General features: G+C 39.6%; 2 protein-coding genes across 6 annotated transcripts; both read right to left on the bottom strand.

Moving 5' to 3' along the window:
* Window positions 1–41314: 41314 nt before the first annotated feature.
* Window positions 41315–66366, bottom strand: LOC121461924 (OX-2 membrane glycoprotein). 5 transcript variants are annotated; one of them, XR_005976237.1, is made up of 7 exons: window positions 66219–66366; window positions 59463–59544; window positions 55481–55807; window positions 53230–53502; window positions 50810–50953; window positions 45630–45717; window positions 41315–42615 (listed from the first exon to the last, which is right to left on the bottom strand). XR_005976237.1 is itself a non-coding variant. In XM_041673288.1 (6 exons), exons 1-5 carry the CDS (start codon window positions 66228–66230, stop codon window positions 50811–50813), a joined length of 837 nt encoding a protein of 278 aa, XP_041529222.1. In that variant the 5' UTR covers window positions 66231–66366; the 3' UTR covers window positions 41315–42615; window position 50810. The 5 variants fall into 5 exon arrangements, 3 of the variants coding, with proteins under 3 accessions (XP_041529222.1, XP_041529223.1, XP_041529224.1); XR_005976238.1 differs by lacking the exon at window positions 45630–45717 and having other exon boundaries at window positions 41315–42238; window positions 42411–42615; XM_041673288.1 differs by lacking the exon at window positions 45630–45717.
* Window positions 66367–70029: 3663 nt separating this feature from the next.
* On the bottom strand, window positions 70030–118565 carry LOC121462027 (nectin-1-like). Its single transcript, XM_041673439.1, has 8 exons — window positions 118448–118565; window positions 97395–97733; window positions 96464–96763; window positions 79868–79982; window positions 79565–79648; window positions 78093–78207; window positions 71944–71998; window positions 70030–70076 (listed from the first exon to the last, which is right to left on the bottom strand). The coding sequence occupies exons 1-8, from the start codon at window positions 118509–118511 to the stop codon at window positions 70072–70074; spliced, it is 1077 nt and encodes a 358-aa protein (XP_041529373.1). The 5' UTR covers window positions 118512–118565; the 3' UTR covers window positions 70030–70071.
* Window positions 118566–144179: the final 25614 nt, after the last annotated feature.

Here is a 144179-nt window from a genome sequence, read left to right as displayed (position 1 = left end):
AGTATAGCAGAGCTGCGATGGTGATGTGGTGCACCAGAACGTGGAGACTCGAGATGGGACCATTAAGGAGAGAGGAAATAACACACAGCATCTGCCATCCCATCTCCCCAGATAAACAGTGAACCAAGAGTCCCTAAGTGCAGTGGAGAAGGTGCAAGTGAGAAGCCCCTGCAGTTCCCACTCATGAATGGGTACACGGAATATTTGCTGTTCTATTAAACTGAATCCCTCACAGGCACAGAGGAGCTGAGGGCTTTCATGAAGGAATCAGTAGTGCTGCGTTACCTGAAGAGAGCCTAACTGCACTGTACTCTCTTTAACCCAGGTTCCTGCTTCACAATGCCCTTTAGAATCCCATACCAATGGTCCCTCAAATGAGTGAACAGCCCATGAATCTTCTGCCTTGTCTACATTCCTGTGACCTAGGAAACCAGGAACCCACTGAATCCCTGTGAAGCAGCCAAGGAGTCTTGTCCACACTCCTGAAGTCTGGAGAAGGTGTCAGTTTATCCTGCCCACCCACCTGTGGCCCATCAAGGCATCTAGGCAGGTCACCCTACACAACAGGACCAACAGAGGCTCACAAAGGCATTTGTGAAGCTGTGGACACTGATGGTCATCCCTCCTTGGACTAATGGTGGAGTCCTACTCCAGTAGGGCCCTATGACACTGAAAACAGAACCATCCCCCGAACTAGGACAATCCCCACATGCAGGTGGGTCACCAAGGGGAGTCCAGACCAATCAGATGCCAAGGTCATTCGACCTCCACTGCCAGACCAGCTGCATCTTGTTTACATTGGCCAATCAAAGCATCTCCGCCCACAAGAAACCCACAGAAATGGATAAGAATCTTGCACCTGTATCCACAATGACAACCCTACAGCTGGAGCCTAGACCACTAAAACAGCTGCAGACATTACCAGTGTGGATTACGGTACCCGGCTGAAACAATGCCAATGCCCCCTTCTCAGCAATGCCCCAGAGAAAGTGTTTCAGTATGAAAGCAATACTATGAAATTGGCACAAGAAAAAGAACTTATTCACAAGATGTGAAAATATCAGCACTGAAACATGAGAAGCATCAAGCAGTAACAACGTAATATGTTCTAAAGGAACACAATTCTTTGTCAACAGACCTGAAAACAAGAAAATTGATAAATCGGCTAAAAAGTAAAAATAGTGATTTTTTTAAAAAGAAATTTGATGAAATGCAAATCAAGCACAGAACATGTTTTAACAAAGCTGTTAAAATAATTCATAATTCAAAACGACATTCAATAGTAATAAATAATTTAGAAGATGCAAACAGAGATACCAGAGATGAAAAACTCAAAGAAGCAGTTTGCTTTTGTGGCACACTCCTTTAATCCTATCTTTTAGGAGGTAGCTGTGAGAGGATCAGGAGATCAAGGTCACCTTTGGGCATGCAGCAAGGACAAGGCCAGAATGGGCTGCAGGAGGCCCTGCCTAACAAGCGAAAGTGAAAGAATGAAAAGGAAAGGGACAACAGAAAGGAGTATAAAGCAACAAAAACTGAAGAACACATTTGAGAGCTTCAACAACAGACCTAAATCCAGTAGAAAAAGGACCTTGTCCGTGTTACAGAAAATACTTTGAAATAATCTAGTCACATAAAGAAAGGAAACGAAGAAAGTCTAGGAAACTTAGGAGACATTGTTAAGTGACCAATTGTTCACACAGTGGATGTTCCTGAGGGATTTTAGAAAGGCGGAATCATACAAAGCTTATTTTAAAAGAAAAGTTTATCCTGTGGCTGACTAGCAGGCTGCTGTTCCACAAACGGTCTGGGCTCCTTCTGAATGAAGACAGCAGAGTAGAAACTGTGTTTCCCCAGGCCCTACTAATGAATGAGGTAGAAAACACTTGATTATAACCAAACAGGAGAGTGAAGACTAGAAAATCCTCCTGTGAGGGAGATCAGCTTCCTGGAATCAGCACAGGACATACCAGGATGCCAAATTCTTAGCACGAAGGAGATTTGTTATCCACCAGGGGCAAGCAGGGCCAGGGAGGGGGCTGCAAAGGCAGCAACAGTAGCAGCAGTAGCCATAACAAGCAGTAAGCAAAGCAAGAGACCAAGAAAGCAAGGGTTTCTACAGGATAATTTTTTAAAGGGAAGTCTGTGCTAGGGTGAGCTGGTAAGTACTGATTGGACCTATTAGGCAAATAACAAATTTTGATCGTTGGACCTCAGTGTTTAGTCTCTGGAATGAGTCAGTGGTTGAATAAGGAAATGGACCTGGGGCTGGCTTTAGGAATGCAATCTAGCAGTTTAGCAGTGGGGAGAAGGGGAGAAGGCAAAACCCATAGCTCGCTCGAGTTTGGCCTCCTGCACTTCTGCCCCGTTCACTCCAAGTTTGTGGGCACAGACAATATAGTGAAAGACGGTCTCAAGAAGAAAAATAAGGGGAAAAGAGAGAGAGAAAAGAAGAAAGCTACACAAGGCCTGCGAGCCACATGCTTAGAAAGGTCTTGTTACCAGGAAAGCTGAAGTTTCCTTGTGGGATTTCTTAGTCTGGTTAATACAGGACTTTAAAAACAGACTCAGAAGAAAGCTTGAAGACAATTTGAGTTTAGAAGATAAACATGGTACAGGTTATGTAAAATCCCCAGGACTTTGGGTAAAGTCACTAGGAAAAAGATGAAGCAAAGTTCTACCTTTTAGGTGAGACATGGGACAAAAAAAGATGCTTTTAAGAAAGGCAGAAGCACTCCTGAGAATGGAAGTGGGTTAAGGACCTGAAGAAAGAGACCCAAAGCATCCAGCCAGGAGACATGTGGTCTTTTATGGGCCATGCATTCATATTGTATTTCATGGGGTGGGGTGGAGTATGCTCTCTTAGAAGATGTCAGGTAAGCATTTCTAGTCTTCCTCTGCAAACTGACTTCTTCCATGTTAATTTTTATACAACTTTCTTGAATTCCCACTCCCCTTGTCATTGACTCCATGTCTGCCTCTTTTCCTCCGTTCTTTCCAAGACGAAATGGGGCAATGTACTTGGGGATACGCCATGGCCGAACTGTTCTGCCAGGGTAAACAGAGAGGTTCAGAAACATTCCATCTTCCAACCCCGAGGATTCCTCTCCCCTCCACTCACAAGGCAGTCATAGCTCTGCCAACCACTCCAGTGTGAGACACGGACAGGACCTGACAGAGACTGACAGACACAAATATGTTCGGACAAGAACTCAATGTCGTTGTTAGAAAAACAGCGAGTGCCCTGGTGCTTGAAGAGCACCCAACGACAAAGGCAAATAGAAGTGTGAGCTCACCCCTCCTCCCACAACATCAGATACTGAGAGTGTGTGGGAAATGTGCTCACCAGCTGCTAGAGAGAAGGCTGTAGGAGGAGGAAGGCATGATCCAAATGGGCAATCCATGCCGAGGACTGAGAACTACTTTGGCTAGCTTATTCTTCTGCAGGACCTAAACCAGCAGGAGCGATATTTTGGTTCGATTTGTTTTGAATGATATAAAGTCTAATAGCCATCTTCTACTTTTTGTAGAGTCAGCTACAAAAATTCACAAGGAGAAAACATATATATCCTAATAATTGACTGATAGGTTTCATTCTAGTTTATTTCATATTTCAAAGTTTCTTAATTTTGACTTTTGTATTTTAGTAATACAATAACAACAATCTAAAAACTTTTTTCTCTATTACTTGTCAAGCCTCCAGTTCATAGATTTTTCTTCTAATTCCTAATTTACTCCCCCATTTCCATTTTCCAATTACTTCTTTTATTACTTCTTAATTATTAGCAAGTGTGGTTTCAAAAATCTTTACATTTATGGTAATATTATTCACAATGATTTCCAAACTTTTAGAGGTATAGTAGAAACACAGAAAACTTCATTTTAATAACAAATATGCTGTCAAATCATTGTTTTTGCTACTGAGGCCTGCTTTCCCCCTCTTTAAGGGAGACGGGGTGCCTAGGCCCAAGAAAAGACCCTATACAAGCAAGACTAGCATAAAATGAAACAGACAAGAAAAATGAGTGGGAACCAAACAGAGGACACATCCATCCTACTAGATATAACCAAATCAACGAAGGGGCTAAAGAAAAGAACAGAATTTTCAAATAATAAAATACTAATGGCTATTAAATGTAAAAAGTATTTCGTTTCACTTGCCATCAGAGGAGTAAAAACCATATTGAGATTCTATCTCATTCCAGCCATTAATAAAATACATAAAAACAAATGCTAATAAGGGTATGGACAGAAAAAAGCTCTTATATATTGCTGGTGGTCTAGACACTGTAGAAATCAGTCTGGTCGCTATAGAAATCAGTAAGAAGTTTCCTCAAAACAAACAAACAAACAAACAAACAAAAAACTAGAACTAACATATGGCATAGATGTACTACTTCTGGATATTTACTCAAATGACTCCAAGTCAACTCATCATAGACACAGTTGCACATCAATATTTTTTATAATACTAGTCACAGAAGCTAAGGTATAGAACTAATTTAAATGTTCAAAACCAGGAACAGTGGCATATGTATGCAATCAATACTTCTTCCAATATTAAGAAGGAAGTTGTGTCATTTGCAGAAAGAGAGCTATGACTTGAGAAATATTAAGCAAATTAAGATGTCTCAGAAAGACAAATACCATAAAATATAGTTCCTAGATTTTATATAGCTATACAAACTCATGTATGTTTATATGATATAGAAGTAGAAATGAGACTTCCTCCATGAACAAGAGAGACTAATGAAAGGCAGAAAGATAAGACAGGGAAGGAGCAAGAGGTGTGGAGGAGAATATGCTGGAGGCTTAATTAGTTAACTACATTAAAATGGGTAAATAATATGTAAGATGTACGTGCATGAAATTGCCCTTATTTAACACTGTACCATGTACAATGAACCACATAGTAAGACCTTGTCTCAAATAAAACAAAACAAAACAAACAAAAAAGAACTAAATGAGAAGAGCTGGATGAAAACCCAAACAAAAAAAAATGATAAATATTTAAAAAGACTACAGTGCTCACTCTCTGGTTTGGTTATTACAATACTATATCTCATAGATAAATATAAAAGTTACTCTCTACTACTCATAAATACATAAGAATTCCCAGGTATCTTTTCTATCTTTTTCTCTTCTTACTCAATGCAGAAATCATATTTAATTTGCAAGTTTTCTCATTTGACTCGTTTAGACTGTAAGAAGTATGATTTTCTCATGGATATATATGTTCTATCATTCTGCCACAATGTGGTAGAATTCAGTTTTCTAACTATACCAGGGAATCCTTGAAAGTATGGTAAATTGCTAAGTAGGTAATATTAATATCTTTATTTTGATTTCAACTAATGTTTTGTTGATAGTATTCCTTCCAAATATTTAGTTTTCTTTATTTTGGGAAATAAGCACTTACTTTTCTTCATTTTGGGTAATTTTCCTCTTAAGTTACACTTGGAATTTTAAACTGTAACTATTTACATATGTTGTCTGTGAAATGATTGGGATTCACTATGATGTTCTCACATGTGCATATGCCATTCATTGTCCAGCATGCTTATTCTAGTGCATCTCAGCTTCCTTTCCCCCTTTCGTTCAATCCACCATCTAATCTGTCTAGTAATGCTTGAAAGAATGTCAGTCCTTAAAAAATGTCAGAATTCCCATGAGAAAGATCTAGTAATACTTTGTGATTGACTTACTTTGTTTATTTTTCTAAGCACGGTGTCCTCTAGTTCCAGCCATCTTTCTGAAAATAACAGGATATTACTCTTGTTTATGAATACCTAAAAATACCTAAAAATGTGCACATGGTGTATTTCATTTATACATTCATACATTGATAGATACCGAGGTTAATTCTATATCTTGGTCTTAGTAAAGAGTGCTGCAAAAAACATGAGCATTAGACAGATACATGGACATATAGATAATAAGGGACAGATGAGTCGATAGATATATAAATACTAGAAGTAGATAAATAATAGAAAGATAAATGAGATAGATAGTTGCATAGGCAATAAATAGCTTTGATAGAGAGTTTGATAAATAGATAGTAGAGAGATCATGTGGATAGCTTATATATGAGAGAAATGAAACCAGTCAGAGTGACCTAATTGCTTTCCTCATGAACCATGCTGTTCAGGCTAGGCTATTTTGATAAATACTTCATACATGACAAGGGCAGGAGCCAATAATAATGGGAGAGCATTGCCTCAAGGATAGTCAAGAATTGGCCAGTTAAAAATATGCCCATAGTATGCTTCATCTATACACCCCAAGGACAGATAGGAACAGGCCAACTGAGAACATACTTATGTCCATAGTTCATTTGCATAATGATATCATGCTTATTGAATTTTACACCCTTTTGTAATGGTTTGCTGTCCTAAGTTAGGTCTGGGTATACAAATTAGATGAGAACTGGTAGTCCTATGAGAATGTCTATAAAAAGTCCTGTAATCTCTGGAAGGGAGCTCCTCCTGCCCTCACTGCATTGAGTGTGCTGGATGAGTTCCTTGCCTGGCTCGTGCTGTGCTTTGGAATAAACCTTGCTTTTGTATTCAAGTACTGGATTCCTGGTGGTCTCTCTGTTGTGGAAAGAGTCTGGGCACAACAATATACACCGACAGATTCATAAATATAGATAGATAGACTTATCTCCAGGATACTGACAGCTGGATCACATGGTGTATCAAATGGAATCCTCCATTTTCTTCTCTATAATGATAACACTAATTATTTAAAGTTCTTTTCTGCTTCGCATCTTTGCCAACACTTGTTTTTTATCCTTCTAATAACAGACATTCCAACTGGGATGAGATAGAGTCTCATTACAGCATGATCTTTCTGATGGGGTAAAACAGTGAGTATTTTCCAGATATTTATTAGTCATTTGTTTTTCTTATTTCAGGGGACACCTGTTCAGATCATCTACTGATGGAGGAAGGTCATTGGCTAATAAAGGAACTGCCTTGGCCCATTTTATTGGTTAGAAGATAGGTGGGAGGAGTAAACAGAACAGAACGCTGGGAGGAAGAGGAAGTGAGCTCAGACTCGACAGCTCTGCTCGCTGGAGCAGAGACACCATGCCCCGCTCCCGGGCAGACACACGCCATGAAGCTCCAACCCAGGATGGACTAGGCTAGAATCTTCCCGGTAAGACCGGTTCTCACAGATTATTAGAGATGGGTTGATCGGGATATCAGAATTAGCCAGTAAGGGCTAGAGCTAAAGAGCCAAGCAGTGTTTAAATGAATACAGTTTGTGTGTTGTTATTTCGGGCATAAGCCGAGCAGGTGGCAGGGGTGCTGGGAACGCAGCCCCGCCGCCCCTATTTACAACAATCTACCTATCTTTAATCTAACTACTCAGGTTTGTTGTCATATATTTTGATTCCTTCATATATTCTAATTATTAATCTATCAGATGAATAGTTGGAAAAGACATTTTCCTATTCTGTAAGCTGTCGTCTGATTTTTAGTTAGACGTAAATCTTATTTATCAACTCTTTTGTTTCTAGTGGTTCTAGAATCTTGTCAAGGAAATACTTACTCAGACTATTATCTTTTCATTATTTTCCGTGTACTTTCCACTAGTTGTTTCAAAGTTTCAGGTCTTGTATTGAGATCTACGAATCATTTTGAACTGACTTTTCCTTTTGTTCCAGGAATCTAGTTTCATTTTTCTACATGTGTTATCTGAGTTGTTGTTAGGGACAGAACCTGAGCTCTGGGCAGTCTTAACAAACAAACCTTGGCCACCTGTTCCCAATATTCCAATTAAACAGACAATAGTGAAGAACCCAGAAAGGAAATTCATTCTTTGGGAAGAAAAAGAGTTCTAGTGAGTCCCCAATCCCCTCTTCAGATTATGACATGAGATTTAGGCTTAACTAGATGGCGAGACTCAAGTGGGACTAAGCAGTTCTGGTCACAGCCATTACTGCCCTTTCATTGTCTGGCTTCAATCTATTGTTCATGGTCGTCTAATGATTTGCCCAGCATCAGGATTCATCTCGACCTTTGTCTTCCCCTCGCAGATTACCAGGTATTGTTTAATGGCTTCCTATATATAGGAACATTTCCTCCTGGAAGGAGTGGGAGGGGCTCACAAAACTCAGGAAGAAGATTAGTCTTAACAGGGTCACAAGGCCCCCTCTTCGGGTTATAAAATCAGTAAAAATTGCTCAGAAGGAGACTCTCCCACTGGAAAGAGACTCATAGCTGCCTGTAAGTCCCGCAGAGAGCTCCAGGAACACAGCTTTCGTGCTTCAACATCCTTGTTGAACTTTGGGTGATGCAGTTGCCTTTACATCACTCATATTCCTGTCAACAACTCCAGTAACTCCAGGATTCACTAAGGTAGACTGAAGTGGAATCATTTCATTGATATGTAATTGATAGATGACCTTTATGGGACAATTGGATAGTTCAGTTCTTTTTTCTCTCTCTTTCTTCCATTTATTTATTTATTTGGTTTTTCAAGATAGAGTTTCTTTGTGTAGCTTTGAAGCCTCACCTGGAACTCGCTCTACAGACCAGTCTGGACTCGAACTCACAGAGATCTGCCTGCCTCTTCCTCCCGAGTGCTGGGATTAAAGGTGTGCATCACCACCATCCGGCAACTGGATATTTCTTTACATATACCCAGGACAAGTCACAAACCAACAGGACCATTACATCAATGTTCTGAGAGCCAAAGAGAGGGACACAAGTCTTTCTTTAGGGTATCCTCAATGCTTCTAGAACTGGATGTCTAGTTTTCCCAGTTACATTTTTTTAAAGAAGCTATCCTTTCTCCAGTGTAAATTCTCTAGTACAGTTTAATAACATCAACTAAAATTTAACTGATAAGATAATAGCAATAATTAGAAAATCTTGCAAAGTCTTTAGTTGCCTACCTTGTGTGCGATGCCCCACATTTTGATAGAAGGGACTGGAGAGATAGTTCGAAGGTTAACCACCCATACTGCTCTTCTGTAGCTCAAGTGTGGAATCTTGAGGGCTGAGGCAAGAATGTGTACCCTCTGTCTGAAGTAACAGGCTGAGTTCTGGAGGCATCTAGAAGACAAAAAGCCTCAAGCTCGAGGAATGTCCTCCTCCAACCAACCCCACGCCTGTGGATGGTAAAGACGGTCTTACTTTCCTCTTCCCTTCAGATCTACAGGCTCCTACACTCTGAAATGTGAATTGGTAAAGGTGCTATCAGAGTTCACTTGGTGTTAGTTGGCTTAAAGTAGGCATGAAAATAGATGAAAAGTAGCAAATCTGGGGATGACTAGAACAAACCTGGTAGGTAATGGGAAGAACCCTGAGCTACTGAAAGCTCAACCAGTTATGTACATCCCTGCCTCTGAATATGGGTGTGGAGTCACCCAATGGCATATGAACCATCCACCAGTAGCTACATTCTGAGTGAAAAGTGACTCTCCCTACCCCAGCAGCCATCAACTACCAATGCCTCCTTACCTAGCAATGGTTTACTAGTAAATCTTTAACTAATTAAAGATTTATACCAGTTCCTGTGGCCTCCAACTGTTTCATTCATCCAGGGGATTTCACTTGGTAAGGGTTTTTGTTTTTTTGGATTTTTTTTTTTTGAGTCAGCTGCTGACTGTCAGGTTATTGTCAGGAAACTCTATAGAGGGAGGAAATGCTATACCTAACCAATCAAACAAGATGTACCCACTGTTGTAATAGTGCCAACACTGTTACGGGGCTAACCAACTGTTTTCTAATTCAGTTTCAGACCTGCTTCCCAAAGAGAAGTTCATGCCTGTAAACCTGGGCAAAACCCTATGGTTCAGAAGGTCATAGACTCTATTGGAAGAACCTTCTGCTTTTGTTTTGCTAAATGCTAATGTTGCCTTTTAATTTTTCAATATTTACGTTTGTTTCTATCAAGTAGTGCTGTTCTCAGTCTTGGTCATAGAAACTTCATTTTCTGTGGGCAGCCGTTAACGAAGAGACCCAAACTGATCAAAAGGCTGAGAATAAGTGACTTTTGAGTGCTCAGCCATAAATGGAAATCTTATATCCTCTCTCTACCCACCCGAAGGCTCAGTGAGCATTGTGAAAGATGGAATAAAAGGATGCAGGAGCTGAGAACAAGAAGAGCTGTGAACTGCTGTCTTCTGTTATGGGCATGACCATAACACTCATGACCTGAAAGCAGCTGTGGTCACCCGTACAAGACCAGCACAAGATCAAGCCAATTAGCATTCAAACAAGGATAGGACAGAGGCTTATGAAGCTCTGTTGCTATCACTAGGGATGTAGATTGTCCATGCACCATTGGATGGCCCCACACTCTTATGTCCATAGAAAAGCATCAACTGAACTCAAGAGAGAGAAGAGACAGGCTAGACTCAAGGTATTAGGGAACATGTTGGGGGTAGTCTTGGGAAGATTAGAAAGAAGTAGGGGCTAGATATGATTGAAATGGACTATATATATACATATATATATATGTATATATATATGAAATTTGCAAAAAATATAAAAATTATTAATTAGAAAGAATAATTGAGAAGCAGTTCAGTCCCCATCCATTAATGTTGATGTAGATCATGCCACAGTTTATTTAAATCCCATTACTGGGGTCCCAGGGTAAGAGGAGGTGGACATGAGCTGCTGTCTTTAACTCTGAAGACCTTCCACTTGACAACATCTCCCAAAAGTGGGGGGACTAGTTTTCTCCAATGGAGTCTCACTGGAAACCACACTTAAAGGAGGCTCAATGCCCAGCAGCAGATGGTCAACACAGAAGAATTCAATGGTTTTGTTGGAGATTTTAATCCCATAATGCTTTGTTTGGACATTTTTTCACCTTTCTTGTCTTTTCATCATCTATTAATGTTTCCCATTGTGTTTTTAAGGGCATACACATATGTTTTTCTGTATATATGTGTTTATTGTCTCCTTCCCCAAAACCTGTCATTTGTCTGTTTGCTTTGTTTTAATCTGTTTTTATTTTTTAATTGACCTGTTTTGTTTTTGTTTTTGTTTTTTTTTTTATCAGGGAGAGAAAAACGGCATAAAATTGGATAGATGGGATTGGGTTGGGTTGTTCTGGAAGACTTAAGAGGTGATGAAGGAGGGGAAACCATGATCAGAATATACTGAATTAAAAAAAAACATTTTTTTTTAAAAAAAAATCCATTACTTTTTAGAAAATTAGTTTGAAAACTGACTTTATCACATCTTTAAAAGCAGGAAAAGCAGCCGGGCGGTGGTGGCGCACGCCTTTAATCCCAGCACTTGGGAGGCAGAGGCAGGCGGATCTCTGGGAATTCGAGGCCAGCCTGGTCTACAAGAGCTAGTTCCAGGACAGGCACCAAAACTACAGAGAAACCCTGTCTCGAAAAGAAGCAGGAAAAGCAAGTCTACTGTTGGACAAATCAGGTGGGCGGCTCAGAGAATATTGGCAGTGTTTGCTAGAGGGTCTGGGTGCTGTCAGATGGCGTTCTTAGTTGTTGGCTTTGTGGACGCTAGCAGTGTGTTTACATATTCTAAAAAATTTACCTAATAGTCATGAAGATGTTAGGCCACACACAGAGATGAGTTATAAATAGCTAGTAAGAGGTAGCCCAAGCTAACTTGGTTCCCAATCTATACCCTTCTAGCTCCCCGCGGTCATTGAAGTTTTAATCAATCAGGTAGAATGGTTAACATGAGTCCAAATTTTTCTTTTAATAAGTTAAAACACACACCCCTAATGGAAGACTTTAGATGATGAGAGATGATGCTTGAAGTTGTATGCTAGAGGAAGCCTACACTGTGCAAATGAGACCCCGTGTCCCCACTCAGCAAATGAGCCCCAGTACTCATGTGACCATGGTGCCATGTGAGGTACTCAGCTCTCTCTCTCTTTCTCTCTGCTCTGGCCAACTTCCTCCTTTGGAAGTGTATCCTTTCTTATAAATCTGCTCCTGCTACTGATGTATGTCTGCTCAGCTCCTTGCTTGGGGACACAATTACTTAGAACCCCTTTGGTCATACTTCTGAACCTCAATATCCATCAACATCTATATAATGGGATGAGGTTTAAACTGAATCTGGGGTTCTCATGCTCAAGATGCATAGAAAGTTGGGAGACAGAAATCAAGAAAGATGTGCCCTGGGGAAAGCCAATGAGTATTTCCGAGCTCAAACTTCCATCTCGAGGAGGCAACCTGGGGGAATGTGAAGAGGGCTTCTGAAACACAGAAGCGAAAGAGTGGATGGGAAGTCCCAGCACTGAATAGGGTCTTATTGTGCAATATTAGTTGATGTGCTATATGCTGTGGAATATTTATTTAATGATGCAAAGATGTGTTGCATTCTTTTATGTTGCTTTTGTTTAATTCTGTGATGCTGTGTTACTTTGTCTGCCTGAAACACCTGATTGGGTCTAATAAAGAGCTGAAGGGCCAATAGCTAGGCAGGAGAAAGGTTAGGTGGGGCTGGCAGACAGAGAATAAATAGGAGAAAGAGAGAAGAGGAGAAGTGAGAAAAGGAAAAGGAGAGGAAGACGTCAGGGGTCAGTTACCCAGCCACAGAATAAGAAGGGAAGAAAGGAATATAAAGTAGAGAAAACTTAGAAGAAGAGAAATGGGTTAATTTAAGTTTAAAAAAAAGAAAAAAAAACTACAGTGGTTGTTTGTATTCAGAGGGCCATGTTCTCTGCCAGAGGAAAGAAGATAATGTTGATGACTGAGGAGACAGAAATGGTCAGGCAGCGACTTTGAAAACAAACAGTTCTGGTTTTTATCTATGGTCAAGATGCCACAATTGTTCCCATTGGAGACTCTGATTCATGTCTGACGTGGGTACTATCTTGACCAGAAGTGAGACTTGTCAGAAATGCTCTGGCTAGAAACCCCAGTTCAGTCACCGGATGGCAAGACTCGTACACCTGTGGATGGGCCAGCTGCCCTGGCCAGCTGTTTTGTTTTGGGGGTTTGATAGGCTCAAGCATTTGACCGTCTGGTTCCCAGTTGGCAGCACTGTTTTGGGAGGTAGTACTGGTTTACTGGAGGAAATGTGTCACTGGTGGTGGGCTTCGAGAGTCATAACCTCCTCTCACTGTGGTTCAATCTCTGTTCTTCATGCTTGTAGTTGAAGATATTGCCCATCTCACCACTTCCTGCTGCATGTCTGCCAATAGCTGCTATGTTTTCCCAGCCTGATGAACTCCTATCCCTCTGGAACTATAAGCCAGAAATAACTCTCTTTCATACATTGTAGCTGGTCATTATATTTTATCACAGCAGCCGAAAAATAACTATATAACTTATAATGTAGCTATACAACTTATGATAAAATGGGGATACACTGTAGTGTAAGAAACCTTTTACTGGTCAGTCTTGGACATTTTTAGAAATTATTTTCTTCTATTCACCTCTTGTTTTTCTTTCAGCAGAAGGCACAGGGATAGGAACATAGTCTTAAATACTGTGACATGAGTGAATGGCAATTGCCCATAAGCAAGGTTTTTATGAACTTTACATAAATAACTATGTTGGACTTTGTAACTTAGAAAATGATTTGGATTAAAACGTGTAATTTGAAAGTTTTCTGGAGTTTTCATTATGTTTTACTTTGTTCCCTTTCACTATAGATCTTAAATGGTTTTTAAAGGTCTGCAAATCAAAATAGAATACTGATATTTCTAGCAAACTCACAAAGTGGTTTGCATAGCATTCTATATTGTTCATATGGCAACAGAAGCCACTTGATTCTCCTTGTTAACAATTACAGCTGCATTTTACCAGAGGCAATGCCTATTCCAGAAAGGGCTTAAGTTGGGTGAGTGTTAATGATGGTGAATGGTGGTCTCAAAGTGAGCTAATTTCACCATAGCTGAGTATGGTTGTGAGTATATGTGCTACAGAAGAACCTTAACATGAAAGCTCTCTTGTTCAGAAATGAAAATACTCATTCTTGAAACTTGCTTTTGGTTTAAAAATACTTAACCTTGGAACACTACCTGCATCCCTTAGCAGCCTGTCGTTTCTGCAAAGCCTTCCTTGCTCCCACGTGGTACCTGCTTTCTTTGAACACACATCTGTCACTCAGTTACTGGTTGCTGTGTTGGGATTGTTTGCTCTTGTCTGTTTATCTTTGTGCATTGCAGCATGTAATTTGTTTCATAGACTTTCGCTTCGTTAATAAATAATGGATCTGGGAACCAGTTTTTTTTTTCTTTTTTAAACTAGAAATACAACTTCACTTTGATAGGATGTTTTAGTGTTTTCTTTTTCACATTTTTAAAAATATGTTTTTCTTTTTCTTTCTTTTTTTTTGCCGAGTGATGTTTGATATTTATTTAGTGAGTTCTGAAATGGAAACGGGAGATGGGGAAAGAGAGAAAGAGAAACAGAGAGAGAGAGCTTATCTATTTTTGAAGAATCTTTTTATATCATCTCATTTCTCAAAAATTGGATGCCAAGATTTTATGGGACATGTCACAATAATGGCTGTATTCTGGTGCCAATTTGGACCTCCCACTTCCAAGCTCAGAAGAGCTGCAGGGCTCTCCTGCATTCAGTGTTTGCAGAGGAAACATCTGTGCCAGTTCTTCCTGGGGCTCCATCAAGAGGAAGGAGAACAAAGAACTGTGCCTTGCTTGCCTTTTTAGCCCTGACAGTGGTTTCCCTTCACTAACACTGACTTCCAGAGCTGTCACTCCCACGTTTCCTTCCTAGTCTGCAAAACTTTTTGTTTTCACTGCAGCAGATACATCTCAGCCTCTGCCTCACTCATTCACAGGCTCATTCAATGAATAAGGTACTCCAGCCACATCCAAGCATCTACAGTGTTACTTCAGGAATCTGGCTGTTTCATGGTGAAGCTACCATGCCTAACTTGCAATAAAAGAGTCCTGCTGGCTGTCACCACTGCCAGTATTGGAAAGGCCCCCTCTCCACTCCAATACTCATATTGGAACTTTCGATCTACTTGGGTTAACATTTTCTCTGTTTCTTTTTTCTTTTTTTTTCTTGCAACATCCCCATGTTTCAACTTCGTTTCTTATTACTAAGCTTGGGAGCCGCGGGCTTTGCTTTTGGGTGAGTTGTGAAGTCATGTGCCAATTCTGGCTGTGATAGGAAAGTCCACAAAAGAACAGCCTGTTACACAAAGTGGAAACCGAAGGCAGAATCTCAGAAGGAAGTGGAGATGAGAGTCAAGAAGGTCAAATGAAGAATGCCTGCAAAGGTCGGGGGGTGAGATAGAGGGCAGTTTTGGAGACCCAGGTTAGGAGAGCAGGGCAAAACCAGGAGGGCCTGCCCAGGCAGACCAGAGATGGCCTCCCCCATATTGTCTGTAAGTCTGGAATCTCTTTTTCTAATTCCTTCAGACTTTACTGAAGAATCTCAATTCCAACTTCATCCTCTGGGGATAATGTTTGTAAAAAATTTCAAGCCAGGCTAGATACCCCATTGAGAAATTTGAGGGAAATTACTCTGAGCTCAGTTAAAAAGACATTTTAAGACCATTGAGTAGAACCATCAAAACTGATATTTAGAAATGCTAATTAATATCTACCACATACAAATAATCCAGTGCCAAGAGGGACTTCACTATTTGTTGGCAGTTCTGTCCCATACTATGTAATGCTTGAAAGTTTGTGTGTGTGTGTGTGTGTGTGTGTGAATTCTAAAAGTTCTTATTCATGCTTAACCATTGTAGTAATAGGAATGGTGGGGCTGCGTCCCCAGCACCCTGGCTGCCTGGTTAGCTTATGCATGAAATAACAACACACAAACTGTATTCATTTAATCACTGCTTGGCCCATTTCTATCTAGCCTCTTCTAGGCTAATTCTCACATATTAATTTAGCCCATTTCTAATCATCTGTGTAGCGCCCCTAGGTGCGCTTACTGGGAAGATTCTAGCCTATGTCCATCCTGGGTTGGAGCTTCATCGTGTGCATCTGCCTGGGAGCTGGGAGCATGGCGTCTCCCTGAGGCGTCTGCTCCCGAGAGGAAAGCTGTGGAGTCTGACCTCACTTCCTCTTCCTCCCAGCGTTCTGTTCTGTTTACTCCTCCCACCTATCTTCTAACCAATGAGGGCCAAGCAGTTTCTTTTTGTTTAACCAATGACCTTCCTCCATCAAACCATTTAATTTTACTTCCCTTCACCCTACAGACATCTGAAATCGATATCAGCTGGTATCAGAATTTGATCCCCCTTCCCCCATTTCAGGGATATCATAGATTTTGTTAACTTGACACAAACCTACATAAACCTTAGACGAGTCTCCCTTGTGGAACTGCCTCCATCTAATTAGCCCGTGGATATGTATGTGGACCATTTTCTTGATGGTGAATTCATGTAGGCAAGCCCGGACCACTGAGAGGAGTGCCATTCCTACCGGGTGGTCCTGGGTTATAGAAGAAAGGCAGCAGAACAAGACAGTAACCATCATTCCTCTGTGGTCTCTACTTCAAGCTCCTGCCTGCAGTTCCTGCCTTGGCTTCTCTTGGTGATGTAAAGTGGAAGATGAAATAAGCTCTTTCCTCCCCCAAGCTGCTTTTGATCACTGTTTTATCACAGCAACCAAAAAGCAAACTAGAATGAGAGGTTTCAGGCTCTTGTGTCCCCACATGAGAAATGGCATGGACACCTATTTCTAACAGAGCGCTGATCTCCGAAATATATAAATAACTCAAGAAAATAAATGGCCAAAAGACATTTAAGGAATTGCTCAACATCCTTAGCCATCAGGGAACTGCAAATTGAAATGGCCCTGAGTTACCTGCTTATACCTATCAGAATGGCTAATATTAAAAACACCAATGACAGCTTACGCTGGAGAGGATGTGGAATAAGCTGAACACTCCTCTATTACTGGTGGGAGAGCAAACTTGTACAGCCACTTTGAAAATCAATATGGCAGTTTCTCACAAAATTGGAAATCAATCTACCTTAAGACCAAGCAATAGCACTCTTGGGCATATACCCAAAGAACACACAGTCATACTACAAGGACATTTGTCCAACTAAGTTCGTAGCAGCATTATTCATAATAGCCAGAATCTGTGAAAAAAAAACCTAGATACCCCTTACCTGAAAAATGGATAAAGAAAATGTGGTACATTTCACAATGGAGTATTATTCACACTAAAAAAAAAAAAAAATGACATCTTGAAATTTGCATGCAAGTGGATGGAACTAGAAAAAAATCATCATGAGTGAGGTAGCCCAGACCCAGAGGAACAAACACAATATGTATTCATTCATAAGTTGATATTAGAAGTAAAACAAAGGATAACCAGGCTATAATCCACAACCCCAGAGAAGCTAGGTAAAAAGAAGGACCCTAAGAGGAACACATATAGAGGGCCCCAGGAAAGGGAAGTAGTTAAGATCTCCTGGATAACTGGGAGGGGGCTTAGAAGGTATGGAATGGGAGCATGAGGGAATTGAGAAGGCCGAGTGGGTGAGAGATGAAGGGGGAGAGCAATGAAAGAGATGTTTTGATAGAGGGAGCTATTAATGGGTTAGGGGGAAATGTGGTGCTAGGGAGTACCCAGTAATCCACAAGGATGATCTCAGCTAAGATTCCTAGCAATAGTGAAGTGGGCATCTGAATGGGCCTTCCCTTGTAATCAGATTAGTGACTACCCTAATTGTCATCATAGAACCTACAGTCAGTAACTGATGGAAGCAGATGCAGTGATTCACAGTCAAGGACTGGGCTGAGCTCCTGGAGTTCAGTTGAAGAGAGGGAAGAGAAAAGGCGGGGTTAAGATCATCATGGGGAAAATCACAGAGACAGCTAACAGAAGCTCACCGACTCTGTACCGACAGCTGGGGAATCTGCAGCATAGGACCAAACTAACTAAGCCCTCTGAATGTGGGTGAAAATTGCGGGGCTTGATCTGGTTTTTATTTTTTTTTTGGGGGGGGGGGGGCTGGCAGTGCAACCAGGACTTATCCAGGGTACATGAACTAGTATTTTGGATCCATTCCCTATGGTAGGATACCTTGCTCAGCCTTGATATAGGAGGGGAGGTGGAGACTTGGTCCTGCCTCTACTTGGTATGCAGGACTTTGTTGATTCCCCAAGGGAGGCCTTACCCACCCTGAGGAGTGTCTGAATAGGAGAGAAGGGGGATGCTGGGCAGGAGAAGCAGAGGGAGAGGGAACTGGGGTTGGTATGCAAAATGAAAACATAAATACATAAAACAAAAAACAAAATAAATGACAACAACAAAAAACCCTGGAAAACTTAAGGCCACCAGGAAAGGCCTGAGTCACAAACAAGTTCATAAAAGACAAAACCTTATACAACAGTACACAGTTGATTAAATTTCCAATGAGGAAAAGTTAGTAAATTTTTCTTAGGGTCACATTTAAAAAACCCAGCAAAGGCAGATTTATTTAGTGAGGCCACACTGGGTGGAAGACAAATGAGGACCACCGCTGGCTCCCTGCATGCGTCCATCCTTTTCTAGGGTTAGTTGTGCTTGGATGCTTACTTCATCCATCCCTTCAATGACTCCAGACATCAGGAAGAAGCTGTAAGTGAAGGCATTCCAGTTTAACTTTTAAATTTTGGGGCTTTGAGGCTTTAAAGAACAGAAGTAAAGCAGAGATAATCCCTAAGGCCCAGGAGAAATTATCAAAAGCAAAAAGACAAGCCTGAGTGACAGCCTTAGATGCGGGGACAGTTCTTTCCCCCTGGCACAAAAGTGCCTGCTACCCCAGAGAAACTCCACAGAGAACAAGATCCAATGGGTGATGCTTCCCATAGTTGTAGACACCTGAGTCACTGCTCTCAGTGGAGTTGCAAAATGCAAGTCTACGCTCCAAGGATGCTGGACCATCAGCTCCAATAATACTTGCCCTTAAAGACTGAAGCTACCATGCATTCGCTGATGATGTCGCTCTAGTGACTGCAGATAACCAAGGAGGTACCTTGGGGGAACTTTGGACATGTGAAAAAATTATTTCCAATACTAGGGGTTTGTTCTCTTCCCTTTGACATCCCAGGAAGCCTTACTGACTGAACTTGTATTGTAACAGGTGTTGTAAACTTTTTCAAAAGTCAAAGGAGTTGTGGTCAGTCCCAGCTTCGGAACTGCCCTCACCTAAAAGTAAGGGTACGTTCTTGGACCCACAACTTACTTGCCCATCTACTCTGTAACACATGAATAACTAGGACACATAAACCTATAGTAGCTATGCAATATGGTAGACGAAACTAGAAACTTATTTGGCTACCTCTTTTCCATAATTAAATATAAACTTATATATACAGAAGCAGATAAAGAATGGACCACCCAGTGAATTAGACCACCAAAATGCTCAGTAGATTCAAAAGGAAGCTTCTGTTGTCCTAAGTAAAGAGGGAAAAACTAGTAAGAGGATTTATGACTCATGGTACCTCAAAAGACAGGCATGAAAGGTTCTAGGTAACTGTGCCTTTGAGACAAAGGATTGTGATCTCAAAGTCAGAAGGGCTTCTCTGCCCTGTCATGGATGTGAAGCTAAGCCACCACCTTTCCTTCATCCAGTACAAAGGATGTGCACACTCTGAGAAAGTAACTGGTAATTACATTTTAATTAAATGCTATCCCTGTCAAGGGTGTGAATATCTTCTGATGTTTGCTGATAATCTCAGAATGGAAAGAATCCTACCTCTCAGGCTAGTTAGAGGCCTATCCTGCCAAAGAGTTCAGGAATTTAGCCTCTAGAATAAAACTTCCCCCTTCCGTAAACATGCCCTCAAGTGTATCCTAAGAATTAGGGCATTAAAACCTTCACACTGTTAAAAGACGCAGAAATTCTCTTCGAACAAGGGTAAATCACACATATTAGCTTTGTTGGTTTTGTCTTTTTAAGACAATGTTTCTTTGGAGAGCTCTTTCCCTGTCTGTTTGCCTGTCAGGATGCTTATCCACCCTCATAGCCTCAAACTATTTTCATGCTAATTTATTCCACCATTAGAGTTCCTTTTTAGAATTGCTCTTTTGTGCTTGCCACATTCTCAGGGTGGAGCTAACACTGGTTGTCTGTTTTTCCAGTCCGCAGACTCTCATTTCTGAACTAAACTTATAACAATGAGGGCAGTTATATTACCAGACCCAGAGGCCTTGGCTATATGCTTCCAGGTAGCAGAAGTGGGAACCTATTTACTCCTTAAGGAGAGATGCTGTTTTGCTAGTGGTTTCTTTTGCTTTGTTTTGGTTTTATTTTTTATTTATTTATTTATTTATTTTTTTGGTTTTTCGAGACAGGGTTTCTCTGTGGTTTTTGAAGCCTGTCCTGGAACTAGCTCTGTAGACCAGGCTGGTCTCGAACTCACAGAGATCCGCCTGCCTCTGCTTCCCGAGTGCTGGGATTAAAGGCGTGCACCACCACCGCCCGGCTTGGACTTTTTCTTAAAACAGGATTTTACTATGTAGAACAGTTTAGCTTTCATCTCACAGAGATCTCCCTGCCTCTGCCTCCACAGGACTAGGATTAAAGGCCTGTGCCACTATGCCCTGTAGAACTTGGTTTTAGAGATAAGTGGGTTAGAACAACTTCAAACCACCAGGATAAATTAGCTCATCAAGCATCTCACTGCCAGGAGCAAGCACTCCCAGGAGAATCCATAGTCATGGCTTCCCCGGCATTTGTTCTTTATGGTGCTAATTGCTGCCAGAATCAAGTTGCTATTTTTGAGACCTGCTATTTTTAAGCTCCTTGTATGATCCATGTCTTATAGGATAGGCCCTGCAATGATCTTTTACGAAGATTTGAGGCAGAAACTACGGTGAAATATAAGAAGGAGGCAAACTGGTCAGCCCCGTTGGTCCAGCCAGGTGTCCAGCTGCTTCCTCTTGGTTTTAATCCCTCATCACTTACGGCCTGTCGCCAGAGGTGCTCCTTTAGGAGATGACAAAGAAGCAGGGACCAGACCTCTCTTCTCCCACTTCCTGGCCTTGGGCAAGGACCTTCTCAGAACTGTTTTGTGAACCCTGTCCTACTTGACCTGCATCTGCCTTTTGTCCTCATCACAGGGGAATCCAAACATCAGTAGCAAATGATCTAAACAGTCGACAGAAGGGACGAGTAATATGCACGGGCGGAGTGTGTTCTCGTTGCTTTCTGTTGTTTTGATGAAGATTGTGGCCAAAAGCAAAGTGGGAAGGAAAAGGCCTATCACATCTTACAGGCTCGAGTCCACCGGCAAGGAAGTCAGGGCAACAACTCCAGGCAAGGAAGCTGTAGTCAGGAACTGCAGCAAAGACAATGCAGGAACTTAGGGCTTGCTTCCCACCGTGCTTCCTTAGGCATTCAGGAACATCTGCCCAGTGGGTTTGGCCCTTCAACAACTGCCATTAATCCAGAAATTACAGATGTGTCCACTGACCAATTTGATGGAGACCATTCCTCAATTGAGGGTCTCTCTTCCCAAGGGATGAGGTGTTTGAGAGCAGAACAAATGTGTATCTTGTCATCAGGATTTGCTGTCATTATTTTTATAAGAATGGCATTATTTCTAAGAGGTTAGAAAAGCAAGGAAGGGAGCCACAGAGCTGGCTTAGCCTTTGTGAAAGCAAACGCCAACAAAAACCTCGTTAGTTTCCTAAACTGTGACCATCAGAGCCACTTCTGGTAAAGGACATCCGGAAGGCCAGTTGCTTTCGTTTCGTGTGTTTGCGTGTTTTTGCCATCATTTCTGCGGAAAGTGGGAGGCACTGGGGAATGCTTTTCAGCTGCCTCTTGCATACTTTGCCTGTTATGGAATTTGGCTTCTGTCTAAAGACTACTGATTATTCTCCACACTCTAAGACAGGCACTCTTACCATTCCCTACCCACCAGCTTCCTCTCTCCTACTGATGTCTCCTGGTTTGCCTCATTCTGTCAGACTCTTTGCTTCGGGTACTGGGCAGACTTTTCAAACTTGACCCTTTCTAGACTAGCTGGACAATCCCTTGATGTGGAGGCCTGTGCAGGGAGGGTGCTGTAGGATGCCTACCAGCAGCCCCGACACCTCCCTGTGCTAACTGTAACCGTCACCAGACAGTTTGTAAAAATACAAGTATCTTTTGGTATAATTGGAGTCAAAACAACACTCAATTGAGAACCACAGATAACAGATATAGAGGAATGAATAGGATTATTTATGTTCACTGTGGAATAACCAATACTGGTGCTTTGTGGCTATTTACCACCCATGACCATTTTAAGAAAAGAGAGAGAATGACCTGAAGACAGTAGACATAACAAAACAGGGAGCTGGTAAGTCATTGAGTTATTTGAGATCCAAAGAGGGGGCTTTCCATGGGAGAGGAAAGGCAAGCAGCTTTTAAGGGCAACGAGGAGCAATCCATACCCCTACCCCAGCAACATCCAGCCTGGGAGACAAAGAAACAAAGCTGTTCAGTGACTGCTGTCCTCCAGGAGGCACCAGAACCAGGAAGTACAACAGCAGGGAGACTCTGGAAAGCAAACTGAGAACTTATCAGGGTTTCATGAGTTGGCCATGAACTCCAAGAAGAGAACGAAAAGATTTCAAGCCTTGAAGAATGGTGGATGTCAGAGTCACAAAAGGCTTAACACGGCTTTACAACGATTAGTGTCTCGACTGGAGATTTCCCAGGAGGCGGTGCTCGGTTTCTTGCAATGACTGACCTAAGGTGATGGTCCAACGGTAGTATGCTTTTGTTGCTGTACTCAGATAGTCTCACCTTGAGACTTAGATAAGGTCTTTCACTTGTGCCAGAGTCTATAAAAATTACGTGTTCAGACTTTTGAATGTGACCCATCTGGGGATGTACCACAGCTCTGTCCTGTCTGAGTCTGGTTTGTGTGGCTATCATGAAATGATTGTGACTGTGTCCGTTATAAAACAAAAGAGATTTACTTTACTCATGATGCTAGTTACTATACATAGAGAAAGCACAGCATTGGGCAAGTTCCTTTCCCTCCACACTGCATCACAGGACTCTGACATGGGAAGGGAACTTCCAGAGGCACAAGGCCATAATGTATATGAGAGGGCGACCTACTTTTTAGTATTCTTGGTTGGTGAGGTAGCACTAGTCTGTTCAGGAAGGAATGCTCATGACCTCGTTATCTTCTTGTCGGCTCGGTCTCTGCAATCACTACCTCCAGTCTCTCCATACTGGGAACCAACAAACCAGCAGATGGGACTTTTTAGGTGATAGATGTCGTTCAGTCCAGGAACGTTTCTCATGACTGGTGTTTGTGTGTGTGCACATGCGTGCACTGTATGCATGTGCTTGTGTGTGTGTGTGTGTGTGTTTGTGCATGCACACATGTGTGTGTGTATGTGTGATACAGTGGCTTTACTAGGATGGCGTATAATCCATAGAGGCTGAGTGGTCCAGCAGCCATCATCCAATGCTAGAGAGGTGGAGAAGCTGGTAACTGCTCAGTCCACGATGAAAGATCCCTCCCATTCTGGAGGACAGTCTGTTCCCTTCATTTAATTCTTCTGGAAATACCCTCACGGATACACCCAGAGGTGTGTCTCCTAGTGAATTCCAGATCAAGATTAATCACTAGGTCTGTCCAACTTAATGTACAATGCCTTCATTCCATGTCAATGGCTCCCAGAGTCTTAGCTTATCCTCCAGTCTTTGAAGGTTCAAATTCAAAACATCTTCTGAGATTCAAATTCCTTCCAATCATAAACCTGTTTAAAACAAAACAACACAAGACACAACAAATCCCATAATAAAACACAATACAAAACAAAAAATTTATACTTGCAAGTAAAATGGTGAGCCAGGATCAGCTACACAATCCAACCAACCCAACTTCTTGGTTCTAGTTTCTTATCTTAGTTGATTTTGTGTTGATAAAATGAAATACTCAAGACTGGGTGCTTTGTTAAAAACAGGAGTTTTGCCTGGATTAGAACAGAGGAGACTAGATGGTTTATAAATTAGGGCAACAGTCAGGCCACCCTGGCTGTGTCACATGTAACATGAAACATGTAACAATGAAAACCAAGAGTCAGATATTGGGGTTCAAGTTGAAGATCCGAAAAGCCAAGCAGCCAACCACTAGAGAGCTCTTACCTTTACTCTCTTCAGAGTGAAAAGAGAGTTAGTTCCTTTCTCATCCTACCTTATATTCCTTTCTAGTGCTGGGATTAAAGGCATGCACCACCACCGTCCGGCCTCTAGGGCTAACTAGTGGGGCTGCTGGAATTAAAAGTGTGTACCATTACTGCCTAGCCCGGCATAGGAGAGAACTGAAAAAGGAGACTATATTTGAACAAGGGCCAAAGTGTATGAGCGATCTCACTTTTAAATGACATTTTGTGGGACAGTTTTAATCTGTTATTTAACCTATTCATGAGGGTCAAACGTCCATGATCTAGATGTCTTCCAGGAGGCTCAACTACTCAAAGTTTCTTCTGTCTAACTACCACAATGAGTGCCAAGTTGCCACTGCACAAACTTTTGGGAGACAAGCCGTGCTAAATCATACAGCTAATGAGGAAGAAGCTGGACTCTGGTTCAGTTGCTCTCAGTCATCTGTGTTTGTCCATTAGGAGCAGTTTCTCAAACAGTGGTTATGATTACTTAATCTCTCAGTCACAGGAAGGACTCTATACATTATATGAACTGTTTTAGATGAAAAGATAGGTTAACATGTGACTATCATACAAAATAGAAAAAGCATGCAAATTTGAGTATGTAATGACCCCTCCCCACACTTGAACTGCTAAACCATATCATGAAGGACCTGCCAAGTTATGTGGATATTAAATCGTTCGGCTGCATTTTAATTAAGAACCTTGTATTTTTTTTCACATGACCAGAAGAAGAAATATGAATAGATAACACATATTTGTGAGCAATTCACAAATCTGTACTTGTCCGAACCACATTATGTGACTCAGATAGTCTTTCTTCTCTAGTATGACTAATAGAAACAATCTAAGTTCATTTGTGGGTCTTAAATTTGGAGCAACTCCAAACTCCAAACATTTATCGAGCACTGTCTGCGTGCCTGGTTCTGAAAGCGACTGGTAAAATACAGAAAGAAGATATATAGATTTTTGTCTTGCTGGTCACTGAGGGAAAACCACACAAATAAAATACAAAAATATAAATCTGGAGAAGTGTTAAGGCATAGTAACCTGGAGAATCTGAAAGGGGGAATCAAGAGGAGAGGATGCTTTTAGCCTGAGCTTGAGTGGGAGGACATATGTAAACAGAAAACATCTGCTCCAGATGTTTAAATCTTAAAGGTAGCAATGGTGAGAATTCAGTTTGTACAAATAATGCCTTGTCCATTGGCACTGAAATTCAATCCATCTCATCTATCACACTTTTTGAAATTTTAGGAAAAATCTTTTGTTTATATGGAATTATTCCACTGTTAAGAGCCTAACTGTAACCTCCAAAGTAACCCTCTATAGGGAGTCAAAGGATGTGGCGGACTTGACCTCAACTATGAGAAGCTAAACAAGTTTCTGGAAGCATTTTCCAAGGGATCTATCAGGAGTTCATAAAGAACTGGGGAAGATGTGGGCTGACAGCCATGTGTCTTTATCACGCTGTGTAAAGTTTCAGAATAGCTAAAGCTAGACTCAAGATGCTTGATGGTGCTGGGAAGGGAGATAGACACGTTCCAGGAGAGGAAGAGATCAGTGGAGCATTGAAAGGGCGAGCTAGATCTCATAGGAGGTTTGTTGGAGGAGACGGCACCTGCAATCCAGATGTTAGCTGCTGCGGATCAGAAGGTATGAATCCACTCTCTATGAGTAGCCACCTCCCACAGATAAAATAGCAAGATGTGGTGGTCTCTGGCAAAGTATAACTGTTACTTTAAGGAAGCCATGGGTTTGTACGGCAGCCAGATACCTGGGCAAGCATGGGCAGGTATTGGAACTACTTTTGTTTTGCTAAATCAAGGAATTCATGCTTTTAAAGGAAATTTCTGAATTTCATCCAACATTTTATATGCCAAACGAAACACATCTGCTAGTGGTTGAGGTCATTAATGACAAAGTTCTGATGTCTGTTTTCAGAATCCCATAGTCAAAGATGGAGATATCCTCATTGGAAGCAAGTGCATTAATGCATCAGAACCCAATTTATTGCAGTAAAGGGAACCAATGCTTTCTAAGTCTCTCTGTGGAATAACTCCAGGAAAGCAACTCCAAACATCCTAGAAACAGTGGCTTGACTGGAAACAGAAAGCAATCAAGTGGTGAAATGTGGTCTCCTTTGGCCCGGTTAACCCTTTCTTTGCAGAGTTGGATGAAGATTCTACAGCAAGGGTGAGGTTTGCCTACTATTGTGGATCATATATATTTTCCTTTGCATTTGCTCCTTAGGACCAATTATTATTTCTAATATTGTTCCTAATAAATGTAACGTGGAATATGGCCACGCATTTCTAGCATGTCTCCCTCCCTCTGAACCCTTTCATTTGGTAGGTTCCAGAGGAAAGGATGTGAGGGCAGGGAGATGGGGAAAGGGATGAAGGGATGGAAAGCTATAAGGAAGTATGTGGACCTTACAACAACCATCTGTCTATAGTTAACATTTATTTTAGTTGTAATCAAAGACCTAGAACTTTTCCCTAGAAGAGCAATGAACATTCAAAAAGTCACGAAGGGTGTACCCTGCGGATAACTTGTGAGTAAATGCTGTTGTCATCCCTAAGCTGGATGAGTCATTAAACAGAAATCAAATGAGTCAATTGGAGGGGGAGTCAAAATGCCTTCAAGAAGATAAGCTTCCCCCATTGCTGATGCTCTGAGGATTACTTTTCCCAAATCCAAATCCAAAAAAAGGATTACGTGCCTGCAGCCTCACTACTCAGGAAGGTGAGATGGGAAGATCAAGAGCTCAAAGTCAGCCTGGGCTGATTTAAGCTATTCCGAGTTACAGCAAGAGACTCTCTTGATCAAACACAAGTTTGATTTATGTCCTTTTTGCCAGGTTCTTGCTGCCCTGACCAGCAGCTCTAAAGGATAGCAGCAAGTTCTTTCCAAACTTTCAAAGCAGAAAATAGGATTGGCTACTTAAGCATAAAATCCAACACAGGTGGGAGTAACCAAGCATTTACTTTGGACCTGTACCAAGCACAGGGACCAAGCACTGTAATGGATCCTGCAAATTTGCTTGCTCAAGGGGAGAGTGACTTGTGTAAAAGTCTCTGTTGAGGTCCACCTGTGTTACCTTTTGCTTCTGGAGACTCTTCCAAGTTTTCTGTTATGTTTTCCTTCCAGCAAACCGTATTGACCCGTTTTCTCTTTTGCTTTTCTATCAGAATGTAGTTCCTTTTTTAAGCTTAATTAGAACACATTAGGAAGCTGTTTTGTTGCAGCAAGAATTGATTTTCTTGCTTGGGCAAGGCTCTCTCCTCCCCTTAGGGAGAGTCACTAGCATTTCTGAGATTCTTAGGAAAATACTTAAAGAACTAACCTCCCCCCCCACAGTGTCTAAGAGACCAGTGACACCAGGTACCATCTTGACATAAAAGAAATAGAGAGAAAAGTAAAAGTTGTGCTAGGCAGGAAAAGAGACAGAAGGGTGTGCCAGAGAAACAGAGGCTGAAGCTGGCTCCTTTTCTCTGGGAACTTTCTGCCGTCACTGTGGTCTCTTGATTATGTCTCATTTTACTGCCACAAAAGAACACAAAAAGAAAACTGAAAATGTAAGTATTAAATAAAACTACAGAAGTCAAGAACTGTGATGATTTAGTCCACTGACCTTTAGTTTCTTTACCTGTAGATTGTAAGTAATGGCAAACTATTGTACATTTCTTACAAAAATAGAATGACCCGTAAGGTCTCATTAATATGGCTGCCCAAATGTGAGCTGAACTCTGAGGACACCAATGAACCTGCCAGACAGAGGAAAGTTCACAAGGCCTCAACTCTACACACAGAACTACAGGCAACTGAGTAAGACTGGGAGGAGAAGAGGGGATCCCTCCCAAGAGAGAGCTCACCAGTTGGCTGGCCAGGTCAGCCTTGAAAACATACATGCAAATAAAATTATATGGACTCAATGGGTTTTATTTAAGAATATATGTGTATGTAAATACATAGATGCAAGCATTAACAATTAATGAAAAACGAGGCCATGAATTTGAAGAGGAGTGAGGAAGGCTAAGTAGAAGGGTTTGGAGAGAGGAAAGAGAATGGAGAATGGAAAAATGTAATTAAATTACAATCTCAAAAATAAATGGCAGCAATAAAACAGCAACGGGAGGAGGGCAGAAGTAAGAAGCAGAGAGAGTTTGCTTTCTATGACCGTCTCAATACCAAAGCATCATCAGGAGACTCCGGATGCTCTCTGGCATGAACACAAGCTCAGGTCATCTGTTGTCCTCGGAAAGTAGTTCTGAACTTTTTAAATGAAGCCTGCTAAGATTTGGTAATGAAGTGTCCTTCCCAAAGATTCTTCTATTGAAGGATGGGTTCTCATTCAATGTTACCGTTGAGAGGTTGTGGGCTGATGAAGACAGTATTCTCATCAACTGGCTCATAGCTGAGTTGACTTGAGGAAGCAGGGCCTAGTCACAGACAGAAGTCACTAAGGGAATGCCCTTGAAGGTGTATTATGTTCTTGACATTAGCTTCTCACCCTCTCTTGTTCCCTCTCTGCCACAATGCTCTGCTTCACTACAGGATCAGACAAAATGGAATAAGCTAGCATGGACCTCCAGAACAAGGAGCCAAAATTAATCTCTCTTTGTCATCACAGGCACAAGAAAGTGACAACCCACTGAAGAATTCAGTGAAATCTATGGATCCTTGTCCTGGCCACTGGTGTTTAATCTTACGTTTGACAAAGCCCTGGTGAGCACCTAATCTCTCTGGGAGATGTTCAGTGCTAGAGACAGACTGTTACATGAGAAGAATATCTTCTCTGCTGTGTACGGAGGTTATAAGAAGGTTGTTAGACCTTTCAAAGAACATCTCACAATTAATTATTCATTTGGGGACCAGGAGAGAACATGTGTGAAGAACCAAGAACTCATCTTTAGACCTGTTTAGGTTGGGTTAACTCTAAAGCAGGTACACACACACACACACACACACACACACACACACACACCCATACCATGTGTTCTGAGTTTTGTTCCCAGTACCTCCAAAATATTAACTCTTTATGATCTCAAGAACAAAGGCTACTATTTAGCTATCTTTAAGGTCAATGAAATTACATAAATTTGGTTTCCCTGATAGTCTGGTGTCTAAGGAAAGAAATGATATAGGGTAGCTTCTTTATTTGCTCCTAGTAATGTCTCCCCTACAAATAGAAGAAAATAAGTGAACCAGCTTCAGGCAAATAGTTGTCCAGATATGAAACTATGTTTGCTGCTTCTGTCTTTTTCCCAGGCCAGGTCAAGAGTGACTTTGTATCTGGACTCAGTTGTGCTATTCTTAACCCAGCCAGGAACTATATCCAACAGCGGGGATTATGTCTGGGGATTCCTGAGGAGTTAGTCCAGGAAACTATGCTCAAAAATATGCAAATATGATAAATACTAAAAGGGGAAATCTCAATCAACTTCTAAAGTAATGCATGCTCATTTATTCTCTCAGTAATTATTCTGAGCTATTTATTTATTTATTTATTAGTTTGTTTGCTTGTTTGTTTGAAACAGGGTCATCCCCTGTCCAGGTTATTTGTTTCAAGGCTTACGAATGTCACACACGTGATGCCCTGAAACAGAAATACATCACCTTGCAGTTGTGGAGGCTAGAGATCATAATGAAGACTTTTCAGGTCTGAGTTCCTTAAAGATTCCAGGGGGAAAGCTGTCCCTGGCCTCTTTCAGGTTTTGCTGATTCCTGGCACTCCTTGGTTTGTGGCGCTATTGCTCCAATCCCTGCTTCCCGGGTCATCTTCAACTGGATTTAAAGCATTTTCAGGTCACAAGATGGTCTTATTTCAAGATCCTTGCCTTAATTTCTACATTCATGACACATTTTCCAAAATAAAAAAAGTCATATTCATTGATTCTGGGGGCAAGAGTGGAGACATATACTTTTCCAGTTCAACTCACTTTAATCCCCAAGAAATACATCTATTTCCTCTTCTCCTGGTTTTCTTTCATTTGACTCAATGTATCTTTCAACTCTCCTCTTGGTGAGATAAAGAAAGAAATGATCGTCACTATTGAACACCTATGATGTTTCAAACATGTGTCCAAATAATATTGTAATGTGTTAGTTTCAATTTTCCCCTTTCTTAGTATTTAACATCCCCCTTTCCTGTATTATAACAGATGCCATTTTTGCTTACTGTCTCAGGAAAAGGCATGAGAGCTATTGTTAACTTACTTGTGTCATACAAAGTGCTAAAACTTCAATCAAGTTCTTGGGCAAGGGAAAGAAGTGAACAGAATGGAAATATGGAGAGTTCTAGAAGCTCTATGAACAAAGACTACATGGGGAGATCCAGGCTAGGATACTGGGTGAAGATTATGTAATCTCCCCCAACAACTTGAGCTGACTATAATGCCCTGGTCTGATTTATAAGACTGTGAAGTAGAACCCTCTCCCAGATGACACTGTTAGAAAATGTCAGCTTCTTTTCCATGCTCAGCTCTGCATTGAAGGCACTTGAAAAAACTTCTCAGCCCAAGCTAAAGCCTCATCATTATCAGTGTGTGGTCATTAGTGTGCAAAATGTGAATACATCCTGAGGCCCCTTGAGTCCAGTGATTTTACTGCTACCTGAGAAAGGGGGTGCATATCATTCAATGTAGGAAAGCAACAGAGCCTAGAAATAGCATCCAGTTCCCCTGTTCCCTTCATGTTGTGTAGCATTAGCAAAGCCAAAACAAAATATCTCTGTATGAATTGGATATACAGATCCACTGGCCAAAGTAAAATATGTCAAACTCCAAGGAATCAGACTTCTTTCTGTGGGGGCACCTGCGCCAGTTTAAATGAGTGTCTCTCAAGTTAATTCAATGTATTGTGAGCTAGAGTGACGAAGCAGCACAAACCCCCTCTATGTGGTCTTCTGATGCACAGCACAGCCTCCATTTCCTGTCCTTTTCCTGCTGCCCACCTTTTCTTCTGCCTCCTTTAGCCAACCCTATGTTCCACAGCTGCCCCTTCTGCACACGCTAGTTTGACTACATGGAATATTTGTTAGGCATACTATATTTCACCACTGCCCTGACTTATGAAGATTTCCCAGAGCCTCTTTAGAGAAAGGGTCCTGTCTTATTTTACATCACTAGAGCTAAGTAGAACATCTTGCTCATATCTGCCAAAACAGACAAACAAGCTATTGTTTGAAATGAATGTCTAGCCACATGGAGGAGGAGGCTAAAGGTAGTTTTTCTCATGCTTCCCGAAATCTAGCTCAGAGTAGAAGTTCTCTTTTCACCCTGCCCCACCCTTCTTCAGTTCACCCAAGTTGGCTTCCTCTTTTATTTTCCCAGCTTCATTGAGCTCCAGTGAAACAGTTCTTGATGGGGGGGGGGGGGGGAGGGTTAAAGTTTACATTTCAAATGTTCTCCAAAGACTCGGGTTATATGCGCTTGCTGCCCAGTTTGAGGTGCTGTTTTGATGGCTGTGGATCCTGTGGAGTAGGGGCCGGGTCATGGGTATAGACCACTAGGAATGGGCTGATGATCATAACCTCCCCTGGTCCTAGTCTAACACTCTTCTTTATGGTCCACTGCCATGTGAGTAGGTTCCACACCCTCCCAGCACTATGAATGGAGCCACTCAGCTATGTCATCACTGTGATGATATGCTAAAATGGTTCTAAAACCGTGAGACAAAATAAACTCCTTTAAATTGCTCCTTCCTCCCTCCTCCTGATTCTCCTTTCTTCTCACCATGTGTCTGTTTCTCTCCCTCCCTCCCTTCCTCCTCCCTCCCTCCCTCCCTCCCTCCCTCCCTCCTTTCTTTCTTTCTTTCTTTCTTTCTTTCTTTCTTTTTTGAGGCAGAGTCTAGTGTAGCTCAGGAATCTTTCCACTCTGAATAGCTCAGGGTAACCTTTAACTCCTGATCCTCCTGTCTCCACTGATGGAGGAAGGCCATTGGTTAAATAAAGAAACTGCCTTGGCCCTGATAGGTTAAAATTTAGATAGGCGGAGTAAACAGAACAGAATTCTGGGAGGAAGAGGAAGTGAGCTCCAACGCCATGCAGCTCTCTCCAGGGCAGATGCGATGCAGCCAGCCACCAGGTCAGACATGCTGAATCTTTCCTGGTAAGCGTACCTCGTGGTGCTACATAGATTATTAGAAATGGGTTAAGAGGCTGAAACTAATGGGCCAGGCAGTGTTTAAAAGAATACAGTTTATGTGTTGTTATTTTGGGGTATAAGCTAGCCACGCAGCCAGAGGCCGGGCTGTGGGAAGAGGCCCGCAGCTCCTACAACACTCCACTTTTTAAGTCATGGGGTTACAAGGATATATCACCATGCCTGGCTGAGCCATGCTATTTCTACAAGGCTGTACTAATTGCCAAATGCAACCTTACTCTACTCTCCCTTTATTCTATAAAATAGTGCTATGAACTATTGTTTAATAGTCAGACTCGAATTCAGATATTACTTTCTGGAGAAATTCTTCAAAAGGTTTAAAGCAACAAAACCTCAGCATTCCAAATGTCAAAGACATCAAAAACTGTTTCCAACTACAAATATCTGACTTTGCTGGTTTGTAGTTGGTAAAGTTACTTAGTCTTACTATGCCTCTCAAGTTTGCTGTTGTTGGCTGTAAGTCAAATCTTGGTTGCCTCTTACAGAGCTGAAAGCATTAAATAACACACTATGTGAGCAGTAATCTGCACTATGCCTGATTAAGATGGCAACGCCCTCAACTCAAGTTGGCTGCTTGTATTACCATTATATCTTAATACTTCGCAATTTTCTCCTGGAGCCAATGAATCATAATCTCTATAATATAATATCTGGGTGGGGAGTATGTCAAGAAAGCTAGGCTTGATTTGGCTTGCCTCATATTGTTGCCACATCAGTTGATTTAAGGGTTAAATTTTGTTTGTCCTTTCTTTTCCAGCAAGCACGCGTCACCAAGTCTGCCAATGTGATTTCTGTCATTGAGACCTGCATGAGAAAAGGATAGAGCTGACTCCAAAATTGTCCTCTGAATTGTGCATGTTCACTGAGGCACACATGTGTGTACACACACATACCACACACACACACACACAGACATACACTCACACTAAATTGAGTTTAAAAAAGTAATACATTATGAAAGTTGGAATCAAATAAAAAGTAATCATATTAATATCAAATGTGATAGCAAATACAATTTCATAAATTGAATCTCATTTTTCAACTTAACAAAAATGATCTCATAGTGGCTTTTTTGGACAGGGAGTTGTAAAGTGGATTAGATTTTTTTTCTTTGCCTTGTGTGCCTTTCAATTTTATCCTCCTTTACTTCATAACATTTTTTAAGTGATCAAAACACAATACAAAATAAAACAAAAACAAAAACAACTGGATTGGAGTTTATATTCTCTTTAGTCTCGGCAAGATAGAAAACAGACATTTTTACGGTTAGAATCAGTTCCTCCAGGGAAGAAACGGTCCTACTAGTTTTGGTTTTCAACTTGGAGCTCTGAGTATCATGGCTTCATTAGCACACTGAGAGTGGCTAAAAATGAGCCAAAAAAAAAAAAAAAGGATCCAAAATTAGCAGAAAGAGGCAAGCCATTTTGTAACAGGTGATAATTATGGGATCCAAGAATAAAGGCCAAGGGGATGCTCAGATAGCTACTTCTCTGTTGCTATGACCAATGCAACTTAAGGAGGAAAGGCTTTTAAATTATGATTCCAGAGGGATGAGTCCACCATGGCAGGGAAGGGATGGCATGATGGCAGGAGCTGGAAGCTGGTTGATCTCATTTTCATCTGAAAACATGAAACAAAGACAGGAAACAGGAAATGGAAAACACTATAAGCCTTCAAAGCCCACTTTCAGTGACATAGCCACCCCAGTAAAGTTCCACTTTCTAAAAGTTCCCTGTCTTAGTTACAGCTCTGATAAGACACCATGACCAATGCAGCTTAGAGAAAAAGGAGTTTATTGGAGGCTTATAATTCAGAATGAACCTGTGATATCATGATAGGTGAGTGTGGCAGGAGGCAGATAGCCTTGGCACCTATTCAGCAGTAGCTGGGAGTTTGCATCTTGATGCATAAGCATGAGGCAGAGAGAGGGAGAATCATGGGGAATAGAATGGGATTTTGAAAACTTCCAAGTCTAGCCCTAGTGACTTACTTCCTCCAATAAGGCCACACCTTCTAATCCTTCTCAAACAGTTCCACTAGCTGCAGACCAAGTGTTCAAACATATGAGCCTATTGGGACAATTCTCATCTAAATCACCACATTCCATAACCTCTCAAACACCAATTGGGGACCAAGTATTCAATACATGTTCAGGAGCAGGATTTCTATTAGCTTATTTGTATGATGACAATCATTAAGAATGTGATTCTTTAGTCAATTTAACATTTAGGATTTATGAAAGGTTGAGTGGAAAGTAGTTTTTATTTCACTTTCATTGGCAGAAGTCTACAGTAAGGATATTCAAGAACAACAAGAGAAGCTTTTATCTAAATGAAAAGGCGGTAAAATTATATATAGTGTGAAAGTAAAAAGATAGCAATATTCTTGCTTAGATGAAAAACCACCCTCAGACAATGGAAAATTGTCCCCAAGTCCTTTTCTGACTTTGTCTGGGTTATGAGGGTTTTTATTTTGTAAACAATTAGGAAAATAAAATGGGCCTCAGTTTCAATGATGACTAAGACATGGCCAACACCTATTATTTATCAGTATATCTAATGCATTATAGCATTATATTTGTAATTATATGAAATCATTGTGCAAACTGAATCATGATACATAGATTGGACATGCTTAATCTGAACAAGAAACCAAAAGCATTTCTAGTGCCTACACAGTGCTCCATGAGGAGACTTGACCTCAAGTGGTGGATCAAAGACACAGCAGCACACTAAAAATACCTTGCGAATATTGGTGAGATAGCTCAGTGGGCTGTAACATGAGGGCTGGCTTGCTGGGGTTTCTGTCCTGCCCAGTTCCCACAGCCGGTAAGCTCCAAAGAAAATCACATAGAGATTTCCATAAGATTATAAACTGATTGGTCAGTTAGCTCAGGCTTCTTATTAGCTCTTTCAACGTATATTAACCCATTATCCTTATCTATGTTAGCCACATGGCTCAGTATCTTTCTCAGCTGGGAAGATTATATCTTGCTTCTTCTGTGGTCTTGGCAGGACTGGCCAAGGAATGGGCTTCCTTTTTCCCAGCATTCTCCTGTTCTCCTCGCCCCACCTCTACTTCCTGTCTGGTTGACCCACTTATACTTCCTGCCTGGCCAATCAGTGTTTTATTAAAATATGTGATTGACAGAATACAGACAATTCTCCTGCACCACTGCCACGGCTGAGGGAGGGCTCATGCCAAGCCGAGCTGGCAGCAGGCAGCTGAGCAGAGGGTGGGGAAGGGGGGGTTCTAAAACCAAATGTTTGGACGCCAGATGAAGGCATAAGTCACAAACAATCCCACACCAGTTTGGAATTATGATTAATAGAATGGTTATTTATTTAAAGGGGAAAAACTTACAGATCACCATCCCAGACAACAGCCCTCTATGTGATCAGGAAAGGAGTCTAATAGCTGGAAGCGGAGCTGGAAGCAAGAGAGAGCGAGGAGGGCTGCTGCTGCTTTTTTAAAGAGAGGGAGACCATGCCCCAGTGGGCTGGTCTCTCAGTGGCTATTGGCTGGAGGAGTGGAAGGAGCTCCCGCAGCAGTGGGCAAAAGCTCTTGTCTCACAAGTCTCATGACTTGTGTTCTGATCCCTGAGAAGCCACGATGGAAGGAACAAATCCAGTCTCAAATGTTGTCCTCTGACCTCCACATGTGTGCTGCAACCTCAATGTGAGTGCTTGCAAGCATGCCTGCGCACATACATCACATACACATTAGGTAGACATACATACAAATAGTAAAAAAAAATTGAAATATTGTATAAAGTTTAAATATTGTATACAATTTAAAAATGTATAAAATTTTATTTAGCACACACATATAATGTATGTATGATTTATATAAAATGTAAAACAATTGTGTTTAGACTTGAGTCCTAGTTTTTTTTTGGAAAACTATGTTGTACAGAAATTTAAAATTAAAAGTAGTTAAAATACGTCTGCTCTCAAACATGAACATTTGCATTTGAACAGGTGATTTCATGAATTTCCACAGGTTACCTCTGAATCCATAGAAATGGGTTTATTTCATGTGTTCTTAACTGCTGAAATTCTCTATTACAAGGTTTTACTAATTCCTTCCCCTGAACCTACTTCTCATTCTCAGCACATTATGTGCCTCTTGAGTGACATTTTGTTCAAGGTTTGCCCATTTCTGGATGTATTTTGCTCATTTGATAGCCCTAAACTCTGTTCTAATACAGAAACACCTGGCATAACACACTACCGAGAAATGCACACTGCCTTTATAGAAAAACTATTCTTATGTTTTTAGTATAAAATGCAGTAGTGGCAAACTTTCTAAGCGATGTTAGTGCTTGTATTCTATCCTTCAAAATCAAAACCAACCAGGCCCCAGTGTTTGTCAATCATTTGTTTTCTTTCTCTTCATCTTTTGTTCAAGTTAGACTTGTTCCCTAGGGTGTGTTTAGGCTTTAAAACTTGAGAAGTATGAACAGAAATGCATTCAAATCCAGTTTTATGTATTTGCTTCATGATTGGTTCTTCTGGTTTTAATTTAGTTTTTAATTCTGTTGTTAGTGTGCTATCTCTGGACACGTGTCCTTCCCCAGCTAAGACGCACTGAAATACACTTCTCTGCATTCAAGGGAAATAAATACCCCTGAGAAAAACAACCACATGACCCTACCCAAGAGAAAAGCTACTCTCCAGAACTCAAGCCTGTGTGTACTTTGCATTGCCAAAAAATGCCTGAAGTCAGTCAAAACCCAATCATGGGAATAGCTTGAAACTTGTATGGGAAAAAGTTTAGGAAAGTTTTGACTTAAGGTAAACTCTGAGGTCCTAATACTATATATAAATGAGGGAAATGGTTTTCTCATCTGAGCTGGAGCAGTAGACCGACTCTACCAGACCACACAAGAATTATAAGAGTGTTGCAACATTTTCCCGAATTTTGTGGTATTTGAGGGGCATGGCCAGAGCAGCTGGGCTTCTGCACACCTCTTCAACTAGACTGGAAAGGGATGGCCTCTCCCAGGAAAACTGAACTCAACTTTGTTGAGTTCCAAATTTATTTATTTTAGTTAAAAAAATCAAGTGAAGACTAGGACATCAAAACTGTAGGTGCTGTACACGAAATGTTTTGATGTGTGTGAGTGGGAGCTTCCTAATTTCTTAATTAACATGAATCAGAAGGAAAAATCTCAAAGCAACTGTTAAATTCAGAGGGAACTCTCGACCTTTGGCCATCTCCTGACGGTGGTGTTACCTCTGCTTTAGAAATAGGAGTCTGGAGAAAGAACCTTCAGGGCAGTTGTGACATCCTACTCAAGTCATATGGAGCATGACTGTCATCATGGAAAAGGTCTCAACATTCACTCTTGAAAGTCACATGGGGTGTTTCAGTGTTACGTCATCTAGACAGGACTTAGAATCACCGGAAGATGGGCTGGGAAGGGTTGTTTTCTATAGGTTAGTTGTTGTGGAAAACCCATCTGAACAGGAGTCAAGACCATTCCCTGGGCAGGGATCCAGGACTGTGTAAGATGTGAAGAGTGAAGAGTGTGCTCCGCTTCTTGAAGCAACGTGGCCAGCTTCCTCTAGCGTCTATGGCTGTGACGCCACCCCTCCCTACACCCACACCCACACCATGAGGGACTGTAGCTTGAACTGTGAGCCAATTATCCCTTCTGGCTTCCTCAGAGTACTCTATCCCAGTGACAGGAAACCCTGCTACATTACAAAACCATGCCAGGAAAGGCAGCTTCGCGTAAGTGGGTTTTTGGACTTTTGCTTGTCCTTTTGTTTCTCGGCACAGAAAAATGTCAACTCATATTGGTTCTGCCTGTCTCAGCAGCTCCCCAAGTCAGGGTTTTTTTCTTTCTGCTTAGTCAGATCACAGTTCCCATTGCCTGGCCTCAAGCATCCTCCTTACACCAAGTCTGCCTCTGTGTTAGCTTTGAGGAGCTGGAAAAGGAAACTAAGGACAAGAAGTATGTGCTGTGTCAGATAGGGGTTTTGAGGTCACGGGAAGAATGGACTCTGCACATGAACTTGCACAGTTGTAGACTCCAACATCCATCTGTTGAGCCTTGAGTTCATCCAGGGAAATAAACTCATTGCAGTTTTGTTTATACTGGACCAATTGAGCACTGCTTTTATTGGATTTAGTGACCGGTTCATAAATGCCAGTTTTGCAATTGTGTATGTACTTGTTTTCACATATGTGTGTGTGTGCACATGTGTGTGTGTTGTCCATATGTCTGTCAGATGTCTAGGCATCTTCATATTTTCATCTACCTATCTTTCTTTCTTTCTTTGTTTGTTTCTTTCTTTCTATCATCTATCCATCCATCTATTCATTTATTTCATCTCATCTATCTATCTATCATCTATCTATCTATCTATCTATCTATCTATCTATCTATCTATCTATCCATCCATTCATTTATCTCATATCTCATCTATCTATCTATCTATCTATCTATCTATCTAATCTATATGCTTATTTATTGTCAGGGTCTTTACTGATTCTGGAACTCCTAGGGATCCTCTTGCTTGCCTCCTAGCCCTGGTGTTACAGGCATGAGGACCTGAGTTGAATCTCCAACACTCGCATCAAAAGCTGGGTTTGGCAGTTGATGACTGTAATCCAGAGAATGCAGTGCTGCTTCAGAACTGGAATTACAGTCATGGAGCACAGCACATGGGTTTTAACATGGGTGCTGGGGAACTCAGGTCCTTATGCTTGTGCAGTAAACACTTTACTGACTAAGCCATCTCCCCAGCCCCATAACTGTCAATTTTTAAAAGCTGTTTCCTACTGGAAACGTATGCCTTTATAGGGCACAAAGGATGCCCCAAGGCAACATTGTATGAATTTCTCCTCCCTCCCATAATTTGTGAACGAAGAAAACTTCACTCAAGGAATATTGATTGCATGATTGATTGGTTTGTCTTGACTTAGACAGGGTCTTATGTATCCTAAGCTGTCCTTGAACTTGCTATGTAGGTAAGGGCAACTTCAAATTTCTGATCTGCCTACTGCCACCTCCTAGGTTCTGTGATTGCAGGTGTGTAATCACATATAATCACATGTAATCACCACAATACCTGGCTTATGCAGTGCTGAGAAGTGAATTTGAGGCTTTACACAAGCATGGAATGTACAAAACACTTTGCCAACTGAGCAACATCTCCAGTCCAGGAAAGATTTATTATCCAAAAAAAATATTACACACGATGCTTATAAAAAGGTGAGGGAGGCAGATCATGAACAGAATAAATGTGTACCAGTTGGAGATGGAATGCTAGCTGTATTGCATATGTCTAGTGTTGTTGATACATATAAAAACGGGATTAAATACCTTCCTGACTCTGGAGGCTCAGATGACTATGGTATTTGCACCTAGCTTGAGTTGCTTGAGTTTTACCATAGCTCTGTGACCTCCTAAGAATTGATCAGCCTGAGAAACTATAGAGAACATGAAGGTCAAATTTGGAATACTTTGAGAATACCAAACAATTTGATCACTAAAACATACTGAGGAAATAATTTTAGAATGTGAAATCTGGTCTTGATAAGAAAAACTAGAGAAAAAGTTCATTCAAGAGAATCATGGTGTTTGGGGGATGTTGTTTTGTTTTAGTTTAGTTCAGTTTGCCCATTTTGTTCATTTGCTTAGGCAAGGCATTGCTATCTATATTGCCATGATCTGGAACTTTCTGTGTCAAGGAAAAGCCCACAGTGTCTAGTAAAAGCATGGATTTTGATCTCTTTGTGCCCGTATTTGTGAGTCATTCTCAGGGTGGGTGACTAACTTGGGAGAGAACCAAACCTCACCTTCAGTTTCAGCTTAGCATCAAAGAATTCTTTTGTTTCCCTCTGGTTCTGAATGGCATTGCCACCACCGTGGAATTTTTCTAAAATTTTAGCAAAGATGTACGAGTCTGGGTTAGCATGAACTAAAAAGTTTACAACTTTCCCAGGTTGGCTTTAATGTGCAAAGTTCAAAGTATTCTTTCTAATTCATAAATACACAAGAAGCCTTCTCAGCTGAAACTTCAGAGTGAGTGTGAGAGCTGATCTCGCTGAGGCAGTAGAAAGAGGCCTGCTGAGAGCGCACCTGATGTGGTACTCACGTTTATCTGCCTCCTCACGCAAGGAAGCACACTCTTGATTGGCTCTCCTTCTCTTTTTACTTCTAACTTTGCTTGTCTTCTCCATCAAACACACCTGGCTTAAGTCTAAGTGCCTGGATATTCTGGTAGGCAATTGCTACATTTTGATTTAAATTAAACTAGCGATGAACCATAAGGATTCGTTCAGGCTCTCTGAAGTTTCTGAGTTTGGAAGGTGAACTCCAAGGAAGGCAATAGCTTTAATAAAGGGATGGCTCAATGGTAAAAAACGTAGGTATTGTGAAGCTAGTTGTCTAAGAAGGAGTTACTTTAAAAAAGGTATACATAGCAGTATTGCCTAGACTTTAATTTGCTCCATCTTTAGTATTATTCCCAGACCATTTCAATGGGCCTTTTGAATGAAAACTATTTTCACGGCAGCACCAATGAACTCTTTGTCCTTTAACTCTCATTCGTTTGCAAGTGCGCTGTGGAGTTGACCAGAAACTCTGGCATGTGGTTTCCCAACACTGATGGCTCCACGTGCCAGCGGTGCTCGGGGTGCTCACAGATTTTCCCTTGAAAATTTAATTTTCATCTCAGACATAGAAGATGTCAAGATACATAATTAATTTTACATAGAAACTTTGTGGTCCTCAACAATGTGTTAAAGATGAGAGGGCTGGGTCCTGAGGACATTGCGTTGGAGAAGCTGCTTTCACTCCCCTTCCCTGACCCAGCACTGATTCAGCTGAGGTACCTGGAGACACAGCAGGCCAGAGCGATGACTCCTACTGTGTGAGAGACCATCTAAGCTAGTCAGGGTGTGAAGTCTGCTATTTAAAAGTAAAACCAAGAGAGCACCATGACCTGTAGAGTCACATCAAAAGACACCCAGCTCCAGTAGCTCTCACTGATCATATCAGAAACACCACAGGAAGAGTCTTGTGAGTAGGCAAACAGGTCCACTGAGGATTTCACATACAGAGAGAAAATCCAAGTGTTATTCTTTATTTCTATATATCTCAAGGGAATGCCACACTTGAAATATGTATTTAGTTGACACTTTTAATTGCTCAGTATTTTAATACAAATATAAGAAATAATACAGAATTAAATAACACATGAAAAGCATACCAAGTATATAAATATTCAGTTTAACAATGGAAACAACTTACACTTGAACTCCTAGGTCACTGCAAAGAGACAGATGAAGCAAAAGATACAGGAACAACTTCACTAGTCTTGTCAAAGGGTTGAGAATGGATGGTTCAGGATGCCTTTAGAACAAAGGGATTGTTTTTCCAGAGTTGCCTTCTCTTTGTGAAAAGTCAAGTCACAGAAAAAGAAGCTAAGGGAGAGAGAGAGCATATACACCTGACAGGGAATTGTTACGCATCTGTTTCATAATCTATTATTATTATACTAGGCAGGATTTGGGATGGCCTAAAGAGGGTGATAGTGTGGTCCAAATGGACAGGGAAAGCATGCTTTCGTAAAGATGTGAACTACTGGCTAAGACTAACAATATTGCCTACGTGCTATAAAAATAAGTTAAATGGACACGTTATGGTTGCCAATGCTACTTCACTAAATTCTGTCCTATTTTCATCATAGTTACCCTCATAGAAGCACGTGGAGAACAGCAGGGGGGTCAAGGAGTCTAGCAAGGCCAACACTTAGCAGAATCATAGCAGGTAGTAGACTAGATACTCAAATGACAGGGAAACACACCTGTGGACCTAAGAACAGAAGCAGAGGTGGGACACCAACAGAACGGAAAAGGCAGTCTCAGAAGTTCTTTGGACCCTTCTGTGTTATTTTTTCTCTTCACTTCTTCCTTTGTTATTCTTCATCTTTCTTTCTCGAATTCCATCAGGTTTCAGACTTTCGTGGCAAATTATCTGGTCCCACTCCTTTCTATGCTGTATGAGGATGAGGAAGCTCTGTGAGGTAAATATACTACAAGGGTTTTCCCCCCTCTGGTGGGAGTCCAAGTCAGCCTGAGAGCCAGCTTGGCACTTGTGATTCTAAGCCTGGTGCGTTTCTAACAGCATAACACTGCATAGTTCGAAGAAATCAAGTCCTACAACAGACCTGAGGCACACGACTTCCTCTTGGAATGCAAACACTGAGGACCCAGGATGACAGCCAGAAGTCAAATCCCTCACATGCTTGCTTCTGTGTCTTTTGCTCTTTTGAGGTCCCATGAAGAATGATCTTCCCCTCCTGCTTTCCTTTCACATCAGATTCAAGTAGACCAGGGAAAAACTTTCAGGGTTCTGGATAATTCTCTAGAGTTCTGGATAAAAGAAAGAGAAGTGTGTCAGTGCTGGACATATTTGAAGCAATTAACAACAGAAGGATTAAGAAACAAAAATTTCTTGGTGTTCGTTTTTGTTTCCTTCTCTTTCTTTCTTTTTCATCTTTTCCCCTTCCTTCCTTCCTTCCTTTCGTTTTGTTTAAGATAGAGTTTCTCTCTGTAGTCTAGGCTATCTTGGAACTCACTGACTCTTGTGAAGCCCAGAATGTTCATGATCTAGCAACAATCTCTCTACCTCTTTGGTCTCCCAAGTGCTGGGCTCACACACTGGCTGGAAGCAGACACTTCTAACCCAGTAATGGAGTAGAGATTCGCCTAAGACTACAAAGAAAGGTGCATGTTTAAGAATGCCAAAATGACCTGGGAGTGTCTCAATGAGTCCTGCTGAGTTTCATTTCCTCCAGACTGTAACTTGCTGAAAATCAGGTGGGGAAGAGTCATTAAGTAGACAGAAATATTTTCAAGAGTTATTAATTCCTAGCTCATAAAGTGGGAGGATATCAGCCTCCCCCATAAGGAATGTAGACAGTGAGATAATATGCTTGAAATTTTTAATCTTAGTACCTCCTTCCCTCTCTCTGTACTCTTAGGTCATTTTACTGGGTCTTTCAAAATTCTGCATATTTTAGATGCCAACATTTTCAGCAGCATTATCCGTCAATGTTTCATGAAAGCACGACCTTCCCTCCTAACATGACTGGGTATTTTAAAACAAGTTAAATATTATAATATAAAGAAAAGGCCAGACATATATTGGGTAATTGACTTTTTTAATTATTGTACTTAGCAGACATGAACTTACCCTGTCAAATTATTATCATATCATCTATTTAGTCTCAATAAACACTTCCTCTACTGCAGGTTAGTAAGAAGTGGTTTTTGAATGGGAAACCCTCCTCAGACCAAGCTTCATGTAGAACTGTTCTAAAGTCCTTAGGCTTTTCTCGCTTTGAGATTTCAAATGTGTGATTCTTTGCTACAGATCAACTATCTCTGCTGTCCTCCACACCAGGCTCGTTCTCTGTTTCCTGGTCCTAGTGTGGCCACCTCAGAGAAGCTGTCCTCAGATTACTCATCTCACATAAGTGGCCCCTGTTTCCCATTCATTTTCCCCTTTCATTGTATGCCATATATGGTTTTCTCACAAATCTATTTTCACTATTTCATTGTATCTTTATCCATTAATTTGTTTATGGTTTCTGTCTGATATATATATATATATATATATATATGTGTGTGTGTGTGTGTGTGTGTGTGTGTGTGTGTGCACATATGTATATATATATCAGACACACACATATGTGTTTGTGTGTGCATATATATGTATATGACATATATATGTCTGTGTATCTATGTATATATATGGTTTCTCTGATATATATGTGTGTGTTCATATATGTATATGTGTATCTATGTATACATATGTATGGATATGGATATATATACAATATTAGCATATAACCAGCCTACTTATCATCATGTCTCTTTCCTCCTCCAAAACAACTTAACCAAAATAATCCCACGTCTTCAAAATGAAACAAATTATACTGCCAATATTTTCACTATGTATCGATTTTTGTTTTATATATATATACCTTCTATCCTCTCTCCCTTCTCATCTTATCTTGCTCCACACTTTCCTAAACTAGCTGGTGGAATCAATATCATGTGTTCTCCCTTCCAATTACTCCCATTCCTGTGCTCAAATCAGTTTTCTGAATTCTGATTCCTCAAACCCAGCTTGCTGATATCTTCAAGTCTTTTTCTCTATCCACCTTCTCGAGCTTACCTCCTTTTCATCATTGGTGCAACTGGTGAAAATACACATTGATAAAACTACAAAGGACTACAGACAGTATGCACAGAAATCAGCATGTACTGGGAGTTTGCAATGACTCAGTGATCTGAATGGGTCTTTAATAGTGTAGGCCACTGATTAAATTGCTGGTAGCTTGAAATTTACCATGACCAAAACATTTGTACTAAATAATTTGGCAAAACCAACTCTACTCGTTGTCCCCTAAGCTAGTTAGTGCTGGCTTTTAGCATTTTTCTAATAGCATGCACTTCTTTTCAAATCTTCACAACTTTCTTCTTCTTATTTTTTACCTTGTAAATGTTCTCTTTATAAAAAGGTTTTAAGTATAATAAAGAAGTTGTATTCTTTAGCTTGATTTACCCATTCCACAATTTGTACATACATTCAAAGCACAGTATTGAAATTATTAGTACACACATTTTTCAAAGATGAAAACCCAAGTGATATTTAGCTTAAAATAATCATCAAAGGACTTACAAAATACAAGTCTAATCTTTTGTCTTTGTTATATAAATATGAGGGAAAGTTGTATATTTTGCAAACCAGGAACAACAGTCTTAGAACTGGGAACATTGACAGGTCACAGTGAGTTCTGTCTGGTTTGCTTATTAAAAAAAAAAATAGGCTGCCTTGTGGTGCTTTCTGATCTGTTAAAGCTTTCATAATATTCTATTGTGGGATAGAAGATTACACTGAAATTGTGGAAGAAAAAAAATTCATGAGGTGTGTTTGTGTGTGTGTGTGTGTGTGTGTGTGGTGTACATTAAAGTATCACAAGTATGGTACTTATTAGTTCTAATAATTTTTTAATAGTTATATTGTATATGACCTGCTGATATCAATTGAAGTTCATTGGTAGGGATTTTAAGGACTGATAAAGAAAATACTCAGGTTCTTAAAACCTATAATGGCTTCATAATATTGTTCTCTCAATATTAGAGACCCAGAAATCTTTATATATTTTTCTTTAGACAGTCTTTGATTATATACACCAGGCTAACTTTAAAATTGAGATTTCTTTGTGTTAACTTCTCAGCAGTTGACATTACAAACGTGTGCTGTCACGCCTAGTCAGAAATTTCCATCTTATTAAGTTACGATAGATGGGAAAGACCAGTTTGGCCCTGTCTAACATCATTTTACCTTCTCTTAAAAAAAATCCAAGTGGACTTACCTATGACTAAGCAATACTTGCTGCTTTGAGGAGCATATGAGTCGAGAGAAGCAGGAAGTAGTTAGAATTGAGGTTCCAATTAAAAGAACTGGTGTTGGTAATGTTACAGTTAGTGATGATTAATAAAGAACAGAAAGCAGAAGTTACATTTTTACATTAAAGACTTAAAACACAAAATATGATTTTGAAAATATTGAAAACAAAGTTTCGTTTGGTTGGAAATAAATGAAGCTTGAATGAGAAAGCCAAAGTGATGTGTTCAGAGGGTCTGATCATGTTTTTCATGTCCTTTGATATAGCATTGCCTTGAATAAAGCTGAAGCTAAGAAATTACGGGTATTGGATGCTTGTATTTGGAAGCCAGGTACCAGCTGTCTCTGTTTACTCCAGCCTGTCTTTGCATTTGTGGTACTATAACAGGGGTGTTCGACACCATTCCCATCATTAATACAGGAATGTGGGAAGGTAATCTGTTACATGGATGAGGAAGTTTTCCATGCAATTTAATTGCTGGCCCAGAAATATATGTGTTTTTATTAGGGGAAGAGGGAGGAAAAAGAGCCAGGGAGACATTCAACTTGAAAATGACCTAAGTGGTCATCAGTAGCTCTGCAGATGTAAGGGGGTATACGCAATGGACGAGGTCCGTTTGAGACACGTGGATAAATACAGGAAATAGATTTTCTTCTAGAACATGCAGAAAGGAAGATAGCCCTGAAGACACCTTGACTTTAGCCCAATGACTCCTGTGTTGGATTTCTGTGTTGGACTGTAGGACAATGAAGTTTTATGGTGTAAGTTATAATGTTTTTGATAATTTGATAGAGAAACAACAGAAAAACCAGTATTTGTTTTCCTTGGCCACGTCATTTGTGTACCTTTATAATGTAACTCAACCTCTTCCAATTTGAATAACTGCCTTTTTTTATTTAGCAATTGTATTCCTCTGAAAATCTAAGACTTGCTTAATGAACCAAGAAATATTATTTTTCAAATATACCTGTCTAGTGAAATTTATCTTGGGCTTAAACAAATATAACACTTGGTCAAAATGAACTTTAAGAAATGAATTTGAATACTTCATACATTTTTCTTTGAAACAGACAACAGTTTATAATGAAGGACAGCAGGAGCTCCTTCCCAGGCAGGAGAGGGGCAGGAGAGCAGCATTCTAGTTCCATCCTGCTTATGAAAACTGCCCATGACTTGCGAGGAGGCTGGTTTCTCTATCTGGGCTCCCATTTCCTAATTGAAAAACTGAAATTTTGGATAAATAAAATCAAAGAGATTTCTGCCTTTGATATTGTGGGGAGAGTTCATGCTCTATTTATGCTTATATGCTGTGAAATTGTCTGATCTATAATCTTGCAGACAGAACAAATCCTTTCATCTACTTTCAGAAAAGGGTCAGTGACATTGTTGGCTCATTGCTTATTTTGCCAAGTCATATAAATTGATCTGTTGTTGACTTAAGGGTTAGGCAAGATAAACTGTTCAAAAAAGTTGTGAGGGCATGAAAAGTAACCCTCAAACCGTAAAGCAAAAAGGAAAAGAATGTAGAATTTGAGGGATATTTTAAATTCAAGCCTAAAATATCACTCAAAGACAACATTTGTTTTCTTTCCTGACCCTGAAGTTCAGTTATCTGAAATGGAAAAAAACTCCCATGTTACCCCTTCACCCAAGGAAATTCCCATTTCAAAACACAACACATCAAAAAATAAAAATGGCAGCTTTGTGCTTAATAGGTTGTACATAGCCTTCAGAAGAAACAAAAACATAATTCTTTCTCAAAACATAGCTCACTTCTCTCACTTCCCTTGTTTTAGTGGCAGTCTTATTTTCTGATGCCTTATATTGTTTAAGACTTGGCTGACATTCATGGGGTACTAGTTACAATAAGAGGAAGAGAATTGGGAAAATACCTTTAAAAATTATTTGCAGATGATATGATAGTATACATAAGTGACCTCCAAAACTCTACCCAGGAACTCCTACAGCTGATAAACACCTTTAGTAATGTGGTGGGATACAAGATTAACTCAAAAAAATCAGTATTGCTCCTATATACAAATAATAAATGGGATGAGAAGGAAATCAGAGAAATACCACCCTTCATAATAGTCACAAATATAAAATATCTTGGGGTTACTCTAACCAAACAAGTGAAAGACCTGTATGACAAGAACTTTAAGTTTTTGAAGAAAGAAATTGAAAGAGATATCAGAAAATGAAAATATCTCTCATGCTCTTGGATAGGTAAGATCAAAATAATAAAAATAATAATTTTCCCAAAACTAATCTACAGATTCAATGCAAACCCATCAAAATCCCAATACAGTTTTTCACAGACCTTGAAAGAACCATAGTCAACTTCATGTGGAAAAAAAACTGAGAATAGCTAAAACAATCCTGTACAATGAAGGAACTTCCAGAGGCATCACAATCCCTGACTTCAAACTCAACTATAGAGCTATAGTGATAAAAACAGTTCAGAACTGACATAAAAACAGACACTTAGACCAATGGAATCGAATCGAAGACCCTGACACTAATTCATACACCTATGAACAAGTGATTTTTGACAAAGTCAAAATGGTACAATGGAAAAAGGAAAGCATTTTCAACAATGGTGCTGGTATAAGATTGCAAATAGATCCACATCTATTGCCTTGCACAAAATTCAAGTCAAATGGTTCAAGGACCTCAACATAAATCCAGCTACATTGAACCTGATAGAAAAGAAAGTAGGAAGTAGCCTTGAATGCCTTAGCACAGGAGACCACTTGCTAAATATGACACCAATAGCAAAGACCAAGAGCAACAATCAATAAATGGAACTTCCTTAAACTTAAAAGCTTCTGTAAGGCAAAGGATATGGTAAATAAGACAAAATGACAGCCTACAGAATGGGAAAAGATCTTCACAAACTTCAAATCTGTCAGAGGACTGATCTCGAAAATATATAAAGAACTCAAGAAACTAGACAATAAAACACCAAACAATTCAATTAAAAATGGGGTACAGAATTAAACAGAATTCACAGTAGAGGATGTCAATTGACCAAAGGACATTTAAGTAATTGCTCAACACTCTTAATCATCAGGAAAATGAAAATCAAAATAAATCTGAGATACTATCTTACACATGTCAGAATGGCTAAGATAAAAAAAAATATTGAGAACAGCTTATGCTGGAGAAGATGTGGAGTAAGGGAAACACTCCTCCATTGCTGATAGGAGTGCAAACTTGTACAGTCACTTTGGAAATTTGTATGGTGTTTTCTCAGAAAATTTGGAATCAGTTCACCTCAAGACCAGGTATTCTCCTGGGCATATACCCCCAAAAATACTCAATCATACCACAAGGACACTTGCTCAACAATGTTCATACCACCATTATTCATAATAGCCAGAAGCTGAAAGCTTCCTAGATGCTCCTCAGCTGAAGAATGGATAATGAAAATATGGTACATTTACACAATGGAGTATTACTTAGCTATAAAAAAACAATGGCATCATGAAATTTGCAGGCAAATGGACGGAACTAGAAAAAAACCATCCTGAGTGAAGAAACCCAGAGCCAGAAAGACAATAATGGTATGTACTCCTAAGTGAATATTAGATGTGAAGCTAAGGATAACCAAATCACAATCCACAGCTCCAAAGAAGCTAGGTAACAAAGAAGACCCTAAGAGGGACACATGGATCACTCTGGGAAGGGGAATTAGATGAGATCTCTTAGGTAAACTGGGGGGAGGGAGGTGATGGTAAAAGGTGGTAAAGGTGTTCAAGTGGGGATAGGGTCAGAGTGGGAGAGCAATGAAAGAAAGATCTGGGTAGAGAGAGCCACTATGGGGTTAGCAAGAAACCTGGTGCTAGGGAAATTTCAAAGAATCTGCAAGGATGACCCCAGCAAAGACTCCTTGCAATAGAGGAGAGCGTACACAGATGGCTTCTCTGTAATCAGATTTGTGACTACCCCAGCTATCACCATAGATCCCTTATCCAGTAACTGAAGGAACCAGATCCAGAGATCCACAGCTAAGCATTAGGCTGAGCTCCGGGAATCCAACTGAAGAGAAGGAGAAGGGAATATATGAGCAAGGGAGTCAAGATCATGATGGAGAAATCTATGGAAACAGCTGAGCCACGTTAGTGGAAATTCATGAACTCTAGACAACAGCTGTGGAGCTTCCATGGGAGTGAACTAGGCCCTCCATATGTAGGAGACAGTGGAGAAGCTTGGACTATCTGAGAGGCCCCTGGCAATGGGATGAGGATCTTTCCCTAGTGTATGAGCTAGCTTGTTAGAGCCCATTCCCTGTGGTGGGATGCCATGCTTAACTTTGATGCAGAGGAGAAAGGCTTGGTCCTGCTCCAACCTAATGTGCCAGACTTCAATGTCTCCTCATGGGATCCCTTACACACTGGGAAGAATGAATGGGGGGTGGGTCTGGGGAAGAGGTGAGGGGGAAAGGAGATGAAGTTGGAGCAAAAATGTGGTTGGAATGTAAAATAAAATTTAAAAAAATTAAAAAGGAAAATTTATTTATGCTAGCTCCATATAGTCACTCATTTAATAAATGAGTATTTATTGAAAAATATATATCACATATATAGCTACTTATATATAATGCCATGGCAAATGTTATGAAGGGATAAAGAGAAATTCCCAATTTGGGAAGGCAGGCAGAATACTATGAAATACCAACTGTATGTGTGAATCACTTCTGTGTTGATAGTGTTTGGGGCATCCTAGAAGTGCTATTTATTGAGTGAAGACATTGGGTGATCACAGTCTTTTAATTGGTCTGAAGGCCTTTGGTTGCTGTAAAATTAGAAAAGTTTGTCCTTATTAACTGGTGGAGAGGTCCCTGTATGGGTACCAGATTTCTTTATTTGATGTCACGAGATCCCAATGTGATTCAATCAATATTTCCCTACTGACTTCCTAAGAACTATAATTCTTAACTTTTGGGATAAACTTTAAAGTATCCTAGAAAATGAAAAGCAGAAATGTCCACTTGTGAGAAAGAAAGCTTACAGGTTTTCTTAAACAGCAACAATTTTATATTTCATAATATATTTGTATTTTATGAACAACAAATACAACAGTGCTGTTCCCATTTATTTATATATTCAAACAACCCCAAGTTATTATTAAAGAATGATATTTACCTTATTTCATCCTTTGCATCCCTTGTGACGACTCACCTCGCTCCTGATTTCGGTGACGTTTCCAGTACAATAAGATTGAGATCAAGACCAGAAGAATCACCAGAGAAACGATGCTTAGCAACAGTGGAATTGAAAACCAAAATCCTGCAGGGAATGAGGGGAGAATGGGAAAGGGAACTCAGAAGAGGAGGCCACAGAGGCAAAAAGTGAAAAAAACCACAAAGCCACAAGTACAATCACTTTTAAAGACAACTGAACTCTCACCTAAAATTATCCTGAAACACAGACCTGGTTATGTCTGTAGTCACAACCTCATTAATTTGTAACACATTTAGATATTAGTGACAGCACACATATTTCATGCAGTTACATATAACAAGATCTTTGCCAATGCCACCTAACATAATCCATAAAACATTCCGGGGGTTAAATGTTATTAATATCTAACAGACTTCAAAATGATACCACTCCTAACCTGGAAGACTAACCGAGCTTAATACCAGGGTAGAAAATGTAAGAGCCAAGCCTTAGTCAAATCATTTTGCCTCCAAAACTCATATTTTTTGCTATAGCTTACACTACGGTGACCGGTTCATTAAAGAAAAATGTAAATATATTAGGAGATATAAAGGGGAAATTATGAATCCTATGTTGCCAGTCATCAGAAACAATTCATTCAATGTTTTATTGCATTTCTTCCAATCTATGTCCTCATTACTAAATCTTTTTCCAGTAGTGCCCAGTGGAGCAAAACACTATCTCCTTGGTGTTGATAACACAAAGGGAGAGGAAGCTTCACACACCTTCACTATAATAGATTTTTCATGACTGAACTCAAAGCCTTTGGGTTTGTCTCATTTCCTTGGTTTCTAGAGCTGCATACAATGCTCTTGGCATCATCAATAAAAGTTCCATGGAATAAACAAACACTGTGCAAACAAGAGCAAACATTTCATGTAAGTCAAACTCAGAATTCTTGGAAAAGAACTAATTTTCCTATTGAAGCTCTTGTTTCTCAAGACATTGCTCTTGGCCTTGGCTGATCCTGAGGCTCTCTTCATGAATGTCCAAATGCAGCTCACGAGGCCCTTTGCCCAAAAGGTAGCTAAATACCCAATTTCAAACTAGCCTTGAATTTTTAGAGAGCCCAGATACTGCCATATGAGCTACTTCCTGGAGGCCACTGCGCAAGAAGATGACATGGACAGCTCTTCTAGGCTGTATTTATTGAAACATGCCCTGTACAGTTGCCATCATTTTAGGATGCTTATCACTGTGTGTCACTCCAGAGCCAATGCCTTAAAACTACAGAGAGAAAGCCATGCTTGTCAAGCTCCTAACTCTGAAACCAAGCCCTCTGTAGTCACTTACACACAATCCTCACTCCTGGCATCCATGAGTCCCAGGAAGGATTTGGAAAGAATCGTCTGAGAGAATAGAAAACCATATGAATGGTAAGCAATTTCTCTTGAAAGACTGATGATCCTTCAGATAGGGCCTTTCTCAGTGAAGATTATCCAAAGATTTCATCACAGACATGGGAGACGTGGGAGAGTTAGGAAACCTTCCTAACTCTCCAGAATGATCTGAGGACCCATATCCTTCACCGTTGGTACTTTTATGGTCTACCGTGGCGTTCTTACCGCAGTACTGAACACACGGTTTTGTGACTGCCTAGAAAATAGTTCCATGTTGATTGTTATCAGCTATATGTGTGTAAATCAATACGCTGTTTTCCCATCTTCCCTTGCTGGCAATTTACTTTCTGAAACTTTGGTTAGCTATTGGGTCATCCAAAATTATATATATATTTTTAAAAAATCCCAGAAAGGAACAATTCACAAATTTTAGCTCATGGGCTATTCTGAGTAATGTGACCACATCCCACATCATCTCATCCTACCCCACAAAGCACGTGGATTGCCCAGTGTATCCACACTGTGTATGCTGCTTCTCTTAGTGATGGAGTAGCTGCCTTGATTTTCAGATCAACTTCTTTTTTCCCACCACATGCTTATATTCAATGTTTTTTTTTCTTAAAGTGATTTTAAATACAAATGTTTACTAAAGCAGATTGCTATAATTGTATTTTCTTGATTGGTGTTTGTTGTTTAATCTTTTACCATGCCTAATTAGAGAGTCAACTTAATTATAGGGGTGTGTGTGTATTTGTGTGTAAAATATATAGCTCAATACTCTCTGCAGCTTCATGCAGCTACTGGAGGTTTTAGAATATCACCTCTTTGAATGGGGAGATTACATAGAAACCTGCTTTATTGCTCCCTCAACTCTTCCTACACTTGCCTCGTTCTCTCTCAATTATGTCCTTTGCTGAGCAGTTGAAAGTCTCTGAAGACCATGACCCTCTTCCAGGTACATAAACATAGAAGCACCAGTCTCCCTTGCCCACCTTCTCTTACCTTTGTCCAGAGTCTGCTTGTAGTCAGTCACAGTGCCCAGGTGTAAAACCTGGCATATCACCTCCTTTCCAATCTGAGTCTTGGGGTCTTTGACCCGGAGAATGCTGGTGACAGACGTGGTCCCATTTGAGTGCACGTGACTCTCGGTACTATTCTCAATTCCTGTCCCAGTGCCCTTCCAGGCGATGGCAGGGGCTGGGCGGGCAGTCGCAGAGCAAGTGATGTTTAGGTGGTCTTCAAAATAGTTGTAGTGAAGGAATACTATGGGCTGTACTGGGACAAAAGAAAAACAACATGGCTTGCCATCAGTTAAGCCCCTCACGTGGGTCCTGTGTCTTCCCACAGGGATGAGGGAAGGAGCCTTACAGAAAGACAGTGGGAGCTAGACAGATAAGGTGACAGCCCCTCTCCTGAATAAATCCCAACCCTTCTGGTGGAGAGCACAGAGTCCAAACCTCTCATGAGAAATACCATGTCCATAGTTTTTCTCTAGTAAAACTGACTGCTTAGAGAGAGAGATGAAGACAGGAAATGATCCTTTTCTCTTCTACACAGTATAAGTCTGTATCTGATGTGTGAGCAATATCTTCTATTCAATGTTCCTCAGAAAGAATTTGACATCATCCCCGCATCAGCACCTCTGCATGTGTACTCTGTACCTATCACTAGCACCAGGCAGGGCCTAGCTTCCTGAGCCTGTTGTTTCAAGGAATAGCCATTTTCTGCAAAAAGCTGCATGAGGTAGAGAAGGAAAGGATAAAAAGAAAGACTTGGTTGGAAGACATACCTAAAATGCAGGCTAGAAACCCTGAGTTCCTAACTAGGAAGACCAGAGAGGGACTAATAGAAGGGCCCCAGGGATCAACTTACAGAGCAGGGAAAGTCATTTAATTTTCCCACTAGCTTCAGCCTGTTTTTGTTGTCAATAGGCCTCCTGAGCTAACAACTTCATTCCTACTGGAATGTAAACCTTATTTCTGCCAACCTCTACAAACAAATGCTTTTGTATTTGGCCTGAAAGCTCACAAGTTAATTAGAAGCCAGTGGTAAGTGGAAGCTTGTTTGTGCCTGTAGGTTCAGGAGATAGGTAGATCCCAGTAGCTGGGGAAGCAGAACTGTGGAAGGGTGCCCAAAATCCAAGCATCAGTAAGTGCTGGGAGAAACAAAAGTAAGGAAAAACGATTGTGATTTTTATGAATATGATGTAGAAAGGGTCATTCATTGTGAGTGAGAAGAGGATTCCCAGTTTGGGAGATAGAGAAAAAAAAATGAGGAGAAAAAAACCCACCATAGAAAAAAGAAAAGGTATAGAAAAGAGAAAATATGAGAAGCAGAAAGGAGATCAAAGAAGAGAAGAATGAGGGAGAGAGAAAAAGGGGTGGGGGAAAATGAAGGAAGAAAATGAGAGAAACAGACAAAGATGTGAAAATCAAGAAGAAAGCCTAATATACTATTTGAGATAGTCTATCATAGATGAAGTAAGTAGAAGAGCCCTGCATCCAACACATTTCCCACATTCTCTTACCTAGTGGACCCCCTTCTTTTCCATGGCATTCTTAAAGCCTTGCTTCAATATGTGTAATGACTCTGCCAGGATTTTCTTCTCCCTCCTAAAACCTCTACCTCATGTGCAATGTTACAAAGTTATCCTTAGTACCACTTCCTAATGCTCCATCACAGCCCTGTGTCAGCAACGGGGCAATAATATCACCATACTAAACCTAGGAGATGTTTAAAGAATGCTTTGTACCCTCTTGTATTCATCAGTGGCGCCAGTTCATTATGAAAAGCCTATTCTGGCTGTGCCCTTGGTAATCTTAAAACAGCTTCCTTGAAATAAAATAAGAAAGATATGATATTGGCTACAGGTTAGACTAATCTGCCTCTGTCATTAGGTCCAGAAATTGCCAAGGGCTGTGGAGATAACATATTGCATATTTGCTGTCCAAACATCAAGTCAGAAATCAAACCACTTCTGTGGAGAACTTGTTGCCCTCATCATCGTCTTAAATTTTGTGACATGAAGACCCCACAGAGAAGACAGTTTCTGCCAACCAATTTAGTGCAGTGCCTAGAGCTCTCCAAACCCTGCAGCAGCAGCCACAATAGGCATGAAAGGCTAAGTGCCTTCTAGTGAACCTGTCCATGCTTATGACACAGAAAATCTAGGCACTACAACCACATTCCCAATGCTATTGGAAAAGGTATAGCATTTCTGAAAAGGAAAGAATGTATTCTCACAGATTCTCACCATAGAGGGTGAGGCAGGCTGTCCCTGAGATCTTCCCAGAAACAAAAGTATTGAAGAGACACATGTAGCAGCCCTCGTCGTCCAGGGTTGTGTTCCAGAAGGTGATGCTTGTGTTCCAGAGTCCCAGCTCAGTGATGTTTACCCTGTCTCTATATGCAGGCTGGACTACAACTCCATGGGCTTTGCTGTAAGTGACCATGTTTTCTGGGCTTACAGCTTTCTTTTTCTGCCATGTCACAATCAAGGGTTCCTGGGAGCGTTTCAGAGAACATCTTAAGGATGCAGGCGTGTGCAGCAGCTTTCTCTCATCCTGCGTCACCACTTCCACTACAAACAAAAAAGAATATTTCTATATTCAGAACCTCATTACATATATACATATACACATACATTCACACACACACACACACACACACATGGACTTCTGATAACAAAAAAGTTGGGAACAAATCGGATGAAACTCAAATATAGAAATGAACGAAAAAGGCAAAGACAAAAACAAAATGTATGTACATGCCTATATGTTAGCAGAGAAATGTGTTTGTTTGACTTTTAAAAGCAGAGGCAGAATATAATAACAAGAAAATGCTTAGAGACCAGAAACCATGAAGAATCACTGTGAGTCTGAAAATAAGTAGGATGACTGAGCAGGAAAATGCCAGCTGGAATAAGATCATTAGGTGAGTTCATGTGCACACACACACACACACACACACACACACACACACACACTGCAGAGAAAGGGAACACCACAAAGGGGGGAAACATCACAGACAAAGGAAGCATCACAGATGACACATGCTCTGGAAAGCAAGACTGAGCACAAACACACAAGGAGAGTGATGTACAGGATGATGCACTGGGAGGCTTGATATACCCAACAGGATCAAGAGATTTTGACACCGACTGATAATCTTCATATTCTCTATTTTCATTAGATGTTATAGTAATTATTTCTTCTCTACAATGCCAGCCTTTTATACATGACAAGTAACTTAATGCATTAGTATATATGTAATAAATAACCAATAGCAAATTACTGAAAATTTGAGAAAGGGAATATAATAAAAGAGGATTAATAAATGCTATACCCAAGAACTCACAACAAATGAATTCAGGCATTAAATCCATAAGCATTTTGGCATGAATATGGGTGAGTAAAAAAACAACATTGTAAATTAAATATCTATGTGGGACAGTGGTCTTGTACCCTGTAAAGATTTGTCACTTGTATTGGATTAATAAAATGCTGGTTGGCCAGTAGCCAGGCAGGACATATAGGCAGGATGACCAGAACAGGAGAATTCTAGGGAGAGGAAAGGCTCAGTCTGCAGTTGTCACCCAGACACAGAGGAAGCAAGATGAGAATGCCTCACAGATAAAAGGTACCAAGTAACATGGCTAACACAGACAAGAACTGTGGGTTAATTTAAGTTGTAAGAGTTAGTTCACAAGAAGACTGAGCCTGTTAAGGCCAACCAGTTTATAAATAAAGTAGGCCTCTGTGTGTTTCTTTGGGACTGAATAGCTGTGGGACCAGGCAGGACAGAAACCTCTGTCAACAAATGATGCCCATCTGTAACCAGAGATTGTTCTTATGTTTCCAGGCTACCCAGACCCGAAGATTTACACAGAAACTATATCAATCACAGCACTGCTTGGTCTATTATCTCAGGCTTATTATTAACTAACTCTTAAATCTTAAATTAACCCATTTCTATTAATCTGTGTGTTGGCACAAGGCTGTGGCTTACTGGTAAGGATCTGGCATCTGTCTCCTTCATCAGCTACATGGCATCTCTTTGACTCTGCCTACTCTCTCTATGTCCTTTCCAGCCTTCATATTCTATCCTGCCATAGGTCAAAGCAATTTTATTAATTAACCAATAAAAGCAACACATTTACAGAAGGACATCCTGCATCAGATATAGAGAACAAGAAATAAAAAAATCTTAATACTGTTCAACTTAGCAGATAGCTACTACTGAATGAGGAATTAGCAGACCAGAAGGCCAGACCATGGCATTCCCCCAAAATGTCACCTATAAGGATATTTACAAGCAAAGAATTAAAGTAAAACTCAAAAAAATAGACTTATGCATTCTAACATTTACCCAATAGGACTTTTCATATGTAAAAAGAAAAAAATTATAAAATGATGAAGGGAGCAATCCAACATCAGACAACATATTATTAATAAAGTCTCATGTGCCTGACAACCTGACACTGGGATATATAAAGCGATTACAATAGCAACTTATAAATTTAGTCATAATATTAGTGATTCCTATACATCTCTCAGAATCCTCAAATCCATAATTTTAAATCATTAAGGCAAAAATTCAAGTATAATTTAGAAAATATAAACATGTTTATATGTGGTATTATTTTTAATTTGAATATACTAGATCTATATGTCATCATATGTGTTTATATTTATGAATATATATTAGTCAGATATGTACACTAATTAGTGAGAGAATATATCATCTTTTCAAAGCACACATAAAATATTTCCCCAAACAGAATTTAAAATTGGCCTTAAAAATTTACTCTTTCTGAACACCATTTACACTGCAATAAACCAGAAATTCCCCCAATCCTTCTCAACTCTATAGGTAATTTCATAGCAAGATTCATAAATTATCATAATCAAATGGTAACCAGAACATAATGCACTGAGTGTCTGTAAAACTTGAAAGTATCTATCTGATGGACAGGTTTAATACTAACTACATTTACCGGGTACCAAAGAGACTGAACATGAATAGATGCCTGCTTCCAAACCTCCTCCTTCTTACATCAAACCACAGAAGGGAATTAAATAATAAAATGGTAGACAATATATAGACTTGCACAAAACACTAAAATTTGTTCTTTGCGGATAATCAAAAAGAAGAAATACTAACAAGTATGACCAGGAAATAGAACCTACACAAACATTCCCTAGATAACAGAAAACAAATGAGGGTGTAACATCCAGTTATACCTTTGACCACTAAGTATTACATAGCTGGTAATTTAATGATGGGAACTCCTTAAAGATGAGGAAGTTCTGGTATTAAGAACCCATTTCTGAGATTGAGGTTGCCTGAAAACTTTTGGAGATTTTACAGAATTTATTTGGGAAAAAAAGTGTTACTTTTAGAATGCAGATTCACTTTTAGAAAGTGGATCAAAACTAGAGCTGAACACATGGGTAAGCCTATGTTTGACTCTAGAGGAGCTCCCTTAGTAGAAACGTTGGCAATTATTCAGTGCTAGTGTGGAATCCTTTTCGATTCTGCTACTCGGTCAGTGGATCCTGTAATGGACATAGTGCGTCGGGGCTGTGGGTGGGGGTAAAGCCAGTGCAACACAGGCAGTGCCTTCTCCAGAGACTAATGATGAATGACATCACACCAAAAGTGAGAAACAACAACAAAACCAGCATGAACTGAGCAGTGACCTCCCATAAACAACAAGACAAATTAGGAAATTGGGAGAAGGTGGTCCAAGCATGGCTTTTGAACAGGAGATAAGGTAAGATTATACACCTCTGAGAGTCAGCATTTTTTTAAAATATCCTTTCTATAAAAAGTGGGTAAACTCAATTTTAAGGCTTGCCTTCCAGGAAGAATATGTCTATCTATTCCTTCACTCCAACTTTTCCCAGGTCCATAAAATCAAGTTCAGGAAATTGTTTTCATAGCTTTCTCCACCCAGTTCTGTGGGTGAAACACTGACGTCATATTTTATTTGGGAGAGGATGTTTTTCTTAACTTTAGTTTATCTACAGGCAGGGATAGCCTCAGAATGCCAAACTGCCCCGCTACTTTGAAAACAAAAGTGTGGAAAGCGGGCAGAAGCACTCTCATTACCCCAAGTGGGATGGGCGGCATGCTCCAGGAATTCATGCAGACAAGTGGGCTAGCCTAGCACACACAGGAGTGGCCAGCCTCCACCCCAGAAGGTCCCTGGGTGAAGAACTGAGCATCTTTACCTTGAGCTGTGCCCAGCGCTACCGTTGCCATGCCCCAAATCAGGCTGTAGGTGGAGAGATGGCAGAAAGGTCTCCTGAATACCTGAAGACAGAAAGCAAACGATAGAAACGGGATTGCGTTGGGAGGGAGCCAGGCAAGCCTCCTTATAACACCTATTTTAGGAAATGCTGGAGTCCGAGAGTTTACTCACCAGAGTTGCATGGAAACAGAACCCAAGGCTATAAAAGGACTAAATAACAGAGGACTCAGGATGTGGGGAGGGAAAGGCTACAGCGTGGCTCTTTCGTGGGCCCTGGCACTGTGAACCTTGCTTTGAAGCTACCATTGTCCAGAGCAAAGTCTAGAACACGTAGCCTCTCTGGGTCACGCTGCCTTAAGTTGTGAGAGAAAATACAGATGTCAGACAGATTACCCTTCCCACATAATCAGCCGCTGCTAATATTAAGGACAATACACAAAAGGAAAACACTTTTCAGAAACCTGTGACTTCTTTGGACTTTGCTGAGGCAGACTCCCGAAAATGCAGCCAAGGTTGTAAATACTAGAAGCCAGTACGAATATTAACTTCTTTATTGCTTCATTGCTTTATTTTTCTTTATTTGCCCAGGAATCCTTTGCCCTGAAAGATACCCCGGCACGTTTTAAGGGAATATTATTCTGGGCATTGGCTTGCTAGAGACAGATTGTTCAGATCAGGTTTTTGGTTGCCTCTGAATTGTTTCGTTGGATCTAAAGTACGCTCATTTTAAAGTACACAAGCAGAAGATGGATCAGTTCCTATATTTCATTTATTTATTTATTTATTTATTTATTATGTATACAATATTCTGTCTGTGTGTATGTCTGCAGGCCAGAAGACGGCACCAGACCTCATTCCAGATGGTTGTGAGCCACCATGTGGTTGCCGGGAATTGAACTCAGGACCTTTAGAAGAGCAGGCCATGCTCCTAACCACTGAGCCATCTCTCCAGCCCCAGTTCCTATATTTCTATGTTTTAATTAATTCACTATCAGTGTGTTTGTGTATGTGTGTGTGTGTGTATGTGTGTGTGTGTGTGTATGTGTATGTGTGTATGTCCATGATGTGGAATGGGCGTGGGGTTGCATGTTATCCATATGTGTGGATGTCAGAGGACAACTACATGGATTTGGCTCTCTCTCCTTTTACCTTTATATGATCTCAGTGTGTTGAAGCACTTGCTGGACAAGCTGGTCACCTGTCTTGTGTAGCAAGCACCTCAACACACTGAGCCATTTTCATGGCCACAATTCTATAATTTTATACTAAAAGAATGCAAGACATGCCAATTTTCTCTGTAATTTCCGTGAACTGAATTTCATTTTTATTTCACATAGCCATTCCAACTGGGGGTAGAAACTTGATTTCAACCAATGCTGTGCCTTCTCTGACCATTCAGCCTCCCACCACCCCAGCGCTCTACACAGGTCCCAATCTCCGGCACTGCATTAGCACTCCTGGAACTTATGGGCACCTACAGCACAATATGCTACAGCATGGGACTACCAGGTTTTCCATATAGACATCTCTCCCCCTCGTGTTCACTAAGACAGCCGTGTTTCTCTCAACTACCATGCCATATATTTGAACAATCCCCACTTCAAAGGCAAACGGCAGTTCTCTTGTGCTCTTGTGAACTCTCCCAGGTTCTCTTCATGCTGGGCAAAGAAATTCATGAATGCCCTCTCTAAGTGCCTGTGGCATTTTGCTACACTGTGCCCTTCCTTCTTCTGGACCCCAAGACCTCTGTGCAGGTTCTATTTTTTATTCCCTACGGCTGGTATTAGATATAATGTTCCTTTATGCATTCATGCTAGTGTATGGCCATAGACACTAGTCAGCCCTTCCCTTCTCCAAGACTGGAAAATACTCATCTCCCCGGGGTCAGAAACGTTGGTTCTTTCACCACCCTGGAATTCCGCAAGTCTGTGGAATGAACTTTCTCCTCCTCTTTCAGCCTGTGTGGTTTTAAAGCTTGAATGTCTAGGACCATTATCATTGCAAAACTTTGCTTTCTGAAACATTTCCACCTTTTTGTGATTCTTCCTCTAAGGTAGTAGATACATGACTGTCAGGTCTGAAAGACCAGGGGACAAGAATAAATGACAGGAACAGACACATAACAGAAAAAATGTACCAAAATATTTATTTCAGCTTTTAGCTTGCATTAGGTGCCTGAACTACTAATGATCCTAAAACTAACATTTCTTGAACACACTATGTACCTGGCACTGTTCTTAACACTTCAGATCAAATACTTCGCCCAACACTCCAAGAGCCTATGAAGAAGGCGCTGTTGAGACCAACGTTTACACAGTGAATAACATGAAGGAGATACTAACTGGCTTTTCTCGGGTAGCATAGTTAGGAAGTGGTAGAGACAAGACCCAAGCCCAGGCACGGGCTACACAGTTCACAACCATAAGCATGCCACCACACAGCTTGCCCTGTGCATAAAGCATTGTTCTTTTTAAAAATTCGGCACAAATATAAAATTATTTTGTACCGTCTGTTTCAAAACCATGGTTGTGAGGATTATCGAGCTCTTGCTGATTTGTCAGGACAAGATGATCACGTTTAATGATGTTTCCAGAGTCAAACAATCAGACAGCCATTATGAAATTGGCTATAAGTTCCCACCTGATGCCTCATGGAGTCCTAGGTGCCCATTCATTTGCAAATACTGGGAGCTCAGTGCCTACATGCATGCTCTCAGACCTCATATTGCTGTGTCTCCTCCTTGCATAGCAAGCTCTGCCACACCTTCCTTTCAGTCCCTTTAAATAGCCAAGCCCTCTTGTACTGGAGTTCCTTTGCCTCTTCCTTCTACCTAAAATATTCCCAATTGATAAAACATATAGGATCTATCTATCTATCTATCTATCTATCTATCTATCTATCTATCTATCATCTCCCTAGAATTCATTTGCCCACAATATTTTCATTACCTGCCTAGCATTTTCCCTTCACTCTCCCCAAAACTGTCAATCTCTTCCTTCTTCTTCGTAAATGGGAAAATCTAATACTTCAGTGTCATTGAACAATTTTGAAAATACTATACTCCCAGAGAACATCGGGTTCCTGGAGTTGGGGCATATATTATGTACATAGTGTCAGTGTGTCATTTGACTCTGTTTTGTCCCCCTTGACCCACAAGAATGCCGAAATTCACAAAATCTAGTTGCTTCAACAAGATATTTTGACCACATTATTCTTGCTCCAATGTATTGCTATAACAAACCCAGAGTGCACATACCATTCTGAATATTAACGAGGTATTAGCCTCTGCTTAGCCACAGTCTCTGCTACCATGGTAAATTGAAGCTTATCTCTAACCGTTGAACTGCAACCACTTAAATGACCTTGGTTTGGAGTTTCCCATCAGGGTGACTGTGAAAGAGTGGTTTATCATCTGACTCAGCTTCATTTTCAAGGTGTGCCTGAACTAAGTTCTGCTTTTGCCACTCCTCTACGGTGGGGCATTCTCATTGCCATAAAAACATCTTTGACTTATAATGCCTGCTTTCTTGTGGAATTAGGGTTAGATGGTAGAGGAAGACGGTGGTGTATTTTAAAAAACAACTCTGGGGGTGGGGATGAGCTAGAATAGTACAAAGTTGAGGCTGGCCTTAAATTTGCTATGTAGCCAAGGATAACCTTCAGCTGCTAATCCTCCTGTCTCAGCCTTCTGAGTGCTGGAACTACTGATATATGCTGCCACACCCAGACCTGGGAAATAAGTGTTTGGAAGGTCTGGAAATAATTTCAGTCTGCTACAAGGGTTTCTATTCCCTTCCCTGCCTAGTGGGAGCACACCAGTTTTAATGTCTTCCTTTCCACTGTATGGAATTGTTTTGGTTTATGGATGCCTTCTTACAAAAGAGCTATGACCTAAAACTTAGTGGCTGAATGGAGAATGTGTTACTGGGAGAAGTAACACACACATCTCATTGTCATGAACATTAATCTCATTATGTAAATTAACTAGTAGAGATCAACACTGTCTTTCTTAGAGTTTAGGCAGCAATAGAAGCCTAGTTGTCTTTGACAGGGTCTGTGGTTTGGTATCCTGGAAGATCAACAAATTATGTCTGGCTTTCTTGAGGCCAACTGTACCCTGTAGGTAGTTGTGTGTGGGGGGGCGTGGGTGAGGGATAGGAGGAGGACGAGAGAAAGAAAACTGGTATTACAGTCAGGGAGACTTGGCTCTGCCTGTACCCACTAAAAGTGTCATAGATCCTGAACCTCCATCACAGACCTTGTCCTGGTATTTCTGGAGCTCTTTCAGGATGGATGCCGTGAAAGAGATGAGGTCTCAACCCTGTGGTCATCTCCAATGCCACCACATCCCTGAGTGCTTTACTGTCTTCACCTACAGAGCCCCAGAGTCTTAGACTTTCTGCCTGGAACCCAACAGAGAGCCATAAAGGTTTATGCAGCAATATCCATCTGTATGGTATAGTTGGGTTTCCTAACATTCTTAAGGCTGCAGGAAGTTAAATATCCCATCATCTGAGTGATGATTAATATTTGCTAATTTTCATTTGCATGGACAATTTGTTTTGGGATACTCTAGTGTATGATGAATATGCCATGCCTACCTGTGACATCTCTTGACTTCGTTGTTCTAAGGTTCAAAACAAAGTCACTACCCTTTAGGAAGTTAAAAGCGGCAAGCTTCTTATAAGGATGCAGCCTCCACAGTACCTGCTCTGCCTCCCCCTTTTTATGCTCATAGACACCACCTTCAAAGGGGCTTGAACTCTGAAGTGCCCTAGGGACTTCCAGAAATTTTTCTTTATATTACTGATACTGTTTTACATCCTTTCTTATTTTGTTGGAAAGCTAGAAAAATCCAGAAAATGTATCCTCTTACTCTGCAGCCAAAGGGTCAATACATTTTAGTTTATCTTAAGAAATTCCCAGGGACAGACTATGGTGTGTTAGTTCCGCGGTATTGGTTTTTTTTTCTTTTACATATTATGCCTTTCTCTCACAATGAAACCAAAGCCCTAGCAAAGGCTGTAATAAGAAAATTATTATCTGTTTTCTGTAATGAAAATAAACTGTGTTCTGGGTGAGAAAAAAAACAGATGCACATATAAGACTGAGAAGTGGGCATAGGGATGGTGAAAAACAAAACAAAACAAAATCCCACAGAGACTGGGCAGCAGGCAGCCAAGCGTGAGGCTTCACTGTTAAAAAATCACGTAGTATTTATTTATATTCTCTTCTGGTTCATGCAGAATAATGGCGGCCTGTTTCCCAGGAAGGGGAGGGGATTGCTGGGTGTTAACCAGGGCAGACCCAAGCCAAAAGTGGATCCGAGATACATTAGGTAAGATACGTTATTTAACCTCCCTGGAGCCTGGAGGAAGATGACAGTACACTCTCAGGGTTAAATGAAGCATAGGTGACAAACTGAAAAATCCTAATGTTTCAATATCTGAAACTTCTGAGTACTGACAGGATATTACTATAGAAAATTCCACACTTGCCATCGTGTGATGGTCATAGTCACCGAAAGGAACTTTATAATCATGCCATTATCTGAGGGTCTGCACAGAAGATATCTACATGAAAGAGGAATGAATTTCTTTCTTAGTCTTGGGCCCCACTTCCAAGAGATCTCATTGTGCATATGCAAATGTTCTAAAATCTAAAATAGCATTCTGATGATAAAGATCCTAGAATCCTGCCTGCTGCAAAAACAGCAGTCATTTCACGGGGGTAAGGTAACAATTCCATGATTAAAACACCACTACAGCGTCCAGAATTTAGCAGATGCTAAAAGATGAACCAATCAAGAATTGACTAGAGAACCCAATCATGTAGACAAAGAAATCCTCCAGTAATTCTCACCAAGAAGGTGGATGTTCATTACAGCCTGGGTCTTACCTGACAGCTACGCACCTACTAGGTATATAGATCATCTCATTTCCCAATTCTTTCTAGGTCTAAATTTGTATCTTCATTGCAGCCACAAGGACTTGGAAGAAATAAGCCTCCCCCACCTGCCCGTTTCTTTGTGAAACAGAAAAGCAATTCCTTGTTCAAAGATTAAGAGCATCTGCTGGGCAGGAGACACCAGCTCACACACCACCATTCTCCTTTGTTAAGAAAGGTAAAGCAAAATCTGGCCTATGGTCTTGCCAATCCTATGAAAACAGTACCTTGGGTTTTAACTGCATTTAGATTTTCACCCAATTCAACCAGTTTCGTGTGTATAAAGAATTGAGCGTATCACCACCCATCCTTTTAAAAAATTTTATCTTGTAAGCAGTACTGAAGACTCAAAATGTCGCCCCCCTCTAAATATAGGACGACCACGGAGCTGACATCCTTTCTGAAGGTTGCTGCAACACTATTGGATGATGCTTCATGGCTTCCCAGGCAAGGGCCAAGAATGCAGCAAGCAGCAATATCACTGGGCTGTGCCCTGATGCAGATTAAGAACCAACACAGGGGTTACCCAGCACTACCCTTCCCCTTCTGGGAGCCATTGCGCACTAGCCATGTTTTCCACGCAGTGGGATCTGCAGCCAGGAGCAAAGCCGCCCACCCCGTGGGACCCGCGATCCTGGGCTTTCTCCTGGCCCATGTTCGCTTAGGCAGTCCCAAGTCCCGGAGATCCTTTCTCCAAGGAACAGATTCCTGTGCTGACTAGGCGGGCTCCCAAGAGCCACAGGGTCTGAATAACCCATTCCGCCCTCCTTCGATCCCAGACTCCACTCACCGGACTGCCCATCGTTGCTCTGGGTCGCAGCTAGACACCAGCTTCTTGGGGTCTGAGCTCCTCCACTGTGGAGGGTATCGTAGCAACACCTGTCAGCAGTGGTATTCAGCAATCCGATGTAAAGCCCCCCTCGGTCTGGCTTTCTACGCAGTCGTGGACACGCCCTCCCTCCCACCCCTTGTCCCCACCCCTGCCTTGGACCCAGGTTTTGCCTTTGCTTCTATTATTGTGACTGAGCAAACATAAAAGAATCATTCTATAGATTTTATTTATTTGCTCGTTTTAGATTTATTTATCTTTTTTTCCTACGCGAATGAATGTTTGTCTCCGTGCGTCTGCTCATCATTCCTCTCTGCTGCAGTAGAGGGCGCCAGATTACAGTCCATCGTACAGCTGGAAGGTGCTCCTGGCCAGCAAAAGAGAAAACTTGGAGAGAAGAGCAATGGCCTGGAGGGATGAGGGAATTCATACAAACACTCTGGAGAAGAGGACAGCTTTATTTTACAGTTTGGTGTATTAAAGGCCTCTCTCTCTCTCTCTCTCTCTCTCTCTCTCTCTCTCTCTCTCTCTCTCTCTCTCTCTCACAGTGATCTGTAAGTTTTCCCCTTAAATAAATGAGCCTTTTATTAATCATAACTCCAAACTTGTGTGGGATTGTTTTGTGACTTACGTTTACACACATATTAAAAATCTTTCTTCCATTCCTTCCTTAGCCCAATGATGTGGCAAATGGAAACAGGAAGTGAATCATTTTAAAGTTAGGCTGTCCCTTCTGGTCAGGTGCTCAGTCTTGTCACTGAGACTGACATTGTTTGTCTTTTCTCTTTGCTATCTTCTCTGTGTAGCAGGGGCAAATCTACTGCCTATCTTCATCATCTCTGTGCAGTGGAGGAGGGCTCCCAAGCACCAGGGACAATAACGCTTTCCTCTCAAGCTTCCTAGATGACAGGTTAACTCAGAACAATTAAATCATTAGCACTGTGCACTGCAGAATCCCACAGAATAGGATACAAATGTGCTTCTATAACAGAGACTCTTAAGTACCTCTATCAATCTAAGATGAAGCCTACTTGATCATGGTGGATGATCTTTTCAATGTGTTCTTAGATTCAGGTTGAGAGTATGTTATTGAGTATTTTTGCATCAATGTTCACAAGGCAAACTGGTCTGTAATTATCTTTCTTTGTTGTGATTTTGTGTGGTTTGGGTATAAGGGTGACTTGGCCTCATACAATTAATTTGACAATGTTCCTTCTGTTTCTATTTTGTGAAATAATTTTAGGAGTATTGGTATTAGCTCTTCTTTGAAAGTCTGGTAGAGTTATGTGCTAAATTGATCTGGCCCTGGGCTGTTTTTTGATGGAAGACTTTATGACTGAGACTATGTTGTGGGTTATAGGTCTATTTAAATTGTTTATCTGATCTTGATTTAATTTTAGTAAGTGATATCTATCAAGAAAATTGTCCATTTACTTTACATTTTCTGATTTTGTGGAATATAGGCTTTTGAAGTATGACCTAATAATTGTCTGGATTTGCTCTGGATTTGTCTCTTTTTATGTCCCCTTTTTATTTCTGATTTTGTTAGTTAGGATATTTTCTCTGTGTCTTTTAGTTAGTTTGAATAAGGGTTTGTGTATCTGTTGAGTTTTCTCAGAGAAGCAATTCTTTGTTTCCTTAATTCTTTGTACTGTTCTCTTTGTTTCTATTTTATTGATTTCAGCTCTGAGGTTGATTATTTCCTGCCTCTTGGCTGTGTTTGCTTTTTTTTTGTTCTAGAGTTTTTAGGGATACTATTAAGTTGCTAGTATGAGATCTCACTAACTTTCCTCTTTGTACCACTTTCATTGTGTCCCATAAGTGTGAATATGTTGTGCATTCATTTTCATTGAATTCTAAAAACTCTTTACTTTCTTCTGTGAAGCAGTGGTCATTCAGTAGAGAGTTGTTCAGAATCCATAAATTTGTGGGCTTTCTGTTGTTTCTGCTGTTGAAATTCAACTTTAATCATGGTGGTCTGACGGGATTCAGGGGTTATTTCAATTTTCTTGTATCTCTCAAGACTTAGTTTGCGAACAAGTATGTGATCAATTTTTGGAGAAAGTTCTGTGAGGTACTGAGAAGCAGGTATATTCTTTTGTGGTTGGGATATCTTGTAGATATCTGTTAGGTCCATTTGATTCATAATGCCTGTTTAGTTTCATTATTTCTATGTCTAGTTTTCATCTGGAGGTCCTGTTAATTGGAGAGTGTAGGGTGATGATGTTTCCCACTATTAATGTGTGGGGTTCTAAGCGTGATTTAAGCTTCAGTAATGTTTCTTTTACAAATGTGAGTGCCCTTATTTGGGGGGCATAGATGTAGAGAATTAAAACATCACCTTGGTGGATTTTCCTTTGATGAGTATGAAGTATCCTTCCCTATCTCTTTTGATTGATTTTGGTTGGAAATCTCTTTTGTTAGATATTAGAATGGCTACACCAGTTTACTTCCAGTGTCCATTTGCTTGGAAATCTTTTTCCAACTCTTTATTATGGGGTACATTCTATCTTTGATGATGAGGCGTGTTTCCTGTGTGCAGCAGAAGAATGGATCCTGTTTTCACATCCATTCTGCTAGCCTACGTCTTTTTGGATAAAATTGAACCCATTGATATTGAGAGATATTAATAACCAATTATTGTTAAGTTTTGTTATTTTGGTGATGGTGGTAATAGAATGTGTGTGTGTACATATGAGTGAGTGCATGCACGTATTGTGTGCTTCCCTTCTTTTGGTTTTGCTGGTGTGAGATTATTTATTTCCTGTGTTTCTGTTGGGTGGAGTTAGCCTCCTTGGAATGGAGTTTTCCCTTTAGTACCTTCTGTAGTTCTGGATATGTGGATAGATAGTGCTTAAATTTGACTTTGTTCTTTATTATTATTATTATTAGTATTATAATTTCCACTTCCTCTCATTCCACCACCACTCCCCCTCCTTCTCCCTCCCCAGTCCAAAGAACAGTCAGGGTTCCCTGCTCTGTGGGAAGTCCAAGGTCCTCCCCATTCCATCCAGTTCTAGGAAGGTGAACAGCCAAACAGACTAGGCTCCCACAAAGCCAGTACATGTAGTAGGATCAAAACCCAGTGCCATTGTCCTTGGCTTCTCAGTCAGCACTCATTGTCTGCCATGTTCAGAGAGTCCGGTTTAATCATATGCTCTATCATTCCCAGTTCAGCTGGCCTTGGTGAGCTCCCATTAGATCAGCCCCACCATCTCAGTGGGTGGGTGCACCCCTCGTGGTCCTGACCTCCTTGCTCATGTTCTCCCTCCTTCTGCTCCTCATTTGGACTTTGGGAGCTCAGCCCAGTGCTCCAAAGTGGGTCTCTGTCTCTATCTCCATCCATCGCCAGATGAAGGTTCTATGGTGACATGCAAGATTCATCAGTATGGCAATAGGATAGGGCCATTTCAGGCTTCCTCTTGTCAGCTGCCCAAGGAACTAGCTGGGGACATCTCCTTGGACACCTGGGAACCGCTCTAGAGTAAAGTCTCTTGCCAACCCTAAAATGGCTCCCTTAATTAAGATATATACTTCCATGTTCCCATATTCACCCTTACTCCATCCGAACCCTCCCATTCCCCCAAGCTCTCCCCACCCTCCCTTTCTTTGACTTCAAACTCTATTACAGAGCTACAATATTGAAAACAGCTTGGTATTGGCATAAAAATGGAGAAATCAGCCAATGGAATTGAATAGAAGACCCAGCTATTACCCACAAACCTATGAACACCTGATTTTTGACAAAGGAGCTAAAAATATTCAATGAAAGAAAGAAAGCATCTTCAACAAATGGTGCTGGCATAACTGGATGTCAACCTGTAGAAGAAAGAAAATAGATCCATATATATTACCATGCACAAAACTCAAGTCCAAATGGATTAGAGACCTCAATATTAATCTGAACACACTGAACCTGACAGAAGAGAAAGTGGGAAGTAGTCTACACCACATGGGCACAGAAGACCACTTCCTACATATAACCCCAGTAGCACAGACAATAAGGGCAACATTGAATAAATGGGAATTTAGTTTCTCCTAAAACTGAGAAGCTTCTGTAAAGCAAAGGACACTGTCATTAAGACTAAAAGGCAACCCACTGACTGGGAGAAGATCTTCACCAACCCCACAATGGACAAAGGTCTGATCTCCAAAATATATAAAGAACTCAAGAAACTAGACTTTAAAATGCTAATTAACCCAATTAAAAAATGGGGCACTGAACTGAACAGAGAATTCTCAACAGAAGAAATTCAAATGGCTAAATTTGACTTTGATAGAGAGTATTGTGTTTTTTTCCATCTATGGTGATTGAAAGTTTTGCTGGGAACAGTCTAAGCTGGCATCTGAGGTCTCTCAGAGTCTGTAAGACATCTGTCCATGTCATTCTGGGTTTGAGAAGTCAGGTGTAATTTTAGTAGGTCTACCTTTCTATGTTACATGGTCTTATTCCCTTGCAGCTTTCTTTGTTCTGTATGTTTAAAGTTTTGATTAGGATGGGGGATGACTTGTTCTTACAGTTCAATCTATTTGGTGTTTTGTAATCTTCTTGTACCTTTTTAGGCATGTCCTTCTCAATGCTAAGATTTTTTCTATGATTTTATTAAAAATATTCTGGATTTTTGAGCTGGGATTCTTTTCCTTCTTCTATTCATAATATTCTTAGGTTTTGTCTTTTCATAGTGGCCTAGATTTCTTGAATGTTTTATGTCAGGAATTTTTTAGACTTAACATTTTCATTGACTGCTGAATCAGTTTCTTCTATATCTTCTAAAGCTGAGACAGTGTTTTGCATCTCTTGTATTCTGTTGATCATGCTTGCAACTGTTGTTCCTGTTCACTTAACTAGACTTTCTATCTCCAGAATTTCCTTAGCTTGTGTTTTCTTTATTGTTTTGACTTCCATTTTGAGGTCTTGAATAGTTTTATTAATTTCCTTTATCCACACACACACACATATATGTATATGTACACACACACAACACACACACACACACACACACACACACACACACACACACATATATATATATATATATATATATATATATATATATATAGAGAGAGAGAGAGAGAGAGAGAGAGAGAGAGACATTTTTAAGGGATTTATTCAGTTCTTCTCATTGTTTGTTTGTGTTCTCCTGGATTTCTTTATGGGATATATTCATTTCCTCTTTAAGAACCTCTACCATAAAGTTGGTTTTAAGGTTGTTTTCTTGTGCTCCAGCTGTGTTGGAATATTTAGAGATTGCTGCAGTAGGATAGCTGGGCTCTGGCATAGTGCTCTGTTGTTGATTGTGTTCTTCCATTGGCGTCTAGACATCTGGACTTAGGGTAATTATAGGTTTAGGTGCTGATTTCTGCATGTATCTTTGTTGGATGGATACTTTTCTCCTTGTTTTCTCTTTCTTTGCAAGTCTGAGTGGCCTGTGTTTCTGGTGACCCGTGAGTCCTTGGGTCCAATAGGGTATCTCCACTAAGGTTTTGGGTACCAGTGTTGCCTCTGGGATACTCGGGTTCTGGGAGCTGGTGTGGCACCTGGGATTCTGGATACTGGCATGACTTCTGGGACTCTGGGAACCAGTGTGTGGAGCAGTGTGCTTCTGCTGGAATTGTGGACTGGCATACAGAGATGCGGGGAATGCTGTTGGGTAAGGTGGGCAGCTCTGAGGAGGGCAGGTCTTACCTTGGTACCAGCATAGCCTCCAGTAGAGTTGTAGGCTTCTTCCAGGGTTGTGGGCCTGGATATGGAAATGAGGTAAAGGGTGCTGTTGGGAAAAACTTGGTGGGATCTGAGGCATCTTTGAATGCCTAGGATGGGTGGGTCTTACCTGGGACTCTAGGTACCCAACATGACCTCCAGAATAGCAGTAGACTTTTGAACTATGTCTGGAATTTTTATGTGAGTTCTGGGGTAGAATGCAAGTTCTCATATTTGCCAGATAGGCACTTTACTTAGAACGTTATTTCCCCAGCCATCAATTGCATTTCTATGGTAATTATTTTAAAAATCAGAATAGTAAGACATTTCTTACACACAATAAGATTCTTAACAGCCAGCATGTATCAAATATCATAATTATTATGTTTATATTCAGAGATCCCACATTAGTGTTATTTGTGAGAGATGACCATGTGCATAGAGAACAATCAGAATCAGTCAAAAGACTTTGCATCTTGTCTTAGTGAGGGTTTCTATTGCTGTGATGAAATGCCATAACCAAAAGAAAGTTGGGGAAGAAAACGTTTATTTGGATTTACTTCCATATCACCATTCATCATCAAAGGACAGGAGCTCAGGCAGGATCAGAATGGGAGGCGACAGCTGATGCAGAGGCCATGGCTCGGTATTGCTTACTGGCTTGCTCTTTACAGTCTGCTCAGCCTGCTTTCTTATTGAACCCAGGACCAACTTCCCAGAGGTGGGCCCACCCACATAAATTACAAATAAAGAAAATAACCTAGAGGCCTGCTTATACTCCAATCTTATTGAGGTATTTTCTCAAATTAGGCTTCTGCAGTGACTCTATCTTGTATCAAGTTGACATAAAACTAACCAGCACAAATGACCCTTTGTCAACTACACCTGTAAATACATCGCTATTACACCATAACCTTCCTTTTTTATTCATCCCCAAGATCTTCACTTTAAAAACAATAATCACTTTAAGTCCCACAGTCTTTACAAATTCAAACACTTTAAAATTCAGTCTCTTTAAGAAATCCAAAGTCTCTTAAAACCTAAAGTTTCTTCAAATGCCATTTCTCGATTGTATTATAGTATTGTAAAATTAAAAAAAAAGAAATACTTTCTTATTTCACGAGGGATGAACCAGGACAGAGTCACAATATGAAGCAAAACCAAACTCCAACAGTCTAAATAATTCAACATCCAAAGTCTACAATTTACACACAGTCTTTTAGCTCCTCTAAAGGCCTTGTTTCACTTCTCCAGATCTGCCTTATGCAGCCCACACTGCTTGTCTTCTGGGCTCCCATTGGCTCCACTCCTCTGCTGCTGCTGTTCTCAAAGGTCTTCTCGTGGTTCTTGTATCTCCAAAATTCTGAGTTCTTCTGCTAAAATTGGGCTCCACTTTCACCAATAGCCTCTTTTAGGCTCTCTTTGGAGTGACAAGCCTCAACTTATCTCCATGACCCCTTAAATTCTCTGCCATTAAAGTCCTCTCCCGGCCTCTCATAGTGCCAAGACTCAGCTGTTCTCCATAGTCTCTTTATTCATTTAAAACCAATATCACCTCAGTGACTCTTACACAATTAAGTTCAGCTGCTAGCAACTTGTTCAGCAGTTGACACCTCTGTAACACAACTAATGTGTGGGGAATCTCATAAAATCTTCCCAGAAGATTTCTCCTCAATGATGAAGGTTTCTCTATCTATCTATCTATCTATCTATCTATCTATCTATCTATCTGAAAACAAACTGTTCTTTTCCACAATCCGAGTTCCCACTCCCTTCCCTCCTCCCACTCCCTCCACATACCCTCCCACCCCACCCCCGTCCAATCACCAGAGAGAGCAAGGGACACTTCCCTGTGGAAGGTCCAAGGCCCTCCCTCCTCACTATATCCAGGCTAAGCAAGGCATCCATCTAAAGAGAATAGGTGGCCAAAAAGCCAGTACAAGCAGTAGAGATAAATCCTGGTACAACTGCCAGTGGCCCCTCAGTCTGCCCCAGCCATGCAACTGTCAACTGAGAGAAATGAAAAACTGGTGAGAGTGTCAGAGTGACCTAATCGCTTTCCGCCTGAACCACACGTTTAGGCTAGGCTATTCTGAAAAACACTTCACATGTGACAAGGGCCATCACTAGAGCAGATGACAACTGGGAGAGCATTGCCTCAAGGATAGCCAAGAACTGGCCAATTAAAAATATGTCCATAGTATGCTTCATCTGCACAATCCAAGGACAAGTAGGAACAGGCCAACTGAGAACATACTTAAGTCCATACTTCATTTTCATAATGATATCGTGCTTGTTGTATTCCACACCCTTTTGTAATCGTTTGCTGTCCTCAATTAGGTCTGGGTATGCAAATTAGGTGAGAACTGGTGGTCCTGCAAGATGGTCTATAAAGTCCTGTAATCTTTGGGAGGCAGCTCCTCCCACCCTCACTGCGTTGAGTGTACTGGATGAGTTCTTTGCCTAGGCTAATACTGTGCTTTGGAATAAACCTTGCTTTTTTCCATCTAAGTCCTGGATTCCTGGTGGTCTCTTTGGGTACAAGAGTCTAGGCACAAAACAACCACACTTGGAGAGACCAGTTTGCTCCCGTGTTCGAGCTTTCCCAGTCTGGCTGGAGTTGGTGTGTTCCTATTATCTCAGGTAAACTGTTTCAGTGGGTATTCCCATCATGGTCTTAACCTCTTTGCTCAAATTCTCATTCCTTCCACTCTTCAGCTGGACTTTGGGAGCTCAGTCCAGTAGTCCAATGTGGGTCTCTGCCTCTGTTTTCATCAGTTGCTGAATGAAGATTCTACGATGATATTTAAGACATTCATAAGTCTGACTACTGGGCAAGTCAAGATCAGGCCCCCTCTCCTCTATTGCTGGGGTCATCCTTGTGGATTCCTGGGGATTTCTCCAGAACCAGGTTGATGCTAATCCTACAATGACTCCCTCAATCAAGATATCTCTTTAACCATTAAATTTCTTAGTCCCAGTAAACCAGCTTCAATTACCCCAGCAAAGCAAAGGTTTTACTGTAGTAGGTATCTTGTTAATCACAGCTGATTCTTCATCCCCAGCTAACTAGAAACACAGAATCTTAATGCAAATAACAAATATCCTCAATAAAGTCTTTAAAATTAACTCTAATCACAAGCCATGCCTCCATCTTTTGCATTGCTCTCAACATCCTCCGTTCTCTTACTGAATCAAACATTGAATGAACATGCAATGGCTTTTCTTACACAATGTTCTAAAAATTTTTCCACAATCTTCCCCTAAACTACATGGTCAGGTCTGTCACAGAAATACCCTACAATGCTGGTATCAACTTGCTTTAGAGTTTATGCTTCTTTAGTGAAACAAAATGACCTAAACCAAGTTGGGGAAGAAAGTGTTGATTTGGCTTATACTTTGTTACTGTTCATCATCAAAGGAAGTCAGGCAGCAACTCAAACAGAGCAGGAACCTGGAGGCAGAAGCTGATGCAGAGGTCATGCAGAAGTGCTGATTACTGGCTTGCTCTTTATGGAAATCTCAACTGTAGGGCCCACGGGTCTACCCCTCCTCTCAGGGTTCATCTTGAGGACAGCTTCTGGCCAGACATCTTGTTGCAGATTTTGGCTAAATATCGTGTTTGTTCCTGTGCTCCCTCTGCCCCTGGTGGTTAGCTATAGGGCCATTCTTTACTCTCTCATGGGCTTGGTAATTTTCCACCTGCCTGGGGGGATTTCCATTGTGCAGCAGCTAGGTATATAAGGTTTTTCCTAAGCTTGAATAAAGGGCATTCGACATTCTCTCCTCAGGAATGACCCATGTCTCTTGTGTGTTCCTTTAATCTCCAGGCCCAAGCACGGCTCTCGAATGGTACAGTAGCACAAACTGTACCATAGAGAGTAATGCAGGCATTACACTAAACCCTGCTTTCTTGTAGAACCCAGAGCCACCATTTTAGGTGTGGCACCACCCACAATGGGCTGGGCCCTCCTCCATCAATCACTAATAAAGAAAAGAACCTACAGGCCTGCCTATAGCCCGATCTTATCAAGGCACTTTCTCAGTTGAGGTTCCCTCCTCTCCAGTTACTCTAGTTAGTGTCAAGTAGATATAGACTTTGCCAGCATTCCAAACACAATGTTGCTGGTACTACCAAGGAATTTTCCTTTATTTCTGACTGCCACCAAGATTTCAAGTACAAATAAGGATTCCATTCATGACAGTGAACAAATAAAAAGAACCAAGGCATTAGATCAGTGAAAATTACAAAATTCATATACAGAGAACAATGTGAGTTTTCCTAAAAAGGAAAGACTTGATAAACATATAGCAAAGATGAGGTGAGACAAATAACACTAAAAGGTCATCGGCCTTGCCAAAGCTTGTCACAGTGGAAAGAAATATCACCAAATATCAGACAGAGAAGTCAAAGAAGATATACACACTGAAAAGACACTCTGTTTTCATAGACTGGGGGAGTTTAAATAGTCTATAGAACTCAATGTGCTCCAGAGTCCATACAACTTTTATGACATTCTCCACATAACTAGTAAAAGAACCTTAAAGACACTGGACCTCCTGACTTCAACAGATACCATGAAACTGGAGGTAATCAAAGTAGCATGGTATTTATTTGCAAAACACAGACACATAGATAAACAGAACAGAATAAAGACTTCAATAAACCCACACATTTACAGAAAATCAATTTTCAATAAAAGTGCTAAGAGCACACAAACATATTGGGAAAAGACAGCAAATAAATAAATATATAGTGTTAGGGAAATTGGATAACTCACGTGCAAGAGGTTAAAAGTAGAGTGATCTCTCACACACATTATAAAAATCAAATACAACCAGAAGGACAGCTCAAATATAGTATTCGAAAACCTATATTGTATATAAGTTTATATATTATACATTTATATGTGCAATATATGAATATTACATATTGCATATATGTTTATACATAATATATGTTTTAAAATATAAATACAAAATTCTATAAATATAGGATGATAAAACCACGAGAATAAATACTAGGAAAAATATTCGGGAAAGTGTAAACAGTAAGGACTATGGACATTTCAGACAAGGTTCCAAAACCCCAGGCAACAAAACCAAATAAACAACCAAATTACATGATAGTAAAAGACTTCTGGTCAACAAGGAAAATAGTCATCAGTAGCAAGAAGGGGACTATCTTCTGAAAAGAAGAAAATATTTACAAACTCCACTTCTGAAAAGAATTTGATATTTGAAAACATATAAGGAACTTAGGAAAAAAAACTAATTGGTTTTATGAATAATAAACCTAAATAGACATATCTCAAAAAAGACATACAAAATGGCTAGTGGGCACATGAAAAATGCTTAACATCACTAATCATCAGGAAAATGCCAATCAAGCCACCAGAAGATAACAGCTTACTCCATAAGAGTTATCTACTTTTAAATAAAATAGGTACTATTAAAAACACCAAAGAAAAGTGGGTGTGCAGATGGAGATGGCAACCCCTGCATAGTGGAGGTGAAGTGGAAATTAGAGTTGCCATTTTGGTAAACGGCATGAAAACTTCTCAAAAAGTTGAAAACAAAGGTGCTATGTGATAAAGCTATACTATTTCAGGATATACATTCAAAGGGAAAAGAAATAAATGTTGAAATGTTGAAGAGATGTCTGGGCACTATTTATAACAGATGAGAGATGAAGCAACTGCCTGTGTGGAAATGATGAACAGAGTGAGAAGTGTGATGCACACACCCTTGTGAACAGTATTTGGCCATAAAAGGAAAGTCTGCCATTTGCAGCAACATGGATGGAACTTGGGGTTAATCCATGTTTAAGTAAAAAAAAAAATAATCCAGACAGAAAGACAGGTATGACATGATCAAATCTACATGGTGCTCCAAAAATATCTATAATTGTTATGTATCAGTTAAACCTAATCTTAATGTCAAAATGTAAGGGCGTTAACAAAAGCAAAACCTCACTTGAATTCACTGCTTTCAGAATAGAATTGTACATTGAAAGAACTGTTTTTCTCCAAAATGATAATTGCCACTAGGCACTGCATGACCAAATTTGTAAGGTTACTTCTTAAATTTAAAGAATACAGTGACAGAAAGTAATCACATTCGACAAATTATACCTTTGTCTGACAAGGTTGGCTCATTAAGTTTTCAGTCTCTGTTGATGGGCATGTGGTCACCGGTTTTGATAACTGGCCATGCATCTGTGTTGATTGTTGCTGTGTGTTCTCTGACCTGGAGATACCATGACACTGTTAGAGAAATAAACCGAATACTGACCTAACACTCCCCCCTCCTGGCAGCACATTGTCAGTGAAGGGTACCAATTAGACTTTGAGAGCGATACTTTATAATCTGTCTCCATGGAGATCATATCCTCTATATTCCAAAACTTATCATCTGCTGCACAAATCCCAGATCCATACATGTAGATAATTAACACACTCCCTCAAGTATAAAATAGGCATTTAAAAACGACAATGTTTAAAACAGAATTTTTAATCCTCTCTCCAAAGCTTGCTCCCCCTCTATTCTTGTATATATTTGTAAAAGTTCTCTTTACTGTTAAAACATTTACTTTGGGTAAGATAATGCTTTCCCCTCACTCATTCTTCACACCTGTCCCTCAGGAAGCCTTCCCATCCTGAGTTTCTACCTTTTCAGTCTGTCTCCTGACTACTGTAGCCGTCTCTTCAAAATGCTCCTTCATTCTTGTCTACTAAGATCTACCTTCCACATCCAGGAGAGAGAGAGAGAGAGAGAGAGAGAGAGAGAGAGAGAGAGAGAGAGAGAGCCTTCTAGATTCTAGATCAGATCCACATGCTCCTCTGGTTTATACATTTGGATTGAGATGGTGCAGAACAAACCCCCGAGATGGCTGAATTCAAAGAATACATAATGACTGCAAAATAAAACACATGCTGCCTCTTCTGTTTATGATTTCTACTGTCACGGCCTAGTATCTTATTTCCATTTATCTTTCCATCATGCACTGCTGTTCATGAGGAGAGCTGGACAAATGGATGGACATTTTACTATTTAATCCTATCAAGTGATGTGACGGAATTTGATACTTCCCACGGTAGGCCTCAGTCTCTCTGAGGAATGTGTGGAGAGTGGGGTTGGGGAAAGTGGGGGAAGTGGGAGGAGGGGAGGGAAAGAGAACTGGGATTGATATGTAAAATAAAAAAGATTGGCTTAAAATAAAATAAAATATAAAAGTAAAATTTCTCTTTGACCTTAGGCATCAGATAGACCTATTTCAGTCTTCTGTGGCTCTTCCATACCACGCACTGTCCTGGGCCTATACTCTATTCTGTGAAAATTTGTTCTCAATAAAAAAAATTTTCATTTTTCAAGACAGGGTTTCTCTGTGTAGCCCTGGCTGTCCTGAAACTCATTCTGTAGACTCCGCTGGCCTGGAACTCGGAGAGCTGCCTGCCTCTGCCTGCCCAGAGAGGGGATTAAAAGAATGCACCACCACTGCCCCAGAATCAATAAAGAATCTTAAAACTGGGCTGGAGAGATAGCTTAGCAGTTAAGAGCATTTGTTGCTTGTTCAGAAGATCCTGATTCAGTTCCCAGCACTCACGTGGAGGTTTCATAATTGCCTGCAACTGGAATTTTAACACTCTCTTTTGGCTTCCACGGGCACCAGGGGCACACAGGCAAACACCTGTATATAGAAAGTAAAAATAAACAAATATTTTCTTTTAAAAAAACCAATCTTATACTCAACTCACCACAAACAGAAATGCTTTCCAACAGTCTCCTTTTTGACTATTTGATGTCAGAAACTGCTGAACCTATGGAAATGAGTCTTTCTTCAATATCCACTTCATGATGACCTATTTCAGATCCCTTGTAACTTTTGAAAAGTTCTCATATAGCTTACCTTTTAGATTCTAAATTAATATAGAGAATGGTCCCAAGGATGATAAATGAAACTGAAAACAGAATAATGAATACAACTGCAGCTTTCTTCCAATTTGAAACATGATTCCTGGTCCCTGAAAAACACAAACCAGAACATATTGTTTCTCTGATTACACTGTACTACCATCTTGGGGTCTTTAATTTGTAATGTTTTATGACTTGCTGTAGTTTAATTGACTCTCCAATTTATTCTATGAGATAGTTTCCCATTACCATGTAAAGAAAAGGAAAATTCTAGGTAGTTTCCTCTTTCCTTGAACATAATTAGGGATGTGTATGTCTTTAAGTGAGACACCATGACTTTGCCTTTGACTGCACAGGTGTGGTTTTATCTGCTATTCTTTTTCAATGAGATACTACAGAACCATTTTATGTGGGTGGAAGAGACTGAATATGAAGAATTTGATACTGGAATATGAACTCTTTTCTGAAGGCAATTCAAAAGAAGCAAAGTAACTTCACAAGAATTTCACAAGAATCAGGAATTCACGCCACTAATATTTATCATAGAACTAAGCAATGAAGAACCATCTTCTCAAGTGGTAAATTATTTCTTGTAGGCACCTGAATTTTAATAAATAATTAAGACTAACATCATAACACATCCAATAGATTTACAGAAGATACTTGTAGTATTTAATTCATATAACCAAATTGTTTGAATTGGGAAAATTGACAAGGAAAAGTAGTTGGCCAACTTCAGTTTCAAACAAACATAACTAAAATACTTATTTCTAACATTTTTGAGACTCTTTAAAAGTAGCATTAAAATATAAACTGTTAAATGAAAAAGATCAAGAATATTGACATAGCCTTCAGAAGGATACTTAAAAAATATGTAATGTGAACAGAAGAACGAGCTCCGGAGGTGAAGGATGGAGACAGTGAAACAGAAGACAAGTTATTATTTTCAGATATACTTAAAGAGATACCACTTTCTCAACATAAGTATTGAGGAAATGTTTTTGACAAAATGAACACATTTAGCCCCCCAATTGCCAAGCACAGGGAGGGGAGGGGCTCAGCATTTCCCACTCTGCAATGCTTAAATTTTTCCTGATGATATATTCAGGGAACTTGGAAAACCTTGTCTAGAGTTGTATATATATATATATATATATATATATATGTATATGTATATATATATACATATATATATATACGTATATATATATATATATATATATATATATATATATATATATATCCACTGGTGATCGCACAGTCTCCAGGGGGATATTACCACTGATGGCCCTGGATAAACTAAGTGGGACACAAGGTAATATCAAAAGTCATGAACCTAGGAGAGTGAGTGTGGGGAGAAGGAATGTGGAGGTGATGTGATTGCAGTGGATGAGAGTTAAGAAATGGAAAGAAAACAGAAAGGAATCAGAATGTATCATGTGTATTTGTGAGTGTGTGTATGTGTACAATTACCAAAAATATACCTTAATTAATAAAAATTGCTGTGGGACAATGGTTTGTACCCTGTCATTTGTATTTTAATAAAATGCTGATTGGCCAGTAGCCAGGCAGGAAGTATAGGCAAGATAATCAGGCAGGAAGTAGAGGCAGGGAGACAAGAACAGGAGAATTCTTGGAAGAGAAAATCTTGGTCCACAGTCGTGATCCAGCCACAGAAGAAGTAAGATGTGACTGCCTCTCTGAATAAGGTACTGAGCCATGTGGCTAGCATAGACAAAAATAATGGACTAATATAAGTTATAAGAGTTAATAAGAAGCCTGAGCTAATGGGCCAATCAGTTTATAACCAATGTAGACCTCTGTGTGATTGCTTTGGGACTTAACAACTGTGGGATCCAGGCAGGACAGGAATCCCAACAACAAATAGTGCCCAACATTGGGCACGAACCCATGACCCTGCAATTAAGAGGTTCATGCTCTACCGACTGAGCTAGCTGGGTGGCCAGGACAAACAAGTAGCCTTCTCCTTGCAACCAAAAAATGAACAATTTTCATTTTAAGGTGAAAAAAGAAACTTTCAATTAAAAACATTGCTTCTCAAAAGAAGGAAAAATTTCATAAGAGAACTTGAAGAAAATATTTATATAATCTCCGAGATAATATGAATAGAAAAAAGAGTCATGGCTATTAAAATGAAGTAGAAAGCTTCCCCAGATGGTTGGATGAAATTTTGATGAAAGTTTTCTAAAACAAATCAACTAAATTAACAGGAGTAAATTCTCCATGAAACAAAAAAAAAATATGGAAAGTTACATCTTTCTCACTATCCCTTTAGGTTTATCAAAATATCAATCATTATATTGGAACAAAATAGACCAGGTCTCCTTACCAAATTATATCATTACAGGTTTTCATTTCATTCTCATTGCAGGAATCCTATGGAAGCTGTCAAAATACAGGAATAGGAACAAGATTTATAGCTAGAGGGTTATTGCACACTATGTCACCAAGTGAGGGCCTGCAAAACTAATCAGTTACCTTTATGTACAATGGGGAGAAAAAAATACACAAAACTTCCTTGTTCTTTTGATTTTCAACAAACTGCTTCCCCTGTTGATGTAAGGTTTGAAGAAAGATTATATTGCTTGATTTTATTTTAAAATTTATGAAGTGTTATTGTACTTATCTTAAACACTTATAGCATAACTAATATTACTTGAGTGGCCTATTTAATCTTCTAAGCCTTATTCTCCATTGGATAATAATTTAAATTCCTTTTAGGCTCTGGTAGCAAACCTCTGAATTATCTGTGTTGGTTTGATAGGAATGGCCCCCATAGACTCATGTATTTGAATGATTGGCCCAAAAGGACTGGCACTATTAGGAGGTGTGACATTGTTGGAGGAAGCGTGTTATTGTAGAGGTAGTCTTTGAGATCTCTTGTTCAAACTAAGGTTTATATGGCAGTCTCTTTTTCCTGCCTCTGAATCAAGAGGTAGAACTTCTTTTCCAGTACCATGTCTGCCTGCATGCCACCATGTCCCGCCATAACCAGAATGGATTAAACCTCTGAAGCTGTACAATAGCCCCAATTAAATGTTTTTCTTTATCAGAGTTGCCATGGTCATGATGTCTCTTCACAGAAATAGAAACCCTAACTAAGACAGAAGTTGGTACCAGGACTGGGGTAATGCTATGGTAGGCCTGATCATGCTTTTGTTTGTAGAAATATAAATTTGGGGACTTTGTGTGGTGATATTTTGTTTGTGCTCTAACAAATAAAGCTTACTTGAAGATCAGAGGGTGGAACTAGCCACTAGCTAGCCATAGAGGTCTGGAGGTCTGTACAGAGAGACAGGAAATGATATGACTGGGCAGAGAGCGGAATATAAGATGGGAGGAGACAAGAGCTTAGCCTTTTTCAGCTGTGGAGTTAGCAAGGTAAGAGTTGGCTGTGGCTTGTTCCTTTCTCTCTCAGATCTTTTAGCATCTATCCCAATATCTGGCTCCAGGTTTTTATTATTAAGACCAACTAGAAGTCATGCAGAAACTTTGGATTAGGAAAGAAATGGAATGCTTTAGTCGTGCTTAGTGAGACATAATAGTAGGACAATGGAAGCCCGAGAGGCTGGGGATGGTTTGAACTGTGGGGGCCTGGTTCATGAGATTTCAGAGGAGAAGAAATTTAATATGTGACCTAGAGACTTGTTATATTTTGGTTAAGAATGTGGCTACTTTTTACCTTGTCCAAAAAGTCTGCCTGAGGTTAAAGAGTTTGGAACTTATTACATTGGTAAAAGGGAATTTCAAAACAGCCTAATATAGACTCTGTCATGTAGTTAATAGTGTTTACTCTTGAAAAGATTTATAATGAAAAGGAGCTGTAGTATGAGGAGCGATGGGGCCGCCAGCTAGCTTATGCCCCGAAATAACTACATGGAAACTGTATTCTTTTAAACACTGCTTGGCCCATTAGTTTTAACCTCGTATTAGCTAATTCTCACATCTGGATTAACCCATTTTTAATAATTTGTGTAGTACCACGAGATGGTGTCTTACCAGGAAGGATTTTAGCCTACATCCCTCTGGGGTTGGGTGTGAGAATCATGGCAATTGACTGACTAGGCTTCTTTTGCCCAGCATTCTGTTCTGTCCACTACATCCACCAAAGGGCTGGCCTATCAAAGGCCAAGCAGTTTCTTTATTAATTAACCAATGAAAGCAACAGATATATGACACTCCCACATCAAGGAGCAGGCCAAGCAAGTAAATATACAAAATGTGCAGACTGAGGAGGGAAGAGGCACTAGGAAGTTGAATGAAGCTAAATCCTATGTTAGGATTTATTTAAAGGAGATAAACAGATTAAAGAAGAACCAGATGCTAAATGGAATAAAGTGTTTGTGATCTCAGGACAGGATCCCACCCAGCTGAGCTTTCAACTTATGAAAAGGAATTAAAGAAGGGCTTAGAGCCAGGTGTGATAGTGCATGCTTTTAATCCCAGCACTCAGAAGGCAGACACTAATAAATTTCTATATTCAAGACCAGCCTGGTCTATAAAACAAGACCCAGGATAACCAAGTTTAGGTAATAAAGGATACCATTGCAAACAGAAAACTAACGATGTTGTAATTAAATAAGGCAGCCATGTTCCCATCCCTAGCAAACAGCAGAAGTTGGCAGCTTCAGCCACTTGGTCCTGGCTTTAGATTCAAGGATAGAAGATAGGGGTTACAGAATCTCCATCCTTCACTAAGAAAAGCCACAGAGACCAGGTGTGTGTGAGTGATGTCTCTGAATGGAGACCCAGAGAAGTCATTGCATGAAGTTGTGAAGATGAAGCCTGAATTGCCTTGGATACTCCAGGATGTTGGAGATGCCAGAGTCATGGGATACCTGCCAAGGAGAACTGCTAACTGGGAGTGGAACCTACCCAATAGGAAGCAGTGTGTGTATACTTGTGGTTAGCACAGCTGAAAGAAGTTGGAAATCTGAAGAGCATTTTGACAGCAGATATGGAGATGCAGAGCTTGGAGTTTTCCCAGCTGATTATTGGTTTTGCGTTGATCCCTTCTATACCCCCTTTCCTCCCTTTTAGAATGGTAATGTATATCCTGTGTCATTTTATGTTGAAAGTATGTGATCTGCTTTCTTATTTTTATTTTAAAGGGGATTACAGTTAAAAGTCTGAGAAGAGACTTTGAAATTTGGACTTCTAAACATGTTTAAGACTGTTATAGACTCTGGAGACTTTTAAAGTTGGACCAAATATATTTCTTCATTATGTTCTGGCTAAAAGCCTCTACAGGCAAAGGAGTAGAATGCAGTGTTTTGAGTAAAAATGGTGCCCATAGACTCATGTGTTTTAATGGTTGGCCCATAGGTGGTGGCACTATTAGGAGGTATGGCCTTGTTGGAGTAGGTGTGGCCTTGTTGGAGGAGGTGTGTCACTGTGGAGGTGGGCTTTGAGGTTTCATGATCAAGGTAAGCCTAGTGTGGCAGTCTCCTTTTCTGCCTGCAGATCAAGATGTAGAGCTCTCAGCTACCTCTCCAGCACCCTGTTTGCCTGCATACTACGCCCCATGTCATGCCATGACAATAATGGACTAAATCTCTGGAAGTATAAGCCAGCCCCAGTTAAATATTTTCCTTTATAAGCATTGCCATGGTTATGGTATCTCTTCACAGAAATAAAACCCTAAGACAGTGTCCTATTTCATACTTAAAACTAAGTTTTGTAACAGCTATCTTCCTGTGGCTTTGCATCTGAAGCTCATTAGACCCAAAGAGCACAGACTTTTCATAGTTGTATCTTCCAGACTTTAGATTTTCCTGAGGAAGTGGGAAGAAGTGCAGTCCCCTAACACATTACACTTTCTGAAAAGTATATTGTAATGGCTAAGGTCTTAGGCAGGGAGACAATTCACTTGAACAGTGCCTGTTTCCTTGTCTCTCTAAAAGCCTAAAATTCATCCATTAATTTGAAATCAAGATGATCAAGCTATAAAACTCAAAGGAGATTTTGGAGGTCTGTAAACAACACAGAGGTGATGAGACCATTCAGGTTGTGTGCTTTGACGATCAGTAACAACCCAGGTGAATACATTATTTGAAAGAGGAATTAGTTATTCTAAATCATTTGTTCATATATCAAAGTGGTATATTGCATATCAGGAAAGTCACCAAAATCTGAGCCATAGGAAAAGTAAATTCTCTACAGTCTGAAAGATCCACTGTTGTCTTAGTTCCCCTGTTTAAGCAAGAAAAGAGGGAGACGTTTCTTTTTGACATTAGAGAATAGTGAAGGCTATTTTGCTTGTTAAATTACCAGTCTCTATATGAGGCACTGTATTTTCACTGTAGATCAAACTTAAAAGGTGGAAGGGAACTAGAAAGAAAGCACAAATTCTCTTCCAGTTGAGAAAGTGTATATGTGAGAATCTCGCATGATCATTCTGAGAAAGAAATAGGTTAATGTTCTTGGTTGTTGAAAAAGTAATAAAAGACCTTTACTTAGTTAAAAAAAAAAAGTGATTTGGCCATATCTGGAACATAGCTTCTGAATGCAGAATCTGAGGAGATATTTCCCAGAAGATTTCACCTCAGTGATTCTGGTCTCTTCTTAATCAACTCCAACTTCTTAGTTCTACCTGAACAGTCTCTGTTGTCCCAGGAACACAAAGATTTTACTTCATTGGTTCTGGACTCTTGTTAATCACAGCTGGTACATCAGCCTCAGCTAACCAGAACCATGCACCGTCAACTCAAAATAGCACATGGCCCTGATAGACTCTTTAAACTTCACTCTGAAACTTCAAAAGCCAGGCCTTCATTGTCTGCACTGATTTCAACTTTCTAATCTCGCAAGTTCCCAGGGTGCTTCTCCCTGAGCTCTCAATCCTCAGTGGCTTTTCTAGTCTACAGTTTCACATCCCTTCTACAATCATCCACAAAACAACATTTTCAGGTCTGTCACAGCTCTCCCCTATTATCCTGATAGGAACTCGGCTCAGTAAGGACTTCTATTGCTCCACTGAGACACCATAATCAAAAAAAAAGCATGCTGGGTAGGAAAGGATCTAAATGTCTTAAACTTCCATTTCACTGTTCATCATCCAAGGAACTTAGGACAAGAACTCAAACAGGGCAGAAAATTGGAGGAGGAGCTGATGCAGAGGTCATGGAGGGATGTTGCTTACTGGTTGGCTCTACATGGATAGCTCCGCCTGTTTTCTTATAGAAACCAGAACCACCAGCACAGGGATGCCACCACCCACAATGGGCTGGGCCTTCCACCATCCAGCACTAATTAAGAAAATGTCATATAGGTTTGCCTACACTATGATCTTATGAAGGCACTTTCTTCCTTGAAGTTCTTTCCCTTCAAATGACTTTAGCTTGTGTCAAGTTGAGGTAATACAGCGCAGTGTTTATAGGCTCCAATATTTGAATGCTTAGTCACCAGGAAATGGCTCTTAAGTGGCATGCTTATTCCTATGTAAGTAAGAAGGAACATGAGGTGTGCCTTTGTTGGAATAAGTGTGGCCTTGTTGGTAGAATGGATCACTGGGTATTGGCCTTGTGGTATCAGAGGCCCAAACTAGGCCCATTGTCTCTCTCCTTCTGCTGCTTGTGGATCTCTATGTAGAACTTTCAGGCACTTCTCTTAGCACCATGCTTGCCTGAATGCCTCTATGTTCCTAACCATGTTAAAGGACTAGAGCTATGAAACTGTAAGCAACCCCCAGTAAAATGCTTTCTTTATAAGAGTTGTTGTGGCGATAGACATAGATTAGTGTCAGGGTCTTCAGTTCAATTCAGTTGAATCCATGTGTTTGTTTTTATGTCAATACCAAACTGTTTTTGTTTTTAATGTTGTTGTTGTTACTATAGCTCTATAGTATAACTTAAAGTTAGGAATCCACCCCAATGTCATTGCAGAACCTTCATCCAGTAACTGACAGAAGCAGATGCAGAGATCCATAGCTAAGTACTGAGCCAAGCTCCTGGAGTCCAGTTGAAGAGAAGGCCAAAGGGGTCAATATCATGACCACAAAACCCACAGAGACAGTTGACTGAAGTTAGTGGGAGTTCACTGACTCTGGGCTGATAGCCGGGGAACCTGCATGGAACCTAACTAGGTCCCCTGAATGTGGGTGACAGTTCTGCGGCATAGGCAGTCTGTGAGGCCACTGGCAGCGAGACTAGGATTTATCCCTAGTGCGTGAACTGCCTTTTTGGAGTCAATTCTCTTTGGAGGGATACCTTGCACAGCCTAGATAAAGGGGGAGTGCCTTGGTCCTGCCTCAAAATGGTGTGCCAGACGTTGTTGACTTCTGATGGGAGGCCTTACCTTTTCTCAGGAGTGGATTCAGGGTTGGATGAGGGAAAGTGGGGGGAGGGACAGAATGAGGGAAGGGAGGGGTAACTGTGGTTGGTACATAAAAACAAACTTTTAAATAATACTTAAAAAAAGAGTTGCTGTGGTCTTTTCACAGCAATAAGACTATGGCTAAGACAGTTGCCATATGAACATCCATATTATGCTTACCCCAACAAGAAGGGCTTATGAAAACAATGCCAAACTTTAGACTGAGAATAATATTTCTACCACTTGTCAAAAGGGAGATTGAAAACATATAATAATTTGTGGAGGCCGAAAAATGCAGGCCCATTTCCACCTTGTCTGCCATCAAAGTGTTTGGAGACTGATAGGCATAATTGTACCTCCTAAATCAGGAGGTGGTTGCCTGGATCTTTTGAAATTAAGATAGCTCCATGTCATCCTGACAGGTGGTCAGGATAAGCAAATGGACTTCTGCTCCTGTTGTAACTATGAGGTCACCTAGGGAACAGTGATCTTCAGTGTAAGAGGCCCAGGGCACCTTAGCTACCTAGACAACAGAAAGATAATGATTTTATGTCTCAGAGTGATAAGGGCATTGAATGTGTGTCATGTTAATAAAGTTTTTTGTTACCTCCCCCCCTCTATTTATGTTGGATATAAAATTGTGGAAAATAAACACGGGTGAATTTCAGAATTTTAGTCACTGGATGCTCCTCTTGATACATTCGACGTTTTCTTGCCTTAATATTTTTTATGTGTCTTCATATTCTTTACTTATATTTCTTCAACTCCCAAGCCCCAAACCTGGTAAGAAGTATTTTTTTTTTGAGGCCGGTTCTTGACAATAGGTAAGCCAGCTCCTCTACCACTTCTACTGAATGTGTAAGGGTCTGATGAAGATTCAAAATGACAGTCTTATACTGCTGGAAATTGAGGCTCAAAGCACATTAATGATGAACATGGTAACAAAGATTTGTAGACAAGACTATGGAAAGTGCTTGATGTAAAACAGTATAAGAAAAGTTACTTTAATTTCAAGAGACTTAATTAATTTCAGCCCAAGTTTCCCTTTGTGGTTGTTAAGAAAATCTTAAGAAATTAGTTTTAAAAGTCTTTTTTAATTATTAAAGATTTCTCAAAGCGTTCATAAGGTCCAGATATAGTAAGAGAAAGAATCCATGTGACAAGCTTGACATTTAAAAATGTGCTTCACTAAATAAGACTTAAAATGGAGCTGAGCATATGTCAGCAATCAAGCGCAGTAATAAATCTGAGGTAAATATTTGCAAGGGCAAAGAGCTGTAGCATCTACCTCAGGCTTGAATCTCCATAGTTAGACTCCAGGAGACAAGAAGTAGGACAGAAAGAGCCATGACTTTTCTAAGACTAGCGCATATTTTATATTGTTTATGTCCTTTCTACTTTTTCCAGTGCTAGAGATCAAACTCAGAGCCTTGTCCATGGCAAGCTAGCACTCGAACACTGAGCAATAGTCCCAGCTCTCTCCTATTTTATTTTAGTGGATTAAGCAAACTGTGTCTGCCATAAACACTAAGCGCAGCCAAAATAAATGTCTTTTGGAGGAAGATATTATCAGACCATTCACTGCGAAGACCATATCTACAATTTCACTCATATGAAATATACATGAGACATACATTAGTTTCCTAGCTTCCTTGAGGTAGAGAATGGGGATCTAATAGTTATGATTAAAAAGTATGGAATACCACAGTGAGATACCAATAATTCGTACCCACTACTATGGCTAGTATGATCATTTTTTTAAAATAGAATAACAAGTATTGGCAGAATTAGACAAGAACATACTTACATGATTTCTAGGAACTTAGAATAGTTTGACCACTGATAGCTCTTGGAAACATAGAACATTTAATCTATTATATAACTTCAAATTCAGTTCTGGGTTATTATTACTAGGGAACTGAAATATATGCTTATGTAAAACCTTGTACACAAATGTTCAAGAGGATTTATTCACAGTAGCCAAAAATGTGAATAATCCAAACATCAATGAACTGAATCATAGATAAATGAAGTGTGGTGTATGTAAAAATACTTTTTACTCATATAAAAACTGAAGATTTGATATGTGTTATTACATGGATGACCCTTGAAAGCTCTGCTATATGAAAGAAGCTACAGCCAAGTAGCAACATGTATATTATTGCTTGTGTATGAAGTAACCACAATAGATAAATCCAGCACCATAGAAAATAAGCCAGTGATGACCAGGCCATAGGAAGACCACTCACTTCGGTCCCTGAAAATTTTCCCACTCTTGGTAGTATTTGGTTTTTCAGGGAGCGGTGGAAATGTTCTGTAACTAGACATTAGTGATTTTTGCAAAGTACTTAGAAGATATCAACAATCTTCAAACAATACATTGTAATGGGGTAAATCCTATCTTAATGAAAACAAAGTGTCAAGGGAAAAAAGACTGGGTCTTTTCAGTGTAAAACTCACAAAGACAGACATCACCTCAGTGTAAAGGGTTGGAAAAATACTTTCCAATCAACTGTACCTAAGAAACAAGTTGGTGTGGCTATCCTAATATCTAACAATATAGACTTCAAACTATATTCAATCAAAAGAGACAAAAAAAGACATTTCATATTAGTCACAGGAAGAATCCATCAGAGGAAATTTCAATACTGAACATCTATGCCCCAGATACAACGACACCATCATATGTAAAAGAAACATTCCTAAAGCTTAAATCATATACTAAACCCTACACACTAATAATGGAAGATATCAATACCCTACTCTCAATAAACAGAAACTTAACAGAGAAATAAGAGAATTAAAAGATGTTATGACTCAAATGGGCTTAACAGACATCTATAGAACATTCCATCCAAACATAAAAGAATAAACCTTCTTCTTAGCACCTCATGGAAGCTTCTCAAAAATTAACCACATACTAGGTAACAAAGCAAATCTCGACAGATACAGAAATTTTGGAATAACCCCATGTATCTTATCAAATCACCATAGGTTAAAACTATAATTCAATAGCAACACAATTTCCAGAAGCCCATAAATGTATGGAAATTAAACAATGCTTACCAGAATCATCAATGGGTCAAGGAAGAAATAAAGAGAGAAATTAAAGACTTCCTAAAATTCAATGAAAATGACCATACAACATACCCAAATTTATGGAACACAATGAAAGCAGTGTTAAGAAGAAAGTTCTTAGCAATAAATGCCTACATAAAGAGCTAGAAAAATCCCACACTAGTGAGTTAGCAAAACATTAGAAAACTCTAAAAGAAACAAAGCTACCCAGGAGGACTGAATGACAGGAAATAATCAAATTGAGAGCTGAAATCAACAAAACAGAAACAAAGAAAAGAATACAAAAAAATCAATAAGACAAAGAGTTGGTTCTTTGAGAAAGCAATACAATAGACAGACATTTATCCAAACTAACAAAAAGGCTGAGAGAGACTACCCAAATTAACAATATCAGAAATGAAAATGGGGACATAACAATAGACATGGAAAAAATCCAGAGACTCATTAAGTTATATTTCAAGAACCCATAGTCCACAATTTGGAAAACTTAAAAGAAATGGACAATTTTCTGGATAAATATCATTTGATAAATTAAATCAAGACCAAATAAGCAAATTAAATAGACTTATAATTGCTAAAGAAATAGAAACAGTCATCAAAAGTCTTCCAACCAAAAAAGCCCAAGTCCAGCATAGAAATCTACAAGATTTTCAAAGAACTAGTACCAATACTCCTCAAATTTTTCCACACTCTAGAAACAGAAGGAACATTGCCAAATCATTCTTATGAGGCCACAATTACTCTGATATCCAAAACATGCAAAGACACTACTAAGAAAGAGAATTACAGACCAACCTCACTCATGAATATTGATGCAAAAATGATCAATAAAACACTGGCAAATCGAAATCAAGAGCACATTAGAATCAATTCAGCTTCATCCCAGAGATGCAGGGATGGTTCAACATATGAAAATCTGTCAAAACAATCCACCATATAAAAAAACTGGAAACAAAACCCCACATGATCATCTCTTTAGATGCTGAAAAAGCCTTTGACAAAATACAACATTCTTTCATGATAATGGTCTTGGATACAAAGACCATACCTAAACATAATAAAGGCAATATATAGCAAACCAACAACCAATATCAAACTAAATGGAGAGAATCTCAAATCGATCCCACTGAAATCAGGAATAAGACAAGGTTGTCCACTTTCTCCATATCTACTCAATATAGTTTTTGAGGTCCTAGCTAGAGCAGTAAGACAACAAAAGGAGACCAAGGGTATACAAGTTGGAAAAGATGTCAAATTCTCACTATTTGGTGATGATATGACAGTTTCTATAAGCAACCCCAAGAATTTTACCAAGGAATTTTGACAACTCATAAACACCTTCAGTAATGTACAGGATACAAGTTTAACTCAAGTACATCAGTAACCCTCCTTTTCACTGATGAACACCCTTCAGAAATAACCAAATAGCATAAAATATCTCCGAGTAACTATGACCAAACAAGTGGAAAACCTGTATGACAAAAACTTTACATCTTTGAAGAAAGAAATTGAAGAAGACACCAGAAAATGGAAAGATCTCACATGCTCTGTGGTAGGTAGAAATAAAATAGTAAAAATGGCAATCTTAGCAAAAGCAATCTACAGATTTAATGCAATGCCCATCAAAATCCCAGCAAAATTCTTTACAGACCTCAAAAAAACAACACTCAGTTTCATATGCAAAAGCAAAATACCCAGTATAGCCAAAACAGTCCCATACCATAAAAGAACTTCTGGGGGCACCACAATCCCTGAGTTCAAACTCTACTACAGAGCTACACTACTGAAAACAGCCTGGTACTGGCATAAGAACAGACAAGAGGACCAATGCAACCAAATTGAAGACCTAGATATCAATTCACACATCTAAGAATACCTGATTTTTTGACAACAAAGCAAAAAAATATAAAATGGAAAAAAGAAAGCATATTCAACAAATGGTGCTGGAATAATTGGATATCAACATGTAGAAGAATGAGAATAGACCCATATCTATCACCATGCACAGAACTCAATTCCAAATGGATCAAAGACCTCAACATAAATCTAACCACACTGAACCTTATAGAAGAGAAAATGGGAGTACATTTGAACACACTGGAACAGGAGACCACTTACTAAATATAACCCCAGCAGCACAGCCACTGAGAAAAACAACTAAAAAATTGAACCTCCTAAAACTGAGAAAATTCTGTAAAGCAAAGGACATGGTCAACAAGACAAAATAGAAGCCTATAAAATGTGAAAAGATCTTCATCAACCCCACATCAGACAGAGGTCTGATCTCAAAAATATACAAAGAACTCCAGAAATTGGTCATCAAAAAAAAAAAAAAAACCAATCCAATAAAAAAAAATGGAGTACAGACCTAAACAGAGAACTCACAGCAGAGGAATCTAAAATGGCTGAAAGACACTTAAGAAAATGTCGAACATCCTTATTCATCAGAGAAATGCAAATCAAAACAACTCTGAGATTATATCTTACACCTGTAAGAATGGCCAAGATCAAAAACACTGATGACAATTTATGCTGGAGAGGATATGGGGTAAAGGGAACACTCCTCTATTGCTGATGTGAGTACAAACTGGTACAGCCCCTCTGGATATCAATATGGTGATTTCTCAAACAATTAGGAAACAACTTTCCTCAAGAGCCAGCAATACCACTTTTGAATATATACCCAAAGGATGCTTAATCCTACTACATGGACAGTTGCTCAACTATATTCATAGCAGCATTATTTATCATAGCTAGAATGTGGAAGCAGCTTAAATGGCCCTTGATCAAAGAATGGGTAAGGAAAATGTGGTATATTTACCCAATGGAGTACTGCACAGCAGAAAAAAATAATGACATGTTGAAATTTGTGGGCAAATGAATGGATCTAGAAAACATCAAATTGAGTGAGGTAACCCAGATACAGAAAGACAAATATCATATGTATTCACTCATAAGTGGCTTTTAAACATAAAGTAAAGAAAAACCAGCCTACAATTCACAATCCCAGAGAAACTAGACAACAATGAGGACCCTAGGGGAGACATAAATGGATCTAATCTACATGGGATAGAGAAAAAGACAAGATCTCTTGAGAAAGTTTGGAGCATGGGAACCATGGGAGAGGGTAGAAGGGGAGAGGAGAGGATGGGAGGGGAACAGAGAAAAATATAGAGCTCAACAAAAACAATATAAATGAAATTCAAACTAAGTCACATATGTATTAGTTTTTCTTGAGATTAGATTTATGACTATTTTATATATATAAGTATTTTGTACATTTTATATGCATGGTTCCCCAAAAGCCCAAAAAATGGCAATAGATCTTGTAGAATTGGAACTGCAGGAAGTTCTTAGCTGCCCTATAGGTCCTAGAAATCCAATTCCATACTCTGGAAGAGCAGCCAGTGATCTTAGCCACTGAGTCATCTTTTTAGCCCTCCAGTAACTAATTTTCAAAATACTCAATGTCTGTAGACATCAGGGAAATGCAAATTAAAACTGAGATACCACTTCACCCCAGTCAAGGGACTATTAAGAAGAAAAAGCACCACAGATGTTCAAGAAGATGTGGGGAAAAGAAGAATGCTCACTCACTGCTTTGGGGGTATATATTGATACTGTAACTATGGACATTGGCTTGGAAGCACCCCAAAAGTTTATAAAGAGAATTACAAGATGATTCAGCTGTATACTTCTGGGAAAATACCCAAAAGTCTCCAGGTTCTACTATAGAAGCACTTGAATATCCATTCTTATTGCAGTTCCATTCATAACTTAGATATCCATCCACAGATGAGTGACTAATTAAAATGTAGTATATATGCACACAGTGTAATATTGTCCAGTTATATATAGAAATAGAATCATGAAATTTTCTTTAAGAAAAAGATGTGCCTGGAAAGCATGAACATTAAACAAGGAGAAACGAAATTCAGAATGACAAAATGTACATGTTCTGCCTCAAATGTGGACAAATGTTGATTATAGCCAGTGTGTGTGTGTGTGTGTGTGTGTGTAAATAAGACTAAGGGTGAGAAAAGTTTAACAAATCCTGGAAAGGTGACTGAGAGAGAGAGTAATAGTATTAGGTTATGAGGTAGAATCGGGGCTGTCAACACAGGGACAACACCGGAAAGAGGAAAGTTAACATGGAGTGAGGAAACTCTAAGGCAGGAGCGATGGTGTGGCAGGGCTATGGAGAAAATGGGAGGAAGGGAAACCACAAAAATTCACTTTTTGAATTTTTGAAATGTTTGAAAATGTCATAATACTATCTAGCATATTATATGCTGATTTAAAAAATTAAAAATGAGGAAAAGTCAATGACTGTTGCCAAATTGGTGAAATGGACAAAAACTACCTAACATGAATTAAGGTGCTATGGAAATGTTGCTTAAAACATAAAGATAGTACATGACAATAATATTAAAATGTCTATCTACAAGCCTCAACTAAAGGAAAACAAAAAGCGAGTTCTCTCTGTAGGAGAAAAATTAAACAGAAACCCATAAATGACAAAATATAGGAAGTAAGGGAAAGGTAATCTTAAGATTCTGTCTCTGCAGGAAAGTTACGGTGGAGATGGTCAGCATTGTTTGATTTGTTGTTGCTGTTTGTTCTCTCAAGACAGGGTCCAAGTATTTAGCTCTGGTTGTCCTATACATCACTGTATTGACCAGGCTGGCCCCTAATTCACAAAGATCAGTCTGCCTCTGCTTTCCAAAGCCTGAGATTAAAGCCTTGAAACACTACACTATGATTGCTTAACCATACATGTATATTACATTGTTTTCTTCTTCAAAAATAGCTGATTTATACAGACATTTATTAGAGATTTTTAAAAGATAAACTTCTATTATCTCTCTTTCTCTCATGTCTGTAAACATATGTGCATGTTTGTGCATGTATGCATATGTGACTGTACATTAGAGAGGGGCTGTGTGCGTGTGTGTAAACATATGTGCTTTTAAGGCAGAGATCAATCAATAGTGCTGTTTAACTTGTGTCACTTCCTGGAGTCCCTGGTTACTCTAGGATGGCTGGCCAATTAACGCCAGATGTTTGTCCTTCCTGCCTCCCCAGCTTTGTGATCACAAGCATACATACTCCCATCTGGCTTTTTATGTGAGTGCTGGGCTTCAGTTGTCCCCATTGATTTGCTGTCACTTCTACTTACCCTCCTGCTTTACTGGCAGAGGAACTATCTTCTCTTTATATTCTAGCGGGTGAGTCATGGACACAACCAGGTGCTGGAGGCCCAAGGACCTAACAGTTTTCAAAGAGATGTTGTATATTTTAGAGACGGTCACTGTGCTATTTGGGTTCTTGGTAAAGTACTCTTCCCGCATGGACACTAGGACTTGTGAAGGGTAAATGGAGATTCCAGGAGCAGGCTTCCCCACCGCTGAACAGTGAAGGCTAAGGAGATCTTCAGAGCCAGGAACAGGATGGAGTTCGGTTGCTAATTCAGATACAGCTGAGGCAAAGAGAAGGAAACAATATTAATATAAATGTATGTCCTTACTAAATTATCTGCTGTTAAAGGATGCTGTTTTCCCAATTTTTTATGACACATGAATGCTAAAACTTAACCCTCTTGTATACGTCCCCTCACATGCCATAAAACTTCCAAAACCTTTTGCTCTGTTCACTGACTGCTGTCTCAACTTCTATACAGCTATAAATTATATTATATAATCCCAGTATTTCACACTTATATGCATGATAAGGAACTCTGATGTTCTCACTCTTCTTATTTGAAGACTGGGAACCCTGTTTCCTTGAGTCTTCACCTTTCCTTGTTATTCCCTACTATCTCCTTTTTTCTCATATCTTCTCTTTGCCTTTGTAACAAACTTCTGATGCTCTTCCTGGGTTTTCTCCACCTAATGGAAGCCTGTGAAGTATAATGTAAAGAAGAGACACTAGGTAATAGCTCCTGCCAGAACACACAAACTCCACTGGCCCCCATCATTTTTCTCCTGTCTAAGTAACTTGGACTCATCAACAATTTTTCTTAATGAAGCTTTCTCTGGACAATGTCCTTAGTAACTGTAACTCCACAATGTCTGCCCCCATTATGGGACCCTAGAGAAAGGGTTATATACTTAGGACAGTAAGGCAGGTTTGTCCTCCATGGCTGCCATATGGAAAGGTGTTAAACAGACACTTGTAGCAGGCTTCATCTTCAAATGTCACTTTTTGGATGGTTATGAAGGAGGCATTGGGTTCCAGCATCTTGCAGTGCAGCCTGTTCACATATGGTGGGAAAATATTTTCTCCATATTTATGGCTGTAAGTGCCGATATTTTGAAGCAATGGACCTTGAACTTTCTGCCAGGTGACTTGCTCAACATTTGCCAGACTTGTCAAGTTGCAGAAGATGGTCACATTTCTCCCTAGGACAGCTCTCTCATAATTGTTATGCTTTATCCTCAGTGAAGACTCTGAAATTTGAGGTTCATTGTTAAAAGATATATTCTTCCATACTTCTGCAGACTATTCAAACAGCTCTCATCTCCCTGTCTTATGATTACCATTTTCATTGCCTCTTCTGCTCAATAAAAAAAATGAGGCATGTGTGACAACATATTCCTCATGGAGGAAGGAGGATTGTGCATTCAAGATCAACTTATGTTACATAGTTGAGACTATGTCTCAATAAAAGGAAAAGTTCTGGATATTGTATGTATATTATCAGTGTTAGAATGCTTTCCTGGCATATTCAGAGTCCTGCATTGGATCCTCAGATGTAGGAGAAAGAAAGGCAGAGACAGACAGACAGAGAGACACAGGGACAAGAGACAGAGACAGAGACCAAGACAATGAGAAGAAAAAGAACTGCATATGTTCTTTAACATTGAATATTTAGTTTCTAAATTGGTTTCTGGCACATATTACCTAATACATACTTATTAATGATAAAAATTAAGAATTATAAATTAACAAATATAAGGCAATATATACCTATGTATATATACTTAACAGACATATTTGTGTGTATATGACATACATATATATATATGATCAAGCCTGTATCGTATTACTAATGTATATATCTACACATGTATCATAAAGTAATCATTATTCCACACCTGTCTTAATTGCTCATGTACTTATTTAAGAAAATTCATCATCAGGAAAATGCAGGTTAAACTGAGGACAACATATGCACTAGATATTTACAATGAAAGGCAAACAATGTCAACTTTGAGAATATGCAGAAACAATACACCTCACACACACTGCTGAAGGGAATGAAAATTCTGTTGGGTGCTTAGTAAAAATTCTTGGAGTTATCTGATCACTGAACATTAGCATTCTCTATAAGAAATAAGTTTTCTCATAATTTAAATGTCATAGAAGTGCATACATGTGTTCTCCAAAAACATAAAGATATTCATAGAAACATTATTCGTCATGATCAAAACCTAAATCAAATTAAGAATGTATTTTGTACCACATGGCAGTGGATGATCCCACACTTATTGGTATTGGGGCAGGATACATTGGCCTCAGGAGGTTATTTTTTTGAAAGGATATAGAGTTGGAGTAGGGAATTGAAGGTGGATCTTAGAGGAGTATGAGCAATGGGGGATAAATATGATCAAAGTATATTATATAAAATTGGCAGATAATTGATAAAATATTATGTTAAATAGAATAGATTGCATAAATAAATTCAAAAATGAGATTTAATAAACTATAGTTTCTCTAAAATTTTGGATAAATCATACCAATATATTATGAAGCAGAAACAAATAAATAGATGCTAAGTGGCCATGCATTATTATTAAAGTCATCAACAGATAAAATAAACCCATAATCTAAGGAGCTAGGATAAGAATGTGGGAGTTCAATAAGATTGGCCTCCATAGCTATGCTCATATATTTGAATGTCTGGTCCTCAGGGAGTCAGACTACTTGAGAGGAATTAGGAAGGAATTCACACTAGGAATAAGTGTGGCCTTGATTTAGAATGTGTGTCACTGAAGGTGCTATTTGAGCTATTCAAAGTACAAGCCAGGTCCAGTGTCCGTCTCTTCCTGCTGCCTGTGGATCTGGATGTAGAACTCTCAGCTACAATGTCTGTTTACATGCTGCCATGCTCTCTGCCATTAAGATAATGGACCTCTGAAACTGTAAGTAAGCCCCAGTTATATATATATATATATATATATATATATATATATATATATATATATGTTGTAAATAGGGGCGGCGGGGCTGCATCCCCAGCACCCGGCCGCCCCCACGGCTAGCTTTACCCAAAATAATTACACGGAAACTGTATTCTTTTAATCACTGCTTGGCCCATTTCTATCTAGCCTCTTCTAGGCTAATTCTCACATATTAATTTAGCCCATTTCTAATCATCTGTGTTGCGCCCCTAGGTGTGCTTACCAGGAAGATTCTAGCCTATGTCCATCCTGGGTTGGAGCTTCATAGCATGCGTCTGCCCAGGAGCCAGGATCATGGTGTCTCTCTTAGGCGTCTGCTCCCGATAGGAGAGCTGTGGAGTCTGAGCTCACTTCCTCTTCCTCCCAGCATTCTGTTCTGTTTACTCCTCCCACCTATCTTCTAACCAATAAAATGGGCCAAGGCAGTTCCTTTACTAGCCAATGACCTTCCTCCATCATATATATATATATATATATATATATATATATATATATATATATATTGCCTAGGTCATGGCATCTTTCATAACAATAGAGCAGTGATTAAGTCAGAAGTAGGTACCAGAGACCAGAATATTATTGTGACAGGCCTAAGCATCCTGCTTGTGGACATAATGTAGACTCTGGGATTTTGGACTAGAGAAACATTGAATGTTTCAAGCATGGTTTAAAGGGACAAAGTAGTAGAAAAGCAGTAGGGCTTAGAGCAATGTAGATTATGATGGCCTGGCTCAAAACAGTTTTAAAGTAGAAGAATATTAGGAAGTGACCTAATAGTTGTTCTTGTGATATTTTGATGAAGAATGTGGCTGCTTATTTTTTCTCTTGTCCTAAAAATTTGACATAAGCTAAATTGAAAAGTTTAAGAATCCTGGCATTGGCAGAGGAGATTTCAAGAGACCCTACTGTTGACTCTGTTATATGGTTTGTAGTAATCATACTTATGCAGATATATAATGAAAAGGAGAAAGCTGAGAAAAGAAAAGCACAAATGTACAGTTTGTGGAGAAAGGGAGCACCATGGGTTGTAAGAAAGTTACGTTTTGTAATTAAGAAGGCAAGAACTCGGGGCTCAAATGATGGCTCAGTGGTTAAGAGCACTGACTGCTCTTCCAGAGTACCTGGGTTCAATTCCCAGCACCCGTATGGCAGGTCACAGCTATCTGAAGATCAAGTTGCAAGGGATCTGACACCTTCACACCAATGCACATAAAAAAAATAAAAGTTAAATAAATCATAAAAAAGAAGGTAAAAACTTCAAAGAAAAGTCTAATGCTAAATAGATTAAATGGAGTGGAAACCAATAGACAAGATCTGATGTAGCTAAGTTTCAAACTGTGGAAAGCAATTAAAGAAAAGTTTAAGCAGTGACGGAAACCATCAACAATAGAAAACTGGTAGAAATACATTTGAACAAGGGGGCCCAGCAAACAGTAGAACTTAAGACAATTTGGCCATTTGGTTCTGATTTCAGGGCCAAGAAAACAAGAAAGGGGTTATGGAATCTCCCTCTGCAGCTAAGGAAAGATGCTGAGGCCAAGCATGTATCTGCAGTGACCCCCTCATGGAGACTCAGAGGGACCACTTAATGAAGCTGTGAAGGAGAAGCTTGGATTTTTTCGAAGACCTCAATATGCTGAAAATGCAAGAGCCATGGGATACTGTTGTTGTGGTTTTCTGTTCTGCCAAGTTCCCAAAATCATTAAGTCCCAGAGAAATCACACAGAGGTCTACATTATAACTAATATCAGCCCATTATTCTTATCTTTGTTAACCGTGTAGCTTGGTACCTTTTTCGGCGAGGCAGGCACATCTTGCTTCTTCTGTGGCTGGCTCAGGACTGTAGAATAGGACTTCCTTCTTCCCAGAATTCTCCTGTTCTCATTGACCCGCCTCTACTTCCTGTCTGGTTGTTCTGCCTGTACTTCCTGCCTGGATACTGGCCAATCAGCATTTATTTAAAATATAATTGACAGGCTACAGACCTTGTCCCACAGCAGGATACCTGCCAAAGAAGTATGCAGACCAAGTGTGGAACCAGCTCAAGAGAGAGAAGAGTCATTCAGGCAACAAAACTGGAATAAGTGGTAAATCCAAGAGCTCTTGGACGTTAAACATCAAGATGTAGTAAGTGCAGTGTGCTCACTGACTTTTTTTTCTTGTTTTGTTTCAATATGTCTTCATTATATTCTCTTTCCTCTCTTCTGGAATGCTAATGTATATCTTGTGCCATTGTGTGTTGGAAGTATTTGATCTGTTTTTTAATTTTTATTTTACAGGAGGATACAATTAAGAGACTTTGAACTTTTAAACAGTGTTGAGACTGTTATGGACTATGGGAACTTATGAAGTTAGAGTGAATACATTTCTGCATAATTATATGACTACAAACCTATGTGTTCTGGGGTGTGAAATGTGGTTTGAATAAGGATGGTTTCCGTTGGTTCATATATTTGAAAGCTTAGTTCTCAGAGACTGGCACCACTTGAGGGGATAGGAAGGTATGGCCTTGTTGGTGTAGATGTGGCCTTGTTGGAAGAAGTGTGGCATGGCTGGTGGGCATTTAGATTGAAATGTTCAACCCAGACCCAATAACACACTCCTTTTTCAATTGCCTGTGGATTTCAATGTAGAACTCTCAGCTACGATGTCTGACTGCCTTCCACCATGTTCCATACCATGCGGATAATGGATTAAACCTCTGAACCTATAAACAAGTCCTCAAAAAATGATTCACTTTGTAAGAGTTGCTGTGATCATGGCCTTTTTTCACACATAGAACACTGACTAAGAAAGTAATAGGAAAGGAGTCTGATTACTACTGTGAAAAACTTCCCTAGTGTCTACTTTATTTAAATGCAAAGGTTAAAACCCAACCACACACCTTGATCCACTTTTCTCATACGATGTCACAAGCTTTTCACTCATTTTAATTCATGATCAAATAGAAGCAACTTTGCATTAAATATATTTTTAAATAGATACAATAAATCTCAAGTGTGCAAAAGCATCGTGAACCACTCAAACACATGGGCCAAGTTTATTGTTTAGAGAAACACTGCGTTCCCTAGCCAGTTCTGTGTTCATGATTTACCGGGGCTGATTTGCAGGACTGTGGTCTTCTAGCAATAGTTTCCATTCCTGCATCTCAGCAATTTCATCTCAGAAATAGGTTTAACATTACCTGACTCACAGTGTTGAATAAAATGAAAACATGGAGCCATCTGACAGTAATAACTCAACACAAGCATTTTAGTTTCCACAGGTCATTTGGTCCCTGCCTTCAGGGAAGGCTTGAACAATACACATGGAAATCTAAGCTGGCAACACAAAAATTTAACAATTAACATTGATCCCACAACAGTGTCTGCACTGCTTTGTCTCTCACCATCGTTTGCTCCCAGGTTATTGTGTCCTTTATAATCAAAGATATTCAAGACAGAAGTCTTCCTCATAATGCATTTTATTTATTTATTCATTATTCTTACTTGGTGCAAGAGATTGAAGCCAGGACCTACTCATGCTTAGAAGAAGCTTTATCATCAAACCTAAGCCTCTCTTTTGAGTTTAACAGGTGTACTGTTGTTTCCTCTTCCAAACTTTATTTTTCAAAGATTTATTCTATATATTTAATTAGACTTGTGACTACATGTATGAGCCCTTGAGTACCACAAAGGGTAAAAGAGGATTCAGAGCTGCATTTACAGGTGCTTTGAGCCTCCTAATATAGGTGCTGGAAACAGTATTGGGTCTCCCAACACCTAACCACCAAGTCACCTCCCTAGACCTCTCTTACAAATTTTTACAGAACACTAGTTCTTATCTTAACATGAGAAAAACTGATAGAATAAATGTTGGTAACTCAATGATTAATAATGAATAGGAAATATTAAGATGATATTTATTGAAGTATTATATTAGATTAGCTTGTAATAATAGAGAAGTTCACAAAGGAAATTATATATATGCTTTCCCACGTAATAAAAAGCTCTTGATGATTAAGAAAGGCCTCAGAACAAGTCAATCTCAACATTAAACATATATATGCTGTAGACTGTGAACATGGGGATAATTCGAAGAAACAGACTGACGTTGTGAGGAGATCCTTGGCATCCAGCTAGCTGGTCTGCGATCTTTACAGTTACATAAAACAGACATGTAGGAAACTTTGTGACTTGAGCATGAGTTGCATATACCTCAGAAGCTGTTAGCTGCCTTCATTCTCACATTTCTCCCACTGTGTATAGTCATAGTCATAGATTCAGATATGCTTATTGAATGATTTGATATTTGGGTTATTATATAGGTGTATGATTAAAACACAGAGCCTATAAAACATTCTTTTTCACCTGCTTGGGTAAAAGTAAATTGCCTGTTACCTGGTATTCATTTGTAATTGAATTACAACTAAAAGTGTCTAAGAGAAATGGAGTTACCTGATTCGCGTGTGCAGATATGAAGCACTGAGAGATGGAGAAGGCAATGGAGTGAAAAGTTCATTGTATCCTGGACGAAAGTCTTCACTGTCCAAATCTCTTATTTTCTAGCTGAATTTCCAAATGAGACTGCAATTCACTTTGCCTGTTAAAAAGCTTCGCACACAAAATGATCACACATGTGATCTCAGAGTCATGAGTTCTTTTCTGGGGTTAATAGATAGAGGGAGGAACTGATCTCCAGGGGCAAGAATGAAGTGATCCCTATCTTGATGTGCGGATAGGCTGTTAATTTAAATATGTTAATGCCTCGTCATGAAATGGGAAGCAGGTTTTATTTTTTTATAAACAGGTGAATTCAAGGACAAATTGGCCTTTATTTGCCTAGTCAAAACATTTATCTGACTTGATATAGCCAGATATGAATATAGATAGAGCCAGAAACACAGATAGAGTCTGGATGGTGGTGGCACATGCTTTTAATCAATCCCAGCACTTGGGAGGCAGAGGCAGGAGGATCTCTGTAAGTTCGAGGCCAGCCTGGTCTACAAGAGCTAGTTCCAGGACAGGCTCCAAAGCCACAGAGAAACCCTGACTCGAAAAAACAAAAAAGATCATCCTGTTTCCCCAAGTTCCCCCCATTCTCCCCTTCTCACTTTTCTCTCCCCATCTCCCCTTACCCCCAACCCACCGCACTCCCAAGATCCCACTTTTCTCCCTGGCAATTTTGTCTACTTCCCATAGGCAAGAGGATAACTATGTTTTTCCTTGGGTTCACCTTCTTATTTAGCTTCTTTAGGTTCACCAATTGGAGCCTCCGTGACCCTTATTTATGGTTAGAAACCAATTATGAGTGAGTACATCCCATGTTCATCTTTTTTGGGTCTGGGTTACCTCACTAACTTGGGGAAACAGGATGGTTGGGATAAAGGAAGGCGGGATAGGGGAGCACGGAAGCACAATTCTTAGTTAAGGGAGCCACCTTAGGGTTGGCAAGAGACTTGAACCTAGAGTGGCTTTCAGGATCCCAAGGCGATGTCCCCAGTTAGTTCCTTGGGCAGATGAGGACAGGGAACCTGAAACGACCCTATCCTATAGCAATACTGACGAATATCTTGCATATCACCATAGAACCTTCATCTGGTGATGGATGGAGATAGAGACAGAGACCCACACTGGAGCACTGGACTGAGCTCCCAAGGTCCCAACGAGGAGTGGAAGGAGGGAGAAGATGAGCAAGGAAGTCAGGACCACGAGGGGTGCACCCACCCACTGAGACAGTGGGGCTGATCTATTGGGAGCTCACCAAGGCCAGCTGGACTATGACTGAAAAAGCAGGGGATAAAACCGGACTCTCTGAACATGGCGGACAATGCGTCGTGCTGATGAGAAACCAAAGACAATGGCACTGGGTTTTGATCCTACTGCATGAACTTGCTTTGTCGGAACCTAGCCTGTTTGGATGCTCAACCCTCCAAATACATTTTCCAGTGAACAGCCGGAAGCAGTTTGGAGAAAATTATGCTCAAATTCCCAAAATGATTGTTTATAAATGCTTATTTTTATTTTAAAAGGGTTGGTTATAAATAGTTATTGGTCACAGTCAATTTCTAAAAAGAAAAAAAAAGATATAATGAGGATATGATATATAGATAAATACTTGATTTATATTAGTATGGATTTTGGTCTATTGATTCAAATTTAAGGATGATTTTTATTACACTGTGATGTGGGATTGCCCTCTGTATGCTGAGAACACCGTTGGTTAATAAAGAAGCTGTCTTGGGCATGTGAAGGGCAGAATAGGGGGTAGATGGGGAAAGCTAAAGTGAATTCTGGGAGAAAAAAAGCAGAGTCAGGAAGATTCCATGTAGCCATTGCCGGGGACAGACGAGCAAGAATCTTGCTGATAAGCCACAGCCATATGTTGATACACAGATTAATAGGAATGGGTTTAAATAAGATATAAGAGCTAGTCAATAAGATTTAATTAATACAGTTTCTGTGTGGTAATTTCAGGAGTCTGGGCAGCCAGGAACAAACAAGCGGCCTCTTACAATAGCACTACACACACACACACACACACACACACACACACACACACATATTCTTGTTTAAGGTATTATGTTTATACAATTCATCTAAAAATGTAATGTATAATTAAGAAATACAGAATAATAGATAGTCATCTATAATAATCAAACTTTTAGTCATGTTAGTTAGGTTTTCTAGATATGGAGAGACATATTTCAGTTAGATAGATAATCATCAACACTTCAAAGACCTACAGAATTTGACATTTAAAAGGTTTTAAGAGCTTAGACTTTTCTCAACAGTGAAACATGTCTACTTCTGGCAGCACCAATTGTTTCAGAGAGGTTGATGAGCACTGCAGGACACAGAAAAAAGCAACTGATGAACTTTACCAGTATAGTGCAGAACAGATCTTCAAATTTTATGCTTTATGGAAAAGTCTGTCAGATACAGACTGTAGGCTGAAGATAAATGCACCAAAATTAGAGAAAAATTTTGGGTGATTGTCCAGGCAGAGAGATGTCTCTGTCAGATCTAGAGTTTTTGAAGTTGTTTCCAATGCACATCCTGTTTACTTAGGTAATATTATATCTGTTTGGGTCTTTGCTGGAGTTGAATAATAGATGGTTATTATTATAGTTTTCCTTCATTATGATAAAAGATAAATTAGATATAAAACTTTAGACTCACAAAGATAGGATAGATTAGAGAGTATTTTCTTTAATTTGCCAAATGTAAATGTACTAATATTATAACTATAATTCTTGCTTGAAACCTCTTTTGTCTATGTAATTTTATTATATTAAAGTTAAAACCTTCCTTTCTAATTTGACAGAAAAGGGGAGATAATATAGGATGTCTTTCTCTGTATGTGTTGCTTTTTTCTGTGTCCTGCAGAATGTCTGGCAGTTTCTTCTATGAAGCAAAAACCCTGAAGGACCATCCTGTCCTTTTGAAAGTTTAGCAGTCACTTTTCTGTGGGTCATACATGTCCAGTTCATACAGCTTATAATCAAGCAGCCCAGGCAAGAGCAGTTTCTTACCCAAATGTCTAGTCTTATCACATTGAAGGCAAATTCTGTAATGAGTTTCCTGTTTTCATATCCATTCTTTTAACCTGTGCCTTTTTTTTTTTTTTTGGTTTTTCGAGACAGGGTTTCTCTGTAGCTTTGGTGCCTGTCCTGGAACTAGCTCTTGTAGACCAGGCTGGCCTTGAACTCCCAGAGATCCGCCTGCCTCTGCCTCCCGAGTGCTGGGATTAAAGGCGTGTGCCACCACCGCCCGGCTAACCTGTGCCTTTTTATAGGTGAATTGAGTCCATTAATATAAAGTGATATTAATGACCAGTGGCTTTTAACTCCAGTCATTTTTTGGTGGTAGTGTTTGTGTGTTTCCCTTCTTGGAGTTGTGCTCGTGGAGGGTTGTCACATGTCTGTGCTATTGTGGGTGTTGTTGGCTTCCTTGGATTGAAGGTTTTCTTCTAGTAAGTTCTGTAAGGCTGGGTTTGTGGATAAGTATTGTTCAAATCTACTTTTGTCATGGAATATCTTGTTTTCTCCATCGATGGTAAAACAAAGCTTTGCTGGGTATAGTAGTCTGGGCTTGCATCCATGGTCTTTTAATGTCTGTAGCACATCTATCCAAGACCTTCTGGCTTTCATGGTTTCCATAGAGAAGTCAGGTGTAATTCTGATAGGTTTACCTTTATATGTTACTTGCCTTTTTTCCTTTGCAGCTCTTAATATTCTTTCTTTATTCTGTATGTTTTGTGTTTTGATTATTATATGGTGAGGGGATTTTTTTTTTATTCAGTCTATTTGGTGTTCTGTAAGCTTCTTGTACCCTCGTAGGAATATCCTTCTTTAGGTTGGGAATGTTTTCTTCTATAATTTTGTTGTATATATTTTCTGAGCCACTGAGCTGGAATTCTTTTCCTTATTCTACCCCTATTATTCTTAAGTTTGGTCTTTTCATGGTGTCCCAGATTTCCTGGATGTTTTGTGTTAAGAATTTGTTGGATTTGCTGTTTTCTTTGATCAATGAGTCTATTTCGCCTATTGTATCCTTAGCGCCTGAGGTTCTTTCTTCTATCTCTTTTATTCTATTGATTATACTTGTCCCTGTAGTTCCTGTTCATTTACCCAGATTTTCCATATCCAGCCATCCTTCCATTTGTGTCTTCTTCATCTCCTCCATTTCAGTTTTCAAGTCTTGAACTATTTCCTTTACTTGTTTGGGTGCTTTTCCTTGGTTTTCTTGGGTATCTTTGAGGGATTTTTAATTTCTTCTTTTTGTTTGTCTTCTCTGCCATTTCTTTAAGGGAGTTTTTCAATTCCTGTTTAAGGGTCTCCATCATTTTTATAAAATTACATTTAAAGTCGAATTCTTCTACTTCTTCTGGTTTAGGATGTTCAAGTCTTCCTGTTGCATGTTCACTGGATTCTGGTGTTATCATGATGCATTTCAGGATGTTGGAGGAATTCTTACATTGGCACCTGCCCATCTCTTCTTTCAAATGAGACCAATAGAGTCTTGGCGTCTTGGTCCAATCTTTGCTGTGGCTGACAGTTTACTTAGAAGTTTTTCTTGTTCTGCCCTCTCTTAGGTCCCTGCAGCACTGGAGCAGGCTTTCAGATCCCCTCTGCCCTGACGCAGGATGTGATGGGGGATCCAAGGACCCCGCCGACTGAAAAGGTTGGTTTGGGGGGCAGGGAGGAACGTGGTAAAGAAAGCCAGCAGTCCAGTGGATGACACACCCCACTGGATGGCCAGAAAATCTTAGGGAATTGGAAAGGGCCTGTACTCAGTTCCCGGGGACCATCTGGTTGCGTGGTCACTCACTCACCTCTCTGGAAATGCTCAGCACAGGAGCAGGACGGCTTACTGGGCTCCAATGACTTCACAGAGAAAAAGACAGGCTTGGGAGGCAGGGTGGGGTTGTACAAAAAAGCCCCAGCAGCAGGGACACTCCCCACTGGCTCCCTGGACCCCTCAGCCCCAAAGCAGACTGAGTTTGGAGATCCAAGGACCTAGCAGATGAAAAGGAGTGCTTGGAGGCAGGGTGAGATGTGCTGAAGAAAGCCAGCAGCTGGGAAACACCCCCTGGATGGCCAGAAAAGCTTAGGGATTTAGAGGGAGGCTGTCCTCAGTTCCTGGGGACCGTCCTGCCATGAGGGCACTCACTCATCTCTCTGGATCCGCTCACCACAGGAGCAGGGCCTCTTGCTGAGCTCCAAGGATCTCACAGACATAAAGGCAGGCTTGGGTAGCAGGGTGGGGTGGTACAAAGAAGTCCCAGTGGCAAGGACACTCCCATTGACTCCCCAGATCTTTCGACCCTGAAACAAACTCTCAACATGTTTGTTTGATTTTTTTTGAGCTATAATATGATTTATATGTGGGCTCCTGAAAAACTGTTAAATTATAAGAAAATTTCAGTAACTGTCCTTATGAGAACTTTTTCTAACGTGCAAGTCTTGTCATTTGTGTGCATAACAATAGTAATGGCACAGAGAGTAAGAGTAAGTGAAAAGGTTCATAAATAAAGATCTATCGAGTAACTAAACATTATTTTCCTACCACTATTCCCCATCCCTAAAGAACTAGAGTAGAAAAATATGACTTTGCCATGGAGCCATTAAAAAAAAAACACCTCAGATTATAAACTAATTTAATTGGGCCTGGAGAAATAGTTCAATAATTAAGACACCTATTGCTTTTCAGAGGATCCACATTCAGCATCTATGTCAAAAGGCATACAACTACCTGTAACTCCAGCTTCCTCTCTGACCTCCAGAGGGAACTGCACTCAGGTGTTCATATCCATGTAAACACACACACACACACACACACACACACACACACACACACACGAAAACTAAATTGAAGGGAAACCAACTCAAACCATTGTCTTCTTATCAATTCCTCTAAAAACTATTTTATAAAGAAGGACAACATTCCTTCTTTGATGTTTTGCATTATCATTTTTGTCATTTAAATTCTAGGCCAGTTACTTGTTGATCGCATCCCATGTAAACAATTATATACCAGCTTCTCCAGAATACCTTCTTTGGAAATCTGTGTCCATCTACTACCAGCTCCAAAGAAGCTATTGGAAAATGAAGCTTTTCTTCCCATTCTTGTTGTATACTCATTACTGACCTTCTAATTATTACTGTCTTCCCTTAAGTGTTCTGTCTTAAAAGTTAGTGGCAAGGAGCAAGGAAATGAGCACAGCTCAACTTATCACTCACAGGAAACTGAGGAAACCCCTAATCTTCAATAGATATTATCTCAGCAAAACCGTTATTCTTGGCTTCAAAGGAAAAAAAAGAAAAAAGAAAGAAGAAAAAGAAAAAAAAGAAAAGAAAAGAAAAGGAAAAAAGGAACAGCCTCCAAAAAAATTCCTATAAAGCATAGTTAGAGTTTATATGTTTTCAGAATATATATTTTATATATTTCATACATATATATTCACACTACGCTCCTCAATAATCAGTAACAGGCAGCCAACAAACCACAAAAGCAACCAAACATAAAATTTTCAACTCCCAAATCAACCAAGCAACAAAACAATAGCAACAACCCAACACCCAAACAATAGCAACAAAAATAGAACACAAAGAATGAGTAGGGAGGAGGGCTGGATCTGCTAGGAGTTAAGGGATGGAGTGATTATGATCAAATCATGTTGTATTAATTTCAAAAGAACTAATAAAGTCTTAAAAGATGAAGTACAAATACCCATAAATACATGAAAAATAATGCTTAACATCCATAGCCATGAAAGAAGTGAAAAATAATGCTACATTGATATTCCATCTCATCTTATTTAAAATGACAACAAATGCAGCAATTTTGCAATGAAAGGGGTATCCTTAGGTGCTGTTGGTGAACTGAAAACTAGCATAGCCACAGTGCACCTCACCACAGAAAGGATTCTAAGTTAATTTCCCACAGAGATACTTGCAATCCACGTGCATTATAGCATCATTAGCAAACCAACCTATAGAATTAGTCTAGATATCCATTGACTGATGAATGGATCAGGAAAATGTGTAGTATATGTAAAATGAAGTCTTATTCGTTTATAAAGAATAAGCCATTAAATAAGACCTTAAAAATAAGTAACGTAATAATGAATTTGCAACAGGTCATGAACATATAAGTAAAATAAGCCACCCTTAGAAAGATAAACATCAACTTTTCTCTCATTTTTGGATCCTAGCTTTGTATAGATGCATAAACTATATGTATTTATTTTATATATGACATAAAAGCAGGAGTCTGTGGAAAAGAAGGGTAATAGTGAAAAGACAAAGGATAATAGGGGAAGAGAATGAAAGGAGAGGTTATAGAAAGTGAATGCAGTCACACTATATGATCCACTCAGAAGATAATCATCTATGATACCCACACAATTAATATCTTCCTATATGTATAAATATATAGAAGTTATTTTATTTAATAATCTAATTCTATCTCTAATACATTTGTTCACTTTATAATTTCCATCTAAATATTTAGTTAAAAATAATCTTAACTTTTATTTCATTAAAACGTTACAATATTTTTATCAGTTTAAAAATGTTTTCACAGTTTCTTTAACCACTAGCTAAAATGGATTTACATTGTTAACATGTGGAGATAATTTCCTTCCAAGATCCCTGTTCTTTGGAGCTGTGTTATAGAGTATTAGTTGAAGACGTTTTGCATTTGTTTATGCTGTGGAACATTAGTTTAATGATGCAAAAATGGGTTGCATTCTTTATGTTCATATGTTTAACTCTGTGAAGCTTTGTTACTTTGCCTGTCTAAAACACATGATTGGCCTAATAACAAGCCGAATGGCCAATAGTTAGGCAGGAAAACAATGGGCAGGGCTGACAGGCAGAGAGAATAAATAGGCAAAATCTGGAAAGAAGATAGAGGATCAAGAAAATGAAGAAGAAAGAAGACACCAGGAGCCCACCACCCAGCTACACAGCAAGCCAGAGTAGGAAGTAAGGAAAGGTGTACAGAGATGCTGACAACTATACTTGAAGAGCCCTGCTGTCTAGACACTAGCACCCAGGGTCACACCCTGTGATCAACCCCTATCTACCACAGGCCCAATGAACAGGCAGCAGCATCTTCTCCATCCTCCCACCCAACCATGCTCCTGTCACATCAACAACCACAGGATCCACATCCCCAATACATATGGAGGAAGAAGGGAGAGTCTGAGCTGGCTGAGCAGCCCTGCTTTCTAGGCCCTACTCTCCAAAGGCTAGCCCTACCTGCATCTAGAGGAAGAATGACCACAGGGGCCACAGACCCCACCTTCACTGATTGGAGGAAGAGTGACCACTGGAGCTACAGGCCCCACCTGCACCTATTAGAGGAAGAGATTGGTAGACAGCAGTGTAAGAATACGTTCAACAACATAAAGAGCAATATGGCACCACCAGAAATGAGTGATTCTACAACAGCAAGACCCAAACACCCAAATGCAAATGAAGCAGAAGAAACAACCTTAAAAACAACCTTATGAAGATGATAGAAGCTTTTAAAAGGAAATGAAAATTTCCCTTAAAGAAATGGAGGAAAAGACAAACAAAAAAAAAAGAAGAACAAGAAGAAGTCAATAAACATCCTTAAAGAAAGCCAGCAAAACCAAGAAAGAAAAATCAAACAAGTGAAGAAAATAGTCCAAGAACTGAAAATTGAAATAGATACAATAAAGAAAATACAAGTTAAGAGAATTCAGGAAACTGAAAATCTGGCTAAATGAACAGGAACTATAGATGCAAGCATAATTAACAGAATGTAAGAGTTGAAAGAGAGAATCTTAGGAGTTGAAGATATGGTAGAGAAATAGATTCATCGGTCAAAAAATGTTAAACTCAAAAAACTTTTAACACAAAACATCCAGGAAATCTGGGACATCATGATAAGACCAAACTTACGAATAATAAGGATACAAGAAGGAGAAGAATTCCAGTTCAAAGACACAGAAAATATATTCAACAATCATAGAAGAAAACTTTCCCAATCTAAAGAAGAATGATATGAAAATGAAGGTAATAGAAGCTTACAGAACACCAAGATAGACAGCACCCATATTAAAAACATCACCTCATATAATAATCAAAACACTACACATAGAGAATAAACAAGGAATATTAAGTAAAGAAAAAAGGCCAAGCAACATATAAAGGCAGACCTATCAGAATTTCAACTAGGGTGGCTACTGGGATTAAAGATGTGTATTACCATAATCTGGTCTGTACAGCTGACCAGTGGGGCTGTTTTACTCAGATCTTCAGGCAGTCGTTATTACAATTGAAATGTCACTGCAAAATGCAAATCAAAATGACTCTGAGATACCATCTTATACCTATCAGAATGACAAAAAATCAAAGACACTAATGACAGTTAATGCTGGAGAGGATGCAGAATAAGGGGAACACTCCTCTATTGCTAGTGGGAGAACAAACATTTATAGGAATTTTGGATATCAGTATGAACATTTCTTAGAAAATTGGAAATCAATCTACCTCAAAGCCCAACAATAGCACTCTTGGGCATATACCCAACAGATGCACAATCACACCACAAGAACATTTGCTCAGCTATGTTTTTAACGGAATTATTCATAATAGCCAGGACTTGGAAACAATCTAGATGCCCCTTAAAAAAGACTGAATAAAGAAAACATAGTATCTTTACACAATGGAGTATTACTCAATGGTAAAAAGCAATGACATATTGAAATTTGCTGGCAAAAGGATGGGACAAAAAAACAAACAAACCAAAAAACATCCTCAGTGAGGTAACCCAGAACCAGAAAGACAAACACTGTATGTACTCACTCATACATGGATATTAGACATAAAGCAAAGGATAACCAGGCTGCAATCCACAACCCCAGAGAACCTAGGTAAAAAGGAAAACCCTAAGAGGAATAAACAAGGAGGGCCCCAGGAAAGGGAAGTAGTTAAGATCTCCTGGGTAAACTAGACAAGGGAGTAGGAGGGATGGGATTGGAGATGAGAACACGAGGAATCAAGAAGGCTGAGTTGATGAAGGGGACGAGCAATGGAAGAGATATCTTGATAGACAGAGTCATTTTGGGATTAGGGAATTTCCAAGGAACCCACAAGGTTGACTCCAGCTAAGACTCCTAGTAGTATAGGAGAAGATACCTGAATAGGCCTTTCTCGATAATCAGATTAGTGACTACCATAATTGTTATCCTAGAACCTACATCCAGTATCTGATGGATGCAGATGTAGTGACCCATAGCCAAACACTGGGCTGAGCTCGTGGAGCTCAGTTGAAGAGAGGGAAGAGAGATGAAATGAGCAAAGATCATGAGTCAAGACCATGATAGGGAAAACCACAGAGACAGCTGACCCCAGCTAGACTCCAGACTGATTGCTGGGGAGTCAGCACAAGGCTGAACTAGACCCTCTGAATGTGGGTGACAGTTATGTAGTTTCACCTGTTGGGGTGAGAGGTCCTGGCAGTAGGACCATTACTTATTCCAGGTGTATGAACTGGTTTTTGGAGCCCATTCCCTATGGTGAGATACCTTGCTCAGCCTTGATATGAGGGGAGGGGCTTGGTGGTATGCCAGATTTTGTTGACTCCCCAAGGAAGACCCTGACAAGTGGATGGGAGGGGGTAGGAATGGGGGAAAAAGGGGGTAGGAGAAAGGGAGGGAGGGGGAACTGTAGTTGGTATATACAACGAAGAAGGGATAATTTAAGAAAAGCTGGCTAGAAACAAGCCAAGCTAAGACAGGGCATTGATAGGAAAAAATAAGCCTCTGTGTATTTATTTGGAATTGGGGTGTCCAGTCACCCAAAGAGCAAAGAGTAACAAAATAAAAAATAAAACAAAACAACTACAGGGCTGTGTAAGGCTGGGTGTGTTTCTCACTACAGCCATGATGACTATCTAATGGTTATTCCTCTGCATTTATTCTTGCAGATCCCCCTTTGTCTTCTCTGTTTGTTCCTTCCCATAGGACCCTAAATATCTTCACAAAGTCTCTATGTGATTTGGATTATAGAGTGGTCTCCTACATGACAAAATACAGCCACGATTATGAAAGCATTTCAAAATTTCTCCCCAAATATTTCCTTAGGATAGTTGCTTTGAATCTCAGCTAGCCACAAATTAGAATATACAGGTATTCCTCCTACAGTGTTCCTCTAGAGAACACTGACAAATACAAAACAAGATACAAAAACACAAAACTCGATTTTACAATAACGTCACTAAAGAATGTCAGTAAATTTGTGTATTTGAAAAAATACACACTCTACTACGTTTCTGAAACAGTCTTCCCATTTGTCCCAGAGAGAATAAGCTGCTCTCCCTGCCTGTCTTGGTTGTATTCTTTTACAGTGCAATCTAAACCATCAGCTGGAGTTCTTCCTCTTGAAAACAGAGAAACAATTGTCCACGGGTTCATGGCCAGAAACTCACTGTCCCAGAGCTTAGATGTATAAAAATCAATAGTTTCTGGGGTTTACTTTTACAGTATCTTATTATATTTTAAATAAACACAGTTTTAACATTTTAAATCCCATTAATAGACATGAAGATGATTCTGTTTTCCCCAGTCAGTCAAACCAGGACTTATAAAAACTATTTTCTCCTAGGAAACAGCTGTATCCTAATCCTTAGGCTTCATCCTCTGTGAAGACTCTGGAAATGAGAGCCAGTGTTACGAGATATTTATTTCCTTATTACAGTGGAGTAGTCAAATACCATCTGTCTCTCTTCCTCATGATTACCATTTTATTTGCCTCTTCTACACAATGGAAAATAACACACTCCTAACTGAGGAAGGAACATCATGCATTAAGACCAGCCTATGGTACATAGTGAGATTGTATCTTAATGAAAAGGAATATAGCTGGAGATTCTATGTACAGTACTGGTGGTGTAATGATTGCATGACACATTCAAGCCCTGCAATGGATCCTCAGAACTAGGAGGGTGGAGTGAACTACAGCATATTCTTCAACATTGAATATCTAGTCTCTAATATGATTTCTGGTACATATTTCCTAATAAACACTTAATGGGGTAAAAATCAAGAATTATGAATTAACTAACATAAGATAAAGCATATATATATATATACACATATATATGACCAAATTTGTATTTAATGATAATGTATATATGAACATATGAAACTGAAAGTATGTATTATTCCACACCTAGATGAATAGTTGTGTGCTTAAGGTGTTCAAGGAAATAGAAGATAAACTGAGGACGACATATATACCAGATGTGTTTTGGGATACTTAGTGGGATTATCTTATCTATGAACATAAACTTTATAAGCAGTAAGTCTACTCCTAGCATATGCCTAATAGTAGTGCATGCATATGTTCTTCAAAAATATTAATGAAGATATTTATAGGAACGTTATTTTTCATGATCAAAACCCAAATCAAGAATATATTTCTTTCTTATATTATATTTTATTTTTTTACTCATTTTACTTACCAACCACAGTTCCCCCCTCTTCTCTCCTCTCCCTTTCCCACCTCCCCCAACCTTCCCTTATCCACTCCTCAGAAAAGGTAAGTCCTCCCAAGGGAGCCAGCAAAGCCTTGCACATTCAGTTGAGGCAGGACCAAGCACCCACCCCCACCCGCCTGCTCCATCATGGCTGTGAGCAAGGTATCCCACTATGGAGTAGGCTTCAAAAAGTCAGCTTATAAACTAGGGATAGATCCTGTACCCACTGCTAGGTGGTCCAAAAATAGACATGGCTGCAAAACTGTCGCCCAAGTGCAGAGGGCCTGGTTCGGAGGTCCCATGCAGGATCCCCACCTGTTGATCTAGAGCCTGCAAGTTCCAGTCATCTGTCTCTATGGTTTTCCCTGTCATGATCTTGACACCACTCTACCCTGCGCTCATATAATCCCTTCTCAAGACACACTGCAGGGGATAGACCCACATTCGTGGGCAAAGAACAGGGTAATTTACATTCTGATTATTTTTTTAGAAGGACATGAATTTGGCATGGTGAGGTGAGGATGGATCTGGAAAGAGTAAGAATAGGTGGGTAAATATGATCAAAATAGGTTATATGAAGTTCTCAAATAATAACATTTTATTAAAAAGAAGAGATTATATGAATAAACTATAGTCTTACACAAAGGAATTCGTGAAACGAAGAGATTTAATAAGTTACATTTCCTCTAAAAATGTGATTAAATCTATCAATAAATTAAAGAAACCAGAAGTAAATGGATAGATGCTAAATGGTCCTTTTTGTTTTTATGTCGAAAACAGATAAAATAAACCCACAGTGTGGGGAACTAGGATACAGAGAGAAAAAGGAAAATATTCTGAAAACTGCTGTGAATACTACCCATTTTTCCCAGTGTTGGCTTTATTTAAACACAAAGGTTAAAAACCCAGCCGCATACCTTGATCCATTTTACTTGTAAGGTATCATAAGCATGTCACTCGTTTCATATTTATGATCAAATTACAAGCAACTTTGTATTAATTATTTTTACAAAATAAATGTGGTAAATCTGAAGTACACAAGAGCATCAGGAACAATTCAACATATGATGCAAGCTTACAGTTTAGAGAAACACTGTGTTCATCAGTCTGTTCTGTGCCAATGCTTCACCTGGATGGTTTGCAGGACTGTAGTCTTCTAGCAATATTTCCCTTTCCTGAACCTCAGCATTTCCATCTCAGAAATAGGCTTGACATTATGACATTACAGGAATCATGGTGTTGAAAAATAATGTTCTCTAACAGTTAAAAGTCACTCCAAACATTTTCATTTCCACAGGTAGGTTGGTCCCTGCCTTCCGGGAAAAACTGAACACTATATGTGAAAACCTAAAGTAGCAAAACACAAAAAAAAGTAACAACCTAGCTGCCCATCACTGATTCCACCACAGCCCCTATTCTGCTTTGCCCTCATCATCATTTGCTTCCAGGTTCTCTTTTCCTTCATAGCCAGAGCTATTTCATGATTCTTAAAATAGACTAGCTTATAATGATAGACAAATATATGAAACAAATTACGTATGGCCTTGCCCACATAATGAAAAAGTCATAAATGACCAACAAGAGCTTCAAAAGAAGTCAGTCTCAACATAAAAAGGTGTGTGTGCTATTTGACTGTGAATAGAGGCATAATTAAAAGGAAATGACAGATTTTTGAAGAGGTCCTTTGCATCCAGCTGGTCTGCAATTTTTATTACATAAAACAGACATGCATGAAATTATAGTTTGAGCAAGTTGTACATACCTCAGAAGCAGTATGCTTGTTGTTATTCTCACATTTATCCCATTTTGTAGTCATTGTTTCAAATATGCTCATATTAAATAATTTGCTAGCTGTGCAATTATATAGGTGTATGATTAACACACAAAAATTATCATACATTTCTCATTACCTCTTGGCATAAAAGTAAATGTCCTGTAACCTAGTGTGTATTTAACACAGAAACAAAAAAAAATTAGAGTTACCTGATTCTTGTACAAAGACGGGAAACATGAAAAGATGGAGAAGGAAATGCAGTGAAAAGTCCATTATATCCAATGATGAAAGCCTTCACAATCAGTCATAGCTTACTTTCCAGTTGGACTTCCAAGTGAGACTGACATCTCCTTCTCTAATCCAAAGCTCCCCTTCAAAGGGGGTTAATCATTAACCATTGTAAAAGCTAAGGACAGATGGCCACTGCTGCTTCCATTGCTGGGCTGATGGTCCTGCCTTCTATATAAGTAAGGCTACAACAAGGACCCTAAGACATTGACCTAATCTACATGGGTAATAGAAATAGAAAAGATCTGAGTAAATTGGGAACATGGGGACCTTAGAGGGAGCTTGCTAGGGAGAGAGGAGAGGCAGGGAGGGGAGCAGAGAAAAATGTAGAGCTCAATAAAGATCAATAAAAAAGGGGGGGGAACATGAGGAAGTTTTGGGAAGCAAGCCAGTAAGCAGCTCTTCTCCATGACTTCTGCATCAGCTCCTTCATGAGTTCATGCCCTTGCTGCTTCTGAGGATAAACTGTAAGAAGAACTGTGAACAAAATAAGCCTTTCCTCCCCACACTGCATTGGTTTACAATATTTGTCACAGGAAAACGGACCCTAACTAGGATAACTAATTCCTCTTTTTTTAAAAAAAAAAATCAAGGCTCAGTGCTGCACATCTTTAAGCTCAGCACTCAGAGAGAGAAGTTGTCAAATCTCTGTGAGTGGGAGGCCAGCCTAGAAAATGCTACATAAAGAATTAAGGCATTGAAGAGGATACCAGAAAATGGAAGGATCTCCCTTTATCTTGGATTGGAAGGATCAACATACTAAAAATGGCAATTCTACCAAGGCAATTTATAGATTCAATGCAATCCCCATCAAGGTCCCATCAAAATTCTTCACAGATCTGGAGAGGACAATAATCAACTTTATATGGAAAAACAAAAATCCCAAAACAATCTTATACAATAAAGGAACTTCTGGAGGCATTACCATCCCTGACTTCAAACTCTATTACATACCTATAGTATTGAAAACAGCTTGGTATTGGCATAAAAACAGAGAAATCGACCAATGGAATCGAATAGAAGACCCAGATTTTAACCCTCAATCCTATGAACACCTCATTTTTGATAAAGGAGCTAAAAGCATACAATGGAAGAAAGAAAGCATCTTCAACAAATGGTGCTGGCAAAACTGGATGTCAACCTGTAGAAGAATGAAAATAGATCCAGATCTATCACCATGCACAAAACTCAAGTCCAAATGGATCAAAGATTTCAATTTCAATCTGAACACACTGAACTTGATAGAACAGAAAGTGGAAAGTACTCTACCACATATGGGCACAGGAGATCACTTCCTACGTATAACCCCAGCAGCACAGACATTAAGGGCAACATTGAATAAATGGGACCTACTAAAACTGAGAAGCTTCTGTAAAGCAAAGGACACTGTCACTAAGACAAAAAGGCAATTTACTGACTGGGAGAAGATCATCACCAACCCTGCAACAGACAAAGGTCTGATCTCCAAAATATATAAAGAACTCAAGAAACTAGACTTTAAAATGCTAATTAACCCAATTAAAAAATGGGGCACGGAACTGAACAGAGAATTCTCAACAGAAGAAGTTCAAATGGCCAAATGACACTTAAGGTCATGCTCAACCTCCTTAGCAATCAGGGAAATGCAAATCAAGACAACTTTGAGATACCATCTTATACCTGTCAGAATGGCTAAAATCAAAAACACCAATGATAGCCTTTGCTGGAGAGTTTGTGGAGGAAGGGGTACACTCATCCATTGCTGGTGGGAATGCAAACTTGTGCAACCACTTTGGAAATCAGTGTGGTGGTTTCCCAGGAAATTTGGGATCAACCTACCCCTGGACCCAGCAATACCACTCTTGGGAATATACCCAAGAGATACCCTGCCATATGACAAAAGCATTTGTTCAACTATGTTCATAGCTGCATTATTTGTTATAGCCAGAACCTGGAAACAACCTAGATGCCCTTCAATAGAAGAATGTATGAAGACAGTATCGAATATATACACATTAGAGTACTACTCAGCGGTAAAAAACAATAACTTCTCGAATTTTGCATGCAAATGGATGGAAATAGAAAACACTATCCTGAGTGAAGTATCCCAGACTCAAAAAGAGGAACATGGGATGAACTCACTCATAATTGGTTTCTAGACACAAATAATGGTCATTGAATCTATAATCGGTGATCCTAAAGAAGATAAATAAGAAGGTAAATCCAAAGAAAAACATATAGTTGTTATCCTGGGTATGGGAAGTAAACAAGATTGCCGGGCAAAAAATTGGGAACATGGGGGTGGGGTGGGACAGGTGTAAGGGGAGATGGGGAGAGAAAAGTAAGAAGGGGAGAATGGGAGGAACTTGGGGAAACAGGATGATTGGGAGAAAGGAAGGTTGGATAGAGGATCAGGGAATCACATAACTTAATTAACGGAGCCATCTTAGGGTTGGCAAGAGACTTGAACATAGAGGGGCTCCCAGGTGCCCAGGGCGATGTCCCCAGTTAGCTCCTTGGGCATCTGAGGATAGGGAACCTGAAATGGTCCTATCCTATAGCCATAATGATAAATATCATGCATATCACCATAGCACCTTCATCTGGCGATAAAAGGAGACAGAGACAGAGACCCACACTGGAGCACAGGACTGAGCTCCCAAGGTCCCAATGAAGAGCAGAAGGAGGGAGAACATGAGCAAGGAAGTCAGGAAGTCAGGACCACGAGGGGTGCACCCACCCACTGAGACAGTGGGGCTGATCTATTGGGAGCTCACCAAGGCCAGCTGGACTGTGACTGAAAAAGCATGGGATAAAACCGGACTCTTTGAACATGGCGGACAATGAGGGCTGATGAGAAGCCAAAGACAATGGCACGGGGTTTTGATCCTACTTCATGTTCTGGCTGTGTGGGAGCCTCGCCAGTATGGATGTTCACCTTCCTAGACCTGGATGGAGTGGGGAGGACCTTGGACTTTCCACAGGGCAGGGAGCCCTGACTGCTCTTTGGACTGGAGAGGGACGGGGAGAGGAGTGTGAGGAGGAGGAGAAGAGTGAGAGGAGGGGGAGGGAAATGGGAGGCTGGGAGGAGGCGGGAATTTCTTTTTTTTTTCTTTCAATAAAAAAAAAGAATTTTAGTAAAACAACAACAGCAACAAAAAGAATAGAAAAAAAAAAGAATTTCCCAGATACTCAGAATGACACTGTGGTAGAATCTATGAGGAAGGGAGGGAGGAAGAACAGAGGAGAAACTGGAGCGTGGAAACGGAAGAGAAATTATGTAGGAATGGTGTTCATGAATGAAAGTCAAAATTTTTCTTCAAGATTATTTTAAATTTCATTCATTGTAAAAAAGTATAATTTTATAATTGTATAAATTATATTTTTATTCAAAGTTATTTTAAATTCCATTCATTGTAAAAAAATTTCTATTTCCTTGCTATCCTATCCTCCAGAAATTCCTTAAACTGTTACTAAAGGAGATGTTGGTGTTCTTCTATGACGCAATTTCCAGGTTTATTATACTTGGGGCAGAGACCTGAACAAGACACAGAAAATCAATAATTTATTTTAAAAAAGAAAGGTGTAGATTTATTAAAGTAAACCCACAGAAGGAGACTTTGTCAAAAGCACATGTTATCAAAGACCCATTCATTTCCTGGGTCCTAGTTAAAATGAGGAGCTGAGGGGACAGGAGTGAAGTAGATCTGTATCTTGATGGGCAGGTGGGCTGTTAATTATGTCATGCCTCATCATGAGAAGGGAAATATGTTTATTCTTAAGAATTGACTTCAAGGACAGATTGGCTTTTGTTGGTTTATTCACAATATCTCTTTACATTTGTAGTCATGGAAATATTTGTTCATATGGCTGGGACGTGTGTGATCCACAGTTGTCAGGCAATTTGGATCTGTTGAGGCAGAATCGAAGGAGAAGTTCCTTACCCACTTAGTCACATGTTCCAGTCCATCACCAACAGAGCAACATCCAGCATCTGTGCCGCTGTGGGAAGTTTGTGTTCAGACATATCCTAGTATGAAATATTTTTAAAAGTTGTCTGAAAAATGGATGATGCTATATTCAAAATCATATATGTTCAGGTCTTAAGCCAAACTCACTGCTACTTTAACATAAAATACCTATATATGTGAAGAGTCATATTTTTGTTAGTATTATTCATGTCAAAAGTTAATTGTACTGAAGCTACAATTATGAGATAGGAAGAGGCTCCAAGCAGACTCCAAAATGAGGAAGTCCTTTCCCTTCCCATGGTCCCACCTTTCTCCCTTCATTTCTATGTCATCTAAATAGAAGTAAACATTATCAACCCCAATAAACTACAGATGGGAAACCAGAACCCAGACATTGGACCAGGAGATGTTGCTATTCTCTGAAGAATGCAATTGACCTTGGCTTCTCTGTATTAGGATCAGTAGTCAGCCTGTATTTCATAAACACATATAAGTACACTACTATCCCCCATATTAAAAAAAAAAACAGACAAAGCAATCACATAAACAACAAAAACAACAAACAACCAAACCAAACCAAAATTTTCAGTCCCCAAATTAACCAAGCAACCAAACAACAGAAAGAACAAGTAAAGAAGAAACAGAACATAAAGAGACGGTTGGACCTGGTAGGAGTTAGGGATGTGGTGACGATAATCAAAACATGTTGTTTAAACTTCAAAAGAATGGATAAAATGTCTCAAAAGATGAAGAACAAATACCCATAAACTATCGTGAAATTAGGATTCTGGTAGCAAGGTAATTCTGATAATGACTCAATAGTATTGCCTCAGTTAAAAATGTAGGGCTGGTTCAACATACGAAAATCTATCAATGTAATCCATCATATAAATAAACTGAAAGAAAAAAACCATATGATCATTTCATTAGATGCTAAAAAAGCATTTGACAAAATTCAACATCCCTTATGATAAAGGTCTTGGAGAGATTAGGGATGCAAGGGTCATACCTAAATATAATAAAAGCTATTTACAGCATGCTGACAGCTAACATCAAATTAAACGAAGAGAAATTCAAAGCCATCCCACTAAAATCAGGAACACGACAAGGCTGTCCACTCTCTCCATACCTCTTCAATATAGTGCCTGAAGTTCTAGCAATAGCAATAAGACAACACAAGGGGATCAAGGGGATTCGAATTGGAAAGGAAGAAGTAAAACTTTCGTTATTTGCAGATGATATGATAGTGTACATAAGGACCCCAAAAACTCCACCAAAGAACTCCTACAGCTGATAAACAGCTTTAGTAATGTGGCAGGATACAAGATCAACTCCAAAAAATCAGTTGCCCTCCTATACACAAAGGATAAGGAAGCAGAGAGGAGAAATCAGAGAAGCATCACCTTTCATGATAGCCACAAATAGCATAAAATATCTTGGGGTAACTCTAACCAAGGAAGTGAAAGATCTATATGACAAGAACTTTAAGTCTTTGAAGAAAGAAATTGAAGAGGACACCAGAAAATGGAAGGATCTCCCTTGCTCTTGGATTGGGAGGATCAACATAGTAAAAATGGCAATTCTACCAAAGGAAATTTATAGATTCAATACAATCCCCATCAAAATCCTATCAAGAAACTAGACTTTAAAATGCTAATTAACCCAATTAAAAAAATGGGGCACTGAACTGAACAGAGAATTCTCAACAGAAGAAGTTCAAATGGCCAAAAGACACTTAAGGTCATGCTCAACTTCCTTAGCAATCAGGGAAATGCAAATCAAAACAACTTTGAGATAATATCTTACACATGTCAGAATGGCTAAAATCAAAAACACCAATGATAGCCTTTGCTGGAGAGGTTGTAGAGGAAGGGGTACACTCATCCATTGCTGATGGGAATGCAAACTTGTGCAACCACTTTGGAAATCAGTGTGGTGGTTTCCCAGGAAATTTGAGATCAACCAACACCAAGACCCAGCAATACCACTCTTGGGAATATACCCAAGAGATGCCCTATCATATGACAAAAGCATTTGTTCAACTATTCATAGAAGTATTATTTGTAATAGCCAGAACCTGGAAACAACCTAGATGCCCTTCAGTGGAAGAATGGATGAAGAAAGTGTGGAATATATACATATTAGAGTACTATTCAGCAGTAAAAAACGATGACATCTTGAATTTTGCATGCAAATGGATGGAAATAGAAAACACTATCCTGAGTGAGATAACCCAGACCCAAAAAGATGAACATGAAATGTACTCACTCATTGGTTTCTAGCCACAAATAAAGGACATTGAGTCTATAATTTGTGTTCCTAGAGAAGCTAAATAAGAAGGTGAATGCAAAGAAAAACATATAGTCATCTACCTGGATATTGGAAGTAGACAAGATTGCCGGGCAAAAATTGGGAACTTGGGGGTGGGTGGGATGAGGGTAAGAGGAAATGGGGAAAGAAAAGTGAGAGGGGAAGATGGGGGGAGCTTGGGGGAATGGGATAATTGGAATAAAGGAAGGGTGGATATGTGAGTAGGGAAGCATATATCCTAATTAAGGAAGCCATCTTAGGGTTGGCAAGAGACTTGAACCTAGAGGGGCTCACAGGTGTCCAGGGAGATGTCCCTAGTTAGTTCCTTGGGCAACTGAGGAGAGGGAACCTGAAATGGCCCTATCCTACCTATCCTATAGCCATACTGATGAACATCTTGTATATCACCATAGAACCTTCATCTGGCAATGGATGGAGATAGAGGCAGGGACCCACACTGGAGCACAGGACTGAGCTCCCAAGGTCCAAATGAGGAGCAGAAGGAGGGAGAGCATGAGCAAGAAAGTCAGGAACACGAGGGGTGCACCCACCCACTGAGACAGTGGGGCTGATCTATTGGGAGCTCACCAAGGCCAGCTGAACTGGGACTGATAGAGCATATGATTAAACCAGACTCTCTGAACATGGCAGACAATGAGTGCTGACTGAGAAGCCAAGGACAATGGCACTGGGTTTTGATCCTACTGCATGAACTTGCTTTGTCGGAACCTAGCCTGTTTGGATGCTCACCTTCTTAGACCTGGATGGAGGGAGGAGGACCTTGGACTTCCCATAGTGCAGGGAACCCTGACTGCTCTTTGGCCTGGTGAGGGCTGGGGAAAAGGTATGGGGGGAGTGGGGGAGTGGGGGGAGGGGGAGGGAAATGGAAGGTGGGAAGGAGGTGGAAATTTTTTCAATAAAAAAAGTCCAAGATGTCTTAAACTTAAAAAAAAAAATGTTGTATGGTTTTCTTTTTAAAATATTTTTTTTCTTTTTGTTGAATCCTATATTTTTCTCTGTTTTCCTCCCTACCTCTCCCCTCCCCTTCAACCATCTCCCAAGGTCACCATGCTCCCAATTTACTCAGGAGATCTTGACTTTTTTTAAACTTCCCATGTAGATTAGATCTATGTATGTCTCTCTTAGGGTCCTCATTGTTGTCTAGGTTCTCTGGCATTGTGATTTGTTGGCTGATTTTCTTTGCTTTATGTTTTAAAACCACTTATGAGTGAGTACATGTGATAATTGTCTTTATGTATCTGGGTTACCTCACTCAAAATGATGTTTTCTAGCTCTATCCATTTTCCTGCAAAATTCAAGACAACGTTATTTTTTTTGCTGCTGTGTAGTACTCCATTGTGTAAATGTACTGCATTTTCCTTATCCATTCTTTGGTCGAAGGACATTTAGGTTGTTTCCAGGTTCTAGCCATGACAAACAATGCTGCTTTGAACATAGTTGAGCACATGTCTTTGTGGCACGATTGAGCATCCTTTGACTATATACCCAAAAGTGGTGTTACTGGGTCTTGAGGAAGGTTGTTTCCTAATTTTCTGAGAAATCACCACACTGACATCCTAAGGGGCTGTTCCAGCTTGTATTCCCACCAATAATGCAAGAGTGTTCTCTTTACCCCACAACCTCTCCAGCATAAGTTGTCATCAGTGTTTTTCATTTGGCCATTCTTACAGGTATAAGATGAAATCTCAGAGTTGTTTTGATTGCATTTCTCTGATGACGAAGGATGTTGAACATTTCTTTAAGTGTCTTTCAGCCATTTTAGATTCCTCTGCTGAGAGTTCTCTGTTTAGGTCTGTACTCCATTTTTTTTTCCATTGGATTATTTCTTCTTTTGATGACCAATTTCTTGAGATCTTTGTATATTTTGCAGATCAGACCTCTATATAATGTGGGTTGGTTAAGATATTTTCCCATTCTGTAGTCTGTCATTTTGTCGTATTGACCATGTCCTTTGTTTTACAGAAGCTGTTTAGTTTCAAGGGGTCCCATTTATTAATTGTTTTTCTCAGTGTCTGTGCTGCTGGGGTTATATTTACAAAGTGGTCTCCTGTGCCAATGCATTCAAGTGTACTTACCACTTTCTCTTCTATAAAGTTCAGTGTGGCTGGCTTTATGTTGATATCTTTGATCCATTTGGACCTGAGTTTTGTGCATGGCGATAGATATGGGTCTATTTTCATTCTTCTACATGTTGATATCCAGTTATGCCAGCACCGCTTGTTAAATATGCTTTCTATTTCCATTTTATATTTTTTACTTCTTTGTCAAAAATCAGGTGTTCGAAGGTGTGCGGATTAATATCCCCATTCTCGATTCAGTTCCATTGGTCCTCCTGTCTGTTCTTATGCCAATACCAGGCTGTTTTCAGTACTGTAACTCTGTAGCAAAGTTTGAAGTCAGGGATTGTGATGCCTCCAGAAGTCCCTTTATTGTACAGGATTGTTTTGGCTATCATGGTTTTTTTGCTTTTCCATACAAAGTTGAGTACCGTTCTTTCAAAATCTGTGAAGAATTTTGCTGAGATTTTGATAGTCATTGCATTAAATCTGTAGATTGCTTTTTGGAAGATTGCCATTTTTACTATGTTAATTCTACCTACCTAAAAGCATGGGAAATCTTTTCACTTTCTGGGTCCTTCTTCAATTTCTTTCTTCAAAGATTTAAAGTTTTTATTATACAAGTCTTACACTTGTTTGGTTAGAGTTACTCTGAGATATCTTATGCTATTTGTGGTTATTGTGAAGGGTGATGTTTCTCTGATTTCTTTCTCAGCCCATTTATCACTGTGTAAAGGAAGGCTACTGATTTTATTGAGTTAATCTTGTATCCTGCTACATTATTGAAAGTGTTTATGAGTTGTAGAAGTTTCTTGGAAGAACTTTTGGGGTCACTTATGTAAACTATCATATTGTCAGCAGATAGTGAGAGTTTGACTTCTTCTTTTCCGATTTGTATCTCCTTGATTGGCTTTCAATGTCTTATTGCTCTAGCTAATACCTCAAGAAGTATATTGAATAGATATGGAGAGAATGGACAACCTTGTTTTGTTCCTCATTTCACTGGGATCATTGGGAGTTTCTCTTCATTTAGTTTGTTGTTGGCTGTTGGCTTGCTGTATATTGCCTTTAATATGTTTAGGTATGTTCCTTGTATTCCTGATCTCTCCAAGAACTTTATCATGAAGTGATATTGTATTTTGTTGAAAGCTTCTTCGACATCTAATGAGATGATCATATGGTTTTTATTTTTCAGTTTGTTTATATGGTGGATTATGTTGACAGTCTTTTGTATGTTGAAGCCAACTTGGTCATGGTGAATGATGGTTCTGATGTGTTCTTGGATTTGATTTGCCAGTATTTTATTGAGTATTTTTGCATCAATATTCATGAGACTGGTCTGTAATTCTCTTTCTTATAATGTCTTTCTGTGATTGGGTATCAGAGTAATTGTAGACTCATAAAAAGGGTTTGGCAATGTTCCTTTTGTTTTTAATGTGTGGATAATTTGAAGAGCATTTGTATTAGTTCTTTGAAAATCTTGTAGAATTTTGAGCTGAAACCATCTGGTCCTTAGCTTTTTTTTTGGTTGGAAGACTTTTGATGACTGTTTCTATTTCTTCAGCAGTTATAGGTCTATTTGATTTGCTTATCTGGTCACAATATAATTTTGGCAAGTGATATTTATCCAGAAAGTTGTCCATTTCCTTTAAGTTTTCCAATTTTTAGGAATACAGGTTTTTGAACTATGACCTGATTATTCTCTGTATTTCCTCAGTGTCTGTTGTTATGTCCCCCTTTTAATTTCTGATTTTGTTAATTTGGGTATTCTCTCTCTGCCTTTTAGTTAGTTTGGATTAAAGTTTGTCTATTTTGTTGATTTTCTCAAAGAACCAACTCTTTGACTTATTGATTCTTTGTATTGTTTTCTGTTTCTATTTTGTTGATTTCAGCCCTCACTTTGATTTTTTCCTGCCATCTAGTTCTCTTGGGTGAGTTTGCTTCTTTTTGTTCTACAGTTTGCAAATGTTCCGTTAATTCACCAGTGTGGGATTTTTCTAGCTTCTTTATGTAGGTATTTGGTGCTATTATCTTTCCTCTTAACACTGCTTTCATTGTGTCCCATAAATCTGAGTATGTTGTTTGGTAATTTTCATTGAATTTTAGGAAGTCTTTAATTTCTCTCTTTATTTCTTCCTTGATCCATTTATGATTCAGGTGAATATTGTTTAATTTCCATGTGTCTGTTGGTTTTCTGGAATTGGTATTGCTGTTGACTTCTAGTTTTAAACAATGGTGATCTGATAAGATATGTGGGGTTATTCCAATATTTTTTTTAATCTTGTTGTTTTCTTACTGAGTATGTGGTCAGTTTTTGAGAATGTTCCATGAGGTGCTGAAGATATATTCTTTTTTGTTTGGATGGAATATTTTATAGATTTGTGTTAAGTCCATTTGAGTCATAACATCTGTTAGCTCCCTTATTACTCTGTTCATTGTTTTTTTTTTTGTTTGTTTGTTTGCCTGACCTGTTTTGTGACGAGAGGGGAGTGTTGAAGTCTCTGACTATTAGTGTGTGGCATTTAATGTATGATTTATGCTTTAGAAGTGTTTCTTTTACATATGAGGGTGCCCTAGTATGAGATTTCCTCTTGAGGGATTTTTCTTGTCACTAATATTAAATGTCCTTTTTTGTATCTTTTGATTGATTTTAGTTTGAAATCTATTTTTTTAGATATAAGGATAGCTACACCCACTTATTTCTTAGGTCCATTTGAATGGATAATTTTTCCCAACCCTTTTCTCTGAGACTATGTCAGTCGTTGAGGTTGAGTTGTGTTTCTTGCAGAAGAATGGATTCTGTTTTTGTATCTGTTAGCCTGTGCCTTTTTATAAGTGAGTTGAGTCCATTTACTTTAAGGGATATTAATGACCAGTGATTGATATCTCCTGTTAATTTTGTTTTCATTTTTGGTGATGTTAATTTGTGCATTTGGGGGGGGGTTGCTAATAAGAAACCATCAATTGTCTGTGTTTTTGTTGATGTAGACAACTTCCTTGGAGTTTTCCTTCTAGTATTTTGTGTAGGGCTGGGTTTGTACCTAGGTACTAGTTAAATCTGATTTTGCAATGGAATATCTTGTTTTGTCCTTCTATGGTGATTGAAAGTTATGCTGGGTATAGTAGTCTGGGCTGGCAACCATGGTCTGTTAATGTCTGTATAATGCTTGACCATGACCTTCTGGTTTCATTGTCTCCAATGTAAAGTCAGGTGTAATTCTGATAGGTCTGCCTTTATATGTTACTTGACATTTTTCCTTTGCAGCTCTTTTTTTTTAATTTTTTATTGAGAAAAAGAAAAAAAAAAGTTTCTGCCTCCTCCCAGCCTCCCATTTCCCTCCCCCTCCTCCCACTTCTCCCCCTTCCCCCACTCCTCTCCCCATCCCTCTCCAGTCCAAAGAGCAGTCAGGGTTCCCTGCCCTGTGAAAAGTCCAAGGTCCTCCCCGCTCCGTCCATGTCAAGGAAGGTGAACATTTAAACTGGCTAGGCTCCCACAAAGCCAGCACATTACGTAGGTTCAAAACCCCGTGCCATTGTCCTTGGATTCTCATCAGCCCTCATTGTTCGCAATGTTCAGAGAGTCCGGTTTTGTCCCATGCTTTTTCAGTCACAGTCCAGCTGGCCGTGGTGAGCTCCCAATAGATCAGCCCCACTGTCTCAGTGGGTGGGTGCACCCCTCGTGGTCCTGACTTCCTTGCTCATCTTCTCCCTTCTTCTGCTCCTTATTGGGACCTTGGGAGCTCAGTCCTGTGCTCCAGTGTGAGTCTCTGTCTCTATCTCCATCCATCACCAGATGAAGGTTCTATGGTGATATGCAAGATATTCGTCAGTATTGCTAAAGGATAGGGTCATTTCAGGTTCCCTATCTTCAGCTGCCCAAGGAACTAAGTGGGGACATCGCCTTGGGCTCCTGAGAGCCACTCTAGGTTCAAGTCTCTTGCCAACCCTAAGGTGGCTCCCTTAACTAAGATTTGTGCTTCCCTGCTCCCTTATCCAACCTTCCTTTATTCCAATCATCCTGTTTCCCCCCCATCCTTCCCTTCTCACTTTTCTCTCCCAATACCCCCTTAACCCCATCCCACCCCAACCCCAAGATCCCAATTTTTTGCCTGGCAATTTTGTCTGCTTCCCTTAGCCAGGAAGATAACTATATGTTTTTCTTTGGGTTCACCTTCTTATTTAGCTTCTTTAGGATCACCAATTATAGACTTCGTGACCTTTATTTGTGGCTAGAAACCAATTATGAGTGAGTACATCCCATGTTCAACTTTTTGGGTCTGGGTTACCTGACTCAGGATAGTGTTTTCTATTTCCATCCACTTGCATGCAAAATTCGAGAAGTCATTGTTTTTTACCACAGCGTAGTACTCTACTGTGTATATATTCCACACTGTCTTCATCCATTCTTCCATTGAAGGACATCTAGGTTGTTTCCAGGTTCTGGCTATTACAAATAATACTTCTATGAACATAGTTGAACAAATGCCTTTGTCATATGATAGGGCATCTCTTGGGTATATTCCCGAGAGTGGTATTGCTGGTTCTTGGTGTAGGTTGATCCCAAATTTCCTGAGAAAACAACACACTGATTTCCAAAGTGGTTGCACAAGTTTGCATTCCCACCAGCAATGGATGAGTGTACCCCTTCCTCCACAAAATCTCCAGCAAAGGTTATCATTGGTGTTTTTGATTTTAGCCATTCTGACAGGTGTAAGATGATATCTCAAAGTTGTTTTGATTTGCATTTCCCTGATTGTTAAGGAGGTTGAGCATGACCTTAAGTGTCTTTTGGCCATTTGAACTTCTTCTGTTGAGAATTCTCTGTTCAGTTCCGTGCCCCATTTTTCAATTGGGTTAATTAGCATTTTAAAGTCTAGTTTCTTGAGTTCTTTATATATTTTGGAGATCAGACCTTTGTCTGTTGCAGTGTTGGTGAAGATCTTCTCCCAGTCAGAAGGTTGCCTTTTTATCTTAGTGACAGTGTCCTTTGCTTTACAGAAGCTTCTCAGTTTTAGTAGGTCCCATTTACTCAATGTTGCCCTTAATGTCTGTGCTGCTGGGGTTATACATAGGAAGCGATCCCCTGTGCCCATATGTTGTAGGGTACTTCCCACTTTCTCTTCTATCAGGTTCAGTGTGTTCAGACTGATATTGAGATCTTGGTCCATTTGGACTTGAGTTTTGTGCATGGTGAAAGATATGGGTCTATTTTCATTCTTCTACAGGTTGACATCCAGTGATGCCAGCACCATTTGTTGAAGATGCTTTCTTTCTTCCATTGTATACTTTTAGCTTCTTTCTCAAAAATGAGGTGTTCATAGGTTTGTGGGTTAAAATCTGGGTCTTCTATAGGATTGCATTGTTCGACTTCTCTGTTTTCATGCCAGTACCACACTGTTTTCATTACTGTAGCTCTGTAATAGAGTTTGAAGTCAGGGATGGTAATGCCTCCAGAAGTTCTTTTATTGTATAAGATTGTTTTGGCTATCCTGGGTTTTTTTGTTTTTCCATATAAAGTTGATTATTGTCCTCTCAAGATCTGTGAAGTATTTTGATGAGACCTTGATGGGGATTGCATTGAATCTATAAATTGCCTTTGGTAGAATTGCCATTTTTACTATGTTGATCCTCCCAATCCAAGAGCAAGGGAGATCCTTCCATTTTCTGATATCCTCTTCAATATCTTTTTTTAATGCCTCAAAGTTCTTGTCAAATAGATCTTTCACTTCCTTTGTTAGAGTTACCCCAAGATATTTTATGCTGTTTGTGGCTATCGTGAAAAGTGAAGCTTCTCTGATTTCCCTCTCTGCTTCCATATCCTTTGTGTATAGGAGTGCAACTGATTTTTTAGAGTTTATCTTGTATCCTGCCACATTCCAAAAAGTGTTTATCAGAAGTAAAAGTTCTTTGGTGGAGTTTTTGGGGTCGCTTATGTACACTATCATATCATCTGCAAATAACGAAAGTTTTACTTCTTCCTTTCCAATTCGAATCCCCTTGATCCCCTTATGTTGCCTTATTGCTATTGCTAGAACTTCAAGCACTATATTGAAGAGGTATGGCAAGAGTGGACAGCCTTGTCGTGTTCCTGATTTTAGTGGGATGGTTTTGAGTTTCTCTCCGTTAAATTTGATGTTTGCTGTCAGCTTGCTGTATATAGCTTTTATTATATTTAGGTATGACCCTTGTATCCCTAATCTCTCCAAGACTTTTATCATAAAGGGATGTTGAATTTTGTCAAATGCTTTTTAAGCATATAATGAAACGATCATATGGTTTTTTTCATTCAGTTTATTTATATGATGGATTACATTGATAGATTTTCGTATGTTGAACCAGCCCTGCATCTCTGGGATGAAGACTACTTGATCATAATGGATAATTTTTCTAATGTGCTCTTGGATTTGGTTTGCCAGTATTTTGTTGAGGATTTTTGCGTCGATGTTCATGAGTGAGATTGGCCTGTAATTCTCTTTCTTGGTTAAGTCTTTGTGTGGTTTTGGTATCAGGGTAACTGTAGCTTCATAAAAGGAACTTGGTAATGACTCTTCTGTTTCTATATTGTGAAATACAGTAAGGAGTATAGGTATTAGGTCTTCTTGGAAGATCTGGTAGAATTCCGCATTGAAACCATCTGGTTCTGAGCGTTTTTTGGTAGGGAGGTTTTTGATAACAGCTTGTAATTCTTTGCAACTAACAGGTCTATTTAGATTGTTCACCTGATTCTATTTTAACTTTGGTATATGGTATTTATCTAAAAAAGTGTCCATTTCCTTTACATTTTCCAGTTTTGTGGCATACAATCTTTTGTAGTAAGATCTAATGATTCTCTGAATTTTCTCTGTGTCTGTGGTTATGTCCCCCTTTTCATTTCTGATACTATTAATTTGCATATTCTCTCTCTGCCATTTGATTAGTTTGGATAGGGGTTTATCAATCTTGTTGATTTTCTCCAGGAACCAGCTTTTTGTTTCATTGATTCTTTGGATTGTTTTCTGTGTTTCTATTTTGTTGATTTCAGCCCTCAGTTTGATTATTTCCAGTCTTCTACTCCTCCTAGGTGAGTCTGCTTCTTTTTGTTCTAGAGCTTTCAGGTGGGCTGTTAAGTCTCCAATGTGTGCTTTTTCTGTTTTCTTTAAGTGGGCACTTAGTGCTATGAACTTTCCTCTTAGGACTGCTTTCATAGTGTCCCATAATTTTGAGTATATTGTTTCTTTATTTTCATTGAATTCCAGGAAGACTTTAATTTCTTTCTTTATTTCTTCCTTAATCCAGGTATGGTTCAGTAGTTGACTGTTCAGTTTCCATGAGTTTGTAGGCTTTCTGGGGGTAGCATTGTTGTTGAATTCTAACTTTAATCCATGGTGATCTGATAGGACACAGGTGGTTACTAATATTTTTTTGTAACTCTGGAAGTTTGCTTTGTTACCGAGTATGTGGTCAATTTTCGAGAAGGTTCCATGAGCTGCAGAGAAGAAGGTATATTCTTTCCTATTTGGGTGGAATATTCTATAGATGTCTGTCAAGTGCAATTGATTCATTACCTCCACTAATTCTCTAATTTCTCTGTTAGGTTTCTGTCTGATTGACCTGTCCATTGTTGAGAGAGGAGTGTTTAAGTCTCCTACTATTAGTGTGTGCGGTTTGATGGCTGCCTTGAGTTTTAGTAATGTTTCTTTTACGTACGTGGGTGCTTTTATATTAGGGGCATAGATATTCAGGATTGAGACTTCATCCTGATGAAATGTCCCTCTTATGAGTATAAAATGTTCCTCTCCATCTCTTCTGATTGATTTAAGTTTGAAGTCAACTTTGTTAGAAATTAGTATGGCCACACCTACTTGTTTCTTAGGTCCATTTGCTTGATAAGCTTTTTCCCAGTCCTTTACTCTGAGTAGGTGCCTGTCTTTGTGGTTGAGGTGTGTTTCTTGTAAACAGCAGAATGCTGGATCCTGTTTTTGTATCCAATCTCTTAGCCTGTGCCCTTTTATTGGTGAGTTGAGTTCATTGACATTAAGTGATATTAATGACCAGTAGGTGTTAACTCCCGTCACTTTTTTAGTTGTAGAGTTTGTGTGTTTCCCTTCTTTGAGTTGCGCTGGTGAAGGGCCTCTAGATGTCTGAGTTATTGTGGTCATTTTTGGACTCCTTGGTTAGTGATTTTCCTTCTATTACTTTTTGTAAGGCTGGATTTGTGGCTACGTATTGTTTAAATTTGTTTTTATCCTAGAAAATTTTGTTTTCTCCATTTATAGTGAACGAAAACTTGGCTGGGTATAGTAGTCTGGGCTTGCATCCATGGTTTCTTATTTTTGCAGTACATCTATCCAGGTCCTTCTGGCTTTCGTGGTTTCCATAGAGAAGTAAGGTGTAAGTCTGATAGGTTTACCTTTATAAGTAACTTGGCATTTTTCCTTTGCAGCTCTTAATATTCTTTCTTTATACTGTATGTTTTGTGTTTTGATTATTATATAGCAAGGGGATTTTTTTTTTGATCCAGCCTATTCAGTGTTCTGTATGCTTCCTCAACCTTCATAGGTACATCTTTCTTTAGGTTGGAAAAGTTTTCTTCTATAATTTTATTAAATATATTTCTGTACCATTGAGCTGCTCTTCTTCTCCTCCTTCTACTCCTATTATTCTTACGTTTGATCTTTTTATTGTGCCCCATATTTCCTGAATGTTTTTTGATGCGAGTTTGTTGGACTTGCTGTTTTCTTTGATCAGTGCGTTTATTTCCTCTATGTTATCTTCAGAATCTGACATTCTTTCTTCTATCTCTTGTATTCTGCTGGTTATGCTTTGCTTATTTCTGTAGTCTCTATTCATTTATCTAGATTTTCAATGTCCAGCTGGCCCTCTGTTTGTGTTTTCTTCTTTGCCTCCATTTCAGTTTTCAAGTCTTGAACTGTTTCCATTATCTGTTTGATTGTTTTTCCTTGGTTTCCTAGGGTATCATTCACTGATTTATTCAATTCTTCAAACTTTCTCTTATACTTCTCATCCCTTTCTATAAGGGCATTTTTTACATGCTGTTTAAGGGCATCAATCACTTTCATAAAGTCAATTTTTTCTACTTCTTATTGATAAAGCTGTTCATGTCCTCCTGTTGTGAGGTCGCTGTTTTCTGGTGGTTTCATGTTGTTTTTCAGATTGTTGGGTGAATTCTTGCATTGTTGCCTGCCCATCTCTTCCTCCGAATGCTTCCCTATGGATCTTCTTTTACAGGATCAGGTCTCCTTGCCTACTGATGTACCTTTCCAGGGATGGCACTCCCCAGTGATGGCTCTCCTGGTTCTCGAGTGATGTCTTTCCTGGTATCGAGATCATATCTCCAGTCTGGTTGGGTAGCTTGCAAACAAAGGGCCTACCTTGCTTGCTTCAGGCAGGCTATTGAAACAAATGAGCTCCCACCCTACAACTGTAAGTTCAAATAACACCCACCATGCATGATTAGCTACCTCTCTTGTACGTTCTTGACACACAATCCCTGGGGATGGTGTTGCCCACCGTGTGCTTGGCCCTTAACCTCAATTAACAATCTTGATTAAGATAACACCACACAGACATGCCCAATGGCCAATGTGATCTACTCAATTTCTCAATTGAAGCTCTGTCTTTGGATGACTCTCCTCAGAATTATGTAGTTGTCATTAAACTTAGCTAGAACATCAACCTTATTATCAATTTGTTAATTGTTGTAGGCACTGTATAGTTACTCAAATTTCAATGAAGAAGCATGCCATCTTTAGTCATAAATACCTCCTGGTTTCTCCAGCCTCGGGCTAACACTGTTCTAACTGATGTGTTTCTGTAAAGACCGTTATGTAATATTAGTCCCTTCCAAGCTATGTAGCACAACAGAGTATGGGGTCAAGAGTGGGTAGGAATGTGCCAACATCAGTGCTTTGGAAAGTGCTTACTTTTAGAATAAAGTACGAGAGAAAATTGTGGAAGTTTTTTTTTAAATTTGGAGGCTGTATAAATTACTTTTCTCTTGCTGTGACACAGTACATAATAAAAGTAAGTGAAGGAAGGAAGGTGTTATTTGAACTTACAGTTGTAGGGTACAATCCATAATGGTAAAGAAAACATGACAGCAGAAACACTGCCCTCTTATCAGATGGCATTTACAAACGGGAAGCAATCAGAAGTAAATGGTGGTGCTTATCTCACTTCTCAATTTTATTGAGTTTGGGGCCTAGACCATGGAATGGTTCCTCCCTCATTCATGGCAGGTCTTCCTATCTCAAGGAACCCAGTGTAGATTTCAAATATGAACTATCAGAAAAGCACAAGCAATTTGTTTTCAAGATCTTCAGCTGTAACCAGGTCTGAACTATAGTCAACATCTGGGCAATTAATCCTGTTTTACTAGAGTACCAGCAATCAGAGAAGGCAATAGATTCACATCCTAAAGATGTCTTCCATGTCCTCTTTACCCAGATGGTGTGGGGAAGGAAATCTTGCTGCCAATCATTTTAAAATTTAGTCTCTCCCTTCTGGTCAAGTGCTCAGTCTTGTTGCTAAGATTTACATCATTTGTCTTTTCTCTTTGCTGTATTCTGTCTGTAGCAGGGGCAATTCTACTGCCCATCTTCATCATCTCTGTGCAACAGGAGGAGGGCTCCCAAGCATCATGACCAGTCATGTTTTCCTCTCAAGCTTCCTAGATGACAGGTTAACTCAGAACAAAGAAACCATTAGCACTGTGCACCACAGAATCCCACAGCAAAAAATACAAATGTGCTTCTATAACAGAGACTCTAAAGTACCTGTAGCACTCTTACTGGGAGTCAGGTGACCTGGGAGCTAGATGGGTGGCAGTTCCAGGGACCACTTGTCTATGAGAAGCCCTATAGTCAAAAAAAACAAAAAACAAAAACAAAAAACAAAAAAGTGAAAAAAGAAAAAAAGAAAGAAGAAGAAAACTGGGTCTAGAGAGATATATCGGGAATTAAGAGTAGAGGATGATACCCAGAATACCTTGGTTTGATTCCCAGCACACAAAAGGAAGATCACATCCTTCTGTAACACAAATTCTAAGAGAATAATGGTCTCTAGGGCATCCTTGGGTACCAGGCACTCTTGTCACATACAGACATACCTGCTGGCAAAACACCTGTATGAATGAAATAAAAAGTTAAGAAATTAAAAACAAAACATACATGTATATTCTGCTATGTTTCAATGATTTCTAAGGAATGAAACCAGCATTCAGTAGGCAGTGTGACTGCAGATTTACTACAATAAACCTCCTATAGAGTAAACCAGGGACAGGAGCACTACTCAACTGACAGAAGCTTCTGAAGAAGAATAAAAAAGAAAACTTCCTCAAATCCTGTCTCCCCTTCTGTTTTCCAGAGTGTGCAGATATCCAATACCATATCCGACCCTCTGCTTCCTTTCTGCCGGAAGCAATGATAGTTTCTATATGCAACTGCAAGCCCAGGTGGGGTAAATACTCTGCCTACTCAAGCCTTGTTCACCGAGAAGCGGCCTCTTACATCTTATCACCACCAGGTGGCATTGGAAGAACAAGTTTGACAATGAATGGTGCTCCACCCAGCATGTGTTAAGGCTTGGCAGTTGAGCCTGTGGCTTCTGGGTGGGACCCAGCTGTGACGATCCTCCCAGAAGATGTTCCGTGCACCATGTGAAGTTTTAAGAGAGTCTCACAAAGTGCATGGGATGGGGGAGGGGAAAAGTTTAGAACCACACCTGCAGGGCTTTAGCCTGTCTTTGCAGCAGGAGCCTTTTCCTTTACTCGGGGGCCTTGCAAGTTTCAGTGTGTAGGGAGCTCCCCAATTAAGTAGAAGGTTGCCAAAGCCTGATCTTTTTTAAAATTTCTTTTTAATTATTTTCATTATTTTACATACCGACCACAGTTTCCCCACCTTCCTGTCTTCCCTTTCCCTTCCCCCACCTCCTGCCTACTCCAGTCCATCTACACCTCCTCCATTCACAAAGGGGCAGGTCTTTAATGTGAGTCAACAAAGCACCGCTTATTAATTTGAGGCATGACTAAGTTCCTCCTCATGCATCCAACCTGGGCTAGGAATCCCGGCATGGGGAATAGATTCCAAAAAACTAACTCATGCACCGGAGACAGGTCCTGGTACTATTGCCAGGGGCCCTACTAACAGATCAAGTTACACACCTACCACCCACATGCAGAGAACCTAAGTTGGTACCATGCAAGCTCCCCAGCTGTGGATCCAGAGCCCATGCACTCCCACTAGCTCAGGTATCCCTGTCATGATCTTGACTGCTCTTTCTTGCCTCCCTCTCTTCAACTGGACTCCTGGAGCTCAGCCCAGTGTTTGGATGTGGATCTCTGCATCACCTGCTTCCATCAATTACTGGATGAAGGGTCTCTGATGATAATTAGGGTAATCACCAACCTGATTATAGGAAAAGGCCAGTTCAGGCAACCTCTCTACTATTTCTAGGAGTCTTAACTGGACTCACTTTTGTGGATTCCTGGGAATTTTCCTGGCACCAGGTTTCTCCCTAACCCTAAATGGCCCCCTCTTTCAAGATATCTCTTTCATTAAATCCAACCAAAATTCAAGGGCCTTCTATTTCAGTGAAATTATAAGGGGTCCAGTAGTATGGGACGTGCAGACATATTCCTTCTAAGGCAAAGGGTATGTTAATGCACTTGGCCACTTCCATCAACAAGAAAGAAGCACAAAATCTACTTGTCCTATTTGCATTCTGGAGACAACATATTTCTACTTGGGTTTGTTATATGTCATATGCCGAGTGACTTAGACAGCTATTATCTTTGTGTCCTATCTTTTGGGCCTAGAACAGAAGTCTCTTCAACAGTTCCAGACTTGTACAGGCTGCTCTACTACTTGGACCATATGATTCAGGAGACCTTGTGGGAGAATTGTCTGTATTCTGTCAATCATATTTTAAATAAACGCTGATTGGCCAGGCAGGAAATATAGGTGAGAAAACCAGAAGAAAGAAAGAAAGAAAGAAAGAAAGAAAGAAAGAAAGAAAGAAAGAGAGTAGCCAGTTGTGGTGGTGGACGCTGGTAGGATTTGCCTGGGAGGCAGAGACAGACGGAGCTCTGTGAGTTCAAGGGCAACCTTGTCTACAGAGTTATTCCAGGACAAAGAGATACAGAAAACCTGTCTCAAAAAGTAAAAGTAAAAATAAAAGAAATAGAGATTAAAATAAACCCATGTAAAGATGGAAAATACACAGAGAATCTTGATACTGTATGCTATTATGCTCTCTTTAAATTGTTTGAATGCTGAGAAAGGAGCAACAGCTTCTAAAAGATATTTGCTTATAAATGCTGCAGAATTAATCCAAGATAGGCATTTTGAAAATACCTTGGCTTCAAAATTGAAGTCAAAAGGTATGTTATTTTGGAGAAGAGATTTTGCTTTTGTTTCCACAGAAAATGAGAGGCTGTGGATTTATTCAGAGTTAAGAAAAATCAGCTTTGACCGAGGAAGACCACCTGAGAAATCTCCGGCAGGAATAGATGGCCCAGATGTCTGAGTTCTTCATCCAGAACAGGTTGAAGACTGCTGCCTGAGATAATCAAGACTCATAGGATACTTCAGTCAGGACTTGATCATAACTCTTAATTTTCTTTAGGTCCCCATAAGATGATCAGCAACCCCAACCAGCTGGAAGTAGCCTGGAATACCATGCCCACATTCCCAAAAAATGGACTATGGATATTTTCCTTTTTTAAAAAAATGAGGGGGAAGTGGTGTGGGAGAATTGTCTGTATTCTGTCAATCATATTTTAAATAAATGCTGATGGGCCAGGAGGAAATATAGGTGGGGAAACCAAACAGGAAGTAGAAATGATGTAATGAGAACAGGAGAATTCTGGCAAGGAGGAAGTTGTTTCCCATCACTCCTGCCCAGACCACCAAAGCAGCAGGATGTGATCTGCCACAATGAAAAAGGTACTGAGCCACATGGCTAACATAGATCAGAAAAATAGGTGAATCAAGATATGAGAGTTAGCCAGTGAGAGGCTAGAGCTAATGGGTCAGTCAGCTTTATAATTTATGGAGACCTATGTGTGATTTTCTTTGGGGCCAAACAGTTGTGAGGTACCGAGTGGGACAAAAACCACAACAAAAAAGCCAGCCCTCATGTTACAACCTTACTGGTGTAGATGCCTATTCTCATTATAGATTTGACTTCTGTGCACATAATGCTTCTGCCAAAATCACCATCCATGAATATGCAGAATGCCTTATCTATCATCATGGTAGTCCACAGTTTTGTTATTAACCAAGCTACTCATTTCACATCAAGAGAAGTGCTACAGTGGTCCCATGATTGTGGATTCTGCTGCTTTCACCATGCTCTCCACCATCTTGAAGTAGTTGTCCTGATAGCAATATGGAGGACTTTTAAAGACAGTTACAATGCCAATTAGGTGGCAGAAGCCATGAGTGCTGTGGCAGAGTTCTCCAGAAGGCAGTATATGCTTTGACTCCATATCCAGTATATGATACAGCTTTTACTGTACCCAGGATCCACAAGTCTAGGAGTCATGGGGTAGAAAAAGGAAGTGTTCCACATACTATCACCCCTAGTGATCCACTAAGAAAAATTTTCCTTCCTGGTTCTGTGACCTTAAGTTCTCTGACCTAGTTTTGGTTCATATGGTGTAGTGCTTCTGTCAAGAGCCATAACAACATTACATTAAACTGGAACCTCATTCTTACCCTTAGACACTTTCTGCTTCTGATGACCTTAAACAACAAACAACAGGCTAAGGAAGGAATAACAGTGTTAGGATGGGTGATCGATCCATATTACCATGGAGATATTTTATTGCTTTTCCACAATGAAGACAATAATGATAATGTCTGGAGGGTAGGGGGTCCTTTTGGATGTCTCTTGCTGCTACTATGTCCTGTGGTTAAAGCAATGGGAAATTACAGCAGTCTAATCCAGGCAGAATGACAGAGGGCACAGAATCATTAGAAATGAAGCTATGGGAACCTCCTCCAGGAAAAGACTTAAGACTTCCTGAAGTTTTTGCCCAGGGTAGGAAAAGGGATTTACAAATACTAGCTAAGGTCACATGACCAGTTACAGAAACAAGGATCATAATTGATATGAGTATTCTTGTAAAAATTTTGCTGAGGATGTATTTGTACAGGCATTTGTATTTTCTTTCCTCAGTTTCTTTATCATGTGATGCTATATCTATTAAGAGAATATCAATGTATATCATGTTTATCTTGAAGATAATAAAAGTATGTTCCTCAAGGGACATTGTCACTTATTTTAAATTTATAATAAACTTGTGGTTATATAAGGCACAATTGTTTCATTTTAGGTGTAATTATGTCCTGGTTAAATACATAATACATTATCAATTTTATGTAGGATAGTTATGTTGGGAATTATTATTATCATTTGAAAATTGATCATAGTATAATGAGATATGTTCATGTGCCAAGTTGGGAAGAGGTGGATGTGTGATGGCTATTCCTGGTTGTCTACATGACTACATCTGGAATTAACCAAAACCAAAAAATGGAGTACACACCTGTGAGGGAATTTTGCTTAATTTAAAATAGTAATATCTGCTTCTAATCTAGATCTTGAAGAGGGAAGACATACTTTTCTCCAGATTATTTGAGCTAGGAAAGACATACATGCCTTTAATCCAGATCTTGAGCTGTGAAGATACACCTTCAATCCAGTTCATTTGATGTGGGAAAACTCACCTCTAATCTGGTCCACACCTTCTGTTGTAACCCTATATAAGGACATGGAGAAAAGGAGCTTTAGCTCTTTACTTACTTGCCCTAGCCTTACTGTTGGGAGAGGCAGTTTGTTCGATTCCAGACTGCCCAAACTCCCAAAATAATCAATCAGAAACCATATTATTTGCAATATTATTTGGACAATAGCTTAAGCATATTGCTAGCTAGCTCTTACATCTAGAATTAACCCATTTCCATTATTTTATATTTTACCATAAGGTTCATGGCCTACCAGCAAGGTTCCAGCTGGCAGCTTGCATTTTTCCCCTCTGGTGGCTACATGGCTTCTCTCCGACTCTGCCTTCTTTTTACCAGCATTTAGTTTACTTTTCCTTGCCTATTTCTACTCTGCCCTATTATAGGCCAAGGCAGCTTCTTTATTCATTAATCAATAAAAGCATACATATACAGAAGGACTTCCCACACCATTTCCCCTTTTCTGTTTAAATAAAAGGTTTTAACTTTAACATAGTAAAATTACATATTACAAAACAGGTGTCAAGCAAGAATTACAGTTACAATATTTATACCTACTTTATCTTTTATCATAACTAAGGGAAACTATAACTACCTATTATTCAACTCCATCATAGATCCAAGAAGAATATAATATTACCTAAGTAAATAGGAGGTGCATAGTAAGAAACATCTAAAACTTTAGAATTGACAGAGACATCTCACTGCCCAGACAGTCACCCAAAGTTTTTGTGTATCTTAGAGCATCCATCTTCAGCCTACAGGCCCATATTATCCATCAGACTTTTCCACAAAGCAGGAAATTTCAAAGACATATCTGTCTATATTGGCAGTTTTTCTGAAGTAATAGGGGCGGCGGGGCTGCGTTCCCAGCACCCCGGCCGCCCGCCTGCTCGGCTAGCTTATGCCCCGAAATAATTACACGGACACTGTATTCTTTTAAGCACTGCTTGGCCCATTCTCTTCTAGGCTAATTCTCACATATTAATTTAGCCCATTTCTAATCATCTGTGTGTAGCACCCCAAGGTGCGCTTACCGGGGAGATTCTAGCCTAGTCCATCCTGGGTCGGAGCTTCATCCCGGGAGCAGGGCATGGCGTCTCTGTTGAGGAGTCTGCTCCAGAGAGCTGTCGAGAGTCTCTGAGCTCACTTCCTCTTCCTCCCAGTATCCTGTTCTGTTTTCTCCTCCCACCTATCTTCTAACCAATAATATGGGTCAGGGCAGTTCCTTTATTAGCCAATGACCTTCCTCCATCATTTTTCAGTCACTTTTTCTGTGTCCTGCAGAATGTCTTGAAGACTCTTTCATGGAACAGGAACCCCAAAGAGCTGTCTCACCTTCTTTAGGCAGTTTCAGTAGTCATTTTTCTATGGGTTTTGCAAGTCCAGTCAAGCAGTTCAGGCAAGAGCAGTTTCTTGCCCAAAGGACTAGCAAACTCCATGAGGAGCCTCTTTGATGTCCATCATCCTCTTGAAGTAGATCAGTGCTGCCAGGAGCTGATGTGTCTCATTGCCTTAAAAACTCTTAAGCTCTTAAAACATTTTAAATGCCATATTCTGAAAGTCTCT

Source organism: Microtus oregoni, unplaced genomic scaffold (assembly GCF_018167655.1).
Source record: "Microtus oregoni isolate MIOR12 unplaced genomic scaffold, Mior012 000023F_ref0000262, whole genome shotgun sequence".
In the NCBI taxonomy this organism is placed as follows: domain Eukaryota; kingdom Metazoa; phylum Chordata; class Mammalia; order Rodentia; family Cricetidae; genus Microtus; species Microtus oregoni.
Note: the sequence above shows the minus strand (reverse complement) of the source record. Positions and strands in the feature narration are given on the sequence as shown.

What these genes read in the sequence shown, in the direction of transcription:
- LOC121462027 (XM_041673439.1), bottom strand. Translation starts at nt 118,511, where the DNA reads ATGGACTTTTCACTGCATTTCCTTCTCCATCTTTTCATGTTTCCCGTC. An exon ending in TCTGCCAGTAAAGCAGGAGG is followed by an intron (nt 79,983 to 96,463) that starts GTAAGTAGAAGT and finishes TGTGTTTTTCAG; the next exon opens with GGACCAGGAATCATGTTTCA. An exon ending in GGCAATTATGAAACCTCCAC is followed by an intron (nt 78,208 to 79,564) that starts GTGAGTGCTGGG and finishes TGGTATCTCCAG; the next exon opens with GTCAGAGAACACACAGCAAC.
- LOC121461924 (XM_041673288.1), bottom strand. An exon ending in AGCCTGCCTCACCCTCTATG is followed by an intron (nt 53,503 to 55,480) that starts GTGAGAATCTGT and finishes CTTTTGTCCCAG; the next exon opens with TACAGCCCATAGTATTCCTT. An exon ending in CAAGCAGACTCTGGACAAAG is followed by an intron (nt 50,954 to 53,229) that starts GTAAGAGAAGGT and finishes CATTCCCTGCAG; the next exon opens with GATTTTGGTTTTCAATTCCA.